This window comes from Peromyscus eremicus, chromosome 11, assembly GCF_949786415.1.
Source record: "Peromyscus eremicus chromosome 11, PerEre_H2_v1, whole genome shotgun sequence".
Taxonomy (NCBI): domain Eukaryota; kingdom Metazoa; phylum Chordata; class Mammalia; order Rodentia; family Cricetidae; genus Peromyscus; species Peromyscus eremicus.
The window spans coordinates 14,415,103-14,559,281 of NC_081427.1; the positions used below are offsets into that span (position 1 = coordinate 14,415,103).

Below are 144,179 nucleotides of genomic sequence, written 5' to 3' on the forward strand. Positions count from 1 at the left end.
AATATAAGGTATTAGATAGAAGAAATGGATAGCTCAGCCAAAGAAAATGTTAAATCTAAAAAACAAAGCAAAACAAACAAACAAACAAAAACAACAACCAGGTACAAAACATTCAAGAAATCTGGGACGCTGTGAAAAGATCAAACCTATTAATAATAGTAATAGAGGAAGAAGAATAAACCCAGGTTAAAGGTACAGAAAATATTTCAACAAAAGTCATAGAAGAAAATTTCCCTAGACTACGAAAGAAGCTATCACAGCACAAGAAGCATACAGAACATTAGACTATCAGAAAAGGAATCCCTATGTCATATAATAATCATGACATTAAAAGTGCAAAACAAAGAGTACTAAAAGTTGCAAGGGAAAAAGATTAATATATAGGCATATCTGTTAAAATAACATATGTACATGTATATAATTCTCAAGGAATAAATAAGAATTATTAACAGAAAAAAATAATAAAAACTAATGATATAAATATAACCCAATTTTGTGAGATCAGTTTTGCTGTTTCAACCATAGCTGCCTGGGAACACAAGAGTTCTTCAGAATTGAGATGAGTATTCTGTGAAAATAAACTGAATGTTGTATGTTTCATTGTTTTTGTACTTGTATTATACATATCTCATATACTTAAGTAAAATCTATAAAAGTTTATTTATAAGCTAAATTTCAACTATTTATCTCATCAGTCTATCACTGTCACCTACCATTTGCCTATTCTGTCTGTCATCTGTCATCTGTCTATCTATGTATCATCTATCATCTATTTATCTGTCTACCTGTCTTTATCAATCTATAATTATCTATCATTTATCCATGTATCTATATATTATCTATCTATCTATCTATCTATCTATCTATCTATCTATCTATCTATCTCTATCATCTATCTGTCAATTATCTATTTATCTGCCTATCTCTATCAATCTATCTACATTTCTTATCTAAGTATCTATTATCTATCATCTATCTATATGTATGTATGTATGTATGTATCTATCCATCTATCTATTTTCTATCTATATCTATCAATCATCTGTCTATCTATATGTCTGTCTATCTATTGTATTTATTTCTTATCTATACTTTCTCTCTATCTGTCATCTATCTATCTATCTATCTATCTATCTATCTATCTATCTATCATCTATCTATCTATCTATCAATCTATCTATCTTCATGATCATGATTATTATCTGTTGTCAATTATTCTTCTAATGTATCCATACATCATATTCTTGATGCAGTTCTGTTCCTACAAAGTGGGTTGTTATATATTTCCTAGCACTTTACTGGGCCAAGATGAGCTAGTCCACAAGTTTGTATTGTTTGCTACAAAATCACATTGGGAAAGTGAGTAATTCAGTCTAAAAGGATGGAGTGAGGGATAGAAAGAGGAGAGAAATGAAGACTAAGTTGAAGTCACCGTAGAATTCTGGTTTCTCCTTTTTTCCAACACAAAGAGCTACTTCGTTGTAGAAAATGGGATGATGAAATGTAGTCTTTCAATCTCACATCAGAATTTTTTTGTGTGTGTTACTTTGAAGTAAAAATCTTAAGTTAGAATGCAAAGTAGTAGATTCCATTGTGATATTTTCACAGATATATGTCAGACTTCATCTTTATTCATCCCCCACTGTTTGTGCCTTCTCTCATCCCCTCTTCCCACCTCTGTTGGTCATTTTCCTCTGTCTCAGTCCTACGCTCTGCTTTCATGTTAAATGTATTCCACTAGCTTCTTTTATTTCACTGCCTTCCTTAGTTCTCCTCCTCAGAGTTCCTTTGTTATTTTAATGCCCTGCAAATGCACATCCATGCAAATAAACACAGTCACAAATTTACATCTAAGTCCACAATGGAATTTTGTTCATTCACACAGAAGAAAGAAATCATGACATATTCAGGAAAATGGATGGGGCTGTAGATGATTACAGTAAGTGGAACAAACCAGATTTAGCAGCTATTATCATTCTAATCTAATCACACATTGGGACAAGATGAAGGGACTTAAAAGAAACTCCTCTTCCAGTTCTTCCCATCTCTGCTGCAGCCACATTGCTTGATAACTCCCTGCAGCACCTTTGAGCATGCCCTGCTTTCCTTCATGAGACCGATGCCTTTGTACAGTCAGGCTGACCCGCATTCTTTCTTTAGTGGTTAGTATGGCAGGACCATTTCTCTAAGTTTTCTGGTGACTCTCAGACTTTGTCCTGACCACTGGAGAGCACCATCCCTCTGCGCTTCCTAAATCGCAAGGCTGACTCTTAGGCTTCCCTGTGTCTATGCTGCTGCTGCAGTGTGGCTCTCCACCGTCCAGTGGTGTGGTGGGGTGCAGCACTTGGCACGCCACTGGTAGGCTCTGCCCTCTGCCTTGCTCAGTCCATTTTGAGTTCACAGATCTCACATGTACTCTCCTTACATTGGCTGCTTTTCTCAGGTGGAAATGCATTGTTTAATCATTGCAGAATTGGTAAGACTGAACATATTATGTGTCTAAGGTATTTTTAAATTTAGACTTTAAAAAATTCATGTTTTCTCTAGCCCAAACTGTTTTTGAAATACCTTAAAATGTTTATATGTATATATATATATGTTTGTGAACCATGGGCATGCCTGGTGCCTGTAAAGGATGGAAAATGACATTTGATCTTGTAGAACTGGAATTACAAACAGTTGTGTGCCTCTATGTAGGTGATGGGAATCAAACCCAGGTCATCTGGAATCCAGTGCTCTGGACTGTCAAACCATCTTTTCAGCCCCAATTTTTCCTTTTCTTCCCCTTTTATTCATCTATTTATTCTACATCTGGACCACAGCCCTTCCTCCCATCTTCAATTCCCAGTTCCTCTACCCTATCCCCCCCCCCCCCCCCACCTACCCACCAATTCCCTCCTTTTCTGTCTCCATCCAGCAAAAGGCAGGTCTCTTGTGAGTACCAGTTATCATGGCATATCAAGTTGCAGTAAGACTAAGTACCTCCTCATGCATTAAATTCAGTCCCCATTTTTAAGGCTGATTATAAAAATGGTTTTTAAAAGACAACACAGACACAGAGTCAAGTCAGACAGGTATGAAAATACTGCAACTAAATCCACTATTTTGCTGTAGATTCTTTCCCCCTATTAAAATGTTTCATTATATAGTAACCCCCAGCCAATACCAAAGCTCTTTAAGGGAGAAAACAATGAGTTTTTGCTTCTGTGAGAGTTGAGTCTCATGTTTGTTACAACTAAATAAATGCAAAAATGGATGCTTTCAACTTTCTTCTCTAAACCATAGCTAGATAATTTCAGTTGCAAACAAACTTTTATGATGACTTTGTCCCATATCAAATTAAGCTGAGCAGAATTTAGTAATATGAGGTATTGCTGCCATAGAACAGTCCTTACATGCCCAGGCTTTATTTTTTTTCCCAAATAACCATCTTAATTTTACACAGATTTAAGGACAACTGTTCATTCCCTTACACACCAATATATCTTTGCACCAACAGTCACTGATTCTGCAAATCTAAAGCTAGGCATTGTTTATGTAATGGTGATCAAAGTTGAGATGGCTCTGTCCTAGAATGGAAATGAAAATGTTAAGCTTTATGATATAAAAAAATACATTTCTCATCTGTTGTTGAGTACAAGTTCTTAGGTATGTGATAGGATATAGAAAAGCATGAAGACAGAATAAAAAATATGCTGAGACTCACAGGTATGTAAGAGACGGCCAGGACGTGAGGGAGAAAGGCTGGGGGTGTGGTTCAGTTGATATCATCTTACTTAGCATGCACAAAGCCCTGGATTCAATCCTCCAGATCACATAAATGTGTGCAAATCTATAATCCCAGTATTCAAGGGTGTAGGCAGGAAGATGGTAAGTTCAAGGTCATTCTTGGAAATAGTGAATTTGAGGTTAGACTGGGATTCATAAGACCCTGTCTTGGAGAGAGGGGGGAAGGAAAGAGGGAGAGAAAGAGGAAGGGGTAAGAAGGAGGAGTAAGAAGGGAGGAGAGAAATTGAGAAGAGAGAAAGAAAAATGTGTTTGAGCAGGGACACATGTTGCTAACGTGTCTTCAAGCCTACAGGGGTGTGGAATGGAACACAATTATTGCAGTTTTCCTGGGGTTAGGATTACAAAACAGTGAGTGCAGAGGCTGTCTCTTGTAGGTAGCAGATAAGTCTTGATGTGCTCCATAGCATGGTTAGAGAGTCTGAAGCTCTCACCTTGATAGAAGTGTTAAGATGGGTTCCCAGGGAAATCAGTTATCAAGACCATGGATGTATAGAATCAAAGAAGCTGGTCACCTGACCTCAGCCAGGGTCCATGAATTAGAAAAATGCTGGCTTTATGAGCATATGCCCTCTTGATTCCATGGTGCTAGGAGAAGACATAAGTGTCCAGATGAGCTGTCTGCAAAACATGAGGATGTGGGAGAACATCTGCCTGTGCGTCTGTCAATGGGGTCACCTTTGTAAAGACGATAACTTGTAGTCATCTAATTCTGAGAGCCATTTCGTTATCCATTTCAATAAAAATGGCTTTACCTTTGGTACAGGAGGTGAAATAGACAAAACAAAAAAATTAAAGATTTATTTTTAACTATGTGTATGTGTACCCGTCTGTATGACTACACACCACCTGAGTGCCTGTCTTTGTAGGTTAAAAGAAGGTGTCGAGGCCCCCAGAGCTAGAGTTACAGATAGTTGGAAGCCCCCTGACATGAATGACAGAAAACAAACTCAGGTGGTATATTGTACAGCAAGCGCTCTTTACTGCTGAGACACTTTTCCAGCCCCAGAAGAGCATTGAAAAAGGAAGTTAGTATCTGATATTATGCTTGTTATTTAGTGTAGATTTATATTCATAGAAAGATGTCAAAGACTGTGCTTGATACACATGCTCATATCATGTCCGAGGACACGGATACAATGTGGTTGGGTACACATCATAAGTAATGCAGGTTTCTTGTGTGTTATTTTGCTCTTTCTCTCCTTTTTATTTTTCATATCTCTCTCTTGTCAAAGACTTCAATTTATTCTAACACCATCTACACATATTTTAAAAATTCTCATGCTTGTGCATAAGAGACAACATTTATCCACTCTAGGGCTGGTTGTGGGTTCTGTGAATTTCAGAGAACTATGCTGATTCTATGGGACACAGACCTGGATTTTGTAGGGCAAAATCCCTGTCCTCATGTTGCTTTTAGTTTAGTGTGAGTAACAATTTCCCTCCTCATACTCTGCCTTATCACATCAGGGTAACTGTGTGTGTGTGTGTGTGTGTGTGTGTGTGTGTGTGTGTGTGTGTGTGTTTAAATTTTTTAAAAATTTATTTTACGTATCAATCACATTTTCCCCTCCCTCTTCTCTTAATGAGAAAATTGTTTTTGTCATCTTTTTTTTGAAGCAGATGAAGACCACAGGTAAAGATAGAAAATCTGGGAGCACAAATTCATCCCCTCAATTGCAAAAGGCATTAAGGCCTTGGGAACATTCATTTCAGGAGACAAATATAGTAACTAATAGTTGCTACATAAAGACTGGCATTATTGGTTCATAAACCTTCAAGTTTGAAAAGCTACAGGCATACTCTTTCCACATCTCTTTCAGTGCCACACAGAAGGGATGCTTTGAATATCCTGTGTGTAAATACAATCTTTCTTTACTATGTGGCCATAATTAGTGATTTTTTTGTGATTGTCCTGCTGGGAGAGCCCTGTAGGTTGTTGTTTTAGTGAGTTTCAAACCGCCTGCTTTTAAAGGTAATTTTATTTACTCAGAAAAGGAGAGGAACTTTGATGGTCTGAGATTGCCCGCAGCAGCCTTAATAGTCAGAGTGAGGGTTTAGGTCCCCTGGAAGAGAAATGTGATCATAGGATTGCACCCCTGAGAGGTGATACATCAGTCAAACTGGGATTCATGGGGTAATTGCAGCCTGCGGTAATGTATCTTCAGCCTGTAATGGCTGTTCGATGGGTAAAGATTTCCCCTTGAGGAATGGCAGTGTTTCCTGGACGTCTTTGTCTCTTTCCAGCCTCTAGAGCTGCCTTCCAACAACACACAAAGAAACACGATGTATGACGGTTTTCTGAAGTGATTTGAAAACCGACAAAGAACAAACATACCCTCATGTGTCTTTGGGTGGTTACACAAAGAAAAAAATGAATAAACTAAATAAGCAGATTTAGAGAGAGGGGATTCGGGCACTTTATTCTCCTATAGCAAATAAAAATGAACTTCCTGAAGAGTTTCCTTAGTATAAAAAAAAGGATTTAACATGCTATCTATTGCATAGGTCATTATACTTATTATATTAGTATTCTTTTTGGAGAAAACATGCAAAGATAAGAAATATGTCACAAGAGGAACTGTGGCTTGACCTCATCAGCTTGGGAACTAAACCAAAGATGCTGATAGGCAGGAAGTTCGTTTTTATACGCAAACTGAATTTCTTCCAAGTAGGATCATACCTTTCTTACACATTAAACCCTTTCTTCCAGAAGTTTGCAAATAAGGATGTTTGCCATGGGAGGAGCATTGAGGTGGCTGGCATTGATGCAACCTGCTGTCTTTAAACTGGCCCCTGTATGGTAGCTCTGCCTCTCAACAGGTAACCTGTAAACACAGCCTGGCTGGCAGGAGGCCTCTGTTATTCAGAATATTCCTGTCAGTTTAGGAATTTCACTTGCTCTGTCTGTGTTTAAAATCTTTGCCTATAGCAGCATTCTGAGACTAAATATGTGTGTGTGTGTGTGTGTGTGTGTGTTTCCAATGTTTGTGTGCTTCTAATTATTTGTGCCTCATTAATTCTTTAAGGCTGAAGCTGAGATGACTGTTCTTGCTGCATCCCCTCTGCCATTTCCATGTCTATCCATTATTCTCTTGGGATGTGTGTGAGATTTCATGTTACTGGGATTCATTGACTGTTGATAGACTAGATTCAGGAACTGGCTCAGGCATGGACAGGCATACGAAATTCCTATAACATGGAGATGCTATGCCTTCACTACCTGCAGGGTTACCCGTCTGGTGATAGCATTGAGAATGAATACTGAATAAAGTCTGCCGCTAGGTAAGCCTATGTGTTTGTGTGTGTGTGTGGTTCTTGACTATTTGAACTCCTAGTCCCAACAAGAAATACTCATGCAAAAAGAACCTTGTGTCCAGGGAGTGGGTGGGGAGATCAAAGAACTGAAGGGAAGGTAAGCCACTTGTAAAGTGAAATTGCATTATTTTGCTCAGGGCAAAGATGGCATCAGTTGCTTTAGTTACTAAAGCATTTGGGTTAATTATTAAAACCCAAGAAGGAAGACTCTATTGCTCATTATCTACCATGACCTATCTAGGTTTTGTTCATCTCTTTCTTGGCTGCACATAAATTTAGCTTTTGATGATGAATGCCTTTGAATGGGCCAAGGTGGTCATAGATATGCAAACTGCCTGGTTCTGTTTGTCTGTTGGGATCTTGGTTTCATAAGAGACAGGACTTGTAAGTCAAACACACCCTGGGAGGTCACGTACTATGACTTTGGAAAGACTGTGATTTGTCAGTGAAAGCTCAAATGTAAGCACACACAGTCATTCTTCCTATAGTCTTCAAATCAATTTATCTTCTTTCTTTATTGGCATGTTTAAATTAAGACATTATTATAAATAGCTTGTAAATAAAAAAGATCCTTCATGGAAATTACTTCTAAACAGCAATTTTTAAATTTAAAAATTTGAAAAATTTACATCTTTGTACAAAAACAAGAATGGTGAAAGCTGCTATACCAACTGGTGAAGATGACAGACTTACATTTAAGATGATATTATTACATAGCTGGTAATAAATTAGACAATTACTTTTTATGTTGCAGTTTTCCCACACAATTTACTGCTGAGACTTCATATTGCAATTTGAGAAAAGTGTAGAAATTCTGGATTTTTCTGACATCAATCTAGGAATTTACTTGTGAAGACCAGAGCAGAATCAGAATGTTAGAAGACAGAGGCAGGGCAAGAAAACAGAATGTCTTCCTTTTAGAAGCTTAAAAACATCTTTCCTGTGCTGTGAATGTAAGGTTTTCTTGTTGATATCCCTTGCCCCCAGTAGCTAACTTTAGTAGCAAATACTGTAGGTTCTATCATTAAACCAGCATAATACAGTTTCTATAGCTCCATCAGTGGTACTGAAGTTATAGGAAAAAAGGCTCAGCTCTCTCAGTATCAACTCACTAGGCTCAGCTACTTGTCCCAATTTGCCAACTACAGAGATGAGTAACATCAAAAGTACAGAGAAAGGAGATTTTAATTAATGTGACCACACTGGAAAATACAGATACAGTGACCCACTGATGTGAAATTTGTCATCTAGACACTAACATGAACTTTTGGTTTAAACAAAGGAAGGACTGGAGCCAGGACAAGAGAGATGTGGATTCAGCAGTCTTGATCAAACTGCAGTCTGGCTGATCATTGTCTTAGTTCTGATTATACATATTGTTTGGAAAGTCCTTATTGCTGGAGGGGACAAGACTGGTCTGATGAGATGACTACTCCTGCTGGGGAAGAGTGTCTGCCAAACTCTGCTGTTCCTGGGATTCCAGGTGACTGCAGATTTAGGATAATGTCTGGAAATGTCCAGGTGCCTCTTGGAGATCCCAAACAAAACACTGTAAAAGCTGATAGTAAGATACCTCAGTTGTTCTTATCTTTGTGCCTTTAGATTTGAAGAGTGATAAGACAGCAGCATCACCAGTGTGTAGACAGACATTCTTTGAATAGTTAAAATGCCTACATGTAGAGAGAAGTAAGAGTCTAATCCAGAGTGCCAGAGATAGAGAGAAATAGAGGCAGATATGTCAGGCCTTGGCCTGCTTCCAGTCACCTTATAATGAAAAGCTGGTGCTCTTTAGCAAAAGCACTTTCTAAGTGCCTGACATGGATGAACAAGTGAACTAGGTTCTTGTAGTAGTCTATCTACTTTCACACTGGCTTTGGACATCGCTTCTTGTACCAAAGATGGTGTTATAACTGTTTCCCAACCAATGGAAGCCTCCCAAGGCCCGGCTGATCACCCAGAAGATAAAATGCCAATTCCTTCTCTAGCTCCTGTGCCGGCACCTAGATTTCTCTAATGCCCACAGTGAGTGGTCCGTCCCTTTTACTCACGTTGCTGTGCAATACTCTTTTCTGATGTAGGTCTTGAGCTGTTATTTGCTCTACCAAGGAGAATAACACAGAACTGGTGGGGCATTATTCCATGTCCAGGTTATAAATGACTACCACTTCCATTTTGTTAGAAGATACATGGCTTGATTTCATGAAGCAAATTTCCATGTTGAAGACAAGGAGTTGAAGGCAGCCCTTGGCCCTCCACACTAAGAACTCAGAAACAGAATTGGAATCTTAACAACCACTAGGTGAAAGTGCCTGGAGGTGAGTTCTCAGAAAATGTGCTTTTGGATGATGGCAGCTTTGATCTTACCTTGGCTGTAGAATGAAGGAGAGCATGGGAGTGAAAAATTATGAGTCAAGACAGACCAGATGGAGAGCCTCTGAACTAAGTAACCCAGTCCATCTGCACCAGGACCTACACCACTGTGACATAATGTTTCAAAGCCTCTGAATTTTGGAGCCTTTTGTTACACAACAGTAGGTAACTAATTCGTGGGCCTACTGGTCCTGGCGATTTCTTAGACTTCGCCTTCTGTCATTTGAGTAGTTTTCTCCAGCAACTCTTCTTTCTTTCTCCAATCTGGGAAGCTTCATACAGCCCTATGGCCATTGTTCTTGCTGTTTGCAGTGTTTTTTAGAATGCTCTAGCTCCAGCCTTGGTTCCCTCACCTTCCTAGGTCTGCTTTGGTTCTTACATTTGTAGAGAAGATTGGCTGGTCTCCCTCCCTATGGGAGCGACAGCCACTGGCTCCTCCCACCTTTGTTTTGTGTCCTTTTGTCCTGAATGATTTAACTCCCAAAGTTTATGCATTTCTTGTCAGCTTTCCAGTTGTCTGCCCCTGTAAGCTCTGGAGTTTGATATGGACAGACAGGCACTAATGAAAATTTTGTTGAATGGTTGGTGTCTCCTCATCTGTATATGATGATATTGGAGTAATGTAGTTAAATCACATATATAACTGTAGCTAGAGTTTTCCTGCCTGGCCCACAGTCAGGACAAATCTCTCTCACCCGCCAGTCCCACAGCCACTCAGACCCAACCAAATAAACACAGAGACTTATATTGCTTACAAACTGTATGGCCGTGGCAGGCTTCTTGCTAACTGTTCTTTTTTTTTTTTTTTTTTTTTTAAGCCTACAGCACCCGGTATTCCCAGGCGGTCTCCCATCCAAGTACTAACCAGGCCTGACCCTGCTTAGCTTCCGAGATCAGACGAGATCGGGCGCGTTCAGGGTGGTATGGCCGTAGACGCTAACTGTTCTTATATCTTAAATTAATCCATTTCTATAAATCTATACCTTGCCACATGGCTCATGGCTTACCGGCATCTTCACATGCTGTTTGTCATGGCGGTGGCTGGCAGTGTCTCTCTGACTCAGCCTTCCACTTCCCAGCTTTATTCTCCTCCTTGTCCCGCCTATACTTCCTGCCTAGCCAATGGCCAATCAGTGTTTTATTTATTGACAAATCAGCAACACATTTGCCATACAGAACATCCCACAGCATATAACCAAACTTCTTATTCTATAACAGATAGTGACTGATATTAAAGCTAAGAAATGAAAATGAGATTTGGACAAATGAGATGTTTAGAAGATTTTGAAAGAATGTGTGTGGTAAGGTCATGGTAGGATTGTCATGAAACAGGCAAGCACTGTTTGGGCCAATGATACCTTGCAAATTAGGATGACTGATAGAAATGCTGTACTCTGTGCATCCCAGTGAAGATGCTACAACCCACCTGTGGCTACAGACTCCTTGAAATATATCTACTGGAGAAACAAACTTAAATTGCATTTCATTATGTTAAATTTAATAATAATGATTTTAAAGCATGCTTTTAGAGATTGACGAAATTTTGTCTTTAGTACTATGGTTCCAGAGTTTGAGGTTTGATCTTTACAACCTACTTCCACATTAAAGGTAAACACAATGTACAATGGGATAGCCAGGTCTGCTGATGTCAGAGATGTTAATTGACAGGAGAAGATACATCCTTCCAGGACCTGCTTTGGATTTATATACAAAATAAAAAGTAGAATTTTATTCTTTAAATTGAACAATATAATACCGTAGAATTCTTCTCTTTGGAACTAATTAAGTGCCCTGATATATTTATGGCAATTTTTAATGCATTGCAAATTTTGTTATCTCCTCCCTTAGCTTATTTTTTCCCTGTATTTCACATTCTCAGAGTGGTGACTTGGAGCTCAAGCAAAAAGTCAGGCTCAGTCCTCTGCTGTGCCCAGTCCATGTGGGTCACCATCTGAGAGTATCACTGCAGAAGACCTGAACCTCACAGCATCCAGCTCCTTGGTATTTTCTTTGACTCTGATGTTTCAGTTACATGAAATGTGAGCAGTCAAGGCTCTGGATTTCCTTCTTCTCCTTCCGCTTTGCTTTACAGAAAATCTGGACTACCTTTGGCAAGTCAGAAATGCAATCTATCTGCTCTTTGTAACAAAGGAAATTCCCCACAGCCTGGATCCTTGTTTATCTCACCAGTTTCTTAAAGAAACCAAGTGCCTAGATTTGCTGTCTTTGCTGGGATTATTGAAGGTTATATTCATTCCTGGGATTGACAGCAATGACCCTAGAAATCTTGCATCTACTTTAGTTTTTCTTTGACACAGCAAAGGCTGCAAGGCAATGTTTTCTCTACGTTTTGAAATGGGAAACGTGGTTTAAACTTAGGCTCTGCTAGACATTTATCTTCCACCCTAACAGCTCCTGCTGCCTTAATGAATGGTCTTGCCTTAGATGTCAACCCACTGAGAGGGTTTCATCGACCACTCTGCAGTACCACATTTTCATATGTGAAGCATAACTCTTGCTAATATCTGAAGTGATGAACTTTATTATTTTCTGGGTGCATTAGCTGCCCTATCCACACATTTATAAGGATATAAACTTCTTAAGGATAGATATATTCCCTATTTTGTTTATTTTTTATCTGCAGTGACAGGAATCTTGTCAGCACACGGTAAGAGTGTTCTATAAATAACTGTTGTCTAACTCCCTGGAACACTCTTAAGTTAATCAGAGGCCACGGGCTTTTCCCATAACATATAACTATTTGCTGAAGTTATGAACTTTTCCACCTATCAAGTGTAGCACCTTGGCTATTATAGAGGCTGTATTTTCTCCTAGACACATTGTGAGTGGTTAAGGGAAATGTAGATAGACCATTTGTCACTCTGAATCTAGATTAAACATTCCGGCAAAGATTTCCACAGCTTGCCACAAATCTCCCTTAAATATCTCCCTGGGTGTCATTAGAATTGGTTGTTCAAGACAGATCTGAATCCAATTTCAACCTGGGCAGAGAGATTTAGACTTTTTGCTTGGTGTCTGTATGCAATGTTTTTGGAATACAAATCTCCTTTTTGTTTTTCTCTGTACATTATAGAAGACCACAGAGTAGCTTTGGATTGTACTTGGTAATTAAATACTTTTATTATGTAGCCCTTGCTAGCATAAGTAGAGATCTTGTTTAATAAGCAAAACAAAAACAAAATCGAAGACAAATCAGGAATATTTCTCTTGCTTTTTACTAGTGCAGGCAAAGAGACATTTTTGCTGAGGTGGGCACACAGCTCCTCAAGGCTCTGGGGGAATTAGAAGCATTTTTAGCAATACGCTGGATGACTGCCACTCACAGAAAATGTCAAGGATTTGTTGCTGAAAACGTCATGCCTACAAAGAGAAAGTTGCTCCAAGGAACCAAGTGATCCACTAGCAGAATGTCTCAGAACCAGCCTCAGTGGTAACAGACACCTCTTATCCTGGCATTAACTGATGCCCTTCAAAGAGATGCTTATTCTTAGAAGTCCCCAAACTGTACTGATTCCTCCAGGTCATCAGTTCCCCGTCAGTTCTCAGGATAGTTTTCAGTGATCTCAGGCTTCAGGGGTTTGCACAAAGGAGACACAAACCTCTTTTCTCATTAAAAGATTACATAGGTTCAGAAGACCATGTGTGGGGACCATTTGATGGTTAATTTATGAACCACCATCATAAATAAGATCCAGAGGTCTATCTTCTACTCTTTCTACAAGTGATGATGGCATCCTGTGAGCAGCAAATCTGTTTTGTTACTGTGTTTATGAAGAATTAAAAGGAGGTTCTCAATTTGTAAAGGCATTTTTTATGACATATTTACAAATTTGAGCTAAACTTGTTTTGGTAGACAAGAATCTTGGAGGTATAGTGAAGATAGGCATAAATTTAAAGTTAGTCCAATATGGATCTGCATTGTCCCATTTATGTATTGTTAGATAAATTATACTTCTTTGTGGCTGTTTCCTTTTGGAAATAGGGTGTATGGGGAATGATGAATGGCACATTATTTTTTTAAAAAAATGCTTTTTTATCTGTGTGTGAGTGTGCAAGTGTGCATGCATTTGTGTGTGTGTGTGTGTGTGTGTGTGTGTGTGTGTGTGTGTGTGTGTGTATGCTGGGTATTGAATTGAGGTCCCCATGCTGGCTTAGCAAACCCTTTACAAACTAAAATATTTCGTCATCCCCTGGCACATGACTTTTAACTCAAACAATTGTATTTGTTGTATAATGCAAACTGATACCCAGAGAACGGAATACAAGTGTGCCAGACAGAGGTTGGAACCCCATCCACACGGTAGGAAACATGTTGAGTGCTTTATTAGAAAACTTACTTATAGGCAGCCTGTATAGAAAAGTCAGCTTGATAGGAAAAGGCCGTTTAAATACTTGGTCATCAGTTAAGGAGGGGACACTAGCTTTGTTTCCAAGGTGCTCACCCAGATTATCATAGCAGGAGCACTGATATTTGATGGACAGGCTACTTGATTGCTAAAAGAAAAAAAATGAAAGGAATTTATTTTACCAGAGCAGCAGAGTATAATTTAATTTTTTAAATAGCTAATCAAGTTCCCCCCCCCCTTTTTGGCTGTAAAGATTGGTTTAGAAAAATCCCAGCGAAAGATGAGAACTCCAAGGAATGCTCGGCAAAGAACCAAATCTGACCCAGTGAAATAAAAGAGAAAGTTTACTTAGAATTTTGTGGAAAGGCGTAATTTCCATCTTGAAATGAATCCTGCAAGAGAAAAAACACCCTTCATTTCCCCTGAGCCTGATGCAGTTGGATGACCCACAAACGTTGAGTTCCGATCTTTGGGCCCAAGGATAAAAGTGGGAGAGCAGAAGACATTTGGACCACTGCTCTGCCTCGCATTTTTGAAAGTTGCCCACACGAATCTTGATGTGGATTTCTTTGCATTAATTTTGTTTATGGTTCCATTTGTTTCTTGATTGCACAGATATGGTTTTGGTTATTTTGGTACCTTTGAATACTTTTTTCTTCTTCATTGAGAACTTATTTTTGTGATATAAACTTTAGATTATCCTTTATGCAGTCACACAGGTTCCCCCAGATCCATATTTTTCCCAACACGTGTATTTTTTTCTCCTTTCCTGGATCCACTAACTTACATTGCCTTACACACTCTACATGTATCTTTTCTTTCTTCTCTCAGGTCCACCCAACTGAGATGCTTGCTATCATATTCTCACTTTAAAATGGCCGTTTGGCTTTGCTTCTTTCTCATTTTATTTCTTTGCAGGAACTTGTTTTTTATTTATTTATTTATTTTTGAATGTGCTTGTCAATTGCTCTTGAAACCATTTTTTTTTTTGAAGGCTGTGTGGAAATGAGTCTCAAATAATTCTATTATCTCTGTAAAGTAAGTGTTTTTGCGACTTCCAGGTAATGGCTGGTTCTCAGATGTTCCCTTTAGGCTTCCCTCCTTTCAGTCCAGGGAGTGAGGCTTATGCTTAGTGTGGACGGAAGACAGGTCTCCCATCTGCCTGCACTGAACCTGTGGGGTTGCAGTGACTTCCTCAGGCTCTGAGAAGGCAGGAGTCTTCGTCCTCCATCTGCTCTTTACTGACACTGTTGGGAGAGGGGCCACAGGGTTTTCTCTTGAGGTTTTTAACTGGATCAGAATGCTTCCTGTTTAAAGGTTTTTGCCTTGCCAGACTGTAGCTAGAGTTTTCCTGCCTGACCCACAGTCAGGACAAATCTCTATCACCTGCCAGTCCCACAGCCGCTCAGACCAGACCAAGTATACACAGAGACTTATATTGCTTACAAACTGTATGGCCGTGGCAGGCTTCTTGTTAACTGTTCTTACAGCTTAAATTAATCCATTTCTATAAATCTATACCTTGCCCCGTGGCTTGTGGTTTACCGGCATCTTCACATGCTGTTTCTCATCGTGGCGGCTGGCAGTATCTCTGACTCAGCCTTCCACTTCCCAGCTTTATTCTCCTCCTTGTCCCACCTATACTTCCTGCCTGGCCACTGGCCAATCAGTGATTTATTTACCAACCAATCAGAGCAACACATTTGCCGTACAGAACATCCCACAGCACCAAACTGTATCATTCATCTTTAGCAAAGGAAGGCTATCTTTTTTGGAGCTTTAAAAATATCTTCATCAATTGGTCTGTTCATGGTATCAGATGTAGTCTTTGATGTTCGATGTCGGGGCTCTAGAAGGCACCTAAGAGAGAGTGAGTGAACACACGTGTAGGGTGGTACCACCTGTCTCCACTTCCTTGGCTTCCAGGTCTTCAAAATTAAAGTTGGTTTCGTGGATGGTGGTGAAGGCTGTCAGTCTACTCAGTGGAGGAAGAGAGGAAAACACATTTACTACTTTTCTAGGAGTAAATCTTTTCAGATGTCAATTTTACTTTTTCTTTAGAAAACATTTATCATGGCTGTAGAGGCCGCTCAGCAGTCGAGACAGAGCACTGGCTGCTTTTCCAAGGAGCCAGGCTTGGTCCTCAGTACCCACTTGGCAGCTGACCACTACTGAAACTCTAGTCCCAGGGACTCTGATGCCCTCTTTCGGTCTCTGTCTTCATATAACTAGTGCACAGACATACATGAAGACAAATACTCATATACACTAAATAAAATAAAGAACTATTAAACATTTAGAATTAGAATAAACTCTACCAGAAGAGGAATGCCAAATCAGATAGGATCAAACATCACTTTTCTCTCTAAAATTCTGTCACTCTTATATTAACAGCATTTGTTAAATAAGATGTACTATTTAACAAATTTAATAATGAAATGACAAAATTATTTTCATCTGCATTACTCACTCTTGCACTGTCCTTAGTAAATGCCTAACAAAAGCAACTTAAAGGAGAAAAAAAGGTTTGATTTGGCTTACAGTTTGAGATTCTTGTCTGTCTTGGAGAGAAGCATGGTGGCAGGAAGTCAATGAAAAAACTGATTGCGTTGTATCCTTGGTCAGGGAACAGAGATGGGATCAGTGCTTAAGCTCAGCTGACTTTTTCTTTTTTATTCAGTCTGGGATTCTGGTCTAGGGAATGGTACTGGGTCTCTCCACCTCAGCTGACCTAATCTAGGTATTACTTCACAGACATACCATGAGGATCCTGGGTTCTGTCAACTTGCTGGTCAATACAAAGAGTCATATTCTCAGAGGCTGCAGGTGACAATTTACCACAGACTTTGCTATAGTTAGTATTATGCTTAGATATTTCTGAATTGTCTTCTCTGTACCCTGATCTTTTTGTGTGGCTTTTAATGATAAACATGTTTTAACTATGATTTTACTACTTGGAAAGTTTACTTTATCATCATTCTTTTATTTTCAGAAATTTCCTGAATGTTCTTGCATTTTTTTTCATATGAGCTTTAGAATAGTGTTGCATCCCACATCCCCCTGTTCATCTATTTATTTTACACCCTGACCTCAGCCTCCCCCATCCCAGTACTTTTCCTCCATTTCCTCCCTCCCATCCTCCAATCCCCTTCTCTTCGTCTCTGTTCAGAAAAGGGCAGGTCTCTTATGAGTATCAATAAAACATGGCATATCAAGTTGCAAATACTGCATTTTTAAAAGTAAAACTTTGTTGAATAACAAGTAACAAACATTGAATACATTAACACATTATAGGATAAATGATCTAGTTAAAAATAGTCTCCTAATGGGAGAGCATAGTATTAATTTTCATTTATCATGTTTACTTTTAAGTCTTAGGGGAGTGCTAATATCTTATTCTTAGTGCCCTCTCATTGTATAATTAAAATTATTTTAGAAGCTATTTCATTCTTTCTTTTTTTCTTTCTTTCTTTCTTTTTTTTTTTTCAGAGCTGAGGACTGAACCCAGGGCCTTGCGCTTGCTAGGCAAGTGCTCTACCACTGAGCTAAATCCCCAACCCCTATTTCATTCTTTCTTAATGCTGATATACATGAGACATTGTCTACTATTATTTCTATAGATGTTGCTTTGTGAAGGAAATGCATTGATTTCCTTATTAATTTGGTTACAAGTCGAATGAATTCTAACACTTTTTCAGCTATAATAATCAATTACATTATAAGTGAACAATAGATTATTCCTCCTGTTTATTTTTTATAACTCCTATTTTGTAGCTTGCAGTTAACATTTTAAGAATAATCTTAGTTAATAAAGGAAATAATGCTAAGCCTTTGCCTATAATAAAATACTACTAATATTCAATAATTAAGCATGAATTTGGAACATGGCTCAGGATGTAGAAAGTTTAAAAGAAAATCATCTATTTGTAATTTATTAGAAACACAAAAATGTCAAAATATAATCCAATACTTTACTTACTGGAAAATATATTCGAAGAATATTATTGAATGCTCTTTTGGGAACAAGGATGAAATCACATGACCTTTCCTCCTTCTTTAATACATGGGTACCATATTTATTATTATTGTTAAACCATTTTCCATGATTGAAGCAAAATCTCATTTAGTCGTCCAAGAGTTTTTTTTCTGTTATTTTTTAAATGGTGACAAATCAGTTCATTAAAGTTCTAGAATTTTGCATTGATTGTATATGAGGAAACTGGTCCACAGGACAGTCTTGGGTTCTGTGTGCTTTATATTTATTGGTAACAGAATTTTTTGTGTTTTATGGAAAAAAATTGAAGCCTTCTCTTCTTTCCGATTAACATAGGATAATTTAAAAGTGTTTGAAATGACTGTTTGTTAATATATAGTTTTCTGTGAATTCTAATCTGGTATTTTTTGTTTTCACTCATTATTATATTTTATATTATATTTACATACACATTTTATTTTTGTTTTAGAGACAGATTCTCACACTGTAGCCACAGATGGTCCAGAACTCACTTTGTAGACCAGGCTGGTATTGAACTCATGGCTATCCTCCAGCCTTAAATTTTGAATGCAGGGATTACAGGTATGCACCACCAAACTTAGCTGCTAACAGTTTTTTTAAATGTGTTATTTGAGAAATTTGTACATGAATATGCTGTGGGATGTTCTGTATGGCAAATGTGTTGCTAATTAGTCAATAAATAAAACACTGATTGGCCATTGGCTAGGCAGCAAGTGTAGGCGGGACAAGGAGGAGAATAAAGCTGGGAAGTGGAAGGCTGAGTCAGAGAGACACTGCCAGCTGCCACGATGAGAAACAGCATGTGAAGATGCCGGTAAGCCACGAGCCATGTGGCAAGGTATAGATTAATGGAAATGGATTAATTTAAGCTGTAAGAACATTTAGCAAGAAGCTTGCCACGGCCATACAGTTTGTAAGCAATATAAGTCTCTGTGTTTACTTGGTCAGGTTTGAGTGGCTGTGGGACTGTCAGGTGATAGAGATTTGTCCTGACTGTGAGCCAGGCAGGAAAACTCAAGCTACATGAATATAATATGTTTTGATCAAAATCTCTCACTCATTCTTCTCCCAGCTAAATAGCTCAGTTGGAAAAACCATTTTTTTTTTTTTTTAAATTTCAAGACAAGGTTTCTCTGTATAGGCCTAGCTATCCTAGCACTCACTCTGTAGAGCAGACTGGCCTCGAACTCAGAGATCTGCCTGTCTCTGCCTCTCCTGAGTGCTGGGATTAAAAGCATGTGCCACCATCGCCCAGACAACAGTTCTTAAACTGCAACTGGTAACGCTTATATTGAAAGTAATCTGTGTGAGGGTTAGTGTTAGTAGTTTAATTAATATTTAATATGTCCTAAAGACATGTATTCAACTTTCCAAGTCTGTATAATGTTATTTGACTGCTTAAACATGACTTGAACATGGATAACAACAGTAGACACACTAATGTGTACAGGAGAAAGCCCAGGAGGTCTCAACCCTACGCAAAGGCCCACAGGTAACTAATGAATACAGAGAGAGGAAGAAATGACCTTTTTCAGTGTAGAACTCACCAATTGGTTCTCCAATACCAAATAGTCATCCCTAAAAAGTTTGAACTTTTTTTCAATAACTTTCTGTTCTCCTTGTGTTTTAAGATTTATTTGAGTGGGCCTGAGCAACAAACAATATTTAAAAATTTGGTCTGAATCTGTGAGGATTTGAAGATTGTCTTTGTCCTTCTGTCCTTCCTCTTTCTTTTGATTGTTTAGAGTACTGTAGTAGTTTCTGTAATTTATGTTTTACATGAACCTGTGCTTGAATTTATTGACTATTCTTGTCATGTTCATTCATTCATTTATTCATTTCTACTAAAATATAATTTACTTTCTTTTCAACATCTTACTGTAAATTCTTTTATAACTTTTGTAATTCATTTAAATGTTTTATTTTATTTTTGAAGCTAATAAAAGTAACTGAAGCCACATACCTTGTGTGCCTTGAAATTTGCTGTTTTTTTTGTTTGTTTGTAATTCTTTATTCATCTTACATACCAATCACAGATCCTCCTCTCTTCTCTCCTCTTGCTCCTCCAGCCTTCCCTCCCCAAACATATCCCTCATTCCCTCTTCCAACAAGGTAAGGCCTCCCATGGGGAGTCAGCAGAGCCTGGCACATTCAGTAGAGGCAAGTCTAAGCCCCTACCCCCTGTATCAAGGCTGTGTAAGGTGTCACACCATAGGTAGTGGGCTTCAAAAAGCCAGCTCATGTACCAGGGATGGATCTTGATCCTACTGCCAAGGACCCCTTAAACAGATCAAGCTATACAACTGTCTGGCTTATACGGAGGGCCTAGTCCAGTCCGATGGGGGCTCCACAGGTATTGGTCCGCAGTTCCTGAGTTCCCACTAGTTTGTTTGGTTGTCTCTGCATGTTTCCCCATTATGATCTTGATGCCCCTTGCTCATAGAATCCCTCTTCTCTCTCTTCCACTGGCCTCTTGGAGCTCGGCCTGGTGCTTGGCTGTCAGTCTCTCTATTTGCTTCCATCAGTTCCTGGATGAAGGTTCTATGACGACAGGGTATTCACCAATCTGATCACTAGTCTACCAATTAAAACTCTTATCAATTGTGTATAACCATCACTCAGATGAAAGAAGAAATGTAGATCTAAGTGGTGGTTATACTGAATTGATAAGAGTTTTAATTGGTAGACTTTTCTTTTCTTCTAAGCATATCTGATTATGCTGTGTTTTTGATAAGAGAAAGCTTTCTCTTTGATTTATGTATTTTAGAATTAAGACCCAACACACAGAACTTTGGGTTATTGTCTCTAGGAACTAAAGTTTTTGTTTTTTGAGTGGTTTTAGAGATTGAAAACAGGTGCCTGAGAGATGGCTTAATGGTTTAGTCCACTTGCTGCTCTTCCAGAAGACCTGAGTTCTGTTTGAGGCATCCACACCAGAAGTCTCACAATTTCCTGTAACTTTATTTCCAGGGGATCTGATACCCTCTTCTGTCCTTTGCACATATGTGTGCATGCTCTCACACAGTTACACACACACACACACACACACACACACAGAGAGAGAGAGTGAGAGTGAGAGAGAGAGAGAGAGAGAGAGAGAGAGAGAGAGAGAGAGAAAATAGAGGCTGAAAATATATTGACCAAACAAATAAACATGGCAGAAACATGAATTAGTGAATTGCTTACTAAACATTTTACATGTCACTGAATTCTTAGAAAAAACAATGTAACAATCACAGGGACATTGCCTTTTAGTGTGTAATTTTAGTCCTAACACTCAAGAGGTGGAGAAAGCTAGATTTGAGGTTTGAAGAGGCAGTCTTTATTATCCAGTGCTTTTTGCCTCTCTGATTTATCTATCTACTACCTATCCTCTATCTCCCTCTCCCTCCCTCCCTCCCTTCCTCCTTCCCACCCTTCTCTCTCTCTCTCTCTCTCTCTCTCTCTCTCTCTCTCTCTCTCTCTCTCTCTAACCTACACATTTATCAACTATGACTGTCTTAGTTACTGTTCTGTTGTTGTGATGAAAATCCATGACCAAGGCAACTTATAATAGAAAACATTTAGTTGTGGGCTTTCCTATGTTTCTGAGGGTTAATCTATGATCATCAGGGAAGGGAGCATGGCAGCAGGCAGGCAGGCAGACATGGTGCTGGAGCAGAGGCTGAGAGCTTATATCCGGATCTGCAGACAAGAGGCAAAGGGAGCGAGAGACTGGGGCTGGTGTGTGCTTTTGTAACCTCAAAGCCCATGCCCTGTGATACATCTCTTTCAACAAGACCACACTCCCTCATCATTCCTACTAGCCCATTTATTGGGAAGCAAACACTCAAATACATGAGACTATGGGGGCCATTCTCATTCAAACCACCACAATGACCTACATTTATGTTTGTCTATCAATCCATCTATCCATCCATTGATCCATTGATTGATCAATCCATCCATCCATCCTTCCATCCATCCATCCATCCATCCATCCATCCATCCATCCATCCATCCATCTATCTACATATCCATCTACATATCTATCTATCTATCTATCTATCTATCTATCTATCTATCTATCTATCTATCTATCTATCATCTATCTAGATATCATCTTCTGTCTGTCATTCATCTATGTACCAATAAAATCTCTGTATTTCTTTGTTTTCCTTTTTCTAATTTTGGCCTTTCTCTTTTAATTTACTTTCCATCAGTCTTTATCTCCTGGTGCACTTTTGTTCATTTCCCACGATTATTTGGGTGGTGATGGGAACTGTATGAAGCGGGGCTATGTTGGAGGAGATATGTCTTGGAGGGAAATTATAACTTCCCTTCTTCCATAGCTCCCATTGTTCACCATGAGGGGTGAACATCTAACACGCTGGTTGCCATCATATTCTACCTCTGCTCATCCCAAAGCAATTAACCTGATCCTGCACCGAATCATAACCTTGAAAACTGTAAGTCAAGCAAACCTTCCCTTTATAAAGTTGATTTTTCTCAGGTATTTTAGAACAGATCCAGGGAGCTTTCTATCACAGGTTATATCTTGAGAGTTTAAGCAAAGTGTCAGAAATGTTGTATAGGGAAATAGCAAAGAATCAGGAAGGTGGAGGGAACACAGAATTCACAATTTATATTAGAAGGAGCTGAGGTTTCATCATGTCAAGGTACTGAGGTGGAGATTTACTGACAGGTTAATTTTCTTCTAAGTTTAGCTGGTATAGTTCTGCCTGAAGGAGAGAAGTGAATTAGGTTATAAATACCGAGAGGAAAGGGAGTAAGCAACTGGGTAAGGGAAATCATTGAAAATGGAAAGGATGCTGGATAGGTACTCTCAGTGATGGAGAACTGCCCTGTGTATCACCAGAGAGAATGTATCATCTGAGAGGCAGGCTGTGTCTCCCCTTCCCATACTTGTGTCTACTCTGAACAACTCTACCTTCTTTGATGGTTCTACTGTCAGTGTCTTTCTGCTCTTGTTTTGCATTTCAGTTTAAATCACTCCTGGCCAGACGGTCATAATGTATCATCCTTGGGAAAAATAGGCTGAATTATTTACTGATTACTGATTAGCACTATCCCTTACATCAAACATAGTTTCTGGTTCTTTCATTTTCTGTTTATTTATTTTTCAGGGGGAGGGATGCAGGGAGGCTCTGGCAACACAGCTGGGGCTGGCGTGAGTGACAATTCTTCCGGTTCTGCTTCCAGAGTATTGGGATTACCGATATGTACCTTACACTTGACCGAGAAAATATCTGCTAATGAATTTTAGGAATTGTATAATGTGTGGAAAGTGGATCAGAAAAAAAAGGGAGTTTGAATGCTAGAGAAAAGGGGCATTGTGAATTCTTAAAGGGATAGCATTGGCGTTGTTGTTTATAATTGTATAAATCAGGAAACATTCATGTTAATTAAAAACTTGTCATTTCTTTGCAATTAGCACTAATTTTGTGGTCACAGGTGTCATGTTTTGCATTTATGAGCTAGATAATAAACCACTACAATTTGATTGTTGTACTAATTATTGCTTGCCCCAATTCATCAACCTTATGGATCCTTCAAATGCGCCTGTCTGATCATGCCTTGTCACTTTGAGTGAGGGAGGGAAGAGTAATTGCCTTGTTTCAATCTCTTATCACCAATCAGCAGGACCCACTTTGAAGCAAGTTACAAAATTTTGAACAACAAAATGTCATGATTGGAAGTGCAAGATGCCAGTTAAATTCCTCTTCCGGCTGTCCTTAATCGATCTGTCTAGAAATGGCGTGTTCTGTTGCTTAATACACCACTATGACTTTGCTGACAGCTGTTAAATGTGGTGTAATCAATTGTGAGTGTGAAACTTTGAGTCTCCCTCCATCTACCAAAGAGTTCCTTGATTGTGGTGCTATGCTTCATAAATTTATCACACTATATAATTAGCTGTCAAAATGAGTGAACTCTTTTGTTTATTAAAAATAAAGTTTTCCTGTATACTATATTCTGATCATGGTTTACCCTCCCTAATTGCCTCCAAGATTCTATTTTTCCACCTATTCCATCCCATACCTTCTTTCTTCCTCTCTCTTTAGCAAACAAATAGGCAAAAACAAAACAAAGCAAAACAGAGCAACAAATGAAACAAAACGAACAGGGAAAAAAAACCCCACAAAATAAAAGCAGGAAAAACACGTACACATGCAGAGATATACACAGACACTCACACAAAACCCATTAAAAAAACATAACTGTAAACCATGATGTATAAGCAGGAGACCAGAAAGTAAAAAATGCCCAAACAAAGCATTATGAGACAAACATCTCCAAAAGCACCATGGAGTTTGTAGCCATGGGGCCAGTCCTTAATTGTGGTTTGTAAACCCATGGGGGAAAACTGATGTTTCTTTTGTGAATGATTGTCAGTTGGAGATAGCTGGATTACAGATAGGGGTTGGAGGCTGCTTCTCATCTCAGCAGTAGGACCTCGTGTGGCTTAGACTCATGCAGGCTGTGTACACACTGTCACAGTCTCTATGAATTTGTATGTGCATCAGTCCTGTTACATCTGGAAGATCTTACTTCCTTGATGTCTTCCATTCACACTGGCTCTTACAATCATTCAGCATCCTAGTCTTCAGAGTTTCCTTAAATCCTCAGGGGAGGAATTTGATGGAGATATCCCATTTAGGACTGAGTATTACAAGGTCTCTCACTCTCTGCACATTATCCAGTTGTGGGTCTCTGTATTAGTTCCCATGTACTGTAGGTGGAAGCTTCCTTGATGATGATCACGTGAGGCACTAATCCATGAGTATAGCAGAATGTAATCAGGAGTCATTTTGTGGCTACATTCCTTTATAGAACAATAGTATTTTGTTTTCTCCTATGTCTCTGGCTTATCTGGTTTCAGGTTCTTGGTCACCAAACAGTGATAGACATTGATTCCACCTCATGGAGTGGGTGGGCCTTAAATGCAATCGGATAGTGGCTGGTTTCTCCCACAATTTTTATGTCAATATTGCACTAATGTGTAGATGAACAGTCTTATTAAAGAAGAAACACAGAGCCAATTGCAGAGTTAAAAGCCCAAGAGGTCAGAACAATAGCTCAGAGCTAAAAAACCTTTCTTACCCTTTGCTGCTACTGTTGTCCTTCCCCTCAGAAAGAGACCTACTTCCTGTGTGTCTGTCCTTTTATTGACTTTCGGTTCTGCCTTCTCATTGGTTGTAAACCCTACCACATGACCTCCTAGTCACTGCCTGTCTGTACAGACCTCCAGGTCTTCTACGGTTGGTGTTGAGATTAAAGGCGTGTGTCTCCATGCTGGCTGTATCCTTGAACACACAGAGATCTGCCCAGCTCTGCCTCCCAAGTGCTGGGATTAAAGGCACGCGCCACCACTGCCCGGCTTCTGCTATGGCTTGCTATTAGCTCTGACCCCCAGGCAACTTTATTTATTAACATACAAATAAAATCACATTTCAGTACAAATAAAATATCACCATACTAATGTATCAGGCAGCCAGGTAACCATTATAGATTGAAGGGTTTGTAGCTGGTTGGTGTTTACCTTTTCTCCTCTGGAGAATGTAGAGTACCTTCTGGTAGGTACCTAGAATACTACTGAGTAGGGAAAAGGCTTGAGTAAAGCATCAACTCAACTTCTCCATGTTCAATGAGAAATGTAGGTGTTGTTTTCAGTAAATAGGAACTTATCATCAGTTTGTAAACAGCAACTAACAACCTTGAAAATAGCCTGAGTTGTTTAAGGCTTCCATGGGGCACCTTTGGCTAACGACTCAATTAGATGAAGTCCATTCCTGGCACTGGAGTGTTGTCTTTTTTTTAAATTGTTGCTGCCTTTTAAGCCACAGCTGTCTGAATCAGGAACTGCAACTCTGCCACTACCAACAGCGGTTAGGCTGTAAGGGCCTTAGCTGAAAGGAATTCTGTTCCCTCAGGCTCTGACTCTTTCAAAGCTATGAAGGGAACTTAACTAAATCTCTCCCTCTAAAGAACTCAAGATTCAAAGGTTGAGGTGGAATTCTGCTCTTCAGAGAGGCTGAATAGAAAGTAGCTCACCTCCTCTTCTTGCTTGTATCCTCCAAAAAGCCCTTGTGCTTCTCCTCCCCCCTCTTAAAAACCCTTCTCTACCTGGCTCCTTCCTACCAATTCCTGTCAGCTAGTTGCTAACTCAGCCTCCTGACCGCAGGTGAATTTTATTTATTCAAACACATCTTTTCATCATTAAACAAATGTTCCAGAGCATAAACAAAAGTAGCACACCTTAAAATAATATTCTACAACGTTTCCCCTTTTTGTCTAAATAAAAAGAAAGTTTTTTAACTTTAACATAGTATAACTACATACAACAAAAACAGTTATCAGGTAAGAATTCATTTACAATATTCAGTCCATTTACATTTAGTAAATTCAGAAAAAACACTCCATTATCTACCTTATCTTAGTGATTCTAAAGTTTTATACCTTATTTACTTCTTTATACTTATTTACTTATTTGTTAAGGAAAACTGCAACTATAACTATCTAGTTTTCAACTCCATCAAAGACCCCAGAAGGATATAATATTATTTAAGTAAACAAAAAGTGTGTTGGAAATAAATTCCAAAAATTCTAGAAATGATAGAGACATCTGACTGCCTGGACAGTCACCCAAAGTTCCTGGGCAACACTGGGGCATCCATCTTCATCTTCATCCATCTTCAGGCCCGTAGTATCTGGCAGACTTTTCAATGAAGCAGAGAATTTGAAAGACTGTGGTATCTTGTTTTGAAAAAGTTCATCAGTCGCTTTCCTCCATGTCCTGCAGAATATCTGGCAGATTCTTCTGTGAAGCAAGAATTTTGAAAGACTGTTCTGCTTTGTTTTGGAAAAGTTCAACAGTCTTTTTCCTATGTGTCTTGCATGTCCAGTCTACACAGCACATTGTCAGCAGTCAAAGGCAAGAACAGTTTCTTTGCCCAGTGGCTAACCTTGCCACAATGAAGGCAAACTCCATAAGGAGTTTCTTCAGTACCTATCATCTTCTTAGAAGTAAATTAGTGCTGCCAGGAGCAGATGTGTCTCATTGCCATGAAAAACCTTAGGTTAACGAAGCATTTTTAAATGCCATGTTCTTTAGGTCTCTGAAAAGTTTGAAGACCATCTTTCTATCTAAAATACAGTGCTATATGATCTGGAAAGCATACCTAACATATTTACAATTTTGATTGCTATAAATGACTAACCACTAACCTATGTTCCTGGTTATCCTATATAGTTTCTAATAATAGCTTTCAAAAACTAGAATTTCACCTTACATTTTAAAATAAATTGCATAGGTGCAATACCTTAAATAAGAATAGAAACATATATACAACATTTTATAACAAAAATAACCTTAAATTTTTATCAATATACAAAAATCTTTTAAATATGAGTAGAAACATATATATAGTGTAACAAATAATAACTTTAAATTTATATCAATATACTATATTCTTCTAAATGATAATAAGCATCCATAACCCACCAAATAACCAAAAGCCTCCCACACCCCTCTTGGGAATGTGAACATCATGTTCTTCAAACTGATTTCTGCTCTCTGTGGATAAACTATCTTTAGGGTCCCAGAGAGAAAACTTTGAGATAATGACCTAGTACTTAGAAGACCAGCAGCAACCTTTGCTGATAGATATCACCTGTCAAGTCTCAGGAGGTCTCCCTTGATCAAACCTGAAGGAATCCACAGCCTCTCATCTCCTGTGGGAACAAAACTCCAAAGCATTTTTAATTTCTATTTGACAAATATATTCTTTGACTTTTTAAAAGATAAGGCATTCCTAAAGTATATAAGTATATAAACAGTCCCTCTTTCAATTCCAGGTCTCTTTGCAGCTGTCCTTTGCTTTTCAACAATCAAAAAATCAAAATCAACACAATAACATACAGGATCCAGACTTCTTTTGTATTTCCCATCTTATGTGGCTTTTTTCCTTTATATTTCTTTTACTCCCTTTTTAAAGACTATTATTTTTAAACTATTCATTTCTTTCTATGAGTAGACACTTTTTCTTTTCCTAGGCCTACACACGTTAAACACACTGTAACCTGTTTAGAGGTTTTTTGTTTGGATCTCTTTTATTGTGTGTCTTCAGCCTTTTTTGACCCTGTGAGCAAAACTTTAAACTGCTAACCTACACCTGGATCCTCTGAATATGGCTTCAGCTGGCTCTGCTGGCTTCTCTCATTGTGAAAACCAAGTGTGAAACTCGCAGCTGGTTGGAGGTCTTTCTGACTAGGAACAGCATTCAACCTTCCTCGAGCTCTAGAATACCGATGCTTGCACTGTGGCAGGCATTTTTACTTATTTTTTGTTCCTACTCAATGTACTAGCTGCTGAAGGGCTCACTGACTGCCAGAAACTGTCCAGCAGAAACTCTTAAAGGAGCCGTATCATCTTCCCCCTCACCAGCTTTCTTAAGCTCTATGTGGAAATACAGGCCACTTTGGTACACCAAAATGTTTTTGGCCTTTTTTACTCTTTTGTGGGGGGCCTGCCACCCAGCTCCCAAATAAATCATACATGGAGGCTTATTCCTAATTATAATTGCACAGCCTTAACTAGGCTTGTTGCTGGCCAGCTTTCCTGAATTTAAATTATCCCATTCACCTTTTGCCTCTGGGCTTTTCCCATTCTCTTACTCCTTGGCATACTGTGTAGCTGCATAATTGGCCCCAGATGTCATCCTCCTTCTCTGGCTACTTCTCCCCCGCCCCCCCAGATTTCTCCTGCTATTTATCCTCTCTGCCTGTCAGCCCCACCTATTTCTCTCTCCTACCTCACTATTGTCTGTTCAGCTCTTTATTAGACCATCATGTGTTTTAGACAGACACAGTAACACAGCTTCACAGAGTTAAACAAATGCAACATAAACAAAAGTAACATACCTTAAAATAATATTCTACAACACTGGAGGTTTCACTTGGTGGGAGAGATGTCTGGCTGGGGCTTGGTCTCCTCTGTTCTTTGGTGAGTCCATTTAGACTTATTTCATGTATATTCTAAGAAGCTTTTACTGTAGTAGGATTCCACACGACCCCCTCCATGGAGTGTATTCCTCCTCTTGTTCCCCCTTTTACCTTCTTTTTGCTTAGTCCTCCTAGTCCAGCCCTGTACCCATCTCTCTTTGTGGTCTATTTCCCTTTCCTTGTGAGGTCCTTCTCTCCAATCTAAGTCCCTTATTCTGTACCTAACCTCTGGGACTGTAAGGACTGCGGCATGTCCTCTGAAGGCTTAAAAACTAGTATCCATGCATAAGAGGAGACATATTATATTCGTCTTTTGGGTCTGTGTTGCTTCAATTGGGTTTGTTTTATTATAGCTCCATCTATTTATTTGTGAATTTCATGATTTTTTCTTTTTTTTAACAGCTGAGTAATACTTCATTTTGAAAATGTACCACATTTTCATTGTACATTCGTCTGTTGATGGACATGTAGGCTGCTTCCAATTTTGCTATTATGAATAGAGCAGCAGATGAAGTTGCTTTTCATCAAGCTTGATGAACTGAGGTGGAATCCTGGGACCCACAAAGTAGGAGCGAATTGATTTCAAAAGTGGTCCTCTGACCTCCACCCCTGCATGTGACATGAACAGTCCCCCTACTAAATAAATAAACATGGAAAAATAGAAAACCAAACAAATTTGTGTGTGTGTATGCACTTGTGCACATGGAGGTCACTTCAGAGGGCAACTGTAGCGAGCCCATTTACTCCCTTCATTTGGGTTGATGAGGGATTGAATTTAGGTTGTCAGGCATTGTGACAGGTGCCAGCTATCTTACCTGTGTGGGGAACTGTTCAATACACATGAAACAAACAAACAAACAAACAACAAACAAACAATAAAACCCCACCTTAAGTTGGCAAGTAAATTCGATTATACCATCCTCTATTTAAAAAAATCTGTTATTTGAATTTTATTCATTTATTTTTATGTGCATGAGTGCTTTACCTGCATGTATGTCATGTGTGGGTGGCTGGTGTCTGCACAGGCCAGAAGAGAGTGTTGGGAACCCTGGGACTGCAGTTATAGATAGGTGTCATCTGCCACATCAGTGACAGATCTTGTCCTGTGTCCTCTCTTCACCACTGAGTCAGTTTTCCAGTCCCTCACGTCCATCATTTATTCATGAGCCACATCTCTAGCCTCTTCTTATTTTTGAAATGTATTCTAGTTTTTTTTGTTTGATAGAAAGGATCAAAATTTTTATTATTTGAAAATGCATTAGTTACATAACAACCTATTAGAACTAATAAAAGATTTCAGAAAATCTGATAATTATAAAATAAATATTTAAATTAATATGTAGCAGAAATAGTTTTTAAGGATAGATAATGGAAAAGGGGATCCACACCACACCATTTTGCTCCTTTTTTATCATTTGATAATTTCATACATATGTAATGTGTTTTGATCAAATATTCCTCCCACTTTCTCCCTGAAATTTCTTTTCTATCTCCCCCTCACTTTTCTCCCTCACTTTGTGTCCTCTATTTTTAAAATTTCTTGTCTTTTGAGATTATAATATAACCACATCATTTCTTTCTTCCCTTCCCAACCTCCAAATCCTCCCATATGCCCTTCCTGATCGCTTTCAAATTCATATGTTCTTTTTAATTAATTATTGTTACACACACACACACACACACACACACTTATATAAATCCCCAAATATAAATTCAGCCTGCTCAGTCTGTATGTTGTTGCTTGTATGTATATGATCTCTTTGTATAAATCTACTGAGTTAACTTAGTACTGAGATATATATATGGTTTTAGGACCATCTATGGAAGCATGCATAGCCTTTCATGTCCTACATCTCTGAAGAAAACTGACTCTCCATCCCCTAGAAGTCATTAATTTCCAATAGCTCATCAGCTAGGGGACTCCTTGACCACCTTTCTCCTCCATGCTGGAATTTTTCCCTGCTTGAGCTTGTAAAGATCTTGTGACTATTGCTACAAGATCTGGAGGTTTATATGCACACCTGCAATGCTGAGTGCAGAAAACATTGTTTCATTATAGTTGTCCACTGTCCGTCTTCTGGTGTGGTATAAATTCCCTATTTAGAGTTATCCACTGTGAATTCTCTTAATCTCTGTACCTTGATCTGTTGTGGGACTCTGTTAATCATCATCTACTGCAAACAAAACAAAACAAAAATTTCTCTGATGAAAGGATGATACTTGAGAGATGCATTTACTTTGGGGTACAACTGTTAGGTATTGAAACCCATTTTAATACTGTGTCCATTTATCATAATAACAGTAGTAGATGCTCTCCTAAGGCCTAGGACTTGTCTACCCACTTGCTCTTAGCCCTGATAATGGTATCACATACAGATCCCATCTTGTGGCTTTAAATCTACTCATATTTTGGTTGGTTACTCCCGCAACAATGGTGCCACTATTATACCAGTGTTGGTTGTTATACCTCACAGGGTTCACTGCTGGGAAGACTAATGATTATTTTTCTCTTCTGGTAGCAAGCATTTCACCTCCCAGCACTGTGAAAGCTGGTCAGTAGGGATAAGCCTTCCAGGTCAGGACAAGTTTGGTTTCTCAAGGTTCTATGATTCAAGTATGTGGTGTCTTTAGCAATGGGCTCTTAATTTGGAAATTTTGGAAGGTAACTAAAAACAATGGTGATATTATGTAATATTTGTAGGTGTATGGGATGCTAATGACCAACAACTCCAAAAGAAGGGGCATTGCCACTCTGTTAAAGGGCAAAGGGTAGTTCCATTCAAATTCAATATATATATATATGTATATATATACATACATATATATATATATATAATGTGTGTGTGTGTAATAAAGCTTCTACTGAAGTAGTGTTTTTCTTAATTATTTCAAAGATCTTTGATATTAGGTATTCCTCCCTATACTCTCTTCTTTTTCCCTGTTCTTCAAGGGTAGGGGAAAGCTTATCACCATATATTTTCACTTCTGCTCACTTCCATCCTCCTTTTTCCTTCAGCCTACTGAGTACTCCTTCTATCCATAAATTCTGGATTCCCTGTGATGGCCTCCTGATTGTCCTTGCTACTAAGCCAGTGCACATTTTGCAGTCTTCTCTGTTGCATTAGTTTGACTCATAACTTTTGAGCTTCTTTCTTTGTGTGATTCTTTGCTCTCTGCCTCTCCAATGTCCCCTGCTTCTCTGGCTGTTCCTTCTTAATCTTCTGCAGACATTCCTTCCTAAGATTTCTGATGGAAATTTCTCAGGAATGTACTTATGTTCTCACCCAGTGATACTCTGTATGAGATTATATTCTTTCTTATAAGCTTACGTCTTATTTTATGTTGATGACTCTTAAACTGGTATTTCTAGCTATACTCTTCTGCTAGCATAGACCATCTAGGAAGAAGTTCTTACAGGTATTTTATAATAAATCCTAGATAAGCACACTTATTTTGACTTTCTTTTTATTTCTCTTCCTGGAGTCCCCACTCTGAAGATTCAGGTTGATTGAGTCAGAGTTATAAGTATAGAGATCATGTAGACTTTCTCCTCTCCCTCACCTTGAAAATCGGTCTTGTGTCCAGTTTCTCCTATCTAATGTGTTCCTGTCTCTTTATTTCTATTCTCACTATACTTATTCAGATTTCCTCCCAAATTATTGAGAGTTCCAACTCTTTCCTCATTGCTCATGAGAATGATCTTCCTAATATATATTTCTGTCTTGGGCAAACAACAAGATTCAAGGAGGAGGAGGAAGAGGAGAAGGAAGAGGAGGAGGAGGAGAACAACACCATCAAGAATCAATCTCTCTCTCTCTCTCTCTCTCTCTCTCTCTCTCTCTCTCTCTCTCTCTCTTTCTCTCAAGGGTTCTTTGATATATGGCCTTGATCACCTCTTTTTGCCTTCCTTTCCCTGATCTCCCCAGCTATTCAGAACACCTACTGCTGCTCTTCTTTCCCATCCCAGCATTGCTCACTCCTCTCCATTCTCCCTTGTCCTGATGATTCCTATTTAGTATTTGAGACTTAGTCAGGTATCATGACCCCTTCAGAATCTTCCTGTATCTTTGCTTATCTCAGTCCAATCTATTTTAAGAGGTTGCAATATGAGCTCTTCTTAGCTTCCTGGAAATGTCTGCTCCTCTTGTTTTTACCAAACTGCACAGTAACTTCATATTTATTTGACTTTTTAAAATACTGCTTTTCCCCACATACAAAGACTTTCAAGTGCTATGAAAAAAGTCTACACTACTTTTTTCTCAAGCCAAGAAAAAGAAATATTCATTGAATGTATGAAGCTCATTAGAATGGCTTGTGTTAGAAAAAGATTAATGTCTGTACTGTAACCTAATCAAGTTAAAACATCAAATGATGTAGTCTAATTCTAATCTGAATTCTGTCCTAATCCTTATTCATATGCAGGCATTATTTGACATCGTGCATCGATCTCCCACTGTGTGCCACTCATCTTACCATTAGATAGCCATCTTCATGGTTATTTTACATTGGAATTCTACTACATTGCTGTGTTTTCATTTGTTTGGATTTTCTTTATTTCTGTCACTTATTATTTATGGATGAAATGACTTTTCACTTCTTACTTGGGCATTTCCCCCATTTGCTCTCATTAGGAGCTTAGCAGGAAGAAAATCTTGGGTCAAGTATGGTCCTTACTGCCTAAACACCCAGGGGGAGGCTACCCTCAAACACATACTTCTTCTTATCATTTCAATTTTTCTTTAATACTTTCTTGAGAATTATTAAGATTAAAGCCATGCTCCAAACAAAGAACATGGCATATCATCTCAGAACTACTGAAAAGGGAAATAGCTGTAGAGATTGGGCTCAGATATTCTGTTTTTGTTCAAATATAAGTGTTCATCTCAGCAGAAACTGGCACTTGCATTTTAGCTTCAAAACCTTACCAGATACTGTGCTGGATTGCCCTATCTTGGTTCCTCTGGATTTTCTCCCCCTGAAAGAGTTGCTAATGGATGAACACTGGCTGAGGTGAGAGAGCAGTTGCTTTGCCCCAGTGAAGTTGCAAGACTACAGAATCTGGAAGAAGGAGATTCTAGGCTTTTGAGCACAGTTGACTCTTAAAACATAGGAAGCAGAGGGAGATGGTCATGCCCTGTATATTTCTCAGCATGTGGTTCCAGTAGCTCAGCATCTGGCTTTTCACCTTGCATTTTGCTTCAGCAATTTGACAACTTCCTTAAAAACAGTTCCTAAGCACCTCGATGTGACACACATGTCACATAGAAAGCTTGCACTCTGTTTCTTTTAAGGAACCTCATCAGTATTCAAAGGTGTGATCCAGTAATCACTGGATCTGTCATTTTCCAGGCAGTTTCTTTGGAGTTTTAAATGTGAGGAAGAAGCTCCAACAGGCTGATTAGGGTTGGGAGGCTCAAGCTGTGCAGGAAGTGGAGGTGTCATGACAGGACAGTGGGGGAGTTATTCTGAGCTGGGCTAGACATCACCTCCCTTAGCTCTCTCCATATGTTCCGGCTTGCTCAGTCCAGGCATGTGGCCAGCCCTATTAGTGCAACTTGACCTCAGGCTGGCCCTGTTATTCTTCCTCAGGGAGAATCTCATCTCTCTGTAGTGCTTATATGGCCAGTGGACAATGAAATGTGTATAACTTGTTTGTTCAGCAATTAATTATTTCTGATGTTATTGAGTTTCCATGATGTGCCAAGGCTTGAGAATTATAAAGAAGCATTCAATATTGTAAAAATATAGTTGCATATTATAAAATACTAGATTGAGTGGCATCCTGTATAGGAGTCTAGCTTAGTGTGAGTATCATGATAGACATATCTATGAACTGTCAATGTTTCTCATTCCTTTTATCATCTTGAGTACTTAGAGGACTATAGTCATATGCCCCTTAGAGTTAGGTGTGTCATATATACTTGACAACTAAATATGAATAGAGTCTTTATACTACAGAAAATCTTAAGGGCATTATTATTATCATGATTCTACCTATCTGTCAGGAAAATGTGAGTATCATGAAAGCAGTCAGCATCTAAAGATGCTGTGATTCACACTGCCTTAGGTACTTGAATAATTACAATGGACAGAGCCCAATAAGGTCAAGTATGGACAAGTAACATGTGTGAAATTCATAGTAAGCCCTTATGAAATACATCTGGATTAAAACCATGTGTTATAGTCTGAATAAGAAACATTCCCCTTCTTCAGGGTTATGTAGATTACATTTTGGGCACTTGACTCAGATCATGTAACTGTTTTGAAAGGCTGTGGAAACATAGGGTAGTGGGGTTTGCCTGGAATAAAGAGAACACTGAATGCATACCTTTAAAAGCTATACTATGTCCACAGTCCTCTCACTTCCTTCTGCTTCCTGTCCATTATAGAATGAAAAGCTCTCCTCTATCATATGCTCCACTACCGTGATATTCTGTCAAAGTCCATGGGGCCAGTGTGATGGACTGAACTCTCTGAAAACATAATCATAGATAAAAAAATTAATCAATTCTGTTTTAACTATATACCTATTTTATTCCTAATTATCATTCACTTCAATATTAGGAATTGTCAGAAATGCAGATATTAACCAAAATCCTTTTACTTGTTTGATTTTTTGTAAATATTGATTGTCTTATTAAGTTTTGTTTGATGATTGGTGAAAGCATTGGATTGTCTGAACATCTATATCTTAATGCAGTTTGATTCCACAAGAAAATATTTTATGTAAAGACACCATAATTCAGAGAGTGGAGGAGACCCCAGCATCACTACGTTTTGTCTCTTTATACAGGACTAGAAAATTAGGAGACTTAGTCAGGTTTGAACCATGCAGAAATATGCTGTTTTGGAATTTGAAAATATTTAATTGATTAAATTTTCTGTTTATTAAAATATATGATATTTTTAAATGCCAACACTATGCTGCTTTTATTTATTAGATATATAGTATAATTTGGAATAGAATTGAAGACACAGACATAAGTCCACACACATAAAGATACCTGATTTTTGATAAAGAAGCCAAAAATACATACTGGAAAATGGATAGCGTCTTCAATAAATGGTGCTGGTGAAAGTGAATGAATGCATGTAGAATAATATAAATAGATCCATACTTATCAGCCTGCATAAACCTCAATTCCAAATGGATCAAATACCTCAATGCAAGTCCAGATACACTGAACCTGATAAAAGAGAAAGTGGGCAATAGTCCTGAACTCAGTGGCACAGGAAAATACTTTCTGAATAGAACACCATTAGAACAGGCACTGAGATCAACAATTAATAAATGGGAACACAAGAAATTGAAAAGCTTCAGTATGACAAAGGACACCATAATTTAGACAGAATGGGAAAAGATTTTCACCAACTACACATCTGTTAGAGGGCTAATGTCTAAAATACTTAAAAAACTGACAAAACTGGACAGCTAGAAGTTGGATGAGGAAGGTAAAATGTGGGGTATAGACCTGAATAGAGTTCTCAAAAGATGAAACACAAGTGACAGAGAAATATTTAAAGAAATGCTCAACATCTTTCGTCATCAGGGAAATGTAAATCAAAATGACTTTGAAATTCCATCTTACACCTATCCGAATGGTTAAGATCAATAAAACAAGTGACATCTTATGCTAGTGATGATGTGGAATAAGGAGAACACTCATCCATTGCTGGTCAGAGTGCAAATTTGTACAGCCACTGTGGAAATCTGTATGACGGTTCCTCAGAAAGCTGGGAACAGATCTACTCCAAATCTAGCTACACCACTCTCGGGCATGTACCCAAAGGATGCTCCATCCTACCACAAGGACACTTGCTCAGTTATTTTCATAGGGGCTTTCTTCATACTAGCTGGAATTTGGGAATAGACTAGATGTCTGTGAATGGATACATGGGTAAAGACTATGTGGTACATTTACACAATAAAATACATCCAACTGTTAAATTGTTAAAAATGCAATCAATAAATTTGCACATAAGTAGATGGAGCTAGAGAAAAATCATTCTGAGTGAAATAACTCAGACCCATGAACATAAGTGTGATATGTATTTTTTCATAGGTGGATATTAGCTCTTAAGTCTTTGATAAACTTCAATCAGTGTGACCACAGAGGTTAGGTATACAGTAAAGGACAGGAGTGGGGTGGATCACTGTAGGAAAAAAAAATAAAGGTGATAATTGTGGATGGAGGAGCGGGGACTGTAATGGGAGAAACAGAAGATGGAGGGAAAGGAAAGAGGGTAGTGGGAGGTGAGGGAAGAAGTACCAGAGGGATGGACAGCAAAAACTAAGGGACATTTGAGAGGTGAAGTTTCCTAAAATATATATGTATCTGAAGGTGATCTGAATGGAATCCTCAAACAACAGAGGTGCAGAGCACCAACTGGACATCTCTCAGCACCAACTGAAGCTTCCTACTCTGGGGATGAGTTGCATCTAATTGAGTTGTCAGCCAAACGGGCCCATGGAAACCCCTAAACAACCAGGGCTCTTGCTAAGGCTATTGGTTTTTCTCCACAAACTGATGGCAAAGCTTTATTGCTGAAAATAGCACAGAACATATTGAACTTGGAGAAGTTAAGCAGGGCCTACATAGAGCCTTCACCCCTACTGACTGTTGTTCATTTTACTGGAAGTTACTCAGCAGCTGCCAGAAGAGAAAAGTAGACACAAACGCAGCCATGACCCCTTCAATTCATGATGGTGACCTGCCTGAAAGATGCACTAATGCAATAGTGACACAAAGCTTGTGGGTGCAATCAAGCAATATCTGATTGGATTTAAGGTCCAGTCCATGAAATGGAACCCATCTGGACACTGCTCAGGTGGCCAAGAATCTGAGACTAGACAGGCCAGGGACCGAGGAGAAAACAAAAATACTACTTTTCTGGTAAAGGAACATAGTCATAAAATGACTCCTAATGACATGCTGTTGTACACATCACACATCAATGAGTATCTTGCTCAGTCATTATCCAAGAAGCTTTCTCCTGCAGCAGATGGGAACAATACAGAGACTCACAGCTGGACAGTATGAACACTAATAAACTTATCTGGGGTCAGAGAACAGAACAGCCACTAGATACAGAGGCTAGAAAATGGTGGCACGCACACCTTTAATCCTAGCATTCTGAAGGCAGAGATCGTCTGGATCTCTGTGAGTTCAAGGACACACTGGAAACAGCTAGATATGGTGACATAAACCTTTAATCCCAGGAAGTGAAGGCAGGAAGTAGAAAGGTATATAAGGCATGAGGAGCAGGAAGCTTTTTAGGCTTTTGAGCAGCAGTTCAGCTGAGATCCATTCGGATGAGGACACAGAGGCTTCCAGTTTGAGGAAATGAGATTGGCTGAAGAATTGGTGTGGTGAGGTTAGCTGTGGCTGGTTCTGTTTCTCTGATCTTTCAGCGTTCACCCCAATACCTGGCTCTGGTTTGTTTTTTATTAATAAGACCCTTCAAGATTCGTGTTACAGGATAGTGTGCAGAGAATGAAAGATCTTAGAACACTTGGTCCTAAATAGGATATCTCCATCAATTCTCTCCCTTCAGGGCTCAGAGGACCCTGCAGACTAGGATGCAGAAAGGATGGAAGTGTCAGAGGGGATGGAGCACACCAAGGAAACAAGGCAAAACATAGCAAGATCAATAAATATATGAATTCACACAGACTGTGGTAACACACACAGGGCCTGCACTGGTCTGGATCAGATGGAATCTAGGTGCTGAGAAGTGTAGTAGACACAAACCCCCACTCCTAATCCAGAACCTATCTCCAGTTGATAACTGCACACACACACACACACACACACACACACACACACACACGCACACGCACACATACACACACACACACATGCACACATACACACACACACATACACACACACACACATAGTGTTCTCTAACACACACAGTCTCAGTGGGTATACAGACCACTTTTTTTCCAATTAAAAATAGATTATTTTTTTCATCTCAACCCCAGTTTACCCTCCTTCTATTATCCTACCCCCCCCACCTCCCTTCGTTCCCAGATTCACATCCCCGATGTTTCCTCTTTAGAAAAGAGCAGGTTCCAAGAGACAACAATCAAACATGACCAAAAAAGATAAAATAAGGAGGAAGCCCTCATATTGATGCTGGACAAAGCAACCCAATAGGAGGAAAAGGATCTCAAGAGCAGGCAAAAGAGTCAGAAATACACCTGCTCCCACTGTTAGGAGTATCACAAAAACATCAAGTCATAACATATGTGCAGAGGACTATGGTGATATTTTATTTGTATTAAAATGTTATTTGTATGTTAATAAATTAAGTTGCCTGGGGGTCAGAGCTATTAGCAAGCCATAGGAAAGCAGGGCAGTGGTGGTGTATGCTTGTAATCCCAGCACTTGGCAGGCAGAGCTAGGTAAGTCTGTGTGTTCAGGGATACAACCAGTATTGGATACACATGCCTTTAATCTCAATACCAATCATGGAAAACCTGGAGGTCTATACAGACAGGCCATGATGAGGCAGTCATGTGGTTGGGTTTACAACCAATGAGAAGGCAGAACAGAAATTCTATATAAGGACTTTAACACAGAAAGTAGCTCTGGTTCGGAGAGGTATGACCACTGCAGGAGGAAGGGTAAGGTTTTAGCTCTTAGCTCTGACCTTTTTTGCATTGGTTCTGTGTTTCTTATTTAATAAGAAGGTTGGTTACATCTACAGAGGACCTGATGCAGAGCATGTAGACCCTGTGCTTGATATTTCAGTCTTTGCAAGCCCATGTGAGCCATGCTTAGTTGATTTGGTGGGCCATATTCTCCTGGTGTCCTTCATCCCCTTACACTCCCAGTTTTCCTTCTCCTCTTCCTCATGTTTTCTGATCTCTAAAGGGAGGGACTGGATGGAAACCTTCAATTCAGACTCTCTCTGTGTAGTGTCTGGCTATGGGTCTCTGTACCGGCTCCCATCTGCTGCCAGAGGAAGCCTCTCTGGTGATGACTGGACAAGGCACAGATCTACAAGTATAGCAGAATATCATTTATTTATTTATTTATTTATTTATTTGTTTGTTTGTTTGCCAGCCATGTTTGGTTCTACCCTAGATCTCTGGGCTATCCAGTTTTCAATCCCTGGCCACACAGGCAGTGTAGAGCCTGGACCTTTCCTTCTTGAGCCTCAAGTTAAACCAAACATTAGTTGGTCACTCGCACACACTCTGTGCCACCATAGCCCTACCATATCTTGCAGGCATACAGAATGTAGATGGAGGATTTTGTGGCTGGGTTGGTGTCCAGGTTTCTCTTTCCAGAGTCTGCAGAGCACCCTCTTGTGCCAAAGAGACTAGAGTGTAGGGGTGAAGGCTCCAACCCTGTAGCAGCTCAACCTCTCTACTTCAAAGATCTGTGTTGAAGTTTTCTTCGGCAATGTTATCCCCGCTGTCAGTGTTCAGAGAGCTAGCTTCTGTCCTAGCATCAGCCTGGGATGTTTAAGAACCTCCACATGACTTCCTTTGTCAACAACTCAAACAAATGTAACCCAGTCCTACCACTGGAAACCTTGCCTGGCTACAAATGGCCTGTTCAGACTCCATATCATTACTCCCTTACTAAGAGTCTTCACTAGAATCACCCTCATAGATTCCAGAAAGTTTCCACTGTACTGGGTTTCCACACTGCCCCTCAAATGCCTCCCAATTCAAGCTGTATTTCTCCATAGTCTATCTCTGCATCCCTCCCCACACCTGATCCCTCCCGCTCCAGCCCCCTTCTACCCCAGAATCCATTCTATTTCTCCTTCTCAGGGAGATCCATGTTCCACTCCCATAGCCCTCTGTTTTATGTAACCTCTCTGAGTCTGTGCATTGATTGTAACTTGATTATCATTTACTTAATAGATAATACCCACATATTAGTGAATACATACCAAATTTGTCCTTCTGGGTCTCCATTACCTCACTCAGAATGATTTTTTTCCTAGTTGTGTCCATTTAACTGCAAATTGCATGATGTCATCTTTTTTTCTTCTTCTAATTTGATGTTGGCTATAGGCTTGCTATAAATTGCCTTTATTATGTTTAAGTATATTCCTTGGATCCAAAATATCTCCAGTACTTTTATCATGAAGGGGTGCTGGATTATTGTCAAAAGTTTTTTTGAAATCGAATGAGATGATCATTTTTGTTTGTATTTCTTTTTCTTTCATCTTGTTTATATTGTGGATTACATTTATTTTGTATTATGATTTTGTATTATGAACTATCCCTTCATCTCTGGGATGAAGTCTACTTGATCGTGGTGGGTGATCTTTTTAGTGTGTTCTTGGATTCAGTTTGTGAGTACTTTATTGACTATCTTTTTTATCTGTGTTCAGTCTTTATGTGGTTTGGCTATCTGGATGACTGTGATCTCATACAATGAATTGGGAAATGTTCCTTCAATTTCTATTTTGTGTAATAAGGTGGGGAGTATTGGCTTTAGCTCTTCTTTGAAAGTTTGGCAAAATTCTGCACGAAAACCATCTAGACCTGGGTTTGTTTGGTTGGTAGACTGTTAATGACTGCTTCTATTTTACTAGGGATTATAGATCTATTTAAATTGTTTATCTGGTATTGATTTAACTTTAGTAAGAGGTATCTATCAAGAAAATTATCCATTTCTTCTAGGTTTTCCAATTTGCTGTAATAGAATTTTTTTTCTCAAAACAGGTTTTTTTTTTTTTTTTCTATATAGCTTTGAGCCTGTCCTGGAACTCACTCTGTAGATCAGGCTGGCCTTGAACTCACAGAGATCCACTTGCCTCTGCCTCACAAGTGCTGAGATTAAAGGTGTATGCCACCATTGCTCAGTGGAATACAGGATTTTAAAGTATGGATTTCCTCAGTTTCTGTTGTCATGTACCACTTTTCTATTTTTTATTTTTATTAATTTGTATATCTCATTCTTATGAGAGAAAACAAGAAAGAATATAGATTTGTGTAGGTGAGGAGGTGGGGATAATCTGTGAGGAGTTGCGGGGCGGGGGAACCACAATCAGAATACATTGTATGAAAAAAAGTTTATTTTCAAGTAAAAAAAAAAGAAACATTCAGAATAAAAACAATATAGGACCATAACAACTGTGTTAAGAGAAATCTTTTACCTTGTTAAAGTGATAGTAGATACTTCAAAATTTAAATAGTAGTAAGAGCACTGCAATTGGCGTTTATAAATGAACGCACTACACTCAGTAACACAGAGAAGGCAAGCTGAGCTTCCATGGCTTGTTTGTGACTTCTTGATCAAGGGACACCTCCTGTCAGTTAGATACTTGGGTTTTGAATGACTAGCATGAGTTGTGTAGCGAGCAGTGAAAAGTAGAGCCATCATTGTGTTCTCTTTGGATTGTCTTCCATGTTAGCAGATGGAGTGATTATGATGTCTATGTTCCCTTTTTATTAACGTTAGCTAATTCTCACCACATCAGTAATTTCAGATGTGGCTCTGCCTGGGCTTCCTGGGACAGTCTCAGGCAGAGATGTGGTTCAAAGAAAAGCTCCTGGCTATAAGTACCAGAAACTGTGTCACAAGCAATGCTGTTCACACTGGGGGTCCCTAGTAATTGTTTGTTCAAATGCTATTATAGCTCGTCTTCAGAACTTGTCTCTTGAGAAGGTGATGGTCTTCTGAGTATAAATTTATTTTCAAAGCTGCAGACTATGGAAGGGAAAAAGGTAAACTCCAAGAGCATGCAGAATGTAAATGGAAGCTTTTTTTTTTTATGCTCCAAAAGAAGGTGCAGTGAAACAGAAGAGTGGCAGCTGAAGACATTTATTGTTATAGTGTCTAAATGAGCTTAATTCTGCAATTAGCTGTTGAGTGGGTGATCTTTTCTTTTTCCTTTAATTTGACAGACAGGTTTGTTCTAGAGCGTAGCTGAGTAAGCACTATTTCCAAATGTGTATTAAAAGAAAGTAAAACTTTTCTTTCTCTGTTCATGGGCTTCAGGAAAATTTATTTTAACATTCCTGAGAACTGGATTGTTTGTGCAGAAGGAAGATTGCATAGAAAGCTAATTGATAAACCTATCAATTATTATTCAAATTCCATATTTGCCTAAAATATAAGCATCTTCATCTACTGATCACATGAACTGACATGAGATATGAATGGTAAGGGATAGTTTGTTGTTTCCCAGTCTTCCAGGACAGTGGGCAGTGTTCTACATCTTCTACTCATTGTGAGGAATATTCATTTTGAATATCTGTATCATCTTTGACAATGCATGCACAGAATAACCTGCTATTGGATAATTTGATAACTAAGCATTTATGTACCCAACTTGCATTTATGGAGAGGAGGGAAAAAAAGCATAAAGTTTTCTAAGAGTGTGTGTTTGAAAAGGCTTTCAAAAGAAAAAATTCTGTTTTAGTTTTCAATCAAAATGTCAGAACTTCAAAGGTAGAAAAGCTCCACTGTAGGAGACACTCCATGTCAGTGTTCTCACACATCAGGCCATGGAGGTGACATCGAATAGTTGCTGGTGTCCTAGGCAAAGAGGCAGGTTCAGAAAGAAGCAGCCTGGACTCTGACTTGTGTTTTGGGGTCCAATGTTGTTTGAGAGATTGTGGATACCCTGTGGAACTCTTTTCCATGTTGAAAAACAACAAATACTGTTGTATATATATTCTTAATTTGATTTATATAAAAGTGTTGTGCAATTTACATCTATACTCACTTTCTCATACATTATATGTATATATTAGTTATATACATATAACTAATTTTACTATTAGTATACATGTAAATTATTAGTTAATCACAAATGTGATTATGAGTTGGATTTTTGTCTCATTCCTACACATGTGCACATATTTGTACATACATGCACATCTCTATTTGTATATAATTTTCTGTATGAGCACATTTGTATAAACTTATACAACAATAAGCCATGTAAAATCATCTAAACCTTAAGAATTAGCATACAAAGACAAACATTTATTGTTTAAAATGTTTTCTAAACTTATATAAAGAGCTGTTACCATAATACCTTTCACCATCTGATTATTTTAAAAGTTAGAAAAACTATAATTTAGTAGCTCAGAAGTCCAGAAGAGGCCATGCTCTCTTTGAGCTGCAGTTATAGGCTGTTGTGAACCAACAATGTGGGTGCTGGGAATCGAACTCTAGTCCTCTGCAAAAGCAGTGATGCATTTATCCACTGAGTTGTCTCTCAGCATGCCGCATCCCTCAGCATCTTTCCTCTTTGCCACGGAAGCTTTGTGTATATCACATCTTCCATATCCAATTTACTAGCAGCCCCAATGGCCACGAAAACGATTTGGCGAAGCACAGCATATGCAATGATATTTTGCTCACAAAGCTTTCTTTGCTATGACCTCCCCAGCTCCAAAACCCAACACCATCCTTTCCATCTTTCGCAGCTTCCTAAGGTTTTCTATTTCTAAAATACCTGTTATAGAAAACGAGGTGGGAGGTATGTCGTTATTCTAATGTCTGCCTAAAGCCACCTGCTTACTCCTATAATTCACAACTGTCTGCTTGGGAAACATGATCACATCCAGGGACAGAGGATCCTCCTTCATGAGATAAAGTTGTCCCCTTCATGTACTCTTCAGGAAACCCATTATGCTTTTCTGTGCAATTCTAGTCCTTTGGTGGTACTATGCTCAATTAGCAAGTTCACATAACCTGTGGATACTGAGATTGTTTCTGATACAGTAAAGTATACTTCTGGTTTAGTTATTTAAATACATTTGAACAGGGAACAGCTCAGACATCACATCCTATGCATGAACTCAGTGTATTAATTTTTACTGTACTTTGTCTTTTATTTTGGCAAGGCATTAGGAAAATACAGTAAAGGACAACATCACATCCTATGCATGAACTCAGTGTATTAATTTTTACTATACTTTGTCTTTTATTTTGGCAAGGCATTAGGAAAATACAGTAAAGGACATTTTTATCTGTATAGTATTAACAAAGTTCTACTGAGATGAGGAGATGAGCCAATGGTCATGAACACAGGGTTGAAGGCTCAGTATTTCTTTCTTTCTTTCTTTTTTTTTTTTTTTTTTTTTTTTTTTTGGTTTTTCGAGACAGGGTTTCTCTGTGTAGCTTTGCGCCTCTCCTGGAACTCACTTGGTAGCCCAGGCTGGCCTCGAACTCACAGAGATTCGCCTGGCTCTGCCTCCCGAGTGCTGGGATTAAAGGCGTGCGCCACCACCGCCCGGCTTAGGCTCAGTATTTCATCTGGAGCCAGGATGCTTGGATTCCAATAGTATATCCTGTCCCGGTGTCACCTGGAGGTGGTGGCTTATGGTTAAGAGTGCTCACTGCCCTGGCAGAGGTTCCAAGTTTGATCCCAGAACCCACATTGGGCAGCTCACAATCACTACCTACAACTCTAGCTACAGGGAGATCTGATGCATCCGGCCTCTGAAGCACTTGCATGCTCACGTACGTGTACTTCCATGGGAGTATGTGCTTGTACACACATGTGCAAACACACATACACACACACAATAAATAGATAAACAAACAAACAAATCTTTTAAGGAATGACTGGAAAACAAGCTATAGTATTCAGGTTTATATACTTGGTAGATTTTTTTTTTCCAAAAAATAGTTATGTAAGTCTGTCACTTTTAAGAAAACAAACCACAGAATTTTCAGCCAATTATAAATCATAGATTTCAATTGAAAATGATAATCACTATTACTGAGTCTTTCAGCTTCACAAAATAGAAAGAATCTACTAATAAGAGGGTACCATCACTTATTAAATTTTCTTTTTTTTTGAATTCTAATGAAATTTTTAAAAAGAGTGATTTTTGAAAATTTATAATAAGATAATTAATGCTTGAGAGATTTTTAGAATGTTTAGACAATACTATTCATTGAATTTTATTACACAGCCAAAGAAATGGCAATTGTCTGAAAGCATTTTTCTGTTTTTGTATTTGTGTGAGGTTATATTTTCTTTATCTGTACTCAATGTTCCTTTTGCATTTAACCAAACTCATGGATCACATCAGATTGAAAGCATAATCATGAGTAAGGATGACACTGTCTTCTAGATAAAGAAGAGATTTTAAAAATGAAAACCATGGACTTTTCAAAATTGTATTATTTTTGAAACGTAATTTTTGTAGTAACTTCTTTTTTGTTGTTTTGTTTTATTCTTCTCTCATGTACTATATCCTGATCTCAGTTTCCCTTCCCTCCCCTCTCTCTAGATCATCTCCTCACCTCCTCTCTCTCCTCAGAAAAGAGCATGCCTCCCAGGGACGTCATCCAAACACAGCATAATATGCTATAATAATATGAGGCACATACCATCATATCAAAGTTGGGTGAGAAGACTCAGGAGGAAAAGGGTCCCACAAGCAGACAAAAGAGTCAAAGACAGATTCCAGTCCTACTCTTCAGAGTCCCAAAAGAACACCAAACTACTCAGCCATAATATATATGCAGAGGATCTAGTTCAGACCCCTGCTGATCTCTATGAACTCCCATGAATCCCGGTGAGTTGATTCTGTGGGCCATTGTGGTGTACCTGTCCCCTCTGGTTCTTCTGATCCTTCCTTCTTCTCTTCTCCAGAACTCCCCAAGCTCTGCCTAATGTTTGGCTGTGGGACCCCACATCTGCTCCCACCAGTGCTGGATGAAGTCTCTCTGGTCTCTTTGATGATAGTTCTGCTGGGCTCTGGTCCCAGAACACTCTGCAGGCAGGACAAACTAGGTCGAAGGTTTTGTGATTGGGTTGGTGTATCAGTCCTTCCATGTGAGGCCTTGCCTGGTTACAGAAGATGATCGGTTCAGGCACCTTATCCCTCATTACTAAGAATCTTTGCTAGGGTTACTCTCTCTCCTAGATGCTATGTAGTTTCCATTCACTAGGTTTCTACATTGCCCCTGGAAATGCCCCTCAATTCCAGTCTTTTCTCCCAGTATTTACTCCTTCTCTCCCCCTTGACCCCCCCTGTTCCCAACCTCACTTGCTCCAAGTCCACCTGCAAAATCTATTCTATTACCCCTTCCCAGGGAAATCTTGAGTCCCTCCTTCGTCTTTCCTTGCTACTTAGCCTCTATGGGACTGTAGTATGATTACCTTTTACTTTACAGCTAATATTCACTTATAAGTGAATATATGCTATGTTTGTCTTTCTAGGTCTGGGTTACCTCACTCAGAATATTTTTTTTCGAATTCCATCCATTTGACTGCAAATTTCATGATGTCATTGTTTTTAACATCCAAATAATACTCCATTGTGTAAATGTATCATATTTTCTTTATCCATTCTCCAGTTGAAGGACACCTAGGTTGTTTCTTGTCTCTGGTTATTATGAGTAAAGCTGCTATGAACATAGTTGAGCACATGTCCGTGTGATAAGATGGGGCATCCTTTGGGTATATGCCTAGGAGTGGTATAGCTGGGTCTTGGTGTATATCAATTCTAAGTTTTCTGAGAAATTACCACATTGACTTCCAAAGAGGCTGAACAAGCTTGCACTCACACTAGAAGAGGAGGAGTGTTCCTCTTGCTCCACATTCTCTCCAGCATGAACTGTTGCTTGTGTTTTTAATCTTAACCATTCTGACAGGTGTAAGATGGAATCACAGAGTTGTTTTGATTTTCATTTCTCTGATGGCTAAGGATGTTGAACATTTCTTAATGTGTTTCTCCGTCAGTTTGGTGTCTTTCTTTTTAAAATTTTTTTTTTATTATTAAGAAATTTGGTTTGGTTTCTTTTGTTGAGAATTCTTTGTTTATGTCTGTATCCCATTTTAAGATTGGATTATTTAGTTTGTTGGTACCTAGTTTCTTGAGTTATTTATATACTTTGGATACTAGCCCTCTTTTAGATACATAGTTGGTGAAAATATTTTCCCACTCTGTGGGCTGCCATTTTGTCCTATTGTTGGTATCCTTTGCTTTACAGAAGCTTTTCAGTTTCATGAGGTCTCATTTATTAATTATTATCTTAGCGCCAGTGCTGTTGGTGTTCTGTTCTAACCAAGCAAGTGAAAGACCTAAAGTCTTTGAAGAGGAAATTGAAAAAGATATCAGAAGATAGGAAGACCTCCTATGCTCATGGATAGGTAGAATTAACATGGTAAAAATGATCATCCTACTGCTGGGGGATGTCTTTCTGTATGCTGTGAGCATATGTTGTTCCCATTGGTTAATAAATAAGCTGCTTTGGTCTGCAGCAAGGCAGCTTAGAGGCAGGTGGGAAATCCAAGGACAGAGACAGGAAAGAGAAAGGCAAAGTCTGGGGAAAGATGCCAGTCTGCCGCCCAAGGAAAAATATGCCAGCAGACAGGTAGGCCACAGAACATGTGGCAAAACATAGATTAATAGAAATGGGTTAGTTTAAGATATAAGAGCTAGCTAGCAAGAGGCCTGCCATAGACCATACAGTTTGTAAATAATATTAAGCCTCTGAGTGATTACTTTATAAGCTGCTGCAGGACCATGGCAGGGCCAGGCAGGACCACAGAGCCCAAGTGGGACTGTAGAAAATTTACAGCTACATTCTACCAAAAGCAATCTACAGAGTCAATGCTATCCCCATCAAAATTCAAACATAATTCTTTACAGACCTCGAAATAACAATACTCAACTTCTTATGGAAAAACAAAAAACCCCCAAGATAGCTAAAATAATCTTATACAATAATAGAACTTCCAGAGGTATCACCATCCCTGATTCCAAGCTGTATTAGAAAGCTATAGTAATAAAAATAACATAGAAATAGACAGGTTGATCAATAGAATTGAATCAAAGACACAGAAGTAAATCTACACAAATATGGACACCTGGTTTTTGATAATGAAGCTAGAAATATACAATGGAAAAAAAGAAAGCATCTTCAACAAATGACGCTGGTCCAATTGGATGTCAATATGTAGAAGAACACAAATAGACCCATATCTATCACCCTGCACAAAACTCAAGTACGAGTGGATCAAAGCCCTCAACATGAGACCAGGTGCAATGAATCTGATAAGAGAGAAAGTGGGGAGTAGCTTTGAGTGCATTGGCACAAGAGACAATTTCCTGAACCAAACACCACTAATAAGCTATTTTTATGTTAATAAATGATACCATTATTGTTGCTTTTGAAAGATTCTAGAATTATCTTGAATATTTTCTAATTTCAATTTATGTGGTAAATATAACTCATAAAATGGTTCTTTGATGTCTTCTTAATTTTAGTGTGATTAGGTTCCAGGGCCTATAGGTTTGGGAAATGCTTGTCCAGTGTTACCATGGTAGGCTCATCTCTTCTCTGATCTTCTACCCTAGCCCCTTAGAGTCACTTGAACAGAATAGATGATGGCCAGGATAAGGAAGTGTCTGGCCTACTGACTCAGCTCTTCATACTGCCAAAGGGCAAGGTCTGGCTCCTTGTAGTGGTCCTGGTATGTCTGCTAACAGAAGCCCCACCTCTTAGCTAGCCCTCTGTAAAGCCATCCAGGTTTCTATGCAGAATGTGCTTTTCAGACTGAGTGCATCAACTGGTCTGGAATTAGTCTTGATTTGATTCCCTTTTCTTCTGTGGAGCAGGAATGCAAACAAAACCCACCCCAGCTGACTGTAATACAGCCATCACGCTGAGCCAGTGATGCTGTCTCCTCCCCTGTGGCCTGTCTGACAAGCCGCCTCGCAGGTTGAACTGTTGAGTTTCAAACTGGATGGCTTGCTATTATAACCAGTTTATTGATTGGTGTTAACGCACTGAGGGAAAATAAATTTTACTTTTTTCGACCACTAACCTTGAAAACGCCTGGAATCTGGTTGGATCAGCTTTTCCTTGCCCTTGGGTGAATTCTTAGGTTTGATTCAGGGTTTTGTTCAATTATACTTAGATAAAAAAGAGTTCAAATAAAACTCCAGAGAACACTCTTATCCCATTTATTGAAATTCCCAGAGTAGGGCACAATGCCAATCAAAATGGAAAATTAATGCATCTCTTGCTTGGGTCCAGCTTGAAGGGTATCAAGCTCAAATCCTTTCTTCCTTCCCTTTTCCCCTCCCTCTCCCCCTATTATCTCTCCCACTCTCTCTGTCACAAGCTGAAGCCAACAACAGGATGTTTTCTTTGGGTCTTCTATTTTGCTGGTCTGAACCAGGTGTTAATCATGACTATCTTCTGTCAGTAGTGATACCATACGGGGATGTTGATAGCTAAGGCATCTGATCAAACAGGCAGACATTGCCCTTCCTCTTCCTCCATGATTCTCCCATTGGTGCCATTTAATAAGTAAAACGTAATTTAGCACCATGAGGCTCCAAGATCTGGTTGCAGCATTCATATCAATAGAGCAACAGCTTCCAGATATGTTTATTATCACCCCAGACCAAACCATACCCCAATATCTGTGGACATCGGCTGAACTCCCTTGCAGAACTTCTTGGCTGACTGTATCTACTCTATGCTTTATTGGCAACTTTATCACACTGATACTTTCCTTTTCCACCATGATGGGGGTCCCAGTGCTATGATAGGTCTATGGTGGTCTACCGTTTGTCAAGTAATTAATGGGTTATTCTTGTTTCTAAATGGGGAATATACTTGACAATTTATCTCTTGTTTGATGCTTTGGGAGTGTTTAGTAGAATCATTGACAAAAACCCATATATTTAGTAAGGGAAAATCTATCATTCTTATTATTAGTAGCTATATTTTGGTTGGAAGATAATTTAGCATTTGCTATATAGGAATAAATACAAGATACAGAAGGGGACTTTTGGGGATCTAGGGATTAGTACATGACTCAGGAACAACTTGAAGAATTTTAAAACTGATCTTGAAGTCGGTATGTGTTTCCATGAATAATTCCATACATATACAAGAAGATATGCATATGTACAGCTGTATGAATGTGTATATATGTGAGTCACTGGGCACAGAATATTTTACACTCAAATAAGTACCACAATATATTCACATAGATAAATCGTGGTTATATCCCCAGTGACATCAGGACAAATCTATGAGTGGCAGCAGGAAATGAATTTCCTGAAATATATTAGAAATAAATAATTATGTAGACTTAAGTTTCTCCAACACAAAAAATGAAAAAAATTCTAATTTATTAGGTTTAAAATGAATAATGCAAAAGCATTGAATTTTTCACAATTCATGCTTTTACCCCACTTCTTTCTCTACCTCTATTTCATCATCTTTTCACTGAAGTCAGGTATCTTCATACAGTGTTATATTCAATGATTTTAAGCAAATGCCTTACTACACCAAGCAAGGGGGTGGGGGATGAGTCTTATTAAGCTTCCAAGAGAGAGCCAAATGCCTGATCAGCATAAAGTCCTGAAGAAGAGAGGATCTAATTGCTCCCTTAATGTAATTTGAAATATTAGTAGGTCAAAGATTAAGACAAGGACATAATTCAGAACAGAGAGCCTAATAAGCTTGCTAATGTGCCTCAAATGAGCACAAGAGAAATGTGATGTGTTTTGAAAATATTGATGAGCTTCTGCAGAGGGTCCTTGCACGCTTGTGGTGCAGGCCTCACGATGCAGAGCCTCTGCTTGATGGGAGAAGAATCCCACATTGCTCATACCATGAACACTGTACGCATGCCTGTCTTACAGATTTTCACTGTCTGGTGAGATAAAGAACTACCTTGGACCCCGTTAACTCAATTATTCATACATTCAGGTTATTTTAGACATAATCATCTTAGTGACTCAAACAACGTAGGTAACTGGACACAACTGGACACCTTGTGAATAGGAAACTAATAAATTAAAAATGAAGAATTGGTAGTAGACTTGTTTAAACATATCAATCCTATGTCATATAGAAGCATTACATAAGGGCAGTAATTCAACCTTTTCTTCTATCTGTATACATCAACCAATTTTCAAATAGGAATGATGAAAGGGGATCAAAGTTTAAAAAGAGCTCAATAGTTTATCCTTAAAAGTAGCTGTTTTTGTTTAACTGGAAGTGATAGATTAACTAATAATGCTCATAATACATTTAAATTCACAATTACAAATAATCTCAAGCATACCCCTACTTTACAGCTGATAATTTTAGTTTTAATTGCCAACCTCTCAATATCTATAATCACCTGAGAAAAAGGGTATTATTTGGATTAGTTTAAGCAAAGTGGAAAGAAGTTGAAAGACCTGCCCACTGTGGGTAGCACCATTCTCAAGATTGGATCCTGGACGCTATAAAAAAGAGAGAGAGAGAGAATCAGCGGAGCACTAATATTCATTGCTTCTTGTTGCCTAACTGTGAATACAATGGAACCTGCCTCAAGTTCCTTCTTTCATGTATTATGTGGATTGTGTACTTGAAGTGTAAGCCAAAGTAAACCTTGTCTTAAGTTGCTTTTGTCTGTGTATTTCATCTTAACAACAAGCAAAGTAATTGAGAAAAATTCTTCAGTGATCTGAGCAAACATCAGTGAAAATTCAGGATTATACTGTGTTGAAGATATGGTAACTCAAAATAGAAACAAAGTAAGTTTCATGAAAATATAATGTATTTATAACGGAAGTAGGTTGGATTTTAGAAGCGAGGATATACTTAACCATTCTTTTGTTTTCAACCTTTTAGTTTATTTTTACGACTGTCAACACCTTTATAGGTAAATAGTTTCTCAGATATTTGTGAAGTTAGGAGGTAACAGTCCAGAGATTTCCTAAGGGATGAGACCCAGAAAGCTAGGCAAACATGCTTTCCCTGCATGTGCTAGTTCTAGTTAGGGCAGATTTGCTGCTGAAGCACTCACTCCCTTACCCTTTCTGTGGATTGTTATTCATTATGTTGGTAACCACACACAGAATTACCATTCTTCAACATGTTTCTAGGAAGAACATCTCAGGAGTCACACCAAGCTACATTTTAAACATCTCACTTCTGCATTAAGGATGAAGTTAAGAGGCCACGCTTTGGATCCTTTCCATTTTTCACTGCATTGCTAGCTTTGAGAGCATGTTTACATGCAGAAAGAGCCTGGGTGGAGTGAGAGGAGAATGAGAGAGCAGTAGCATCGTTTGGTTCCTGCAATCAAAAATATCAGCATGAAAAGGGGTTAAGGAACAGATCTGAAATATATTCATTGAAGTTTCCTGCCAATCAAAGGAATTAAGATGCTTATAATTTCAGGGATATTGAAATCTGTCTTCATGTAATGATTCCAGAGTTGGCTTTTCAATCTCGATGAGTCTATGCCTCAGACCATTTCATCCTCATTCCTGTGATATGCTTCATCTCCCAAGCTTCACACTTAGGAGGCTGTCTTGTTATACTACTTTCCCCCTTAAGGTTCTGTTTTTCTTTTCTCCTTCCTTTCTCCTATCCTCTCCTCTCCCCTCCACTCCTCCCTCCCTCTCTCCCTTCCTTCCTTCCTCTCTCCCTCCCTCCCTTCTTTCCTTCTTTTCTTTCAGTGATGTCTAGGTGTGTGTGTGTGTGTGTGTGTGTGTGTGTGTGTGTGTGTGTGTGTGTACGTGTGCGTGTGTCTTACAGTTGCTTAAAGAAGACCAACAAAACGTCAACACCACTAACATGCCAGCATGGACAGGCATACTCTAGATGAAGAGCTACAGGGTATTAGTGGCTTCTGAGAGAGGGTCATTCACAACCCCCACAGGCTATTTAGTATGAAGGGGTCAGCCCCAAATGAATATACATATGAGTCACACTAAATGGACTCAGTAGGTTGTATTTATAGATACATGTATATATGTGTAACATGTGTGTGTATGTGTATGTGTAATAATAATTAAAGAAGAAGAGGCTATGAATTTGAGAGGGAGTGTGAAGGGACACAGAAGGAGTTTAAGGGTGAGAGGGAGGGGTTTAAATAATGTAGAAAAAACTAAATAAAAATAAAAAATCATTAATATTTTATTTCAGTTTTTTTTTGCTTGAGAGTTTTATGTATTTTGATTAAATCCATTTTTTACTCTCTCTCTCTTCCAACTCCTCCCATACACCACCATACCACTTTCCCTTTTAACTCCTTGACTTTTTAGAACCTACTGAGTCCACTTAGTGATGCCATTATGTACATGGGTGTAGGACTACGTACATGGGTATCTTCTCAGGGGCTACATTCCTGAAGAAAACTGGTTCTCCCTCTCCCAGCAGACATAAATTGAAAATAGCTTCTTAGCTACAGAGTATTTCTTTGTAGAAAGCATCCTCTTCACACTATTACTTATTTGTACTCTGCATTCAACTACCAAATGTTGTCATTGAGTTCCTTCCTCCCCTTACTTACTTCCACTTCTTCAAACACCCCACTCATGCCCGCAATTTCATTCACAGTTTTTGTCTGTGTTCTCTTTGCTTGCCTTGAAAACCTTTCCCTCCACACTTTTTTCCTTAACAGAATCTAGCCTGTGACATGTCTTCTACAGTAATCTGTCCAAGTTTTCTATGCTTCACCTGAAAACATTTATTTTGAGGTAGTAAGAAAAATATAAAGCAGCTCTTGGTAACAATAATTAAATACTTACTGTCTGTCATTGATTTGAAATTGGTATTGCATTAAATAGGCCAACCAAACACTTGTGTTTTCAGGTGTTTACTCAACTAACCTGGACGTGTATGCCCTCTCAAAAGTCTGCCCATGAATGCTCAGAGTAGTTGTATTCACAGTCACTCTAAACTAGTGAATAATCAAGATTGTCCTCAAAAGGTGAGTGAAAAAGGAAATTATACATCCATAAAAGGGAGTGCCGCACAGCAATGTAAGCCATCCACCATCAAGACACGTGAAGACATTGATAAATTTTAAATTAGTTCCACTAAGTGGAGACATTCTATAAAAAGAAAAAAAAAAAACTATGGAAAGAGAGGGCATACAATAGTTACCAGGCTGGGAGTGGTGGTGAGTTAATTAGGAAAATCGCAGATTATATTTAAAGGCTGTAATACTATTGTGCATGAAATGGTATTGATGAGTTTATGACTTTTCATTGTCAAATCTCACAGAACTTTTGTTAGTTATTTGCAGCGCTGTGCCATTACCCTGCAAGGAAATGTCACGAAACACAACAGAATCTGCTAATAAGAGTTTTATTAAAGATAAAGGGGACAGAGAGTGCTCAGGCCTGTAGGAAACACGTGTGTGGAGAAGAAGAACTGGGAACACGGCTCCGGCTTTTAAAGGCTGGGTGGCGTACATGCGTACACAGGTCGACGTAACCGTTCCACGCCTGTGCAGAACACATGGCTATGCTGCGTGCTCTTACGTAGCTATGCAACGTCACGGATCCTGGTCACGCGAGATGCCTTGACCCGGAAATGGCTATCTTGACCTGGAACTGGCCAGGTGGAAGTGTCTGCCGGGCATATGCAAACACGCCCGACCATGGGGGTGTGTTGTGAACCCTTCATCTTTACAATACAAGGAATGACTATAGGGAAGCATTGTTAAATTAAAAAAATCTATCAGAACTTAATTTCAGGATGGACAGAAGACTGCAGCAGGATGTATCTGTCTTTCATAAGGCTGAAACGACTTCTCTGAATAGACTATTCCAGTGTTCAATGCCACAATTATTCCACTTTCAAGAACTGTACATATTCTCACTCCAATTATCTGTATGCAGCCTAGTCATTAAACTCAGTTTTGAAGTGTCTTCTTCGTACCAAACTGTCTAGTTTAATCATCAGCCATAGAGACTTCAGGCTCTTCCACCACTGCACAGTACAGTTGGTTATATGGAAATCCCTTAATCATTTGCAAATCAAGAGTGTCCGCACTGTGAGTTGGCCTTGCATTCTAGGAGTTGACTCATTCTCAAAATGTCTTTAGAGCTCTTATCTGGAACCATCTAGATGATTTCCATAAACAAACCAAACCAAAAACAAAACCAACCAAACAAAACCCCTCACTCTGGTTCTTACACCCTTTCATGTCTAATCCAGGTGTATGCTAACCCTCCCACCTTTCCATGTGTGCTATACCCTCAAGGCTTTTTTTTTTTAAATTTTATTTATTTTTACTTTATGTGCATTGGTGTTTTGCCATGGGTGTTGAGTCCTCTGGAACTGGAGTTGCAGACAGGTGTGAGCTGCTATGTGGGTGCTGGGAATTGAACCTGGGTCCTCTGGAAGAGCAGTCAGTGTTCTTAACCATTGAGCCATCTCTCCAGCCCCCCCTCAAGGCTTTTTACCCAGTAAGGCCAATTGATGGCTAATCTTTACTGTTAACAGGACAGAATTTAGTATCACCCTGGAAATATACTTCTGACTGTGTTTGTAAAGCTGTTTACAGAAAGGTTAAACTGAGTAGGGAAAACCCACCAAGACTCTGTGGAGCATCGTCCCTACTGAATTAAATGGAGAAATTTAAGTGAGCAAAAGAATCCCTCTATCTCTGAATCCTGAGCTCAGACACCGTGTGCCAGCCTCCTCACACTCCTAACACAGTGTGCTAGTAGTTTATCTGACAAAGCACTGGGTCAGGAACTGAGGCCTACCAACAGCTGTCTGAATGAGCCATCTGAGTGAGCTAGGCTGTGTCCTTCTTCCTAGTCACATGGTGCAATGACTGCAGTCATGTCTGGCATCTTTACGTCAGGCTAGTGGAATTGGCTAAACTGTGCCGAGAGGCCTGCGGCACGTGAGGAAACACATGTTCATTGTTATGAACTGGGAAATTTGTCATTCAACATTTCATAGCTATTACCTACCTTACATGCATTTTATCTTATGTTAAAACATATCACATGCCCTACTGCTTTAAATAGGAGGGTAACATTGCAAGTGTGAAAATGCTTTCTTCTGGGTGAACGCATGTTAGCAGAATGGCTTCTGTAAGTGGGACAGACTTGAATCTAGATTCAAGAACTGCCACCTTTTTATCTCTTAAAAATAACAAACAAAGCATACTATATTTAAAAGAAAATTTCTTAACAGTTCTGTAAACACACATGAGTTATTCTGTTGCAGTTTTTATTTGATTCATCCCGACTCTGAATTAGCACACCTGCCTATCGTTAACAGAAGAAACTAGTGTTACTCTAAACAAGAAACAGGATGAAAATAGCAGTTTGTTCATATCTCCTGATGTCTCCTAGGTGTGTCTACAGTTTACAGGAGAAAGGATTATTGTACACATTTTTGCTAATAGGACAGAAGAGAGGGAAGTGATTGTTCAAAGAAAGAAACACGTGACCATGCTCTCAGAAGGGGAAAAGCAAAAGTCGATAGAGTCTAGGGGTATCCACCTGGAAACCGGCTTCCCTTTCATGCCGTGTTCAAAAGCTCTTCCTTCCACTGAGTCTCCACTATGCAAACATGGCCCATTTGCTGTACAGATATTCTCTTTTTTGTTCTCTGTGCTAATGTTCCCCATATGCACGATCCGACTTCACACATCCTCACACTCGCTTGCCTCTGTTGGCATGGTCTCCATTTGCCTGCCATATGTAACTATGCCTGCATCACTTCCAAGCCCAATTTAAAGTCTGAAATGTATCCTTCCCTGCACTTTGTCTTTTTATACCTTTGGGATTTGACAAAAGTTTTCTCCATCAAAATATGACTGATCTTTAATCTGCAGCTAGCAAAATTCGAAGAATTGTCACCTTCTAGCTTTTGCATAGTTAGCCAAATTCTCCATTCAGACTAGGCAGAAATATAGCAATGTCTCATAAAATTCCTTTTGTTGTCCTATGGGGATATCTTAATAGACAGGTCATGTGTCCTTGGAGAACAGATTGCATCAGGAGATTCTTCTTTGAGCTTTTCAGCTGACTCTTTGTGGGCAGTCTCCACTGACTCAAGAATGGTGCTGTGGCAAGTGACCATTTGTTACCATAGGAATGAAGATTTGTCACAGGGATCCTGACATAATTTGTAAATTATGAAATTATTTGAAGGGATTGCCTCCAAACTAAAATTGCTTTAAAAATTTTACCTGGTGACTATGTATCCATAAATGATTCTATAAAAATATATGTTGTCTATTAGGTCACCAGCTAGAACAAATGCTTATTCCCAGTTGGATCTTCTTGCCTTCCCTGTGCCTTCTCTGATTTCTCAGATCCAGATCAAGTGGATCCAAAGTGTCCTTGCCATGAGTCTTGACATGGGCATAGCAACAAATCATGTGGTTGTGGTAATAATCACAGCTTCCTTCTTTCTGCACACTGCCAGGGCCAAATTTCATTTTAATTTTTGATGATTTATTCTATTGGACATTAAGTTCGTATTTTAACTTTTCTAGTGTTGATATACTATATTAAGCATTATTAAAAATATGACTTTAAAAAAAGTAGGCACCCATAAATGGTTTCAGTATTGAATGAGTAATCACTTTGGGTGTGTGTCTGGTCATCATATTTCCTATCAAGTTTTATATACCAGTTTATCTATGGACACTAATGTGACTGCTGTGTAATAGCGTATTTAAAAACTAATTGATAAATGGAAGTGGGATTTTTAACTGAATTTGAGTTTTGATTCTTATTTAGAAAGTTGATGTTTCTTTTTCCTATGTTTATTTGGTTTATCTTTGCTTTTATTTTCTTGTTTCTGTTCTTTTTCATTGTCAATTACCTAAAAGAAGTCATTTATTTCTCATTAAATGCCTATTAGCTTTTCAAGTACTAAGTGGAAAATGTATAGTTCAGTCTAAGATACTATTAGTTTCTTGCCAAAACTAAAACTAAATATTCATTTTACAAATTGAGAGAGTGGCCAGTGGTGCCTTCGAAGAGGAGAGAAGGTGGGTGGCAACAGAGAGGCTGAGTCATAGAGATCAGAGTACAGTTAGACAGGATGAACTGGTCCTGGTGTCCCCCCAACACACAGAGAAAAGGGTCAATTGTAGCCTACATCAGCGTCTTATAAACTTCAGAATAGCCAGAAGAAATGTGTTCAAGCACTGCCATCATGTAGGTACTGTGTTTGAGGAGATGAATTCGGTCATTAAATTGCACATGTGTATCACATTACCATACTCTGCTAATGATGTGCAAACACGTGTCAATTAAAAATGAAAAATAACCATTAGCACATGAAAATTTTATGTGGTTCATCAGGTCAAGTCTTTCCCTTTGTGTCTGCATTCCCTCGTTTTCATACATCTTTACTATTGTCCAAGTCCAATTCTATCACTGAGCTTAATGGCTTTTGAAATGACTTAAGGACTATTTGAAATTAGTTTGGAGGATGACAAAAAACACAGTTTTAAAATATTGACACAAAATATTTTATTATTCAATTTTTAAGAATTATCTTATTCACCTACTAGATTAAGTAGCATATTTGATTAGACTTCAGTATAGTTGCTATCAAAAGTGTATGCTATTTTAAGAAAGGTTGTTATATTACACAAAACTGACTTTTTCAGGGGAAATTCTTCCTCTGAATGTAGACATCACACAATTGGGTATTGTGAAGAGACAAGTGAAAGAAATTAATACAAGCATCTGGGGAAAAGTGAAGTCAACACTTTTGAGTTGCAAGACTCTATGAAGTTAGCGCATTTAACTTCCAAAATGGGATAATCGTGCTTTGTTTTAGGCAAATTAATTGATAATTTATTGCTCCACAGTAGCCGTATGTCATTCTTCTATTTCCTCCAATATTTTTGGTTGGAACATTTATCTGATGAACAAAGAAGTTTCCTCTTTCTTTCAAGTGTGTGTGTGTGTGTGTGTGTGTGTGTGTGTGAGTGTGTGTGTGTGTGTGTGTGTGTGTGTGTGTGTGTGTGTGTGTTTCTAGAATGTGTTTTTTGAGATGGTGTATGTGCATCTCCAAAATGTGTTTCCTGGGATTGTCCCACTCACCTTGAATCAGATGCTTACAGTACTGGTTCCTCCTGAAGGAGCATCCTTCTGTCAACCCCGCTTTCCTGCCTATGGGCTGAACAGAGGACAGTGGAGCAGCCAACACACAAGACCACCTTCGTGCGTGGCTAAATGTGGTATTGTATTCCCCCAAATATTGTGCATGCTAACAAACTTATCTGGGGTCAGAGACAGAACAGCCACAATATTAAACATAAAGGATAGGCAGTGGTAGCACACTCCTTTAATCCTAGCATTCCAGAGGCAGAAATCCAAGTGTTAAAGGATACAGCCAGGCATGGTGACTCATCACGCCTTTAATCCCAGAAAGCAAGCCTTTAATCCTAGGGAGTGATGGCAGAAAGCAGAAAGGTATATAAGGCGTGAGGACCAGAAACTAGAAGCATTTGGCTGGTTAAGCATTCAGGCTTTTGAGCAGCAATTCAGCTGAGACCCATTCTGGATGAGGACTCAGAGGCCTCCAGTCTGAGGAAACAAGACCAGGTGAGGATCCAGAGAGGTGAGGTAGCTGTGGCTTGTTCTGGTTCTCTGATCTTCCAGTATTCACCCCAATAACTGGCCTCAGGTTTGATCTTATTAATAAGAACTTTTAAGATTCATGCTACAGCTAAAGACCATGGTGATTTTTACAGCATCCCCGGGCATTTCAAATCTGTAAAGCAGGAATTGGGTCTCTGCACCAGGTGCTTTTTCTTGTGTTTCCTCTTTTCCTCTTCTGGAGAGGGATGAAGGAGATCCTTTGAAAGAGGTGTGCTCTCACAGGGAGCAGGAAAATTTCTTGAGTGAAGATGTGCCAATGATATTTACATCTGCTTTTTTTGTTATATGTAATCTTGTTTTGAGTTAGTATGACAAAATTTTCTGGGTACTATGCTTATGCTCATGAATATCTATTAGATGACGTAATCCATAGTTAAATACAAATTTATGAATTTTAACTCCATGTGTTTCTCAAACTTAACTTGTATAATTAAGTGAACATAAAAAAAGCAAGATATTTTCTAAAATGTCTTGGAATTAATCTTGTTTATCAAATGTTTTGACTTTTATGACTGATTGTAGCCTTGTGGTAAAGCACTCAAATACTTAGAAAGAATAAAATAGGTATGTAAAGTTGTGATTTTAAATATTAAAAGCAAATGTCCTTAAAATAGATACCAACATAGACATGTATTTATATATGTACAAATAGAATTTCATATGTTAGGAATGTGTATCATTATTTTATATTTTCAAAAATATAAACAATTGCCTCATCTATGATTCTTAAGTCTCAGCCTCATCAGAGTTCCCACTACTGTGGCATGCTTGATTCTTTTGTGACAGTCCTATAGTATCCATAGGCCATGCAGCTAGCACCTGAAGCCTTTATGTTGCTTAGTATTTCCCTTCAATTATTTTTTATGTCTCTTCCAGAGTAACAGGGTACCAGATAGAAACTCATTCTGTACTCAAGGGCTTTAAAGAAATGCAGCATTACTTTAGGCTCATTTGATTTTTGTCTTGCTACATTCATCATATCTATAAAATACAATTTCTGCTTTTATTAATGAAAAGTGTTTCAATGTTGCAGTGTAGGAAAGATGGAAAACACTGGTGTGCAACCGCGCAGCTCTTTTCTTTGTCTTTATTCTGTTTTTCTATCTGGCACGGGGAGGGGAGGGACGATCAACAGTCCTCCCATACGCTTCAACTTTCACGTCTGTTTTGCCATTATCCATCCTGTTAAGATATAATTAATGAGAGCTTTCCCGAATTGCAAACATCATGAAAAACAGCCAATCCCTTCTCTTCGGAGACTACATTGAAAATAACAATAAAAGTGAGGTGGTGCGGGCTTTTGAAGTCTTTAGAAAACCCATCTCTGTGATCTTTGTTCCGCCGCTGGGGAAAGAGGACATCATTGCACGTGTCTGGCATTGTTCATGACAACAGGGCAACCGAAATAAAGCGAGAGTTTCTGGGAGTAGCATTAGGATGCAGCACTCCTGCTGTGCGCACCAGTTTCCTGCTCGGCACAGCTGCCTTCTCAGCTGGGGGTTTGAAATCAGCACTCTGAGAAAAGACAGAAATGACCGTGATGCATGCCCCTCACTAGGAGGAAAAGGTAATGTTCAATTAACGTGTCAGCCTGCTGCTTCCTAACTGACTTATTTCTGTCTACTTGTTTGTTTGCTGTGGCTTTGGCTTTTTTTTTTTTTTTTTTTGCTTCCTTTTCATTCAATGTAACAAACTGCCTGAACTGCAAGTGTTTGGGCTGCGCTTGTGGGAGAGAAGCCTGCACTACTGCGGCTTTACCAACATCAAGAACAGTGTGTATGTTCAAACCCACAGGGCAGCAGCGTCGCTCATGCTGTCCTGGCTAAGCTAGTGAAAATACAGTTGAATGAGAATAAACCAGCATTAAAGGAGCTTTTATGAATGCAGGGCTGCCTTGCAGGAGATTCTTGTTAGCCTTACCTGAGTCTCTACTGTAAAATGCCTACCACAGTGTTGGCGGTGAGCTGTGTTTTACATGTGACCTGAGTATTAACACCTATTCTTTCTCATAAGTTGGAGTCTTAGCTCTTCAGGCGTGACAATCACATTATCTTTATTTTTAATGCTTAAAAATTGTACTTGGATTGTATAGATAAAAATTTAAAAGAAACATGATTTTATAGAATCCTATTCTTCAAAGGATCATATTATTCTACTTCTTCGGGGCAACAAATCCACAAGGGCCCCGTGGAGAATCCTTTTATCCTCTTTGAGAAGAACTTATTTTACCAGCACAGAAAGACCTGGGAAGAGGCTGTTTCTGTGACATTAGAGTGTGTGGTGAATGTGCAAGTGTGTGCCCAACTTGGCTTTCATTGTGTGAATTTCTTCTAGGATTTTTATTGGTCTTCTGTGTGGAAAACTGAATGGTCTTGAACTTGAGCTTGAATTTTATCCTTAGGATAAAGTCCAGGGATTGACTATCCACAGGAAACAAGCCAATTTTGTTTTATTTTAAGTCTTTGAACCAAAGCATTGATTTTCCTCATTTTGGTAATCACTAAAGGTAAAGTCATTTTACCAGCGTTTATTATATGTCAGGCTCTGGGCTTGTTGACAGACACAGAAGCTAAGCATATAGTCCCACGCTCAAGATTTCTGTAGTCTAATCTCTTCTATTGAAATTATGATATGATCATTATGATATGATATTAAGATATGATACTTAACATATTGCAGAAAAGTTTAACAGATTTCATTGTATTTCACCCCAATGCACACAAAATTGCCTAAATGTTGACTGTTCTACAATGGATTAATTTTTACCTACATAGGCATCTAGTATTTGTTGAATGTATGGTTTATACAAGTCACCATTGTAAACTGAGATAAAGCAAACAAGACATCAGCCTGTCCCTTCATGTAATTTACAAAGTATGGGGAAGCCTGGGAGGGAGAGAGGCAAAGAGGTCATGGAAATTGAAGCTGCTGCCCTGATTGCACGACAATCATACAATCCTCCTTGCTTTCATGCTGTGTACCTGAAGGAAATAAGGAAATGTTAATAATGGTAAGTGATGTCAGAGTGCCTGGAAATGATTTCAAGGTGAACAACACAGACCCCACAACAGCATAATCCTTCAAATTCTGTTTTAAAAAGAGTGTGAAGAAATGTTTACACTGGTCCCGATGTACTGGTACCAATGTGATTAGGGATCTTGGGAGTTCCTTCTTGGTGTTCATCTTAACTTGCTAATAGGAAAAACATACTGGTTTCTAAGGTTTACTGAGATTTCTAAGAACTATGTCTGCTCTGGGCACTAGGGACACTATAAAAGTGAGGATGTGCTTTGTGTCCATCAACTGTCCACCATGGAAGGAACTTGGCAGAATTCATAGGTGGCTTCATGTAATGACTCTCATTTTTGATAATTAATTTTATATTATAATACTATAGCAGAACACTTTTTACCCATTTCATAGCTTCTTTCTTAATTTCTATTTAATCTATTATCTATTTATCATCTACATATCATATCTATCTCCATCATCTATCTATATTCAGTAATTTATTATCTATCATCATCTCTTTATCTATCTGATCTACCATTTATCTAGCCTCTCTATTATCTGCTATCCATCTACCATTTATCAGCTTTCAACCATTCATCCACTGTCTACATATATATCTTTATCTATAATATATATCCATATTTCCATCGACTATATGTCATCAACCATATATAATTTGTCTCTCTCTATATAGCTATAATTTATCTATTATATTTATATATTCATTCATCTATTTTCAAATAAACTTACTATTTTCAGTTTATACTCCAGTGTCTGTAATTCATTTATCAATTATCAGCCTAGGTAAAATAATTGAAAACCTAAGTTCTCATGTTCCCTAGCAAGGGGGATTATCTACATCCTTTAACCACGGATAATAACAAATGAATATAAACTTTTCTATGGGAAATTTTTCATTCTCTGATGTTAGGGTATGGTATAAGGCATTCTTGACATAATATTAGGGGATCCGTCTCTCTTAGTTCTTCAAGGCAGATTGTGATGTTGAAAACAGCTGCATCCATTTTGTGGCCATTAAGGAGGAAATATGAACAATGAGAAGGAGAATTCCAGAAATACCAGTCTCAATTCGATCAAACTGTTACAGCAATGATGCTTGTTGGACATTGTAAGGCAACTTTGAACTTTTTCACATGTATATAATAACTGTACATATTTATGGGATGTGCTATGCTATTTTCATAATTATATGTCCTAAAATTATCCCATGTTCATTAAACCACTCTAAATGACAGTGTGTGATTTTGTTTAGTTGAGAACATTCCTAACTGAAGCTATGTACATACACATAGGAACAATTCATTAGAGACTGTTGAGAGTTGAACATTATGTTATAAAATAAAACAATGAAGTGAAATGCAGTTCTGATACTGAAAAAAATTACGGTAGTCATTTTACTTGGTAATCAAAAAAGAATCAAGAAAATTTCTGGTATCTTTCAAAGATCTGTGACCAAATGACTCATTTGGTGTTTATTTTCTTATATAAAATAAGGAATTACATTATTCCTCTGGTTCAATTTGGATGTAAATTTCCAAGTTAATTATAATAAAATGTATTCAAAATCCTTGAGATTTTAACTACTTTTAAGGTTTATATTCTATACATTTTTGCATGTGAAAGAACTCATTAAACTCTTCCCGTTCATGCTTAGGACTCTATATTGAGAGAGGTTGGTTGTGAATTTTAACCTTGTGATATTTAATTTTAAACATGAAAGTCTATTATATTTAGTTATTTACATAAATTCAACATCTGGAAGCATCTCTCTGGGTGATTTTTTTTCCCAACAAAGCTTTACATAACTTCAATGATTTCTATGAACATAAAACCTAGACAAAATAACCTCATGAATATGAGTATATGTTCAAAGTACCAGGGTTCCCAACTCTTTCATGATGTGAACATTGTCATTGGATCATACGAAATTGCCACAAACAAGTGTTATCAATAGCAAGAACAAAGTTTTAATCTGCTCTTGGGAGGAAAAGAGCAAAGCAAATGAAGTGTTAGTGTACTGTTTGAAAGCCTGGGTATAAATGTGAATGAAAAAAAAAATGGATTGTAACCAACATTGATTTCAAGGTCTGCTACAGTTTCCATGTCATCCTGCAGTAACGCTGGGTTGCCTGTGCTTCCTAGTTTGAGTTGCTCCAACCAAGCTTTGTGACCATGATATTGGATTAATTTCAATTTGTTAATTTGGGTAATGTTAGGAGCTAAGATGGATAAAGAAACAGTTACTGTAAATAAGAGATAAGTCCAACAGGGATCACGCCAGAAGCAGAACTTTGATAAGCACAGATACTCATGACAGAAGATGAAAGGGGTGGTGGGAGAGTGACTCTGTGGTGTGTGTGTGTGTGTGTGTGTGTGTGTGTGTGTGTGTGTGTGTGTGCATATACGTGGGGTAATTAGAGTAAAACATGCACCAATACAGAGGTTGCATCCCATTTCTGCAAAGAGAAAGAATCGCCTCACAATTACCATTATCTCTTGTTTTTCAGCATAACATGCAATGCCACTGAGGAGGTGACTGCTGTTTAGAAAGGAGAGGTTCTTTCTTTCTTTGAATCAACAGAGCATCTCTGCAGCAGTGGAGGAGAAAAGAAGCAGAGAAATATTTCCCTACATGCTGCAGGTGGTTGTCAAGGAAACGTCCACACTCCACAAGGTCACCTTTGGAAACAACTGCAAGATGTCAAGAACAGATCAGTAGACACAAGCCAAGATCTCAGCCCTCTAACACCCTCTCTTGTTTTAAAATATTACTCCTAACAAACACTTGTTTACCTAATTCTATGTGGCTTGGAGTAGTCAAGTGAAGCTAATGATGACCTAAGTCAAGCCCAGAATTTTTCAAGTTCTGTTCTTTGAAGCTTCTGATGTTTAGTGGGGATGCTTGGAGTGTGGGAAAGCGCTGGGTCAGCAGCCTGAAGACAGATCAAAGCCAAGTTACAAAGATAAGCTCCATTTAGGACTGCATTTGTAAGAGCCTCTAGAATGATCATCAAACTTTGTTTAAAATATTAAGATTTTAATTAATATTTTAAATAGTATTTGTTTAAAATATTAATATTTTAATTAATTAAATATTAATTAAAATATTAAATAAGAAAACACTTTATTATATGCTAGAAATGTGCAGAATTTTGGTCAGTCAGTCCATTTCATCCACTCCTCTAGACCCTCATCAGTTAACTTATTCATTCATTCTTTCATCAGATACTTATGATTTCATACTATGCGCCCGGAAAGGCTTTGGGCATGAGAAGTGAATATAATTCAGTCCCCACAACTAAGATCTAAGAGACCCGAGAAACTCAATCTGAAGAAAATGCCAATATGGAAACCAGTAATGGAGTCACTTACAGAGGGGCATGCAGGGAGTTGCTTATCACCTAAGCAACTGCTCCTAATGGGTCAAGGAAGAAAGGGTTTGGGAAGAATGTGTACATATAGTCTTGAGAGTGAATATGCACTGAGCCTGGAATGTAGTGCTGGAAGCTCATCTTATGACAGAGGCAGCAGCAAAGGGCAGAAATGTGAGCGAGATGCACTGGGATCCAGCTGTTGGGAGCTCCAGATAGACTAGGGGGAGTTTAGAAAAGAAAACAGAAGTGCATCCATGAAAGTATGTTTACTGCTGGCTTTTCAGACACATCCTTTATATGACAACTAATGACATTATTTAATTCTATAATAAATAACTTTGGCTTTAAGTGGCCTGATATGGTTCTTTCTATTTCTTATGACAATCCAAAATTGGTTCCACTCATGCGCTTGCAGATGGCTTTACGGAATTGGAATTTCTGAGGCTGCTTGTCATTTAAAGCAAGCATTGTGAGACCCAGCAATAAACTCTGCCTTCCTTTTAAAATTCACAATGATATCTGATTTACTGGAAGACCAGGGCTGCATTTTTATAGATGGGCTTGCAATGATTTTCCCTTTCAAAGTAACTGGTGACACAAAGTTGTTCTATCGTCGTTGTGTGAAATCTCAGACCCTATATTCTGTGGTTAGAAAATGACAAAGGCTGACAGTTTTCCTGTGTACTAAGATATGCGGAGCCACACTGACATGTTAATTCTTCCAGTATGAAGGAAAGGAATGACGGTTTGTGTTCAAGTGAATGTGCAGGATGCCAGCATTACAGAGCTAAAGGTTTTTGGCATCATCTAGGTTAGCCACCTGTTCTAGCCTCCATTTGCTGAATAAATTAGAAGCTCTTGGGAGAGTGTGTGCAACTGACTGGCCTGCCTTGTTACCAAGGCAACCATTTTTCTCTCTGCTCTATGACTCTGAAAGGGTTCATAACCCATTAGTACTCCTCTGGGCAAGGATATGAGAACATTTCTTTTTTTGATTTTCCCTTTCCTTTTTTTTTTTTTTTCCATTTTTCTGGTCAAGATAATATGACCAGTAAATGCTCTTACCATATACGTATATTCAAACACTGCACTTCCCAATTTCCTGGGAGGAACTGGAGTGTGAATCTTAAAGGCACATGGCAGCTGAATGGAGAGATGCATATAATAATGAATAAAAAATGAAAAAGATATTTCAACCTCAAATGCTTTCCAAATGGAAAATATTTGCAAAGCAGAGTTTATTTAAGCCCACATATGTAAAAACACAGACTCCTTGAGTCCAGCTCACGGGGCTCTGAACGAAAGCCACTTTCATAAGGGAGTCTAGATGTACTTATCTCTACCAGGCTTCCCTTACTCTGCAAGGACAACGTAACAAGGAAGGGCAAGCAGACGATCTTATTTAAAAATCAGGTTAATCAAATCACAATCCCACTTTCTGAATGTCACAGGACTAAATACCTAAAGCAAGCAACTTCCCACTGTAGTAGAACCATAGAGCCCATGCAGGATATGACTCACAAGGGGCACTCAGAACCAAGAATTTGAGGTTGTTTTTCCCCTTTTATAATGCATAGTTGTTATTTTTCCATCTGTCTTCTGTATATTCCCTACCTTTACTAAATATTCATGCATTTAAACATCATTAGAAGGACTTTTGAGTAAGTAAATTTTTGTTACCCTATTTCAGTCTTTTTTTTTGAGACAGGGCTTTTCTGTGTAGTCCTGGCTGTCCCGGAACTCTCTTTAGACCAGGCTGACCTCAAACTCAGAGATCCACTTGCCTCTGCCTCCCGAGTACTGGGATTAATGGAGTGCACCACCACAGCCTGGCTCTATTTAGGCATTTTGTATGAACCTTTTCTCATATTAACATGAGACAAATTTCTTTTTCTTGCTTTGTAATTGAGTGACCTGAGGCCAAGGAAAGTACAGTTGGTATTCACATTGTGATCTAGCTTATTCTAAAAGGCAATGTTTCTTCATTATACTACACTGTCTATAAAGTTCTGAAATAAAATGAATTATATATATGTACATACATAATTTCTGAACATTAAAATATTGGGAAGAAAACAATTCTTGATAGAATCCCAGAACAGTGAATGTTAGTGCTCAGGGACTTTCTGATTAGTTAGGAATTTATTAGCAAGAGAATGTAAATCTCAGTTTTTCCAAAGTCAAAATGCAGTGGCAGTTTTGAATTTATTCGTAATGGAGAATAGCTTCACCACACACAGCAATTTTTCTAACACTTATTTTTTTAAATCATCTTCCTAGAGTGAAGGATTAACATTGAACTTCCAACTCCTGCAGCCATATTGTTGTTTGCAACTGTGAAGAACACATGATCTGATGTACTCTATAATGTTTTAGGGTTGCCGTGCCCAGGTGAGATGCCAGACTTGTGATTTAGCTCTTGTCAGATGTTACTACAATTAGATTGACTCTGATTTCTGATTTTCTATTGGTTTCAGTCCTGGATTTTGAATTTTCAAAGATGCAATTTGTATTTTTAAGTAAGTAGTTCTAACTGATCTGATGACATCCTACTTAGACAGTTTTTAAAACACACAGTTCTTTATGTCCAATGAAACAGCACAAGTATTTCTGTATAAAAGCAAAAGGATTCTGGTTCTTTGTAAGTTCATTATGGTTGACTCTGGCTATAACTAAAGATTGACAGGTCCCAAGAGAACAGATACCATGCAAGAGCAACACAGGTTGCTTTCCTAGAACAGAGGGACCTGGTGAAGGAAAAGACATCCTTTATTTGCTACAGGCAAGTCGGATTTTCTTTTTCTTTTCCTGATTTCAGGATCATTTCAACGTTTGAAAGTCATTCAGAAAAATATGACAATTATTTTTAATCTGAAAAAAGTTATACGCAAGCATTCTATTTGTATCTCTAGAAACACTTTTAATGTAGTTTCTTCTATCACTTTCAGTTATCTAAATTAGAATGCCATCTATCTATCTATCTATCTATCTATCTATCTATCTATCTATCTATCTATCTATCTATCTATCTACGTACTTGAGACAGAGTCTCATACAGCCCATTCTGGTCCTCAACTTGTAGTTGAGGGTGAAATCACATCTATGGAATGGTGAGGATTAGACCCAGAGCTTTGTGCAGGGTAGGCAAGCACTCTAGTGACTAAGCTACATCCCCAGCCCACAGATGAGATTTAAATACTATTTTGTACTCCAAAGAATGCTCTATTCCCCTGCTTCATTCAGTGTACTTTCAGTAAGCATCACCGGTTTCCCTTGCTCTGGGTACTCTGTTATGTGCTGAGTCCTCAGAGATGAAGATGCTGTTCCTCTCCTCTGTAATTCCAGGGTAAAAGATGTGCAAGGCAGACTGTCCTTAGAGTTCGATGCTGTCCTTAGAGTTGACGAACTCAGGGAAGAGGAAAAGGTACGTACGCTCCCACAGAAGTTTTGGCAGTGCCAACTCAAGCTGAGCCTTAGTTATCCTGGCCGCCTTGCATTGCTGGCCACTGTCCCTTCTACCACATGACCTCCTGTTTGTCTTCCCTTTGTGTCACCCTGTCTTTGGATGTATGAACAACGCGTCTTCCTAACCACAGTCTTATTTCATCTCACTTCTGCTTTTCCCTTTTGTTCCTGTTACATTGATTGGCTAATTTGAACCTGACCTTTTCCTGGGTGGTTTTAGTTTATTCAAACTCTTTCACTACTCAAGTGCTGGTCTCACTAGGGTCATTCTTCCATCATTTCTTCCTTTTTGTTTTTAAGTTCTAAGGGTCAAACACAAGGCCTCACATGTGCTCTATGGAGTCATACCCTAGTCTTAATACTGCATTTAATTACCTATTGGCAACTAAACTTATGGAGTGTTGACCTATTTAGGAACTCTGTGTGTGGACCTTGTTATACCAGAGAGTTTCTCAGGCAGAGAGTGCTTGTATTACACGTTCTTTGTAAAAATTCCTACTCTAGTCAAATGTCATTGCTCACAGGTGCCAGTTTATCTGAACAACCAAGTAACATGACATCTACCACATGCTACACCACCGAACTGAGACTGGCTAGCTTACCACTGTGGAAGTCAGCCAGCAGCATCTAACAAGAAATCAAGTGATTTCCAAGTACTAGATTTTACTACGGTTTAGTTTTAAGTCAGGCATTTAAGAATCATTCCTCTGCATGAAAGAGATTATCTTGAAGCTATCGATCTCTAATATGTTCTGTTCCAAATAATTTGGAGTAATTTCAGTGTCCTCCCATTGGAGGGAACATTTAGTTATGGATAATGGGAAATTGAAACCAAGACTTCGGAAAGAAAGTAACCAGGGCTGTTCTGTGGAGGTTAGAAGAAGCCAGTCTCATGCCCCATTTCTTTCCCCAAACCCGCCCTTTCAAAGCCTGCCAAACAAGGCTTCTCCCCAGAGATGCTCAAAACCACTCCTACAGGGTTTTTAAGCTGCATCCCAGAAAACAGACACATAGTTTTCTGATTGTCCCTATCTCCTCTCTGGGGGGCTGGAGAATCAACTGGGAATGTTTTACCCATTGAACCCAGGCTTTTCCTAATTCGGTCTGATTTGAATTGCTGGGTCATCAGAGAGGCCTATCCCGGTGAAAAGCTCATGGCCTTTTGCCTCTTTTTGACTTCCCCATGCTTTATAATCATTACGGTACTTGAGCTCAGCTTGCATCCCATGTTTCTCATTTCACCTAATCAAGAATGGCCAATGAACTTGAGGGGGGAAAGCAAGGATCTCCCTGGGAAGGAGAAATAGAATAGATTTAGTGGGTGGACTAGCAGTGGGTGGGATTGGGAACAGGAGGGATCAGGGGGTGGTGGGAGGGAAAACACTAGGAGAGAGGACTGGAATTAGGGGCAGGCACTTCAGGAGTGAAGTGGAAACCTAATGCAATGGAAACGCCATGGAATCTATAAAGAATAACCCTAGCAAAGACTGCTAGGAACCGGAGGGGTGGGGGTGGGGGACGACAACCATGACACATGACATGGGACATGGAGCCTGAACCAGTAGTCTTCTGTAATCAGGCAAGGCCTCAAGTGGAGGGATTGAGACACCAACCCAGCCACAAGCCTACAGCTTGTCTTGCCTGTAGAGTGTCCTGGGACCAGAGTCTAGCAGAATCCTCACCAAAGAGACCAGAGAGACTTGATTCCGCAACTGATGGGAGCAGATGCAGAGTTCCACAACCAAACATAAATGAGAGCTCAGGAGTCCTGCGGAGGAGGGGTGGTCAGGTCAGGGACACCATGAGAACACGCCCACAGAATCAACCCACCCGAATTCATGGGGACTCTCAGAAATCAGGGAGCCTGTAGGGTCCTAACTGGGTCCACTGCATGTATGCTATGACTGAGCTTGGTGTTCTTGTGGAATTCCTATCAGTGGGATGGAGGCTGTCTCTGACTCTTGCCTACTTGTGTGACCCTTCTCTTACTGGGTTGCCTTGCCCAGCCTTGATGTGATGATATGTGCCTGGTCTTATTGTAGCTTGTTATGTTGTTATGCTTGTTTGGTGGATGTCCCTGGGAGGCTGTTCTTGTTGAGGGGAAGCAGGGGAAGGGGGTGGTGATGGTGGAGGAGGAGGAGGATCTGGTGGAGAGGGGAGGTGGGGGAAAGTGCTGTCTGGATGTAATATATGAGAGAGAGAGAAAAAAAATAGCCAGAGATAGGCTTACTTGACCACTGAGAAAATTGTGAGTGTGCCAGCTCCTACTTGCGTTCTGCACTCACACTGGTCTGTTTCTCATTGCCCTGAAAGGAGTTGGTTTTCATATTGAAGTGGCTTGCTGGCACTATGTCCCAATATATAGCAGTACATTTTTTTCTTCATGAATGTGTGTTGTCTTCCTTTGAGAATGGTCGTTAGAATTTCGACTGTCTCTCATGCAGGCTGCTATCACAGTTGTAGTTTCATTATGGTTTGTAAATATTCTCCATCCACATGCTCTCTCTTCGTCCTGTTCATTGCTGTTTTTCCAGTAGAGAAGCTCTTGAGTTGATGCGGTCCTATTTTGCTTATTTTAGTTTTGGTTCCTGTGTTTTGGGGTCCTGTGAATTCCTGAACCCTGAGGTATGCCTGTTAATGGATATGGCATCAAGATCATTAACTTCTCCTTTCTGACTCTGATAACCATGACCTCTAAAGTTCTATCCTATTAACAATTAAGAAAACAGTAAGCAAATCATAAGCTTATTTTTAGTGGTTGTATACCATATTTCATTTTAAAATCTCAGGAAATACAAAAATATGAAAAGAAAAAGTGAATATAAAATTAAATAGTGAAAGCAGTGAGTTATCTTGAAATGAAATTCTCTTTTCAATTGATAATTACTGACAGCCCTTTGCTAGACATGTTTTAGCATTTATATTTGTACTCTCTGGAAAATTTTCCAGTTTTTATTTAAAAAAATTCATCCGTTTTGGTCATATTCTTTCATCTGTCCCAATACATCCCAGATCCTTTCTACCTCTTTACCTACACAACTTCATGACCCCCTCACTGTCTCTCCTCTTTCAAAGAAACAAACAAACAAAAAATCAAAATCAGAACAAAACAAACAAATAAACCCAATTAGACAAAAACAAAACTAAACAAAACAAAAAAGTATACAAAATACATGGAGTCCATTTTGTGTTGGGCAGCTACTGGGCATGGGGCCTGCCCTGGAGTGTGGTCGATATACCTCGAGTCATTTCATTGGAGAAAACTAATAGTCCCTTTCCCAGAAACTATGAGTTGTAAATAGCTTCGGTTAGGGGTAAGACTTTCTATCCACTTCTCCTTCTCAGTGCTGGGATTTTTGTCTGATTTGAACCTGTGCAGGTGTTGTGTATACTGTGAATTCACAGGTGGATCAGCCCTGTTGTGTCTGTAAGACACTGTTTCGCTGGAGTCATGCTCTACAGCTGACTCTTAATAATGTTATGGGAGTGACCAACTGATTTTTTTTTCCATTGAATTTAAGGCCCATTCAGTGAGATACCTGGTAGACCGGACACTACTAAAGTGGCCAAGAACCTGAGACTAAATAGGTCTGGGGCCTAGGGGGAAACCTATTACCATTATTCTGCTAAAGGAACATAGCAATAAAATGACCCTAATGACATATTGCTGTATTCAAAGATGAGTGCCCCACTCAATCCTCAAAAGAAACGCTTCTTCTTGAGTAGATGGAAATTAGCTCAGAGACCCACAACTGGACAGTGTGCAGAGGAGAGTGAGGAGGGATGGAGCACTCAGCCCTAAATGGAATGTCATTACCAAGTTTTCCCCTCAAGGCTCAGAGGTCTATGTGGAAAAGAAAGCAGAAAAATTCTAATTTTCTACCACTTATTAACATAATTTTATGACAATACTTTAACTTAAAAGTAAAACTTCAATCTACATTTCTTTATATACACAGTAGCTTGTGATTTCCAGCATGAGCTGTCATGGTCACTTTATTTATTTTATTTTATTGAAAAATTTTTTATTTTACATACAATCTTCAGTCCCCCCTCCGTCCCCTTCTCCTACCTCCTCTGCTCCCTCCCATTCCACCCCCATCCACTCCTCAGAGAGGGTAAGGCCTCCTCTGGTAGTCAACAAAGTCTGGCATTCCAAGTTGAGGCAGGGTCTAGCCCCTCCCCCCTTCATCAAGGCTGAGCAAGGTGTCCCACCGTAGGGGATGGGCTCCAAAAGCCAGTTCATGCACCTGGTGTAAGTCCTGGTCTCATTGCCAGGGGCTCCACAAACAATTCAAGCTTGAATGGTCCCTTCAGAATCTGTTGGCTCTTCTATGAGTTACATAGCACGTCATTTCTTCTAAAAATGTATTTTATTATTTTTAATCACGGGTATGCATGCATTTGTGTGAGAGTATGTGCATGTGAATGCAGAGGCCAGAGGCGTCAAATGTGGGTTCTAAGAACTGAACTACAACCCTTTGAAGAGCAGCATACAAGCTTTACTACTGAGATGTCTCTCCAGCTCTGGATTTTTATAGTGTTTAAAGAAGGTTTGCTGATTGGATAAACTATCAAGTTCACTGCTGTCTGAGTCCTCAGATCATGTCTGTGTGTTGTGCATTTGTGCTGCAGTTGCTAATGGAATTGAGATTTCACAGGTAATGACGTTCCCAACCTATCGTCTCTCCAAATGAAGCTTTCTTATAATTGACAAAAATAGGTGTTTTTCTGCAGAGGATGGATCCTAGTCTCCACCTACCGCTGAGGGGTGGAGTTCTTTGGGTTACATTGACACTATTAGGATGCTTGGCTGCTAACTCTTAGCAAGTAAGAAGTTTCCTCCTAAAACTGACTTCTTCTTCTACCCTTGCCTGGGACTGTTTCTTTGAATTCTAGTTCTTTTTCAAATATAAAACATCAATTGTCTTACCTTCAATAGTCAATTATTCATATTCTAGAACTGAATGGAAAACAACATGTTTTATAAGCCAGAAAAGCAGCAGAGAAGACCCTAAGTGATTCTCAACATTCCTGAAGCGGTGACCCTTTAATACAGTTCCTCATGGTGTGGTGATCCCCCCATCATAAAAATACTTTCTACTTCATAACTGTAATTTGCTACTATTACAAATCATATGTGAACTCCAAAGGGGTCACAACACACAGGTTGAGAACTTCAGTCCTAAGTGGTGGTGATAGTAATTCAAACCAGCTCAAGGGAAAACTTCCTGAATATGTGTGTGACAGATTCAGTGGTTAGCTTCTAGTCTCCAAAGACTATATCACATGTAAAGGTTTAATCCTGTGGGAGTCCATTTGACCCGCTGTCACGCTTCCCATACGGCACAGAAAATATCTCTGCCTCATCTTCTGTTGTGTTAGAAAGACTTACCTGCTCTTACACCAAACTGTGTTCCATGGAATTGGATGGATCAGTGGCATGTCCTATCTTGGCGGGTGATTGAGGATATTCTAAGAGTGTTGATTTCACAGTTCCACCTCTTGGTTCCATGGCTGCAGACACCTGGAATTCTCTCGTTCTACTCCTGTATAAGAGGTTTAATCATGCAGTGATTTCAAAACGAGTTCTTTCTCATTTTCTCACTAATGTGAGTTATTGCAGGTCACAGAGTCTTTGTAAATGATCTCAGTATTCCCCACACTCTCATTTTGTTGGAAGATTTATTTTGGATTCAAAGCTACTGAATGAATTAACTTCTAAGTATGACTCGTGCTTCGAAAAAGGAAAGCAGATATATCAAAGGTATAATAAAACCCTAAGCTTTCGCTTATTTTATTGCTACCACATTAATTCAGGCCACTTTTATTCTTAAACACCTTGAAGCTTTCCCAAGCAACATGGGAGACCTCAGTGGCCAACCTGGCCTGAGATTTGTCATTGCATAAGGCTATTTCATCTCTTCATATGTATATATGAATTTAGCGCTCTTCAGGATGCTTCTGTCCCTAATGTGCTGTGGATATCGCTATATGTAAATAAACTCTGATTGGCCAATAGCCAGACAGGAAGTATAGGCGGGACTAACAGAGAAGAGAATTGAGGGAACAGGAAGAGAAGAGAGAGACTGCCTGGAGCTGCCGCCAGGACAAGAAAGATGTAAGGTACCAGTAAGCCATGAGCCATGTGGCAAAGTAAAGATTAATAGAAATGGGCTAAATATAAGAGTAAGAGCTAGACAATAACAGGCCTGAGCTAATGGCCAAGCAGTTTAAATAATGTAAGAGTCTGTGTGTTTATTTTATAAGTGGGCTCTGGGACTGGCGGGACTTGGTGGCGGGAGCTGGAGAGAAATTCTCCAGCTACAAATGGCGTCCAACGTGGTGGCAAGAGTTTCCACCTAAAAACTTAGAAAAAAGATTCTAAACGGAACTAAAAACAGCTTCCTAATTGTCTCTCTCAAATGAGCGGCAGCTGCCGGTTTGAGCTACTGGCGGGTTCCTAGTGTGCACTCTCGACCTGCAGTATGGTGGGAATGAGGCCTCTGCAAGTAACACATTAAGCTATGTGGTGGATTTAGCCTTTGCTAGTACAAAACAAAAAAAAGAAGTTTCTGGGCTACACGCTACTTTGGTAAAAGTGTAGACCCACTATTTCTGAGAGTTACGGCTCCCAGAGCTGGCAGAAAGCGGACCACCGCCATGTTGGGAAGCTGAAGTGGGTGGAGCCAGCAGCCACTGCTCCATTTCAGGCTTAGAAGGCTGCAGTTTAAAAGGAATAGGCTCAAGCTAATATAAAAAAATAAGCCACGTAAAGATGGCTACCACACAAAGAATCTGGATTATGTTCTCTTTGATATTCGTAACTGCAGAAAAACATTTGATTGTAAAAGCTGTTGAGTTATGCCAAAATGTATATTTTAAAGGTACCTTGACTTCAAAATTTGGATATAAGGATATGTTGCTTTGGAAAAGAGTCTCTGCTTTTGTTTCCACAGAAAGCCAGAGACTATGGATTTGTTCCAGATTAAGATACATCAGGTTTGACCAGCCAAGACCCCCTGAAAGGTCTCCAATGACACCATGGCCCAGATGACTCAACATCCAGAATGGTTTCAAGGCAACTGGCTCAGACGATACAGCCTCATGGACTACTCCATGATCCTAAAATTTTCTTTGTGTCCCCATAAGATACAGCGCCCCCCTCCAGCAGGAAGTAGTAAGAGAAGCTACGCCCAAATTCCCAAATATACCAAGCTGGCTTTAGAGATGGAATTGGCTCACTCCCCCTCTAAACCCAGACATATTGCTCAAAAAAAAAAAAATGGTTAAGAGATTCTTATGTCCCAAATCAGAAGAGCCCTCTGGTGTGGGACAGACAAAAACCAATATTTTTATTTAAAGCAGGTTGATTATAAATACAATCTCTTTCTAAAGAAAAAAAGGGGATAGTTTAGATATGATAGGATGAAAGGGTAGATTAATGAACCTACTTTTAAAGAGTAACAACTTGTTTAAAATGTTTTACATCGCTATAGATTTTAGTTTATTGATACAAGTTTAAACTTAATTTTGTTATACTGTATATATATTTCTATTCTTGTTTGAGGTATTATAGTTATGTAACTCATTTAAAATTATAATAGATAATTAAAAAATAGATTAATAATTAGTCATCTATGATAATCATATTTATAGCCATGTTAGTTAAGTCTTCTAGGTATACATAGTTATATTTCAGATAGATAGGTAGTCTTCAAACACTTCAAAGACCTACAGAATATGGCATTTAAAATGTTTTAAAAATTTAGACTTTCTGGACAGTGAGACATGTCTGCTCCTGACAGCACCGATTTACTTCAGAGAGGAGGATGGGCATCGAAGACACTCCATACGGAGTTTATCTTCACCTTGACAAAAATAGCCATTTGGGCAAGAAACTGTTCTTGCCTGGACTGCCTGATCAACTGGACATGCAGGAAGGACCCATACAAAGGTGACCACTGAACTTTGCTTGACAAAATGGTCCTTCAGGTTCCTGCTTTGCAGAGAAAACTGCCAGACATTCTACAGGACACAGAGAAAAGTGAATAAGAGACTCTAGGCCTGTGGGCTGAAGACAGATGCCCCAACTTTACAAGAGAACTTTGAATGACTGTTCAGGCTGCCAGCTGTCTCTGTCTACCCTACAAGATTCCTAAAAGTTGCTTAAATCCTTCTCCATTTCTCAGGTAGTGTTATATCCTTCTGAGGTCTTTGATGTGGTTAAAGACTAGATACTTATAATTTTCCTTAGTTATAATAAAATATAAGTTAGATATAAAACCTTAAACTCACAAATATAAGATAGATAGGATCTCTTCTTTAATATTGTAACTGTAATTCTTGCTTGATAATTGTTTTGTTATATGTAATTTTACTATGTTAAAGTTAAAACCTTCCTTTTTAAAAAAAAAAGAAGAAAAGGGGAAGTGCTGTGGATATCGCTATATGTAAATAAACTCTGATTGGCCAATAGCCAGACAGGAAGTATAGGCGGGACTAACAGAGAAGAGAATTGAGGGAACAGGAAGAGAAGAGAGAGACTGCCTGGAGCCGCCGCCAGGACAAGAAAGATGTAAGGTACCAGTAAGCCATGAGCCATGTGGCAAAGTAAAGATTAATAGAAATGGGCTAAATATAAGAGTAAGAGCTAGACAATAACAGGCCTGAGCTAATGGCCAAGCAGTTTAAATAATGTAAGAGTCTGTGTGTTTATTTTGTAAGTGGGCTCTGGGACTGGCGGGACTTGGTGGCAGGAGCTGGAGAGAAATTCTCCAGCTACACTTCTAATTACTAAATCAGATTATATTTTCCTCTTAAATGAAGCTTGAATTCATCCATTTGCTTCCGTGTCTTAAGGTCTGAGATATAATTTTCCTCTGAACAACTGAGAATCCCTCCACTCTTCTGGTATCCATTTCAAAAGAAGGGCAGGGGAAGAGACTTATGAAGAGGGGAGGAGAGGGAGACAAATTGTTTTCATATTGTTCACTTTCTGAAATAAACAGTCACATTGCAAACGTTCCCTTGGCGAGGTATAGCAGGAAGTCTCTAAGAAGAGGAGGTAGTGTCAAGATCCTGGGAGCTGACTCCAGATGACATCCAGGAAAAAGTCAGGATCCTTACCAACACAGCTGTAGGAAATGACTTTTGGCATACCTGAGTAAACTTCTAAATAGACTCTTTAATTGCAGAATTTCCTTCTAAAAATGAAGTCAAAATGGAACATCTTGATTTCAGCTCTGAGGTACCCTGAGCAGAGAACCCAATTTAGCCCTGTGTGTATTCAAACTGTCTTTGGATCACCAGTTTCCAGATAACAACACAGAGACTTATTATTAATTAGCTTAAGTTTGTTCCCAACTAGATCTTATAAATTAAATTAGCCCGTTTCTATCAATCTATCATTCTGCCACATGGTTCTTTACTTCTCCTCCAACATGTATGTCTAGCTAGTAAAATCTTGCATGCCTCCTCTTTCTTCCTGGAAGTCCTACCTATTTGCTTCTGCCTTACTATTGACCATTCAGCTCTTTACTAAATCAATTAGAAGATGCCTTAGGCAGAGACACATCTTCATAGTATACAAAAAGATTATACCACAGCACCTGTGTAGACTTCCAATCTGAGGAAATTGTGAGACAATAAACATGTGTAAGGACACTTAATTTATTTTTGTTATTTGTGAGGAAGTACTGGCTTCCTTGACATCTGTTTTATTCTGCATTCTGTCAATGGGGTGAATGCAGAAGTGATGTATAACATCTTCAGGCCTTGCTCATTATACTATTGCAAGATCCTTCCAAGCATTTCCCCTAGTGGCTCAGCTAGATTTCATACAGAGATTTCAGGCACTCTACAGATGGTGGAATTAGAAGATGGAAGCAATCATGGCTAGTACTCATCGTGTAGGAGGCTAACCACTAAAGAACCACCAGTTCACTTGGTTGTTGAATTATATTGCTTACAAATTTGGTGATTTCTTCATTAGTTGTCTGATGAGGTCTAATATTAACTTAGTCAAAGAGCAATGCTGTGGAGGTGTGTAATTAGCATCTGATGGTGGGACTAGAGCTCAAGCTGGAAAGAGACCAGATGGCAGAAGGGCAAGACAATCACACTGCTTTTGTGATGTCCCTGATTCCCAAGGGGATGGGACTTAGGCAACTCTTATTCTGATAATGAGCCATTTATGCACAAAGCATGCAAAAAGGTCTTTTTCTGATTGCTTTGAAACACAATTCTTTAGAAAGCATTTTTTGTTGTTGTTGTTTTGTTTTGTTTTTCAAGACAGGGTTTCTCTGTGTAGCTTTGCGCCTTTCCTGGAACTCACTTGGTAGCCCAGTCTGGCCTCGAACTCACAGAGATCCGCTTGGCTCTGCCTCCCGAGTGATTCGATTAAAGCATTTATGAATACTTGAACAGGGTTATACTTGTGTCCTTTTGGAAATGCACCTGCTATTCCTGCTGCAAGTTTTGAAACAGCTTGAAGCTCACCTGAGCTATCTGCTAGGCTAATTGGTTTATATCATCTCTCTAATCTTTAAATAGGACAAGAGTTGATTTTTGCAGCCCCACCAATACTTAATGTAATAAAACCTTCTATTCATATGCATGGAAGGGCTATCATCTCTTTTTTAGCCATTTGTTTCCCTTACGCATACAATAAAATATATCTATTCAATATAAAACCACTATATACACACTAAAAGAGACCAAGTAAATGAAGCTAGGTTGCATTATTTCCCATTTTGGAGGATATGGATTTTAATATCTGTCTATGTATCAGGCAAAGACCAGTGGGATGGTTCCTTGAACACTGAATTGAAATAATTGGATTCCCCCACTCATGCCATAATCTCCATGTCATTTGTGTTCAAACAAGTCCTGGTAAAAATCTATTCATCTTTTCTGTAATGGAGACAGTAATTTGCATGGGAGCTCAGACTCCCAACACCATCACCACTCTAGGATCTCATGGCAGCACTTAGTTTGAATTAATAGTCATACATTTTGATGAATCTTTGCTATTTCCCTGATGACAAAATTGTTTTACATAATTTGGTAATTCATGACCATTATGATATTAAAAATGAGGGTATTTGTTCTAAATTGAATTGATGGATTGTTTTTTAAAACAGAAATACATGGCCAATTTAGAACCAGAAGAAGCAGAATAAAGTCTAAAGTTATGAAATTAAGAGAAGATTTATTAACTTTAGTAAGCTCCATAAATTTTATTTCATGAACACCAGTAAGTTCAGTCAATTGCAAAAATCGTATAAACCAAAGGGGTGAATGGATACCTGAATATGTAAGAGAATATGTTCTTGTATCAATTCTCTGTATGCCTAACATTTTCTTCACCTCTCCGAATGCCTAGTGTTTTACTCATTCTGATGACCTTAAAAAATATAGAGATTTGTGTTGGATATGATACAAATTTATCATTCAGAAATAACTAATTTGAAAGCTTTTTTCTTCCAGTGTATACCTCAGCTCTTTTGATCTTCACATTTCATAGTCTACCTCCTATTCACCTAATATTTTTTGCATTAAGAAATTGATAGAACGAGTCATTGCAAGATTCTTTTCATTGAAAGAATAAGAAATAATTAGGGCCTTAGAGTCATTGATAAATCCAAATTACGAGATGACAGTTGTGGTGGTGGTTTCAATGAGAAATTTCTCCTAATAGGCTCGTGTATTTTAACAATTGGCTTAAAGCTGGTGGTGCTGTTTGTGGAGTTTTATGGAGTCTAGGGAAGGTACAGCCTTGATGGAAGAAGTAGTCACCAGGAAGTGGGCTTCAGATGTGTATACCCCCATCCCACTTTCAGATCTCTGTTTTCTGGGGTGCTGAAGAAATGTGATCTGTTAACTTCCTAGTTTACCCACCTGATGCCGTGCCTCCCTCTCTATTTTTGGACTCTGTCTCTAGAACCATGGAGGCAAAATAATTTTTCCTTTCGGTCAGTGCTTTGGTCTTGGTATTTTAGCACAGTAACAGGAAAGTAACCAAGATAGAAGTGTATTTGGCTTTCACTAAAAATCTACACGTAGGTAAATGACTGAGAGATTAGGCCTATGGGCTGAAGATGGATGCCCCAATGTTACAGGGGAACTTGGATGACTGTCCAGGTAGCCAGCTGTCTCTGCCATTCTAGATTTTTGGAAGTTGCTTACAATGTTCTTCCTGTTTACTTAGGTAATATTGTATATTTCTGGGGGTCTTTGACGTAGTTGAAGACTAGACAGCTGTAACTGTAATTTTCCTTAGTTATGATAAAAGATAAATTAGATATGAAACTTTAGACTCACAAATATAGGATAGATGATAGAATATTTTCTTTAATTTTGCCAAATAAAAATAGACTAGCTTTTGTAACCATAACTCTTGCTTGATAACTGTTCTACTCTATGTAATTTTACTATGTTAAAATTAAAACTTTCCTTTTTGATTAGACAGAAAAGGGGAATGCTTTTGTACACTGGTTTAATAAAATGCTGATTGGCCTGTAGCCAGGCAGGAAATATAGGTGGGATAAGCAGACAAGGAGAATTCTGGGAAGAGGAAGGCTAAGTCAGGAGTCGCCAGCCAGATACAGCGGAAGCAAGATGACATGGCAGAACTAAGAAAAGGTACCAAGCCCTGTGGCTAAACAAAAATAAGAATTATGGGTTAATTTAAATGTAAGAGCTAGTCAGTAATAAGCCTGAGCTAATGGCCATACAGTTTGTAATTAATGTAAGCCTCTATGTGTTTATTAGGGTCTGAGCAGCTGTGGACCAGGTGAGACACAGGAAAAACTTCCAACTACAATCTATTAAGTTTATACAATTACTTTGAGAAGTGTTCTCACTTATAACTAAAATTTAAAAATTACATTCTTTTCAGAATTCAGAGTTTTAATGACAATAAACTTCCTGTGGCATTTAAATTACCTCAGGTAGAATATTCAAATATTATTTTGTGATGCACAAGACTTTTACAGAAGTAGACATGACTAAGCCTACCAAAGCATAGCAAAAATGGGAGAAAATCATTCTATAGGTAACTGACAATGTATACTTCACAGAGAACTGAATATTATATATGTTTACACATAAAAACATAAATTCAGGGGCTAGAGAATTGGCTCAGCTGTTATGAACACTTGTTCTTACAGAGAACCTGGGTTTGATTCCCATCACCTACATGGTGGGTCCCAACTGTCTGTAACTCCAGCTTCAGGGAATCTGACCCACTCTTCTGACTTTTATGGGTACAAGACATGCTTATGGTATACAGGCATAAATGTAGGCAAACACTCATACACATTAAATGATAAATTTAAATTTAAAATGAAAAAAGAATAATTTTATTTTTATGCTTTGCTGAATTTCAAAGCTCCAACACTAGACTATTCCATAACCAAGGAGTGATATGATATATAAATGCTGTGAAAGTGAATCTTACTATAAAGAAAGAAATAAAAGTATTTTGTGACTATGAGAGGTTTCCTGTTGTGGATATTATTTCATTTGAAATAACACTAAATGCTTCCCATTTTCATAAGTCCCTCCCTTCCTCAATTTGATCAGTATTTATTATGTACTCACTGTGCTAGGTACATAAATAAATGCACTAATGAGCAAAGCACAGGTGTTTCGAGCACATCTGGTTGGAGAGCCTGAGCACCCAGAAAGAACAATAAATTAAGCATGTTCTTGGCCCTTTGTGAATAAAACAAGGGGGCTTGTTAAAGATGAGGGTCCTGAGAGAGCTCTTTAAGTTCAATCTGAATGGCAAATTGTTACTAAGAAGAGCATGTGACTGACGGTGGAGTGGAATTTAGGAAATTAAAGTACAAGTGAAACATAAACCATTTTGAACTTAAGACACAAAAGTTGAAAATTAGATGGTAGTAAGTCCTATGGAATGTAGAAGGAAATATACCAGAAATAGAACCAAGAATTCCAAACCCTGTCAATGCATAGAAAAGTCACCCGCCTTCCTGCCAGGCATGTGGCACGCTCCTTTAATCCCAGCACTCAGGTAGCAGAAATAAACAGATCTTCAGTTTTTCAGGCAAGCCTGGCAACACAGTGAGTTCCAGGCCAGTGAGGGATACAAAGAATAGATATTATACACTGATAGTTTGAATATGTGTTTATGTTTATGATTACTGAGGGAAAAAATGATGTTGGCTTATACAACCGTAAGTCAGGCCACCTGGACGACTCAACTGCAGGTTATCTTCATATGTATTTATTTACACAGCTCTGACACCAACAGCATGCTTGACGGTCACCAGCTAATGAGATGAGAAAGGACAGTGAGGAAGTGCAGGACTCTTTTCCGGAAGTGAAGGTGAGAGGATGCCATGCATCATTGTGTAAGCGAAGGTTCCTTGTGGCCTGTAGTAGACAAAAGCCATCGGTGGCTTGAGCCAGCAGTGCACAGAACCTCACAGGCATGCCAGATGCTGTCGACACCACACCGTGGCACCATGATGTTCAAATCTGAAGCAAGTTAACTCTCTGCATGCCAAGATGGTGTACTACATTAAATTAAGGCCGTCATTTTGTTACTGGCTTTACACTTCAGGTTCATATTTGTTATACTATTTTTACAACTTCTCAAGTCCTTTGAGATACCTAGTTTCTTTTTAAATGATTTAAAATTTTTTAAATAAACTTAATGGTGTTCATTATGGTATTTTCACACAAATGTCATATTGAGCTTACTAAATTTCCTATTTCCCCTCTCTTGCTAGTACTACTTCTATCCCTCCTCAAGCAGGCTTTCATTCTTCTCCAATGTCACTTTTATTAACATTATTTTTTCTGCCTTTCTCTCCCTTAAGATCTCCTGCTTCTTTTTCATGGTTCCCTTTCTGCTTTTGTGATACACACACAGACACAAATATTTTATATATATATATAATATTTCTGAATATAATGTGTATAAATTAATATGTAGAATATATAAAGAGTTGTAAAAATTAAAGAACAAAAAATCACCTAAATAAAGATGGAATAACTAATTCAATAGAAGGTTTTCAAAAGAAGAAATAAAAAGGCAAATAAATGTGTGTAAAAATGTTTTATTTTCTAGTCATTAGTGAACTTCTAACTGTATTAGGTTTTTCTTTTTTTCATTGCTGTGATAAAATACAAAAAAATAATTTAAGGAAACAGAAAAGGATTTCTTTTAGATCAGACTTTGGCAGGGCACACTGTGGGCAGCAGTGTGAGGCAGCTGAACACCTTACATATGCAGTCAGGAAGCAGGGATGTATGCTTTTGTTCTGACCACACTGTAACTTCCATTCTTCCCAAGACTTTAGCCCATGAGAAGTGGGTACAGCCATTCAGGGTGGATCTTCTCTAATTGACATACTATGTATTTCTGTGGTGATTTTAAATTCAGTCATGTTGACAATAAAGATTTACCGTCACAAGTTCACCCCTTTGCCAACCCCAAACTGATCACTTTAAAACTAACTACACATTCTACCCATGGTCCATGAAGCCATGTTCTCATTTCTCAGTGCAAAATGTGTATACTTTCTCTAAAAGTTCTCAGACTTGTAACAATTCCAACACTGTTCAAAAGTTTAAGTGAGGAGTCTCTACTGAGATTCAGCCAATCTCTTAACTAAGTCCTTGTTAAAAAACAAAAAAGAAGTGTGTATGTGTGTGTGTGTGTGTGTGTGTGTGTAAAACGAGCATACTTACAATAGATAATGACAGAGAATAAGCATTCTGATTACAAAATGATTGAATGGAAACCAGGAATAATTGGACCAGAGAAAGACTAATACCCAACAGAGCAAACCCCAAGTCCTATAGCTCCACTTCTGGCTTATCTAAAGATGTCTGAAGTCCATCATGAAATCATCTGGGTCTCAATGACCCTAGGTAGCCCCAGTCCTTCATCTCTGCAGTTTGAACACTCTATGTTGGGCTAGATACACCCCATTACTGCAGATTTCCCCACTAGACATCTCACAATCCTGGCATCTCCAGCACCCTTGGAGAATTATCTTTGTCTTAGGTTCCTAACTCAGTGCAGTAGTTTATCAGGGCAGCATATCGAAGACTTTGACTCCACTGCCATTCGCAGCCTCTGGCTTTTTAGAAGTGTTATGCAAGCCCCAATGAACTCTCACTTTCACATCCTTCATGCTTACACAGCCTGTACTTACTGGACAATACACTGGCTGCTGGCTCAGTGTAACCTAGGCCCCATAGGTTAGAGCTGCAGTGCTCTCTGTGAACCTCAGTTGCTGGCTGCTGGCTCAGTGTAACCTAGGCCCCATAGGTTAGAGCTGCAGTGCTCACTGTGAACCTCAGTTGCTGGCTGCTGGCTCAGTGTAACCTAGGCCCCATAGGTTAGAGCTGCAGTGCTCTCTGTGAACCTCAGTTGCTGAATTCGAAGAACACCACTTTCCTAATTGTTTTCAAGCAATGAACCTCTTGAGAGACCTTTTCAAGGCAGAGCCTCTCCTTTCAAGTAGATTTAGTTGGAACCCTTTGTAGGTAGAGTCTTCCTCAGGCCATCTTTCCTACCATTCCTGCACTGAACGGTTTTCTCTTCAGTGACTTAATCTCTTTATCAGTTACACACTCTGTTCTTCCCATAAACTTTTCTTTAATTTTAAATTTTTCACACTCCTTTATTTACTAAAGTGCTCAGTTTTTATTGTTGTGTTCACCTGATGGTCTTTCTCATTGTAGATCTGACTATGAACAGTGAGTAGTAAGCGTTCTATAGCCTGAATGCTATCCTTTCTTGAAGTTTCCTCCACCTAACAAATCAGCCCACAGTTTTTAAATTCAGGACAAGAAAGGATGGAATCAGACACAATCCCAGAACATGACAAGACTGACATTTTGCCCACGGCCCTATGGTTCTTCTCTCTCTGAAACCCCATGAGCCAGATCTCTGCCCACATCTGTTTTGGCACTTGGTTCTCCCAACCTCTCCCCAGAACGGCCCATTACACTCTGCTTACAGCATTTTAGGTCCCCTTTGGCCTTCAATATCTTCCCTGCAACCATTTCCAAAGGCCTAAGAACTATAAGGTCAGGGTTATCCCAAGTGTTCCGGTTACAATGTTGTCTTGCTTGAAGGAAGACTTTATTTTGGCTGATGTTTGAGTGTGTAGGAACATGAGGCAGCTGGTCACAGTGTGCCTCCCGTCAGGAAGCAGGGAGAGGAACACTTGTGTGTTTGTATTTTTCTTCAGTTCAGTACCTCAGTTTCATAAGATGTTGACACCTACATTTAGGGTATGTCTTTCCTCTTCAGTTGAAAATTTGTGGAACAACCCTCATTCATACATCCAGAGGCATGTTTCCATAATAATTCTAAAGTAGTCCATTAGACAATGAAAAACAACCATTACAATAATCATATCTAGTTTTGTATTTATGGATAAATGAGAGTATAGTAAAAGAATTGAAAACCGATGTTGGGTGCATGCATTCCATATTTCTCATTTAAAAGATAGCTGACAGAGTATATTTTTACTAAATTGAATGACATTATTCTTGAAATTATTTGTAGTTTGTCATATTAAAATTTTTTTAAATATTCTGAACATTTTAAATTTTAAATTCCATGTAAGAATTTTGAATCTTTTTCAAATACTTTTCTACTTCAGTTGTTACAATTAATATTTCATTTTCGTTCAAATGGCTGAACTTTGAATTATATTTAAACCTTGTTAGATATGTTGCTTATATAATAATGAGATATATGTAGAAATCCCTTATTATGTTGATCAGAATTGTAAATCTTTCCCTCTCTACAAGTATTTGCTCTAAATATGGCCTTTTTTGTTTCTGCTGAGATCCTGAAATAAAAAGTCTTATTTAATCTGGAAGAAATAGATGCTCTCATATTTTAGTAATGTTATATCATTTAATCGTGTAAAACCTTGAGATTTCTTTCATTTTCCCTCAACAGTAGATAATGTTTATTTCTGTAACACTTTAATTTTTGCTTGTCCCAACTTTAAAGAAGCAATCCATATAGTCTTTCTGTGGGCTTTAAAATCTGATGTGGAATTTTTATACACTTATTCAAAGATTATATCAAAACTCATTGAAAAGTCTCAGGGTAGGATTCTCAGGAGTCCTTAATGCACTGCACAGGAGGGACTGCTCACCTTCAGTTATGAGGTTGGTGACATTTAATATACAGAGGAACATCAAGAGTGGCTTATGGGATGGGTACGCAGTGGTCCATTTTGATAAAACAGCACAGTCATGAGGAGTTGGAGAGGATGCTTGTATCGTATCACATTATTTCTCAGAAAGAGGCTTTAGGATACTAAGTGCTCTGTGAAAGCTATCTCAACTAAAGGAAACCTTAAGACAGGGGTCTGAACATCTGTAAAGAGTGTGGTGTCCTTTCCTTTGAATCATGTATTTATTTGCCTTTTAGATGGAGTTGATCATTTAGAAGGAAGTGAAGTGTGAAAGCATGTGCACTAAAAACCAGTTCAGCAGAGTCCTATATCTCTTGTTGTTCATGTCTTTCACGTTGTGTAGTTGTACAACTCAACACTAGTCTATAAACTATGAAAAAAACTATATAGGTAAACTGACTCTCTGGTGTACACCTATTCTTTTTAATCAAGGAAACATTATTAACACAAACTATTTTTTGTTATCTTTTCCAGGGAGTGTTCAGTTTTAGAAGAAGTCTCTAAGTACACACAGGGGGCTGAGCAACACTTATTCTTGAAGAAATGGATGGTAACATAAATGACAAATCATTTTATAAAAATAAAGTCATGAAGCCTCTGAGCAGCTTGATCATTTGCTATAAAAATTGCAGCCCTGTACAAGAACAGAGAATAGAATATGATTAAGGAATCTGAGTAAACATTCTGATGGGTGGGAATCAATGAACATTTTAATCAATCTTGCCTCATAGCTACCTTTCCATTCATCTGGTGTACTTTGACAGTCATTAGTGATGGTTGCTTGTTTATACTGGAAGTCAGATTTCATGCTCAACAATTGCTACACAGTACCAAATTATAAACTGCATCGATTATAACCAGATAAATGCTGCTCAGAAAATTTCCAGTCGTAAATTAGGCGAGGGTCCAAAACGCAGCATTTGTTAAAAGGGGTTCTGAATGTGTAACACTGACAGTAGCAGCAGCCTAGAGGCTTTGCTTTCGGGATCACTCTGTGTGTGTACCTGTCGGCCATATTTTCTGCTATCAGATACTGTTGCCAGGGCAACCGCCTCCTTTGTACAAGCTTAGGGTAGCTGCTTCTTTTTGGAAATGGACTCTGGGATGGTTGCCAGAATTTTGGTTCTTAAATTCAGGACTCTGGTGTAGCATAATTAACCATTTCACTGGCCTGAGAAAAATACAAAGTGCAAAGGCTTCGTGATTTTTTTCATTCTCAAAGGGAAGCAGGGGTGATTATGTTAAAAAAAGTACATAGTCTTTCTGTGACATATACTGTGTGGATAAGGAAAGGAAAGAAGACTGTTAATTTTCTTCAGTATTTAAAGGGGGAGGAAAGCTTTATTGATCTTTCCAAAAGCAATTCAGAATGGTTATAGTTTAGCTCTAAATCCCTTGTTCTAACTCACCACATAGGGAAAAATCAATTCCCACTAATGAAAGACAAGGAAATTGTAATATATTCTATAGTTCTCTTGAAAAACAGAATTTACCATTATAAAAGGAAACAAGTATCCTAGCTCAGTCTCACTAAAAACATCCTCAGAACCCACATTTTTTGTTTGTTTTTTTCTGTCTTTATTTCATTTACTTCTGCTCATATTAGACTTTCAAACTGAGAAGAAACTGTGCAGTCTTCATTCTGGTATTTGCTGCACATTCATTTATGAACCCATTCATTCCATGTTTGAGTTTTAATGATTATTTTAATGATGAGCTAATTCGTCATGTTTTCATGAGGTCAGGATGTGAAATCAGCTTCTTGTCTCTGCTTCTGTCCTTTCAGCCACGTAGAAGAGATATGTATCTTTGACTATGTTAGAATTCTTTAATAAAATTAAGGACAGAAGTCTTACTTCCCAGGGATACTGCCTGTAGACTTGTGCCTTCAAGAGACTTACTGGGAGGGCCATTCTGAGAGCTCCTACGATTTGGTCCTTAGGTCCACAGGGATGCAGATGTGAGAACATTCTTTTTTTTTATGGCTTTATATGCGATGAGTAAACATAGGTGTAATCATGGAAGCTATCCCTTCTTATACACATTTACAAAACCCCAACATTGGTTGGAGAACTTTCTATATGTGTATTGGTTACCTTTCCTGTTACTAGGATAGCGTATTGACAGCAGATTAAGTGAGGAAGGATTTATTTAGATCACTGTTTAAGGGGGATATATTCCTTATTACAGGAAATGCATGGTGGCCAGGACTAAACTCAGGGTAGCTCGAGTTTGTAGCAAGGAATGTTCCATGTTGGTCTGTCATGAAGCAGAGAGCTTGTGGCTATGACCCCTAGCCCATGCCTCTTTGGGCCTCTGTCTCTTGCTAGACTGTCCACAATGCTCCCAACTTCCCCAAACACTGTCATAGGGTGGGGACAAAGTGTTCATACACTCACACACTCCAGAGCTGGCAGTGGTACATTTCTCATTTAAATCACAACAACAAGTCTGTCCAAGATGCTTTAAAGATGGTTTTGTGGTCAGGATCTGTACATTTACAATCTCTTCTTTTTCTTTCCACAGGTGTCAGAGTCGCAGTACAGTTTTCCTACCTTCTCCTCTCCCCGATCACTCTTCTAACTGTCACATGTCCCCCTCTTCCTGCCCCTAGGAACTCTCTGGTAAAGCCTATTCTGTTTTAGCCTCTGTTTCTTAGGTGCTTAAACTGACACATCAAATGTAACCATTTTTTCAGGTTGACTGTTCTCAGCACAGCAGTCCCTCTAATATATATGTGGTGCTTTGCAGACATTTCTCTGCCGGGTTCGGGCCTCTCAGTGTACCTCTTTAGCAAGGTAGCCGTAGAGAACAAACATTTTTCACGCGTGTCTGGATGCTACACAGCTGGAGTTACTCTCAACTCCTGTATTTGGAGCACTCCACTTCCTTCGTGTATTTCAGGATGACAGTAACATTTGGGGAAGCCTTATCTCTCTACCGATTCACACTGAGTGTGTAGGAAGCCAAACAAAGAATGTGAATTCAAACACAATTCAAGGACACTTTAGCATTCTTTCTCAAGACCTTTCTAATTGGAAACCATTGAGACTTCCCCCATGGACCATTTGTACTATAATTCCACCTTTTTTGTTCTATGTAAACAATGAACAATATAGGCATAACTATTCACGTCTGTCTCAGGTTTATTTTCCCTGAGCAATTCAGGCCGCTTATATAACCACTCATTATAGCAGCCATTCCTTGTACTTATTGCCACTTTGGAGTTTCATAAGAATGATGCAATATTTGTATCAGCTCTATTGATAAAAGTGAATAGTCACAGCTGAGGAAAATTCACAAGCAGTCGGTGTTTAGATTAATCAATCACTACTTTTGAAAAGGTCATTAATTCAATTGTAAATCCATGAAATTATATTGCCATTCATAGAATGTTTCTCCATCTTCTGTATGACCCATTTTCAAATGTACTGTAAAACAGAGAATGCACCTGAAACATTTCCTTCTTCTACAGCGTGACAGTAACAAAATACAAAATGCCTTTTCCTTATGTGGATGTTTAATATTTATTAACTTCTCTTAGAGCATAAAACTGAAACTTATCAACAAACCAGATTTGGTGCTACTGTGTAGAAGTAATAAGAAGAAAGTACTTTATGAATAAGTCAAACTAACACATTTTACCTTGATGTTACTGGGCATTTATAATATGTCAGTCCATTGTTCATAAGACATTGAATTATGTGCTTTTCTTGTGTTACAATTTTCTTTGCTACATTGTCTCCCATAGGTCTTTGAGTTATTGTAAGATCTGTTATTCACGAAAAATTTCAGAATATAATAGTTGGCCACTTGGAAAATACTGGTTTAGTGAGTGGTGGAGGTCTTCCCACATTGTCCATTTTCACAGGGTATGGGAACCCATTCAGGGACCCATCACCAGTCTAATTAGAAAAAAGTACCAGGAAATGTCAAACTTAGAGGATTGAACACAACATTTTCAAGAAAAAATTTGCTTAACAAGTTTTATCATGGACAACAAACCCTGTCAATAGATTTCTTTGATGTGATAAGTGCATGCTTTATCTCTCTTCTGTTAAGTATACAGTAGTAGAAGCACTATGGTTAGCATGTGTTCGTGTAAAATATGGAAATTGCTTCCCAGAGTGTCGGATCCTTTTCATTCCTTGTGATTTTGTATGACTGGTTGAGTAACTGTATTCTCCTCACTCCTTAGCATTGGCCACTCTTACTCAGCCATTTTATTATATGTGTAGGAGAATTTTCTTAAAGTTTTGATTATCCTTTACATATCACTGAAAAAATCCTTCTATGTGAATATTTTTGAAGTGCCTATTCAAATAACTTATTTAAATATACTTTTTAAATATTAAATATACTCTATTAAATTTGGGGTATTTTTTTTAATATTCTGGATACATTTTCAAATACAGAATAAGTCTTCCATTCTGTGCACTGTCTCTTATATTATTTTTTGGGTGTGCCAGGTAATTAAGTTTTCTGAGTTTGTGGAGAGTAGTAGGGTAGAGCAACATTACCTATACTGGTCTTAAAGTTAGTCCTCTGCTTCAGTTTCCTGAGCACTGAGGTGGAAAAAAGCATGCGCCACTTTGTCCAACTTCTTTCTTAAAGGAGTTTTTAAAATACACATAGTTTTAAAAATTGACACTAGTTTGCCAATTGATACAGTCATACATTTGTGTTAAATGCTTTGCTCCATATTGAAAAAAAATTGTCTTATGATTTTCAGTGTGTGTGCATGTATGTGTGGGGAATGCATCTGAACGTTTGTGTTGTATGTGCCCAAACATCAGTGTGCATGGGAAGGACCAAGGTAGCTCTGTTCGGTGTTTACTGCCGTCGTTTTCCATGTTATAATTTTTGCAAAGGGTCTTTCACTGGACCTGGCAGTCAGTGATTAGCTAGACTTGCTGGACAATGAGTTCTAGTGATCCACTTGTCTCTAGTTCCCAGCACTAGGGCTAGAGTGGCAGACAACCATTTCTTATTATTCTATACTCAGATCTTCATTTCTACATGGTAGGGACTTGACAACTGGACCACTGTCTCAGACCTTTGCCTGTGTTTTATTCTAGAAAATTGGAAGTTTTAACTTTTGTACTTAAGCCTATGATATACTTTTAGTTGGGTTTTATCTATGCTGCATGAAATAAAGGTTGAAGTTGTCCTTTCTCTACGTTAATCTATCTTTTTCTGGTGACAGAAACCAGGAAGTAAAGAGGCCATGGGGAGGGGGTAGAGAAAGAGCTCTCTAGAGGAAGATAGAGGACGCAGGTGCTCTGGAGAAGGAACTGGGAAACATGGAGCAGGAACTTTATCTGTGGAGGTGGAAGTGAGAGCAATACTGAGGGGGCTAGTGGGAGGAGAGGTTGAAAAGCTATAAAGAAACATACTTTATGTTTACACAAAAATTGCATATAATATATGTAAATGTATATTTGTATATAACTATAAGAATAACTAAAGGAAGATATGCCACTTGAGGCAGTAGTCATAGACTATGTGACAAAATCTCTCCAGCTTCAAGTATGGGGAAACTTCCTTCAAATTGTTTGTCAAGGGCATCCAAGAGAATCTGCAAACTATACAGGCGATTGCTGATGCCCTTGGTTGAACTCCAGAACTCAAGGGTGAAACCCTGTTGCTGAAGATCTATGCATCAGATACAGGATTTGGGGGAATCAAGCTGAGCTCAAACAGACCTGGGAGCCTCTTCCCAGAGGACTGAGGCCGTGAAAGCTGTCAAGGGAGATGGACGAGTTCAAGTCCTACCCAGCTGTGACATCTAAGAACCACAGCCATGGCCAGCACCACAGATATCCTCAAAGCAAGCTCACAATCACCTGTTACTTCAGTTACAGGGGATCTGATCCACTCCTCTGGCCTTCATAGACCTTACACTCACATGCACGTCTTCTTACAGTGACGCATGTGTGTCTACAACACAATAAACTTGAAAAAGAATTTATCTCACCTGTGTCCTATACATTCTAATTATATTTTTGTTTGGGTTGAAAGATCATAAATTTCCATGTAAGTAATTCATAACTCTTTGATTAAGCTTTCTTCCAGTCCCTCATTACCCCATACACCATTGGCCCCCTCCATGTTTTAATCTTAGCTCCTCTAATATTCCCCCTCTCTACTTTTATTTTACCTGCATTTTGCTATTTTCCCTTCCATAATGAGTCTGTCCCCAATTACCTGGATTTCACATCTATACCAAGTTAAACATCTACAACAAAGCACTCAAACTAGGATCCACCTATGAGAGAGAACAAGCAGCGTTTCTTTCTCTGAGCCAGGGTAACCTCACTCAGTATAATCTTTCTAGGTCATCTATTTATCTACAAATTTCATGATATCATTTTTACTTATAGCCAAGTAACATTCCACTTTGTATATGTAATAAACTTTCATTATCCTTATGTCTGTTGATGGACATCTGGGTTGGTTCCATTTCATAGCTATTGTGGATATAGAACCAATGCTCAGCCATAGATAAGTCAGCTACAATAACTTCTCCCAATCCAAAGCTCAGGGAATATCACAGAAGACTGGGTGGAAAGAATGTAAGAGCTGGGGAATGGAGAGGAGAGTTGTGAAGTCCTGTCTTCTGCACATGTCATGGAGGATACACAAATCATCCCACCATAGATACAGTTGCCTGCACAAGACATGGACAAGATAAAGCCAGTTAAAATTCTAACATGAATGGGAAAGGCCCCATCCATAGCTAAGGAACTATTGGCTGTGGAGGGAGAGTCGTTTTCTTTGAGATGCGGCAGGTAGTTGGCTGCCCATACTGAAGTGCTTGGGCCACATCCATTTGCACATGGTCAGCACTAATTAGAATTAATGAACTATTAATAACAATAAAAATGATAGAAAATCAGAGGGGTTGGAGGAAGTTAGTAAGAGGTGATAGAATCAAATACATTGTAGACATGCATGGAAATTTCATGGAATAAATAATTCATTATTATTTAAAAGAAAAAATATTATTTAAAATATTATTTAAAAAATAAAATTGGAGGTATTAGTCCCAGATACTTAAGGATGGATTAGCACATACACAGTGTCATTATTATACAAGATTCATCTCTGAAATACTTGACTTATTACAAATTTAAAAGTTACATTTATATTTCTGCTCTGTATATGAATAGATTGGTTTCAAACATTAAAATCAAGAGATTTATTACCACATGTGTGATGAGAAGAATATTAGCTTGGCTCACATGATGCACAATGTAATCTAGACTTCTCTATGTTATATCATGTGGCAAAAGGAACTTGCAAATATGATGCAGGTTAAGAACTATGAGAAGGGAGATTATGCTGTAAGATCAGGTTGGGCTCAAATTTAATCCCATGAATTCTTTAGAACAGAGAAACATTCTTGGCTGAGCTCAGAGAAGTGTGATAGGCCAGAGAGCTGTGACCTTTCTGAGAAAAGGTGGCTGGCTGTGAGTCGCCTCCGAAGCAGAGATCATCAAGGACCAAACACTGTTATTAGTGCCCTGAGGATGTTGGTTTCAGCTCTGCATGTCAGAGCTCAGGCCTGCAGAAATGTAAGGGGATCCATCTACACTCTCCAGCCCAATGAACTTGTGGAAATTTTTTTCCTGCAATAATACCAGAAATGAATAAAATCCTCCCTGAAGGGAGTATGTCTGCAGGTTTTTACTTTTTGCCCTTTCTAACAAAGAAAGGACAAATAACGACTTGAGGCAAAATGTTGATCTCATAAAATCCAATAAAGCATGAAAGTTCTTGCTGAATTTTATGAAAGAATTTGTGTACTTTTTTTCATTATTTCTTTCAAATATGGCTGACATTTCAAACTATCTTAATTTGTGTTTCCTTACTGGGCATGTTATGTACTTAAATTGAATTTTCTTCGTGATTACAGGGCTTTTCAAAATTTCAGATTTCTCTTTTGTGATTTTAATAAGCTCAATAAATGTTTATCTTATTTAAACCTTTTAATTAATTGTTGATTCTAGTACATGTTTTATGATTTTTAATGTCTGTAGGATTTAGCACAAAACGCCCTCTTTTGGTCTTAAAATGCTTTAATTGTAGTTTCTCACTTCTTTCGTGTTGTTGTGGATTGGTATGTGTCAAGTTAACACACATGCAATCGAAGTACCATCATTCAGATGTTTTAAAATTATTTCTTCAGTTTTTCAGGTACCTACGCTCCCAATTTTCTAGGTGTTTACTTTGCTCTTCTTAGTAGACATTGCAGAATTAATTTGTTTGCTTTTTTCTTAGAATGGAACCTCAGACCACTCACTTTAGAACCTTTTAAGACTAAAATGAATAAGTTAACACAGTGCGTTTAGCAGTATGAGCACTGGTAGTTTTGGATTGCTCTTTATTCAATGTTCTGTCTCCATCTCCAACAATTGAGCTATATTGTGATTAGCATTCGAGTTAAGATCATTTGTGTTTCTTTTTCTTTCCCCCACAGGTTGAGTATTTAGAAAGATGACTAACTCGAATATTGGCCACAACTTTAAGGAATTGCCTAAATCTCCACATTGTTTTATTTCAAATATGTCTTTCTGTAGTCAAAAAACATATTTTGTATAATTTCTATCCTTCTTGAAGGCTGCTGCATGATCCCAAAGGTTCCATTTTGTGATATTTTTCTGCACATTTGTGCAGACCACAGATCACTCGTACCGTAGGATGTAGGTTTTTGGTAGTGTGAGTTTTATCACAAAACAGATTTGAATATTCTGATTTGGTACGTGCCAGTAGTTATTGGGAGGTAAATAAAAGAATATGCACTGTCCATTTCTCAGTTGTTTCCTACTTTAGTGGTATTTCTTCTCTGTTAATGAAGCAGGAAGTTTTAGAACTCTTGTCTTCTGGTTGGATTGTTTTTCATTGTCTGTGTTCTTTATGTCCTCTGGTATCATTTCTTCATTTCTTCTCATGACACCTCCTTCCTTGGATTTACAGTCAATACCCTAGGTTTCCTTTTCCTGATAACTGAGTGGTCTAATATTTCTCATCTGTTGCCACATTGCTTGTTTATTTTTGATGCAGAGTTTTACTATGTAGCCTAAACTGACCGCAAACTCACTATGCCCCTGCCTCAGACCACAGGTGTCCACCACCTTGCCTGGCTCCCATCATTTTGCTTTACAACCAATTGGCTGCTTTATATTAAAGTGATACACAGGAAGCACTTATTAATTGATGTTTCCAGATAGCTTATAGCTAATCATTATGTGTAATTTACTGTTTAAAAAAAAATCTGTAATTTAATTTGAAGCTCCAAGTCTTTTAATATCTTTGTCATTATTGGTACAGCTGAGTATTTCTCACCTGACCTGTTTGTTATCAGATTATACATTTCACACAAATAAGTTACCAAGTTCTTTGTTTACTATTCTTTATTTTAAAAAGTATCCTGCAAAAACTTTCTCACATTGTACACATTGTAGTTTCCATTTATTTAACATTTCCTGTAACGCTCTCAAGTGCTAACAAATATCCTTAACTCTATATCTGAGAATATACTTATTCTGTTATTCTGTCCTTATCTTCAAAGGATGCTTTTTCAGGCGAGAACTTTACATCAATGGGCTTTTTCTCCCCTGAGTGTTTTACAGCTGACTTGCATTTCTAGAAATTCTTTAACTTCATGTCTGCCTGAAAATATTAACTTGCCATTTCAGAAGGATGATTTCTTCAGTAAAGAACTGAGTTAATGAACATTTTCTCCCCCGCCACTGCTTGAAAACTGACTTGCGTTGTTTCAAACTCTTTTTTTGTCCATGTGATTTGCAACCTTTCTTAACTGCTGACTGAACCATTTTTCTCTTTATTAGTTGCATTCAGCTATTTGATATGTAGTGTTCATCATATCTGGGGCTAACCACTTAATCCCTCCATCATTTGAGGAAATGTGTTAGACACCACTTTTCAAGGTATTAAAAATGTTCTCCTCTCTGTTTTCCTTCTCAGATCTCAGTTTCAATGTTGTTCATCAAGTCACCAGGGACGTGCTAAGTTTTCTTCTTTCCACTTCCTTAGGTTTGTAGGTTTGATCACTGTGCTTTCAGTACATAAATCATTTCCTCGGCCCCATTGACCCCAATTCCACGGTAAAGCATAGCTTTACATTTCTCATTTTAGAGAGCAAGGTTTTCATCTCTCAAAGTTGGATTTTCTCTATTTTGTGTTTTGCATTTTTTTTTTTGGTTTTTCGAGACAGGGTTTTGCATTCTTCTTAATTTCATTTCTTCTTTAATCCTTCAGGAAATCACAAAGTCCTTAAATTCTTTCCCCACAACACTAAGTTCAGTATTACTTCTAGCTCAGTTTCTGTTTACTAAATTCTCTTCTTTCTGGGGCACATTTCTCTCCCTCTTGTCAGACATAGTCATTTTTATTGGGAGCTGAATAATGTAAACATTCTGCTGATAGATCCAGTTTGTACTTGTATTTTGAGGAGGGTTGGATTTTTGTCTTGGCAGAGAATTAAGTCACAGCGAGTAAGGATTATCCTTTTGAATTGTGTTTATAAATTTTATTAATGTGGATCTGAATTAGCTTTTTGCCTTAAACAAGCTTTAACACAGGGCTTGTATAACATCTATGCTAAATGCCTCTCTCTATTCTCAGCACAGCCCTCAGGGTGTTCAGCAAAACTATCTCTGACTGGCCTATCGAGCCTCAAGCATACCTCAGCCTAATGTGAGTTTTTGCAATTATCAGGCATTCCTTTGCTCCTGTGTTTCATCCTATGCATGCATATCTTAGTAGTCAGCAATGTATTTTTCAGGAATCTGATGTATATCCTTGGCGGTCTTTCCCTGCATGGAACTATTCCACTAATTTATTTTTTCTATGTCCTCCCTGTATTCTCAAGCTGTGGAGATTCTTGTGTTTTGATTTCTTCTGTCTTCCCTGCTTTCTGGAGATGTGCCAGGCAGGGGTCTGAGAAGAATCACATTTCCCTCTCCTCTATTACAAGCCACTGACTGGGACTATCTGTTATTCAACATCTATACTCTTTTTTTTTTTTTTCAAATGTGTCTGTCTAATTTTTTTCAATAGTCAGAGGGAAAGTTGCTCTTCAATGTCCCCAGTCCAGAACTAGTTTTCAGAGAAGGGACTTCTTCTTGAATTTCTGTGGCCAAAGGCAGTTTTTCCCTTCTTGAGAAGTTGAATTTCATCAAGTACTGTTTCTATATATTAAGCTAGAATTTTTCTTCCCATAATACTCTCAGGGATTATCGATATATCTTAAACCTGTGGGCTTTAGCTGCACTGCTTTGGGGATGCTTTCTTTCTTTTAATTTTTTTTTTTCACATGACAGCTGTTTAAAATTTGAAGAAAGTATATTTTCTTCCCCAGAAAAAATATTTTTTAAATCTTTCATAGTCTTGAGCACTTTGAGATATTATTAGATTAGCAATGTTTTTACTACAGTATGTAGTTCAAGGGGAAAAGCAGTATTCTGGCAAAATCGTGCACATACAGCTTGCTCTGTAGTATCAGACTATTGTCATTCCCTACTTATTGTACTGTCAGTGATAAGCAACCATAGAGTTACCATGGAGCTTAAACCAACACAACATCACTTTTAACCTGAACCTTTCCAAGAAATGCTGGGATATAGGATCACAGGGTTTTAGATGAAAGAGTCATGCAAAGGACACCTGAGGTAGTCATGTCATTTTTTGCTCTCTTATAAATTTCTCATTACACTTATTTAGTTGTGTGTGTGTGTGTGTGTGTGTGTGTGTGTGTGTGTGTGTACCACAACACTTTCGTGGAGGTCAGAATACAACCGCAGGAGTTGGTTCTGTATTTGTATCATATGGGTCACAGGGATTGACCTCAAGTCATCAGACGTGGTGGCAAACATCTTTACCACTGAGCTACACTGCTGGCTCCTGTAGGCATGCCATTCTTTACTTAGAATTCGTTGCCTCCTTATTTTAGCAGAGAACAAGTTCTCAGCGGAGCAAATTCACTTGTCTCCTTTTCTCTCATTGTGCCTCTCCACTTCTCCTCTTTTTGCTCTAGTCCCTTGTTAAACTTTCACACACTGGCTTGGTTTCACTTCCTCTTTTCTTTTATTCTCCTCTCATATATTTCATCCTGACCAGAGTTCCCCACTCTCCTCCATCTCCCCTCTCTCCTAGATCCACTCCTTCTCTTTTTCACTTCAAAAAAATAGCAGGCCTCACAGGGATATCACCTGAACACAACATAATGAGTTGCAGTAAGACTAGGCACGAACACTCACATCCAGGCGGGGATGAGGCAACCGAGTAGGAGGAAAGGTGGCCCAAGAGCAGGCAAAACTTCTATGATGTTCTTCTGGTTTCTGTTTTCAACATGGTCTTAGATAGATAGCATATATCATTTAAAAATCATTGCAAATACCAATTCATCAAGGAAGAACTAAACCTTCTGAAAGCACTAAGGGTCGATCTGATGTTCTTCTCTTGCTGCCATAATCATTTGCGTAATTTCTGTCTCACTGAGCACAATTTATCATAATTTCCAATGTACTTGTTCATCTAGAATATTGACTCATATAATTTATCTTTTTAATTCTGAAGCATTTAGTAAAATATTTTACAAATAACATAGGTGAAATAAATGCTTTTTAAAGAGGAAAGGAGTTTTACAAATTAGGAAATTAAACTTTGGAAGTTACTTGTTTTTGTTTCATGAATTTTATTTTTAATTATTCCTTTTGGAGATTGCAATATAATTACATCACCTCCCCCTTCCATTTCCTCCCTCTGAATCCTCCTGTATATCCCGCCTTGGACCTTTCAAATTCATGGCCTCTGTTTGCATTAGTTGTGTGTGTGTGTGTGTGTGTGTGTGTGTGTGTGTGTGTGTGTGTGTATGTATGTTGTGTTTTTGAAAACTTGGTTTTAGATTTTGTATGTTAGATGAAGAAAGTGAGCAGGTAAATATTCTTTGCATGCAAAGACCACATGCTTCCTTAGAAATTAGTATTAGGCAAAAGTTAATCAATTGAGAATTTCTTGGGATATGCAGTCTCTGGGGACAGGAGAAAGGAAATTGGGAAGTGAGGTAGGAATCAAAACATGACACGTCCTGAGCTGGCTGATGTTTGCAATCAATAACAATGATGGTTTAGCTTGGCAGCACTGTTTCTGGAGAGACTGGACTTAGACTGATTTATTCTCCAGTGAGGAGTGAAGAAAATTCAGCTGGGATCTATGTATCCTACCAGCCTGAATCACTTGAGAAGGATTACTTCCCTGCTTCTAGATGAAGTGAAATTGCTGTCAGTAGGGTTATAGGATATCCTAGATATCAGAGTGGATGCATGTCTGTCTGTCCTTTGTAAGATTTTTGAGATAAGATAGTTGAGTCCTTGCCCAAGGTAAGATACCAATTTGATTTTTCTCTTCTTAAAGTATTTTGAGGACTAACATGAAGAAACGAAGTACTACAACCCTGCAAAATGCCATAAAATAACAAATTAATATATTGCTCAATATCTTGAATAATAAATCATGGAAAAACATTTTGTAGAAGTATTTCTTACTCTAGAACTGTAGTGGTTTGAATGAAAATGACCCTCATCTATCTACATACTTAATCTCCAGTTGATGAACTTGTTTGGAGGAATTAGGAGATGTGTTCTTCTTGGAGGTGTGTCACTGGATGTGAGCTTTGAGGTTTCAAAAGCCCATGCTAAGATCCAGTCTCCCTCCCTCCCTCCCTCCCTCCCTCCCCCCTTCTGTATGTGTGTGTGTGTGTGTGGGGGGGTGTGTGGGTGTGTCTGCTGCTTGTAGCTTAGGATATAAAACTCTCAGCTTCTGTTCCTGTGTGTCGCTACACTCCCCACCGTGATGAATCATAGACTAACTCACAGAATATGTAGGGAAGCCCCCACTTAAGTGCTTTTATAAGAGCTGCCTTGGTCATGGTTTCTCTTCACAGGAATAGAACAGTAACGAAGACGAGAACAATCTGTGCCATTGTCAGAAATTCTCCTCTGTCCAGGTGTGGCTGAATCCCATGACATTCATCCACCGACTTCTGCTGCCCAGAAATACTATAGATTATTTCATGGTCACAAAACAAAGCCACATGTAAAGTAGTGTTTAATTGGGTCTTTTTGATTTCTTTGCAAGTGTTCCATGTTTAGAAGTTCCATACACATTTCCAGGCTTTTCTATAGCATACGTGCTATAACTGTTCTGTTTTTCCTGCTTTGTGAATAGTTTCCTTGATGTATTTATTCTTTTCAACCCTTTTTCTTGTTTCTTCCTTCCTCTGTTTTTTTAGTTTTTGAAATATCCTTTTCTTGTTGTGATTACATACACTATCATAATGGCTAGTCCATAATTTAACACAGCAAATTTGCACATTATTGCTGCAAAGGTAGTTTAGGTATTACAAATACATATAGCCAATTGTCATTCTTTAAATGTTCAGGAACGTTGTATCTCCCATTCAGCTGTGTATTAAGTACTTTGAACTTTGCTGGTTAGTGGATAAAGTATTTCACTGTATTTCTATTATAATTACAGGGTATTCTATACCAGATATGATTGTTAACCTTCACTGTCAGCTTGACTAGATTTAGAATCACCATGGACATACAACTCTGGATGTGTCTCTGAAGGCATTTCCGGTGATGTTTAACTGAACAGGGAAGAGCGAACTTGGGCTAGGGAGGGAACATTCAATGGTCTTGGTTCCCAGACTGAATAGAAAGGAGTTGAGCTGAATACCAGCATTCATGTCCTTCTGCTTCCTGACTGTGAAATCATTGTGATCGGCTACTTTACACTGTTGCTGATAGGCCTTTCCCACCAGGGCGGGTCACACCCTAAACCATGAACCCAAATAAACACCCCCTTCCCTTCAGAAGTTACTTCTCAGATTTTGTCACAGCAATTAGAAAGGTAATTATAATACTCGTCAATTCTATAAATTGCCATTTTGATCTATTTTCTCATATTTAATGAGACGTTTGTGAAATATCTACTCCTGTTGGTTTCCATATTTAAAGACAGAGCTTTAATATGTGTTTGTTTTAATTGGCGGCTACTTGAATATTGAGCAAATAATAGCCTAAAAAAGAAATTATAGAAATTTCTTCTACTTTAAAAATGAATAATTTGGATCATTTCTACAATAATTTGAATGGTTTGTTATAAAATACTTATTAGATGTTCAAGAACAAAAACATTTTTTTCTTGTTTCCGGTTATCATGTCATAATTACAAAGATCTTTGAAAATGCTAATGTTAAAATGACATTTTATTTCACCCCTGTCTTCACTCTGTCTCAATTTTATTTTATGAGAGTGTCTAAAGGCTAGATTTTAAGTTAAGTGCTTATTTTTTGCAAGTTAGACAGCTCCTACTCAGACATGTAAGATAAAATACTTGTTCTGTGCAGAAATATCTAAAGCCTTTGCTCTTGTTTTCCCTCCCCTCCCCTCTCCTTCCTTCCCTTCCCTTCCCCTCCTTTCCCCTCTCCTTTCTTCCCTCCCCTCTCCTCTTCTCTTCCACTTCTACTGATCTATACTCATTTATATGTTTATTACGGTGGTGACTTCATAAGATGCTTATATTTTCCCACAGTTCTTTCTGTATCTCAGGCTTGTCTGAGAACCTGCATATACAACATGGAACATGCTAATCATTTAGAAACACAGGCTATAGTGAGGAGAGAGAGAGAGAGAGAGAGAGAGAGAGAGAGAGAGAGAGAGAGAGAGAGAGAGAGAGAGAGAGAGATTTCTACAAATTGTGGAAAACCTATGAGAAACTGTATGAAATGTTACAAGACACATCCAGACTTGGCTTTCTTGAAGAGATCCGCTGATGGCAGCCTTTGGCTTGCGGATTTGATTCCCCATTGTTACACTGTGAAGATTCCCACAGATTCCAGGGCTGAGCACGTGGGTGTTTCTGGACACCCATTTTTCTGAAACTGTAGAAGTGGAGGGGATTGTATCACTTTAGGGGGAACCTAAGATTGGCTGGAGAATTATATCAAATAAGAACATGTAGGTATTGATTGGTAATGAATGCTTGAATTTTGTTAAATGTCGTATTGTAGCATTATATTTTCTCCGCTAGTGAGTGAGGAATTGAATTACATCATTATTTTTCCTTAATATTAAACCATGACTACATTTTGAAACAAATAAATACTAGTTTTTGATACAATATTCTTTTATATCTGTTTTAGTATCTGAATTACCACTTATCCTTTAATATAATTAAATAAGTCATATGCACAGGCAGTGTTGATCTCTCACAGTTTTATCCCATCTTTGTTTGTTGGGTCCTGGAATAACTTATAAACATCATTTAAGTAATCACATGCCTTTCTATACTTTGGAGCAGTCTATAACTTTGAGTACTTAGCTGTAACTTCATAGCAACTACAATTTCATATTGATCTAGTGGTTGTTTATTGACCTGTTCAATCTTTCTGAATCTTTTATGTGGTTTGTCATTTCTATATTCCAATATAATAAATGTATTTAAAAGTTTATTTGTATATGTTATACTTTATTCATATACATTTGATTTAAAATTGTAATCTTTAATATGTGCCTATGTATACATTTTAAAAATAAACTTTATTATTAAAACTTGCAAACAAAAATATTACACATTCAAATTAACCAAACCCCCAATCTCTTCAATGCAATGAACCTCTATATGGATAGATTGGTCATTCAAAGTGGACTCTGTGGCTTCATGTTGGATTTTATACTTTTTCTATATTCTATGTTTAAAATTCTAATTTCTTTATTCTTGAAAGTGTTTGGAAGAAGGCTTTTCTCTTATTGATATTTAGTAAGCTTGCTGCTCCCATTCTATTCATTTAGTATTGATATCCATTTCATTTTCATTACTGTCCCGATATAATTTCCTTTGGGAGGAGATAGAAGAAAGAGCACATGTGATGTCTAGCTGTTGGATGGAATGAGGAACACATATTCTTTTGAGGGAGAAAGAAAAAAAAATACTTTGTGAGCTCGCGCTGTATTTCACCTCTTAGGACGCTTTAAAATTTTAGCATTGATATTTTTAAATTCCTTTAATTCCACCATGATCCACTTGTCATGGTATCCTGGCCTTGATGTATGGATGCCAGATGTTTCCATTCTAGTGAGGACACTTACATCCTTCATATTTTGTTGCATGAACCCTGTGACATTAGAGAGTCATCACTCTTTGCCTTTGCTTCAACTTCCTGTCAAGATATTGAGTGTTGTTCCCCCCCCCCCATGTCACATCACTTGACAACAGTGCCAGTTTTTAGAATGGATGGCACAGGTTTGTATATCGTGACTGCTGGAGATTTCCTGAATAAAGCTCGGCAATGAACATTTATATTAAGGGCTGTGTCTACACGTGAATGTGTTTGGCTTCTTTTATGCACTATAAAATACATTTGACATGCTCTGGGAACACATGCAGGGGTACACTAAGGTTTTGTGTGTTTGTTGCTGTTCTAGTTGTTTTTCTTTTGCCCAGGGTGAGTGTGGTTGCTGATGCTTTCAGAATCTTTCTTTTCTTGGCTGCGGTAGAATTATTAAAAGTTCTTCGACTTGTTCCTGCCTGTCCCTTGTGGCCCATCAATCCTGGATGGGGGACATTAGGAATGTCTGTTTCTGGGCTGAGTTTCTGCAGGGAAAGCTGCACTGTAGAAATTAAAGTTTTGGAGATTTTTATTCCTGTGCTGAGTCACTTTATACTTAGGTGTCTTGAGGCTGATTGTTAGCTGGGAAATTATTCATGTCTTTTCTCAGTTCTAAGACCAATAGTCAAAGTCTGCTCTGGAAAATTCTCACTGTTCTTAGATCAAACTGAATTTAATCATAGAGTGAGTACCACCATCAGCTGCCTTCTGGGTCATGTGTTTAGGAATGTGACAGTTCTTGAGGTATGCTGCAATATCCAATCAGAACTGTTGCTTTCTCTTCCAATTTAGGGACGGACACACACACACACACACACACACACACACACACACACACACATATATAATTTCTTCCTTAGGTTCTGAAAGGAGTGATGTCTACTGATAAGTACTATGAGGATATTCTTTAGTCTCCATTGATTTCATGCTATATATAATTTTATAGTATCTTTTCTATCATTTTTTTAATTACAAAGTGTTTTTACTGATTACAGCAATATTTTAGAAAGAAGAGTGTATTTAGATCAATGTTATATCGTCAAAAATTGGAACTTGGAATTAAGTTCATTTGGCAATTACTTTATATTTTTTGTTTTTTGTCCTTCAATAATTTCTTTATAGGGAATTATAAACTCTGGTATGGCACTACTGCATTCCCCTTTTTTAATATAGATTCTAAAGTTAAGGCCTGTGATGAACAGTGATTTATTAAGTGTCTTGTTGATGTCGGTGGGGCACAATTTCCAGAAATTTAGTCATCTAAATATATGTAAATGAATTCTATATCTACCCTTTGCATTGAATGTTTCTCAATTGTAGGATTCTGAACCTAGAATCTAATTGCTCTGAAAATGAATGCAGATGTATTTTGTTATTCTGAAAAGTCTGTTTCACGTTTGTGTCTATCAGATAAAAATTTGTTCTAATCTTTACATTCAGGCATTACTATTATTTAACTATGTCTTACAAATGTGGCCACATGAAGTTAAAAAATGTAAGTAATTTGCCAGATACACAGTGAGACTATAGCAGAACCTAGATGGTCTCTTTTTAATGCTGTTAACCCAGAATTACCTCTCTAAATTTAGGAGAGAAGGAAAATGTAGTCAACAAATAATTTATCAACCTGTGCTACATACTCAACAAATAATTTATCTAATCCATGCTACATACTCATGTAGCCAGGAGAGAGGTGCAGGAGTAAATAAGGAGCAGTTCTAAAAGGTTTGCAATTATCTGGTTGAAGTAAGAGGCAATGAGGCTTTGCAATTACCTACATCACTGAGCTCAGTGACAGACAATAATCCCTATAAACAAGGAAAACAAGACTAGAAAGACACACAGGAAGACCAGGCATATGTTGTCGGGCTAGCATCTTTACGATGTTGTAGAACAGGACTTGGCTCAGGGTGGGAACTAATAAAAGGTTCCTGGAACAACCCGGAGGATTTGATCTCCCTAGAAAGCACTGCCTTGTGTCACTGTGGACGCTGTGGAGACCTGATGGCTGCTTGGCTCCAGTTTTTGACTGAGGCGTTTGGCATGGATCCTGCTTGTTTCTGTATTTCTTTGACCTCTGGATGCCCTGCCTACCCCTGTGACCTAGGTCGTTACCAGGAACTGAACCTGCTGCTCTCTTGCTGCTTTCCAGGACTGACTGACTGTGCAAATTCCTCATCTAAATTCTGCAGAGCCGGCAGTAAGTAAGCTCCAGCAGGGACATATGTAGGCAGAGCAAATGGAGGGTTATGTAACTGCCCAAACAACTCATGCCAGATTCAGCTCAGGCAGAAGCATTCAGTTTGATATAAACCAGGTACATGAGTCTTTTGACTTGAGTTCATACATTTTGACTCAATAGGCAATATAATAAAGATTTCTAGTTTGTGTTTTTTTAAGCATGTGGCTTAATAATTGTACATTCTTTGTATAATATAAATTATATAACATATAATCCATAACTCAGAGATCGGTTGTATGAAAGCTAAATGAAAATATAGGGAATCTGATGTGGGGTATTTCTGGATAGAACACCACTGTCAGAAGTCAGGTAGGCTTAAAAGTATAAATCTGCCTGTTGTGTTTGGATCCTTCAGGATCACAGTTTTGAGACCCCAGTGGACCCAATTAACTCTTTTTTCCAGGCCCCTGGGTTAAAATTAGGTCTCTGCTTTTTCCTCTTTCCTCACTCTTCTTTTTCCCCATCTCTCTGTCCTTCCCTATTTCAAGTTGAATATATCCACTGTGGACAGCAGTTGAAAAGGACCTCTGTTTCCCAATCAAATGAATTGCAATTAAAGTTTTCAAGTAGGGTTGGTTTGTGATTGGAATAAAAAATTCCTCCATAAACTTGGTCTTTTTTTTTTTTTTTTTTTTAAAACCAATATTGGTTCCCAGTGGGAGGCGCTGCGTGGAGAGGTTGGTGTTTTTCAGCCTTGGTGAAAGAAGTGCATCACTCATGGCACTCTTTGGGATGCTGTATAGCCTGTCCTTACTTCAAGTTTGCTTTGTGATTACATTAGAATTGTGAGCTCCAGCTTCCTGGTCCTGCTGCCATGCCTGCCGATAACCGCTACCACTATGCTTCCTCAACCGTGATGAATTCATCCCTCTGGAACCATAAGCCAAAATAAACTCCTTCTGTAAGTTGCTTTTGGTTATGGAGTTTTATCATAATAACCGAAAAGTAACTAATACAGCTTAGAACTCATTATGTGGCTCAGACTGGCCTTGAACTTATCATCCTGGTGCCTCAGCTCCCTAACACAGGGATTACAGGCAGTACCACACCACCAGTCTTTGCTGCTTTGTTCTTAAAGATCATTAGAGATGCTTTATAGAGAACCTTCTGCTCTTTAAATGAAGACTGAAGACTATTATCTAATTACAAAGAACTGACCAGCTGTTGGAAACAAAGCACAAAGACCGTGAAGTTCCTTAAACTTTATGGAATTTTGTTTGTTTGTTTGTTTGTTTGTTTGTTTTCTTGAGACAGGGTTTCTCTGTTAACCTGGCTGTCCTGGAATCCACTTTGGAGACCAGGCTGGCCTTGAACTCACAGAGCTAGGCTTGCCTTTGCCTCCTGAGTGCTGGGATTAAAGACGTGTGCCACCACATCCACCCAGCTGCTTTATGGAAGTTTAGTCTTTCTTTCTATGTGTCCCTTTCTAAGCACGTGTTCCTAAGTTGTGGAGTGAGATCTTGCTATATTTTTAAGCATTAGCCTAAGAATTGATGGAGTTGGCTAACTTCTAATGTTTTTACTTACCATCTTTTCTGTAGTCAGGATTTGTAAAATACTTTGCCCAACTCTCATCTGGCTGCCTTACTATGATTAGTTTCTAAGAGTTCTTTACATCATTTGGGGACACAATCAAATGCATGGTCTGAAAACATTAACTTTTAGTTATATTTTACCTCATCTTATTTAACGTGTATTTCAAAAGCCATAGCTTTCAATTCTGATGCATCCTAATTACAGTGTATATAAATTGGTCCCCCTCCTGTCTACAAAATATTTTCTCCTTATAAAGTACAACATTTCACTTCTTTTCTAGGCAATTGTGTAGTCTGAAATGTTAGAATTGGGCTTGTAACCCATTTCAATCACCACATAAAAAAGTTTTTCTGATAATTCAATAATATATCATAGGGTGGAACAATATCACCTGTAGCTGTATTTACTGCTCAAAACTTCTAGAGGAGCCTACAGAAAAACACTTTAGGATATCAGGATAGGCAAGAATTTTCTGTTTAGAACTTCAGTAGCATAATAAATTGCTCCAAAAATTGACAAATGAGATTATACAAAATTAAATCTTTTGTACATCCAAAAAAAATCTATGAGCCAAATGAACAGATGGTCCATAGGATGGGAGAAAAATTGGTGCAGCCATTATGGAAATCAGCTTCTCAGAAACTTAAAGTAAAACCACTCTCTGTCCCAACTATATCCCTCCTTACTCTAGGACAAAAAAAATCAAAAAACTACAACCACAGAGATACTTGTAATTCCATGTTTACTGTTGCTTTTTTTTTTTATAATAGAAGAGGATAATGTAGCCTAAATGTCTACCAAGATTTAAACAACAGAGTCTTATTCAAGCCTCAAAGAAAAATAAAATTTATAAGAAAATTGATGGAAGTGGAAAATACTATATTTAGTGAGATATATACAGTTACATATGAATGTGAATCCTAGCTTATTACTTTTATACATGTTTATTTATATTGAATAATATGTAGAAGGATGCCAGGATACAGGAAAAGACTTGTAAAATCCATGTGGGAAAAGAAGCTTTAATGGAGAGGATAGAGAGGCTAACGATCACATGTGATATGGATGTGGGATAGAAGGGTACAAGCAGACAGGAGGTAGGAAGAGGAAAGAGGAGCAGATAGAGAAAAGAGACTCAACCAAAACCAAGTATGTATGGAAATCCCAAAAGAAAACTCATTTTTTACACAATACTTAATAAAAATATGCAAATAAAATACCTGACCTAGGGCACTGTTAAAAGCAATAAACTTTTATTGAAGATGAAATAATTGTATTTTCAACAAGTAAAAATATATTTGATCTTTTCATCTTGTATTTTAAGTTTACATGGGCCAATGTAATACACTTTTGCTCCTTATTTTCTCATTGAGATTCATCCATTGTCTATTAGTCTATCTCTATAATCAACCAAATTTAGCATATGGTGTGTGAGTATGTGAGTGTGTGTTTGTGTGTGTGTGTGTGTGTGTGTGTGTGTGTGTGTGTGTGTGTGTGTGTGTTCACATGTTCCTGCAGACCCCGGAAGAGGATATCAAATCCCATGGAGCAAGAGTTACAGGCAATTGTGAGTCTTCCAGCCTAGGTGCTGGGAACTGAAATCTGGAAGAATAGCGAACAGTTTCTACTGCTGAGCCATGTCTTTAGCTCCTGTAGATGCACTTTCCATCCATATTGTCTTCACTACTAAAAAAAACTTAACCAATCCACTTCATTCATTCATATTTAATTTCTTTAACTTCCAAACCTAATCAGTTATCACTCTCTTATAGGATTCAGCTGCAATTAGAGAGACATTTTGAGTCTAAATCCAGGCTATTAGAATAAAGTCTCCAAGCTTAGATGCTTTGTAAACAATGGAATATTTCTCATAGTTGTGAAGGCTGTAATTTTGAAAGAAGGTGCCCACAGTATCAAAATTTTATCAGGAATTGTTTGCTGTATTCTTGTGTATTCATTTGATAGAAGATGAAAGATGTCTGTAGTCTGTGTTATGTGGGCCCTGATTTCGTGACCTAATTACCCCTCAAAGACCCCAACTCTCAGCATCATCTTCAGGGATTAGGGTTCAAATCTGCATTTCAGGAGGGATAAATAATACACAGTAGTTGAGTTAATAGGACCCTCAACCTCAGAAGTATTTGCCAAGTCCCCATACTTAGGTCAACTCCACTCTTGTTGCTGTAGGAAAACCCATTCATAGAGCAACAGACTGCGTGAAAATTAGAGGAATCCTCCAGTAGTGTGCAATTTTCCCAATCGTATTTGAATTTCACCTATTATAATGTTCCCTTTGTCTTCACCATTTTGCATGTTGCTCCCTAGGTAGAGCAATCATCTGCAACTTAGGAATCTGTGGCTCTTTCTCTGTGCCCATCACTTTTCTTGGGCTTTTCCTGGTTTTCTATCCCGTAGAGAAGGCAGGCCCTTAAGCTGTGCATTCCTGCCAGACTTTAGTACTGTTTGGCCACATTTAGTTTATTATCACAAGATATAATTGTGACATCCTCATCATGTGTCACATCCTTCTTTGTTCTAGCTAAGAAATAGATATTCTATTATATAGCTTTAGCTTAAAAGATAGGGGTCATATTAGATGGTGTTTGGTGCTTTGAGTTACAAAATGTAACAGGAAAGTTTTGATTATTTTTCTTCTGTTTTACAAGATGTTGCAAACAGATGGACTCTATCCAGGCTGTTAGTAAATGTTAGTGTAAATATTAAAGAGTCTACAAATTAGTTGATTTTAATAATAATAATACCTATACATTTCTCTTATGACGGTAGAAACAAGGAGGACTTGGCATGATTTAATGATTCTGTGATGATAATCACACCAGTAAGTAGCCTAGCAATCAAGAGTAGATGTTAGCAATTAACTCAGTGACCAGAAGGATCCCTGTGGGCATGAGGATCCTGTATTTACAGTAACAGTTGTAGCTTCCAAGCTCCACTGAGGATTTGAATTTCTGAGTGCTAGAATATCTAGCTATGTGGCCCATTTCCACCACCACCCCCATACTTTTGTCTGTCCTATTCCTCTTCCATGCTTAAATACACCACATTCTTTACCTTCTAAGACTAAATATCCCTTATTTAATCTTGGATTTGGGATCATAAAATTCTTCATGAAAATATGATGTTTCCTCTTGCAACAACTGAATTTATTTTGATCTGTAAATCCAAACTTTTCAGGCTTTAAAGGATAACTGAATTACCTTATCAGATAAAAATCATAGTTCCCATAAATAAAATCACTATTCTCAGATGGAACCTGTAAATATAACACAGAAGTGGGACTCAGAACAATCAAATTGTGTCTGTTTCAGAACCACCCAAGATTTGGTGAGGATGAAAAGACTTTTGAAGACCTAAACATACAGACCACCTAAGAAACATCGAGGTTTAGAGAAACAGCAACTTCTGGAGTGTCCTCATTGTGTACTGAGAGCTATTATTTGTGCAAGATTTTCTTTATCACCAACATGTTTGATACCCATCACTTTGACATATTCAAGGTTGGAGATTGCCTCTTGGGTGAAGACACAGTGTAGATTGAAGCACTTACCTGGACAAAGGATCCTCTTCTAAATCCTGCCTTTTATCAAAACTGGTAGAGAATCACCATTGTTATCTGTAATGAAAATATCTCTGGTTATGTGCATATATGTTGCTCTTTTTGACCAGCTAAGATGAAATTCTCACTGATAGCCGTTAGGAAAGGGGAGCAAGGAAGGTCATAAGTTTATAAGAGGGAGATCAGGTATAGGTCTCTAAATGAGAGATTATTTTCAGTGTGAATAGATTTTGAGCAAAAGGATACATAATTGAGTATTGTATTTTAAGTTTTCCTAGTCTTGTCTGTAACATCCTGCTGTGACATATTGACTATTCAATAAAAGTCCATTATTAAAAAATGCTTGCTGAGAACGGTGTTTGCTCAAAGCTAAGATTAAAAATGATGTGTATCACTTGGGTCAACATAGGTTATGAAGCAAGGTACAATTGCTAGAGGAGAAACAATGGGCTGGAAAAATCAGGAAACACACAGATCTCTGCTAGTAGCTGTAGATAATTAGGAGAAACTTAATTCTTAACTAACTCTTGTTCTTGGCCCTGAGTCATTCACTTTTACATTTAAATTCAGATGGCTTTGAGACATGAAAACAATCATCCAGCCTGAGACAGCAAAAACAAGTCTAAGAGAAATTATGATGGTGAGCCTCTTTCCTAAATTACTACAGAAACATTGTTTATTACCATTAGCCGGACAACAGAGTAGGAGACCCCAGGCTCCATCACCCTCTATGAAAACAATAGCTATGAATGAACTCAGGATCCAATTAATAATCTCCATCAACAACAAAATGAAAAAGAGAAAAACTGAAGAATGACATGTGTGTTTTGTCCTGGCTCTATCATCCCACCAGCGGTGGGTAATATCCAGAGAGACATCTTACCTTACAGTTATCCTTTCACTGGAGAAGGAGCTGGTAACCCAGCAGTGTGTACAGCCTTTCAGAGCATGAGTGCAATAACATCTTTACTTTTATCATGATAATACTTAAGGCGATGTCAGAATAATTGAAAAGTATGGAGTTGGAGAGATAGCAGTAGAAGAGGTATGGGGACCATCAGCATCTGTCATGTATGGTTATCACCATGATCTTCAGTGAATGAATTTTCAGGGGGCCCCAGATACTTCCACTGTTGAGGATCACAACAGCTATGTAACATCCCTCATAGCATTTGCCTCCATTGAGGCTCTAATATCAATATTATGGTTTGGGTCACGGACTTTCCCTAAGGACCACTTGGTAAGGGCTGTTTTGCCAACCTGTTATGCAGTGGTGTGGCCTTTAGGATGTGTCCACACACTACATACCAGACACCATTACCAGATCTAGTACTACCCTAAAGGTGTCTGTGAACCAGGCCTGGCACCAAGCGTGAACTCATTGGCCACAGTTTCCCACCATGGGGAAATAGAAAGAAAGAGGAAAAAGCTTTGTCCACTTTGGTCCTGAGGAATTTCAGAAGTATCACAGACACGCCTACATCTTTTGTTTTGTGAAGTCTCCCACAGTCTGTGCTGATTCTAACCGTAGCTTATAATGCTATATGTGTGTGTGTGTGTGTGTGTGTGTGTGTGTGTGTGTGTGTGTGTGTGTGTGCGCTGTTGTATCCTTTCAGGAGTCAGGTTGAACATAGACCACCTAGATGATAACTGTTATCTCCCCATTGAAACAAGTCCATAAGGCCTTGAAGAAGTGAGTTCAGGCCTAGTATGCAAACATTAATATAAGGCTATAAGGAACATGAAGAATTGAGGAAATTTGGTACTACCCAATAGAAACAATAATTTTACAGAATTTTATCCCTCTATCCTCATCACAACTTCATATTCCCTTCTTGTGGTGGTATTTTATTTGTGCGGAAATGTGGTGATATTTTATTTGTGCTTTAATAAATAAAGCTTGCCTGGAGATTAGAGGAAAAGGCCAGCCATTATAAGTAAACAAAGAAGTCAGGCAAGGTAGCACACGCCTTTAATCCTATCACTTGGCAGGTAGGGATCTGTTTGGATCTCTGTGAGTTCAAGGCCACACTGGAAACAGAGCCAGGTGTGGTGGAATACGTCTTAAATTACAACACTAGCTAATTCTGGAGGTCTGGAGGTCTGTTCAGACAGACAGGAAGTGACAGAGCTGGGCAGGAAGAGGAAGTGATGTAGCTGGACAGAGAGAGCAGATCGGATGGCAGAACAGCAAGGCATATAGGTGTGGCTAGACAGGAATTCGCCCACATTTGGAAGCTACAGTGTTGGTGAGGTAAGGTTAGCTGTGGCTTTCACTATTTCCCTGATCTCTCACGTTTTCAGCCCTATATCTGGCTCTGTGGTGTTTTTTTTTTTTTTATAAGCCCATTCAGAAATTCATCTATACCCTCTTTTTTCTGTATAACCCAATGAGTGGAGTTAGTGTTGCCCATATGTGTGTGTGTCAGGGCCATTCCCTGGAGCATGGGCAACCTGGGAAAGGCCACTACCTATTTTCATTCTTAGCTTGACACTTTGCTATTTATCATTTGCCAAAATAAAGGGGCTTTAGAAAGAGTTCTGTTCCTCAAATAACTGTTGAAAGAAAAAAAATTCCCTAGTTTAGGACTAGTTTTTCCCCTCTCCACATCTATAAAATCTTGATGTTTCAAATTTCATAGCCAGTTTCAAATTTGGCTGGGCAAATTAAGATTATTTTATTGATATTTATATGCTGTCAGCTTTGATTTAATTTCTCGTAGACTTGCTAAATCATGTACCACTAATCCTTGTTGTACCTTTTAATTTTTTCCTTTGTTTACATTTTTGAGATAACATAATTATGACATTTCTCTCCTCTCTTTCTTCTTTCCAAACCCTCCTATGTAACTCTCCATGTTCTCTTTGAAATTCATAGCCCTTTTTCATAATTGTAACTACATGCATATATATAATATGTGTATTTAATTGCATACATATATATTCTTAAGGATAACTTGCTCAGTCTGTATATGGTACTCATATGTATGTTCTCAGGGCTAACCATTTGCTATTAGATAACCAGCTTTCACATATTCTTCCCTGGGGAAGATGATTTCTTCTACTCTCAGTGTTCCTTAGTCCCCTGTAGTTCTTTGTGTAGTGTTGAGGCTTCATGGTCCACTTTGCCATGTTTATTGGTGTCAGACTCATGGACTTCTCGTTAGTTATCTTTGTAGTTTTAGGGTTTTCAAATGATATTTTCAGTGTTACTCAAAATAAATATGTATACTGTTTATGAAATCTTTACCTGGACATGATTAGGGACATAAAAATGTTTTTAATATTTGTGAAACACAATGACATACTTTCTATTTAAAAAGCATATATTTTGTCAATAGGATGTATGGGACAAGTTTTGGATATCAATATTCATAATAGCTAGAAAGTTTGTTTTACCTTAATAAATTCCATTGATTTAGAATAGTCTCAGAGATTTATTAGAGCTCCAGCCTTCCTGGATGGAGTGTATTCATGGGAGGCATTAACTTCTATACTTGGGAGCAAGCATAAATCTTTTCATAAAGAGGTGATTAAAATTCAGTACATGAACTGCAAATATTGTGGGACATTTGTACGCTTCCATTATTGGGGATTTGAGCAATTAAAAATGTCAAACATGTAAGTGCTTCTATGCAGCTAAAGCATATAGTCTAATGCTAAAGCTTTAGGCATGAGAAAAGACCAGGCAAATATGATTTTGCCCATGCCCAGATGCAGAATCTTAGGGTGCAATAATGATCTCACGGATTTGCAATTAACTTTTTCTTTACAAGTCGTCTTGTGAAACACACCTCTTAAAGCGAGGTCTCATGGTGCAGCCATGTTAGTCCAGATTCTTGGGAGGATGAGCAGGATGGCCCTGAGTTCAAGTCTTGTCTGAGTTTAGAGTGGGTTAAAGGCCAACCAGGTTAACTTACTGAGAAGATGTCTCTGAAAAAAAAAGAAAAGAAAGTGGGAGTGGGCTGGGGGAAGGGGAGGGCGATGTTTGTGGTTGTACTTCAGTAGAAAAACACTTGCTAGTGCACATGAAGTCCTTGGGTTTGATTTCCAGTGTTGCTGACAACAAATAACAAATAGCAAAACCCAAATCTGTAATCCCTTAAAAAATAAATAAAACCACACATAAATATTTAGGCCTATATATGAGATTTAGATCAAGTTTTTGGAGAACTCTTTCGCTGAACATAAATTGTAGTCCCACGGACAAATATTAGGTGGAGCTTGGGGAGCCCTATGGAGGAGAGGAAGGAAGGAAGGACCAGAGGACACAGAGACACCATTAGAACAGGGCCCACAGAATCAGTTGACCAGGACTCATGGGAGCTCGCAGACATCAAGGATTCTGTAAGGGGCTGACCTAGGTCCTCTGCACATATGTTATGGCTGAGTAGCTTAGTGTTCTCAGAGAATTCCTAACAGTGGGAACAGGGGCTGTCTCTGACTCTTTTGCCAGCTTGAGGCACCCTTTTCCTCTTACTGGATTGCCTCATTCAGCCTTGATGTGATGGCATATGCCTAGTCTTATTTTAGGATGTTATACCATGTATGGTGGATATCCTTGGAAGGCCTACTCTTTTCTGAAGGAGATGGAAGGTGGATCTGGCAGGGGGGGAAGGGACCTGGGGAGGGGAGACTGGGGGAGAGGAGGGAGGAGAAATTATGGTCAGGATGGAATATATCAGAGAATAAAAATAAATAAATAAATAACCCATAAATTGTACAGTTGAAACCTATTTGCTTCAACCTTACATACAGCTTTAAAGTTTAATTTCTCATATATTATTGATAACAGATTTTAGTTCTTAGTACAGAAGAAAGATTATTTTTCTTCTCTTAGTAAAGAAGTAAGGTGTTTGACTTGGGACCAAACCTTTATGTTAAGGTAAAATGAGGACTTTTCCTCACTTAAAATATTCCTTTGAATCTGGTAATAAAGAGAAGCATGATTAAATGAGTCTTGATCTCTACCATTTCCCATGCTTCTTCACTCAGCATTCCATTAAGATGTAATGACATCTGAAACAGCCTTTTTAAAAACCACCCATCATTATTTAATTACATATCAACTGCAAGCAAGCCTTATGCTGGCAAAGGCATAAAATGAATGAGCTAGTCCACCAGAGACATTTTACAGCTTTCCTTACGAAGGGCATTGGCAGTGTGTTAAAATGCAAAACATCTCTTCCAACTGCAATTTAATTAAGACTGCTGCTGCCTTTGCTGTTCCTTCTCCTCTGTCGCACTTACCACAGACAGGACAGTTTTGCAGTTTTGGTGCATCTTTAAAAGAAAATGAGACAGAAAGTCCACTGCTTTGTGCTCAGAAGGACAGATCAGTTCTCTGTAATGGTTATGTATTATATATTATTATAATATATTATATATTATATATATATATAAATTAAAGTTGTCCTCTATTTCAGAAAGCCATTTCTTTCAGCACACGATACTTGATATTTGTGGGATGCAAAGAAAAAATATTTTTAACTATACAGAGCAAAAAATTGAGTCCTTTGGAAATGTGTCCAATCATTGGGTGAGTACAATTTGAAGAGCAAAATTTAGCGTTCACTGAACTAATTGAAACAGAGAAGCTTCCTTCGAAACTAGACAGAACAGCTTCAACAAGTACAACCTAGACATGCTAAATTTTCTTTTGGGTGGAAATCACAGGAACCCCATCTAATGGGAACTAAGATTTTGGGGCACCAATGTGAGGCAGCATCACAGTCAGCGATACTGTTCATGTGGGAAGGAATAACGCTTCTTGTGTCTCGAACGGTTACATTCTGTAGATCTGCTGTTGCAGGTTGTCCTGCTAAGATCTGATCATTCAATGTGGAACTGTGGGGTAAATGGCAAACAGCACAGCTAAATGGCCTAAAGGAGTCCAGCAGAGTTTGCTTTTCCGTCAGCATGTAAGAACGACACTGCTGTAGCCCGTGACCTTAAACAGTGGCTGCTTGATCTGAGAATGCTATTTCAAGATCTTTCCCAAAGAAATTTAATGTCATGGTCTTTACACAAATATAAGATTGATCCGTGATAATTCTATTATTTAACTATTAAGAACAAAACTGAGAAGATACTAAATTAGCTCAACAGGAAATTTAAAAAAGCCTGTTTGTAGGCTAGCTGTCTAATCACTGAAAGAGTGCAAATTGACATAACTCTGCTAGCCACCTCCATTTACGGTGTGTGGCATAAAACTGATTGACATTCGTGTTCCTATTTCAATGGAAAGGAGTTACTGCCTATTGCTTCCAGTTCTGCATAATGTATAGAGTTATAAAATAGTTCCCAAAGAGTCAAAGTAAGATAATCCAGAAGTGTGATTCAGGTCATGGTTAGCAAACATCTCATGTATAGAGCACAGCTAGATAGTGCATATTTTAAGGGTTTTTTTTTTCTAATACTTTTGGTTTCATAAATTGCTATTGTAGAGCTAAATAATCAGAAATAGCAAAATTAGAGACTGAGGCTGTATTTGGATAGAATTATTCACAGAATTCAGGGTGAGTTAGACTTGGATAGAGGCCATGGTTTGCTATACCCTTCACTGGACTGTGTGTTCACTGAAGCACAGTATTTCCCCTCCTGCTTCAAAGGATTTAGAGTTCCTGATCATCCATATTATTCAAAGCTGAAGCCCAGTTTGGAGGGAGAACTGCTTTAATTGCTACTAATATTTGCCCTTAATTTGTTCTGACTTTGTCAGTTTAGGAAAGGGAATTAATTACCACCCCAGCTAAGCACTTCAAATTCCAGGTGAATACTGGCTTATATTTTTTCCCTGATCCTGTATCATCACCAAAGTTCCGCTGTATCAAAACTAAGAGCAAAGATGGACAAACGAAGCACAGAGTTGGCTGCCAGCCTTATCTGTCTTTATTCTTTAAGACCTGCAAGACAAATTTAGTATCTCTTGGTTCCCATGAATTGGGACTGGGTGTAGGTTTGCTGTCTCTTAGCCATGGTCTCACAAAGCCGAGACTGAGGAACTGACTAAGATGAATCCTTCTCTGGAACATGGAGTAGTCATCTAAGCTCAGCTATTTCTTGGCAGAGTTCGGTCTTTGTGCACTTATGGCTGAGGCGCCATACCTTTCTTTCTCTCTTAGCGATGGCTTACTATCAGACAGAGATCACGGCAGGTCCTATGACTGGGGTCTCCTTCATATATCCTTCCCACATGTCTACATATAAACAGGATTCAGTCACTTTCAGCAGTTTATCTCAGTGGTTGGATGAGGCTCCTTCCACCCAGATAATATCTTTTGGGTTGCTTTCTTCTGCCAGGTTTTATACTAGTGAATGTCTACTTAATAATTATTACTCTTAGGAATATTTTAAAATTAATTATTGTTCCTTTAGTATTTTGAAGTATTGGTCTGAATCACTCAATCAGCATTAATGTTCATATAAGGCATCTTCTGCAATTAAGGATAATATTTGGTATACCAAATTATGCTTTGTTGCCTTTAATGAAATACTGTAATAATGAAAGCAAAGTCATAAGATGGTATTTATAGGAAAGGGAAAAACCCTAAATTAATTGAACAAAAGTCATTTCCTGTGACATGCTGTCTTCTTGATATGACACAGGTCTTGCACTCATGAATTCACAGCAGCTGTGGTTACCTGCCAGGGAGGAAGAGTCATTCTTCCTTGATGGTGTGCCTACTGGGTGGCCCTATCCCCACGCACACACATGAGCAGCATCATAATTAGACTTAGTGGAATATCCCCCCTCCCAAAGACATGAACTCAGGAGGAGGGATGTGTTAGAAGAAATACAAGAGAAGTTGGAGGATGAGTAGTGGATATAATCATATTTCATTCTACATGTGTCTTAGGGTTTTATTGCTGTAAAGAGATACCTTGACCAAGGCAATTCTTATCAAGGAAAACATTTAATTAGGGCTGGCTTATAATTCAGAGCTTTTGTCCATTGTCATCATGGTAGGAGGCATGGTGGTGTGCAGGCAGACATGGTGCTAGAGACAAAGCTGAGAGTCCTACATCTGGATCCACAGGCAGCAGGAAAAGGCAGTGAGCTCAAGTCAGTTAGCCAGTATCACTTAAAATGAAGCGAGGAAAAAAAATACTTGTGGAAGTACCTAGATAGATACCTTTCCTACAATTCACATATCCATGCAATAAGATATCTTGTGCCTTGCTGGAGGAGGATATACATCACCGGGGGTTGGTGTTGTTTTAAGAACCTCCCAGCATTCCCAGTGGGAACTCTGCTTCCTGTGTGTGGTTTAGGATGTGAGCGCTCAGCTTGCTGCTTCAGCCACTGTGCCCTTCCGCTGCTATGCTTCCGGGCTGTGATGGAGAAGGACTCCTCTCATCCCTCGGGAGTTACAAACCCAAACAAACCACTTCTTCTCTAAGTTGTTTTGGTCATTATGTTTCATCAGTGCAGTAAAAAGGGAAACCAGTACAGAGGACTTGGGGTACAGCTCAATAGTGGCGTACTCGCTTATCATGTGCAATGCCTTATGTTCAGTCCAGAAAAGCAAAGAGAACTCAAAGCTGATGATAAGCCATGCATTAGAGGAAGGGCATGGAAAGAACGTTCAGGTGGAGACTAAAGTGTCTTACTCAGAATTCTCATCTCAGTTATGTACAGACACATCTGAAACCCAATTTCAGCACACAGCTATCTTTCACAAAACTAAGTATAAAGCTATTAAAACCTTTAAGATAAACTGGTACTCATGAAGGTGGGATATGTTCCATTTTCTTTCAGATTCTTAGGTCAATTCAGATTGCATTCATTCCTCAATTCCCATTGTTCTGTCATTGAAATTTAAAGAGACTTATGCTAAAACATTGCCAAACAATGGTGACTAAGCCCACGTGAAACTTGTAGCTGTTTTCCGGAACTATATCCATCTATTAAGTCTACTGGTATACCACTACTCCTGATAAGACACTAGTACAGTTAGTGTGAAATTAGCCTCCCAATTAATAAGCAAATGATTCAGGGTATTGTGATTTTACCTTAAAGAATACAAACAATTACAACAATAGCTTAATGGGAAAACTGAGGTCACAGAATTGTGGCATAAGGTGTGCTGTGTACAGAAATGAAGGAAAGCTGTGCTACAGTCCTTTCCAGTCAGGGCATGTGTTTCAGCTAAGCTCAGATTATGGATGGAGAATGAGTGATAATCACACAGAATACTATGTTTCCCCATAACGGGCTGAATTCAACAGCTATAGCATAGTCTCAGTTTAGTTGCCATTTTATTGGATGTACCCATGGACATTGCCTAATTAATTATATGTCTTTTAGGTTATCAAAATAGTTTAACACCATCATAAGAATTTCCATTTTTATTTTTCTCAAGCTTGAGTGGAGTTGTAGTTTCTTACTGGATCTGGCCTTTGTGGAGTTGAGATAATGTGGAATTCCTTATGTGTGGCTATCCACAAATTACTTCATTGACACTTTCATGTCAATCAAATTAAAATAGCAATTATTTTGCATATACTTATATTTACATATATTTGTATTTGTTCCAGTAAGGGCCTTGTAAAATAATACCAATTTTAAATGATAAGACCAAGTAAATGTTTTATTAGTCATTTAAATGTAAATTTATAAGACAAAGACATTGGAAAGTAGATTTAATGAGTAAATGTTAACTTTATCTTCTATTTGCCATAAAATTGTGTTTCTAATTGCTTTCTTAGCACAGAGGTTATGATTCATTAACATTCATCAAAGGCATTTTATCTGAGGCTCCTAGACTGACAAGATAATGAATTTCAGCTAATAAGGTGATTGATGGTTGATGGTGGGCTTTGAATATCTTTCCCCAAAGTTATACTATGGAGACTCAACTACAGATAATAATCAGCCACAGCTGTAATACTGAATAATTTGGTTTGCTCTATTGAACACACTAAGGCATTGAACTGATTACAGGTAAATCACCTTTGTGTCTTTGCTTCCTTGGCTACCATGATGGTTAGTACAAATACTGAATTCTACCCTGAATTCAGATAATTCCCTTTTAGTCTACCACAGCATGGAAGCTTTTATTTTCATACTCTTTACTAAGCATGTTCCCTAAAGCGACATCAGATATTAAAAATAAAAATGAGAGACTGCTAAGGTTGTAACTAAACAACCTTTTCCTTTTATAACTTATTTTAAATAGGATTTTGATGATCGTCTGTGATCTCATTGCTATTTATCAAAATTAACATTGTGTGTCTTTGACTTAGAATTTTTATTATGTAGTTTTCCTTAATAAGTGTTATGAAATATGCTACTTAAAATAGAGCTCACTGAACTAAAGCACCTAGTAGCAAAATACTTAGAGTCTTAGGATCATGAATTAGATTTTTTTAAACTTTACTTTTAAATTTTGCCTTACATATATTCCAACTTGTCCATTAAAGGAATTCTAAAGTCTCTCTTTAAATGATTGTGAACTAGTAAGGGTTAGAAATTGCAATGATTTGTAAAATCACACAAGGCGTTTCCTGACATAAAGGAAATGAGTATATGTGTGTTTTGCTAAGTCATCCTTTTATTCTTCAGATATTCATATATATTGTAACAAAATGTATTCTAAAGTATTAAAAGAAATTATAAAACTTAAACCAAAGTGTGGCATTGTCACTTGGGTTAATCAAACTGTCTTAATACATATAATAGATTATATTTTTAGAAAATACTTTTAGTTGTGACAGATATTCAAAAGATCATTGTCTCTCTTGCCATCTGCTGTGGAAGGTCTAAAATTAAAAGACTGTAAGGCCCAACTACTAGTTAGAATGTAGAAAAGTGGAGTTTACAGTTCAAACTCTCCATAAGATGATAGATGTACAGATGAGCTGAGCAGTGTTTTTTAACAAGTTTATTTAAATGTTGATATTATGATACAGCAACCTAATTCATTAGGCAACAAAAATACCTGTATTAAAATACTCATATCATCTTTATTCTACTATAGCCCAAACTGATGCATCTCATACAAGTATCCTCAGGGAAATGGATTCATGAATTACCCTCTGAGCATAAATGATACACTCAGCAATGAAAAGCCATGAGCTACTTATGCACATGGCAACATGTGTGAATATAAAAACATTACTTTGAGAAAAAGACACTCCCTAGAATTTACCGTACATTTCAATTTCTATGAAACCATACCCCGCCCCCCCCACACACTTAAAAGATATCAGAACCATTCCTGCCTTTGAGGAAGTAGGGAATAGACTGGGAAACCATTTGAAAAACTTGAGAGGGCAATGAGATTCTTCTCTTTATAACTAGAGAAATATATGTACATGTTAATGTCATTCATCAAAATTCAATTCACTTGATTCTTCAAATCTGTATGTATGGTTGTATTTAAATTGAGTTCTATAAAAATAAAGAAAAGGTGGTAATAAAAAAGATATTTTTGTCTATTATTACTTGAAGGTCTGGCTGCTACTAAATTTAAAACTACAGCCAGCGTTATGAAGAAATCCACTTCCATCAAAGTATAACCAAACTGACAGTACAGTTTCATGTCTAAACTGGGGCACTTTGGAGAGAGAAAGGGGATTCTATTAATAGGTTTTCTGGGTCAGAATGGCTAAATCAGGGCTTTCTAGAAAAATCAAAAGGAGTTTTTCCCCAACTGTTATGACTGTTTTCAAGACTTCTGACTTAAAGGGCTATAGAGCAGCTGTGAGTCCCTTGTAGGCGTTGACATCTACTCATGGATGCCTGCTTATTTCTTGGAGTTATTTCCTCAATCATTTGTTCACTAGCTTAGTGATGCTGTCAACTATTTGTTTGTGCAGAAAGAATCAGTTTGTATCTGGGGGAATTGCAAAATCAGCTGGCAATTGCAAGAACTATCTTCTCCCAGGGTGACTGGTAGGACCTTAGTGTCCACAAATGGTAAGGTAGGTAAGTCGGACGCTGATGAGCACAGTTCCACCACACCTTTGCATCCAATCTTGCAGGTTTATACTGCTATGTTCGTGTAAGACTTTTCTAAACAACATACAGGATTACTCCACAAATTCAAGGACTTACCCATAGGATGTATTTTACCTTAATTAATGACTGATAAATGCTACTTCCTCATAAACTTGGAATACTATACAATTGGTGACAGGGTGAAGGGTATATCTGAAAAAAAATTAAGATATGTATTCACGTTTGTGTCAGAAGAGGGCTTTCTGGAAAAGGTAATCCTTGACCTACTTATTTAAGGTAGGCAGGCATTAGATAGGGGAATAAAAACAGATGTTAGTTTAAACAAACCACATGACATGTGCTGAGGCTTCAAAGGCTACAAGCACTGAACAATCCATAATTAGAATAAGGAATGAATGAAAAGACACAGAACCATGAAAGCCTGACTGAAGATGTTTTCTGCACCCCAGATTCCTCTTGTATATGTCATAAATTCATGGTAGGTTCTGAAATGACTCACTATGTAAACAATGAAATCAATATTCAAAGAAACAACATTACTCAGTGCTGTACAGAGGGTGTTCCTTGTTATACAGTTATATTGCAATGTATGTAAATACTATACACTTAAATATTTTGTCATTATTGATAAATTCAAACATACTGCATAGCAATGAATAGGCATGAGTGTTTCCATATATTTGAATAGATTATATTAGCACTCATGTATCCATTAGTTATTACCGAGGAGAAAGTTTTATAACACACAGCAATTGCTCGTTATTGCTTGGAGACCTGTAGTGGACTGAGTTCACACGGTGCATCTGTGGTGAGGGGGTCAATGTCACTACTTATTTCACTTGTGCTCTTTTGAGTATTTGAAATCATCAAGCTGTTAGTTGGTCTAGAAAGTTCTTTTCGGGGTTTCCCCCTGTTTGGACTTCCATCACTTAATAATTTATCCTGAGTTACTAGGAAAAAAATATGTGTCCCTTCAAGATGAAAAGCAGACTAGTGTGGGAAACAGCTCTCTAAGGTTCAGCAGCACTGTGTGCAATGGTGTGATTGTAGATGGGAAACCAGAAGACTTAATGAAGAGGATAGCCTAACCAAAGCAGCTTGTTAGCTACTACTAAAATAATGTCACACAGCGTGTTTCCCCAAACTCAGCTCTTTCCAAGAGCAAGCACTGACACACTGTGGTTTGATTGATTGATCCTGGCTTGGCTTGATTGGGCAAATGTGGTTCATATGTTATCCCTTGAAACTGACTTCAATTCAGTGATAAGTATAGGTTAGTCGTATGTTTTGTTCTTAGGTTAAGGTTGAAGTACCTTGAATTGCTGGGACAAACTAAAAGCAAAGAAGGTTAAGATTCTGGGAGGCCATACAATCATAAGTAGTCTATTCTTCCTCATTTCTTGGTGTGAGAGGAAATTTGTGCATACATAGGTGTGTGCTGATGCTCCTGCATCTGAAGGTCAGAGGTCAACATTGAGTTGCTCTCCATCTTATCTCTTGAGACAGTTCTTTCAAGAAAGTTTTGTGGCCAAATAACAATATCAGTGGACAGGGAAATATATACTCTCTGTGGCATAGTTATTTTATGAATAATAATCTAAAATATCAAAGGGTATATTTGGAAAGTCAAAGAGAAATAAAGAGAGACATATGCTAGGAAGGGAAGGAAGCTATTCTTCAAGCTGAGAAATTAAGGCAGAATCAGAGTTTACAGTTTATTGCATTTTTTTAAAAGCTGGTGCCATCAGTGACTCCCAGATGTAGTATAGCATTGACATTCTCCTGCCAAAAGGTGAGTTCTAAAGCCTTTCCCTTTATTTTGGGTCAGTGGTGTAGACTGATTGACTGAACACAATGTTTCATTTCAGGATATGCTCTAAAGGCCATGCAGATTCTACTTGGTTCTCTGGGCAAATCACACAGGAATCCATAACAGTCATGGCGGAAACTATTTGAGGTTCCCATTGCTATGCAGAACACATGCATTACTAGCACATACAGAAGGGCAGCCTGTGGTGATATTTTGTGTACCCTAATAAAATTTGCCTGAAGATCAAAGAACAGAACAAGCTACTAGATTAAACATAGAGGCCAGGCAGTGGTGACACACACCTTTAATCTTAGCACTATGGAGGCAGAGATGTGTGTGGATCTCTATGAGTTCAAAGCCTCCCTGGACTACGTGAGATTGACTTAGTCTAGGAGAGAAACACAGCCAGGCAGTGGTGGCACACACCTTTAATCTCAGCATTTGAGACCTCATGCCTTTGCTTGGGAAGCACACATGCCTTTAATCCCAGGAAGTGATGGCTGGGCAGAGAAAGGTATATAAAATGTGAGGAGACAGGAACTAGAGGCTTTTTGGGCTGGAGCCTTTTGGGTGAGGAATCAGAGGATTTCAGTCAGAGGATTCATGGAGTTGGTAAAGTGAGATGTGGCAGTGGCTTGTTCCTTTGTCTCTCTGATCTTTCAGCACTTACCACAATATCTGGCTCTGGGTATTTTATTATAAGACTGATTTAAGATTCAAGCAACAGCAGCCTGTAGAAGCTCTGATCCCACTTCATTCCCACCGCTTCAACTTCTTTTTCCTTATGACTGCAATACCATAAAGACTCCAATCCAAGACTGCCCAGGTAAGCAGCTTCTTTAGAAACTGCAGAGAATTGTTTGAAATCACATGAGTGTGGGAACATTGACATGGTAGCCACAGATCACCAGAAACAAGGTGTAAGGGATGGATACCAAGGAGAGGAATTGGGGTCAAGTTTAAAAGTGGTTATTTTATTGAGGAAGAGCCAGTGAGATCTTCTGAGAAGTCAGTCAAATAGTAGCATGTAAGATCACACGCAGGGCAGGAACACATGAGGGTGTTGTTGTATTCTGGGCAACTTCCAGCACATACCGTTATTGTGCTATAACAAAGGAATCTTGCTATTTACAGTAACATTTCTCTTTCAAAATATTAATGCTTTAGAAAATCTGATATGAAAATTCTGGGAAGTTTATTAATATTTCCCAGATCTTGGAGTCTTAATAAACACCCCCCCCCCCACTGAGTCATTTGTGGGAAATATATTAAATTTTTTCTAGGTAAATCTATTTTGTAAATGTGGGCTTGTGTAAATTGGTTCAGTAACCTTATCTATTAGTCACTTTGTTTATATTTTTAAATTTCCATTTGCAAGATGCAGAAACATTAGAATTACATTAAATAAATTTAGGAGCAGGCAATAGCATCTTTTCTAAAAAATGATTTCAAAGCAGCGAAGTTCAGTAATTAGAATATTTCATTACATAATTTCCTTAAGTCCAACACTATTAGCATATTTACTGTGCAAAATGGAGGAACTTATACATATTTAAATTATTCTCATGCTGAGCAGAAATATCAGACTGTCATGTGTTTAGGAGCATGTGCATTTACGCTTCATTTCTTCCATTAAGTGTAACTTACCTCCAGTTCACTGGAAAAAGGAGATTTGGTTCTAGTTGTATTTGCTCTTGTAATTTCTGGCAGTGGCTCTTTCCTTACGTCCCTCTTCCCTTTTCCCTTCTTCACGGTAAACTATCACTTCTAGGCTTTGGCACAAATGAAGCTGCATGAGAAAAACCTTCAATTGCTACTTCCTGCATTCATGGTCAGGCCAGGGGTTTATATGGACTGCATCATGCATTTGGTCGCTGACCAGGTCTTTCATTCTCTATAGTTCTATTGCATAATGCTCTAGGAAGTATCAGACTTAATCAAACAGGCTTAAAGAAAATTGTAAACTAGGATGGAAAAATGTAAACTGTATATTTTTAATTTTGTGTGTCTCCAAAGCACTCTAAACTTAAATAGTTGCATTTTAAACGTGTTCTGGAATGTCCATCCTGGTCCTCTCAAGGTGCCTGTGCTTGAGAAAGGCTTCATTGTATCATGTCTTTCACTGAATATCTACTGTTATCTGGGGAAATCTCATCACTACTGATGAAGCATTGATCCTACCTCAGGATCCAGCCCATTGCTTATGTTTTCAGAGTCAAGAACATTTATTTGTACAAGAGTGAACATGGACTCTAGGAAGAAGGTCGCTTACAGAATTCAGCATGTCAAACACATGTAGCTGGTTCACAGAAAGAACTCTCTTAGTCTTATTCCTTCCTTTATCCAATAGTATGCATTTAATGCTATTCATTCTTCAGATTTAAAAATATCTTCCTGTCTGACAAGTATTTCTCAAGGTCAAATGTTAATTGTTAGCAATTATATGTAAAAGAAAGAAGAATTTTAAACAATATTTAAATAGGATATGACACAACACACTTTTGCAATTTCTGTTAGTACACTATCTTAACTTTCCATATCTGGTAAGGCTACAATACAATTAGAAATAGATATACACGATGACCCATTTAACTTAATACATAGCCTCTAGAATGAATTAAATATCTAAGAAATACAACTCTTCTTTGTTTGAGCAAAAGGAGAATGGAAGGTCATGATTAATTCCTAAAACTTCTGTTCAGTACAAACACAGAAATTATTTTGTGATTATTCATCCTCTTAGAATATTTTAGATGATGGATTTTGCCATGTGTAGATTTGGATTTGAACAGTCTTCACTATAAGGGGTTGATTGCAGAAAGAAAAAAGAAAAGCAGGAGGCTGTGGTTAGCTGAGCTCTTCAGTCTTTCCAAATGGCATTGGAAAGCCGAGCATGGATCAAGTATACAATTTTGGAAGAATTGTAAGTAAAAGATGACTTTCTGCTGGATGGTGGTGGCGCACGCCTTTAATCCCAGCACTCGGGAGGCAGAGCCAGGCGGATCTCTGTGAGTTTGAGGCCAGCCTGGTCTACAGAGTGAGATCCAGGAGAGGTGCAAAGCTACACAGAGAAACCCTGTCTCGAAAAACCAAAAAAAAAAAAAAAAAAATGACTTTCCCTTTTTTTTGACCAACAATCATGTTCCAGAGGCATCTAGTATCAAGAGGAATTGGAACAAAGGGGAAGTAACTATGTGCCAGATAGATTTAGAATGTTTTGCACCTCTTCAGAAGAAAAGGTTTCACATTTTTCCACCTGGAAAATTTGGCCTGGCTTTTTAACCAATTTATGTATGGTTCAGTTTTGGAGGTGCTGCTGTTATGGTCTACATTGAGTGAATACATCATTTTCTGTTTTCTGGGAAAGCAAATCTGTCATGTGTTAATGGCTCAGGAAAGACTTTGGAAAAAGAAGTAGGAGAGAGATAGATACTGGCATGACTTTTAGAGTCAGCACATGAACAGTTCTCCTGGAGGGCACCACTGTCTCCTGCCAATCACTGTGATTCTCCCAGCTGTCCATCCTGGGAGAGCAACATATAGGTAAATTGTTGAGGAAAATTTTGAATATTCAGTGCTGGAGGCATTTTTTCTTAGCATCGTAAAACCCCACAGAAGTGTTTTTGAAGTGATTGAGATGTAAGAACATGTTTGCATGACGGCGAAAGCCAAATCAAGCATTTCCTATCACGCTTCAAGTAAATTTGATGTATTAAATGGCTTTATATATTCAAGTATATTCATTGGTTTTCATCTTGTTTTACTTCAGAATACTTGATATATGTGTCTGTATATGTATTCTGAAATAAGAGGATCCTTTCTTTTGAACAATTACCATGGAAAATAAACCAATTGTTAGCTTTTACTTTAGAATTTTACTATTGATGATTAGATCATTACCCTCACTCACAAATACACACAGGTTTTGGTCACTAGTAAATTTTATTTTTAGTGTATTTTTGAAATATAAGCTTTAATAATTATAAGATATACTGAATTTTATTTTTATTAACTATTAAAGAGATATAAAATTGAAAGGTCTTTGTTTCTTTTCAGATTAGTAGAGATACTAGGCTTCTCAGTTCTCCTAAAGATTTTGATTAATTTGTAGAATGAACAAGTACAGACAACTGCATGTAATGGATGAACTTGGAGTAACTGTTCAGAGACAGAATTTAGATGAGAACTGGAGAAAATAAAAACCTAGTAGAGCTGTCATCTAAGAATACTTTTAAGAACAGTGTTAAAATATAAAAAAAGATGCTCAATGGGGGATTTATTAAGGCAACTCCATGTATTTAAAAGGTAGGTTTATTTTGGGGTAACTTACAACAAGTAAAGGGATAGATTACAGGATCCGGGAGAGGTGAAGTACAGTCCAGCGATGTTCTCTAAAGAACTCTGCTCGGTCTACTATCCAGCATCCAGGATCACCAGGAACCAAGAGAGCTGGCACATTCGGATCTCGGGTCTTGAGGACTCCCATCTCAGCCCCACCTCAGGCAGCTCATAGGTAGGCATGACAGTTACCAGAAGCCTCACTGGGGTAGTACTTCGTGGTCAAAGCTGGAACAGCTACCCACTACAGATGCTGATCATTTGTAAGTGGAATGTTTACTAGGATTACAGATGACGGCCCTTGAGTAGAGAAAAAGATCACACTTTGTCTTATTCAGCCATTGATACATAGTAAAGTTTGATTTTTGTTCTTGATTTTTTCATTATTAAGTTATAAGCCAATGTGCCACTAGAGGGCTGCCCAGATGCTCACTGTAAGGGGACTGGCTGCCAAGTGTGACTGCCTGATTCTCATGGTAGATACATAGTATTGACTCCCCAAAAGTGTCTTCTGAACTCCACACATGCTCCATGACATGTGTGCACTCCTTCCTACTGCTCCCTATACACATACAATAAATCAGTAAATAAATGCAAAAAGAAATTCAAAAGTGAGAGATTAAGCACCACAGTTTTTGATTTGGACTGCCTCAGAGATCTTGACAGTTAACCTTGACTCTCTACTAATAATGTCTTCACATTTTGATCATGTTTGAAATTTCAGATGCTTCATATTGTAATTACTAAACTATTGGCCACATTACACATAGAGATGCTAGATAATGTATCTCTTCAAAAACCCACAAATCTATTTGTAATATCACAAATAGGAAAATGATCAGCAAGATGGAACTATGCTGCTCAAATATTTTAATTGCAAGAACATTTATTTATACATAAAAGCAATACTTCCCAATCTTTTATTTCATTTCATTTTGTCCTTGTCTTAAGATGAGTTTCGTCACTCTCAGTTTGTATGTGAATGTGACCCAAGGAATAAAGAAGCATAACTTTGGCTGGTGACATAGAGGAATGGAGCCTGTGCTAACAACGGTGTTACTTCCTCATTCAGTATCACAGCTTCTCACCCACAGAAACACAGTGTAATGCTGGGTATAAGTCCATCCCTAGTGATGCCCTGTCTTGTGTTCAGGTTGAAAAACCTAGTCTAGCTGTTCATTTCACATCTTTCCCTCCCCTTGCAACCCTCCACCTTTTTCCTTCTCCCCTCCCCCCCCCACCCCTTCTCTTCTTTCCTCTGTCCTCACTTTAAATTTAATGTAGTAGGTTTTGAGGTGGGTTCATATTCTCATAGTGCATTATGTTGAACACATTCTGCTATGGTCTGAATATTGAAATTCTAAAATTCATGGTGTTGATATTAGGAGGTGACAAGATGGAATATTCAAAAATGGGATAAAATTTCTTATAATTAAAGGAAACGCATTCTTCCTTGTACCACATAACAACACAGGACAGACATGTTAGGCTCTTACTGCACTCTAGTCACTGGAAACAATAGTCTTTCCCTATGTTTTATTTTTGAAGTTAGCTTGCTTTTTTTGAGGCACTGCAATATTATGGAGCCCAGACTAGCACTGAACTTACAGTCCTACCTCAATATCCCTGAGTACTGAAGTTAAAGGTAAGCATGATGACGGTTGGCTGCCTGTCTTCCTTTCAAATGTGTTTAGATTTGTCCTAATCCATGGTGGGTGGGTTAGACTTTTAATTCTTTTAGATTCTTTGAAACTAATATTGCATCAATGGCTCACCCACCGTGACTAAGGTTTGTCTCCAGATAGGATTATCCAGTGTGTGTGTGTGTGTGTGTGTGTGTGTGTGTGTGTGTGTGTGTGTAGTACTAGAAACACTAGGTAATCTTTGTCCCCATTAGTCAATGTTCTACCTATTTCTCCAAAAGACAAACACCAGAACACTCTTCAGAATTGTTAATCAATTCATGGATTTTTTCTTTAAGGTTTGGTGTATCTTGTGAATCAACATAAAATTGAACAAAATGATTAACTATTTCTGGGACTCAAGGCCTCAGAGTAAGTAAGTATAATGTCATGAGGTCACAAGGAATGGATACGGATTTCCTCAGCTGTTTGTTGCTGAACTGTGTGCTCCAAGTTCGCTGTCCCCGGAGCTCCTGAGGATTCTCCTCTTTCTACCTCTCATCATGCCATCAGAATTCTGGATTGCAGAAGTTTACCAGCATGTTTGGATTTTGCTTCAGTTTCAGGGATCCGAACTTGGTTGGCAGCCTTACACGGCAAGCAGTTTTATCTACTTAGCCATCTCTCAGTCTGGCTATTACTTGCTTTATGCCATTATTTCTCCTTAAATTATTATTTAGTAGTTACAATGGTAGCAGAAAAAAATCCCCGTCTGCCATATAATTCTTCCTCAAATCATCTGTACAAATTGAGTAACTGACTTACTTGGAGGTCTGTACATACTGTGAAGAAATTCTAGTCTTTGTGTGATGAGGGAACTGTCTTAGACAAGTGAGAGACACTAAGTGATTTACTGATAAGGGGAGGAAACCACACTGAGGAAATCCGTATTCATTCCTTGTGACCTCATGCCATCATACTTATTTACTTACTGTGAGGTCTTGTGTAGCTGGAGTTTTCCTGCCTGGCCCACAGTCAGGACAAATCTCTCTCACCTGCCAGTCCCACAGCCTCAGACCCAACCAAGTAAACACAGATACTTATGTTGCTTTCAAACTGTATGGCGTGGCAGGCTTCTTGCTAACTGTTCTTATAGCTTAAATTAATCCATTTCCATTAATCTATACCTTGCCACATGGCTCGTGGCTTACCGGCATCTTCATATGCTGTTTGTCATGGTGGCAGCTGGCAGTGTCTCTCTGACTCAGCCTTCCACTTCCCAGCTTTATTCTCCTCCTTGTCCCGCCTACACTTCCTGCCTAGCCAATGGCCAATCAGTGTTTTATTTATCAACTAATTAGCAACACATTTGCCATATAGAACATCCCACAGCACTTCCCCCCCCCCCTTTTTTTTTTTTCAAAAAGGAAGGTTTTAACCTTAACAAAGTAAAATTACATATAATTTGGGAATTTGGGCGTAGCTTCTCTTACTACTTCCTGCTGGAGGGGGACGCTGTATCTTATGGGGAAACAAAGAAAATTTTAGAATTATGGAATAGTCCATGAGGCTGTACCGTCTGAGCCAGATGCCTTAAAACCATTCTGGATGTTGGATCATCTGGGCCATGATGTCATCGGAGACCTTTCAGGGGGTCTTGGCTGGTCAAACCTGATGTATCTTAATCTTGAACAAATCCATAGCCTCTGGCTTTCTGTGGGAACAAAAGAGACTCTTTTCCAAAGCAACATATCCTTATATCCAAATTTTGAAGTCAAGGTACTTTTAAAATATACATTTTGGCATAACTCAACATCTTTTACAATCAAATGTTTTTCTGCAGTTAAACGTCCCAAAGACAACACAATCCAGATTCTCTGTGTAATATCCATTTTTACGTGGCTTATTTTTTATACTACCTTTACTGTCTCTTTAAAGACTTTATTTTTTAAAACTATGTATTTGTTTCTATAATTGTATATATCACCTTTTTTGTCTCTTTCAATCCTACGTATATTTTACACACATTGTAAACTATTACATCTGAATCTGTCTTATTGTGAATCTATTGCTTTAACCTGCAGCAGCTGTGGTTGCTGGCTCCACCCACCTCAGCTTCCCAACATGGCTACGTTTACCCAGCTCTGGGAGCTATCGTGGGTCTATGCTTTTTTCCAAGCAGCGTGTAGCCCAAAAACCTCTTTTTTTGTTTTGTACTAATAAAGGCTAAATCCACCATGCAGCTTAATGTGCCACTTGCAGAGAGGCCTCATTCCCGCCACAGGGCGTATGCTAGGAACCCACAAGTAGCTCAAACTGGCAGCTGCCACTCATTTGAGAGAGACAATTCGGAAGCTGTTTTTAGCTCCGTTTTAGAATCTTTTTTCTCAGTTTTTAGGTAGAAACTCTTGCCCCACGTTGGGCGCCATTTGTAGCTGGAGTTTTCCTGCCTGGCCCACAGTCAGGATAAATCTCTCTCACCTGCCAGTCCCACAGCCTCAGACCCAACCAAGTAAACACAGAGACTTATGTTGCTTTCAAACTGTATGGCGTGGCAGGCTTCTTGCTAACTGTTCTTATAGCTTAAATTAATCCATTTCCATTAATCTATACCTTGCCACATGGCTCGTGGCTTACCGGCATCTTCACATGCTGTTTGTCATGGTGGCAGCTGGCAGTGTCTCTCTGACTCAGCCTTCCACTTCCCAGCTTTATTCTCCTCCTTGTCCCGCCTACACTTCCTGCCTAGCCAATGGCCAATCAGTGTTTTATTTATCGACTAATTAGCAACACATTTGCCATATAGAACATCCCACAGCAGTCTTGAGTCCCAGAAACATTTAATCATTTTATTCAATTTTATGTTGATTCACAAGACACACCAAACCTTAAAGAAAAATCCATGAATTGATTAACAATTGCCTGCCTCTCATTGTTGGGGAAAATATGGCTGTTTCTAAAATTTTGCCCAATAAATAAATAAATAAACAGATAGATAGATATCCACTTATCTCTAAATGCAAGGAAGGATCAGCCTTTCTTAAATTTTAAATTTTTTAAATATTTTGTTGTTATTTATAATGTTTGCTTTCATCACGGTCTCTGGACTTTTATCTCTTATTTTCTTTGCAACACTAATCTGATTATTCCAAGCAATATTTCTAATAGATGAGGGACATTTTCTGATAAAACAAAAATGGTTGAAATGAACATTGCAAAACTTTTTAAAGTTGAAAAATAACAGGTTTGAAGATGTGAGATTCCCTCCTTCATGTTGGTAGATCAAGAGTTTCTCTTGCTCAGGTTGTATCTAGGAAGCCATGTTGTTGAAAATTCAGGGATGCAACCATCCTGACATTTCTTGGAGACACAGTCTCACAGCAGACCTCCTGCTCCTCTGGCTCTTGCAATGTTCCAGTCTCCTCTTGCACAGTGTTCCCTGAGCCTTAGGTACAGTGGTTGTGTTGCCTTGTCTTAGGACTGAGCACCACGTGGTCACTTGTTCTCTGGGTTTCGATTGGTTGTGGTTTTCTGTAATGGTCTCTGTGGCAAAACTCTAGACAGAGGACTATAGGCAACTAAAGAATTCTGAGAGTGGAAGAAATAGTGTTCCCCGGGAAAGAGCCCCTCGACTGGTTATCCAATACCAAATGATGAGGCCTGATAGCATACACATATATGTAACATTATGCAGAGTAAGTAGTTTATGGTTTTGTATTTAGGGCAGAGAGAAAGTGTATAATAATTAAAGAAAAAGAGACCATGAATAAGAGAAAGAGCAAGGAGGGCTTTATATGGGAAGTGTTGGTGGGAGGGAAAAGGAAGGGGGGAAATGATGTAATTATATTTTAATTTAAAAATATTATTTAAAATAGTCATATATCTTTCAGGATTTGAAATTCCTCTGATGGCCAGATGTACAATATTTTGGGTGATTTTTAAAAAATCTTTAGTCACTAAAATGGCTCCTCAGGAGTTCTTTTTAAAAGAACACTCAGAGCTCTTTGAGAAGATCTTGCAATGGTTAGCATCAATGTTCCTCACTCGCTGAGCAGTGAGGCATCATTCGCTGTACTGTCCGTAAGTTACATCTCTAGCCATCTGGACTTAGATCTTGTTGATGCCATAATCAGCAGCATGCTGTAGTAGTTAGGAGAGCCAGGCACAGTGTGTCACCATTGTTGTTAGTACTCGAGAAGCAGAGGCAGAAGAGCCATTACCTCAAGGCTCTACCTGGGCTATGTAGCAAGTTCCAGACCAACCTAGAGTATGTAATGAGAGTCCCTCTCCAACCACCATTTCCAGAATGAGAGAGTTATGAAACATGTAATGACCCAATTAATTTTGAATGGAAAATTTCCTAGCTCATTCTGTGCTTCTGTTGGTAAGACTTGTAGCTTTCTTGTCAACAGCCACTGGTTTCACTGCCAAGTATAAAGATAGAGATATAAATATTTTATATATTTTTATCCCTTGGCTCTGTTGTGACGTTTAATATTTATTATTTAGTTTACTGTGGTTTTTATTAATATACTTGGATATTGGCTCCAGGGGTATCATGAGATGAGGAAATGAAATAAGCTAATAATTTTTTGAGAACTCTCTTACTTCTGCATGGCCTAATTAAAAAACAGTTTTGGAGACAGATAAGAAAATTAATGAGTGTAACAGGATGTAATATGTGTGATTTTGGAGCAGTGCTCAGGACACCCTGGGAACTCATGAGGGCTGTTTAACTCCAGACAGGAAGAGTTCCAGGAAATAACACAAGCTTCTGATTAATGCTGCTAAGGTGGGATATGCTTGTGAAGAAGAAGCCTGGAAAGCTGTGCGCGAGGTCAGGAGTGAGGCTCATGTGTGCGGCCGGACACCCGGTGCAGACCTTAGAGCCACTGAGGGTTTCAACAGAGAAACACGTGACCCAATAACCTATAGGACAGATTCTGCAACTACAGAATTAGAATGGGCCAAACTGAGTGAAGAACATGCATAAAGTCTCTATTCTTTCAGTAATTTTAAACAAATCTAAAGTTATCTAAAGATAAAGATAATCATTTTTAAAAAGTGAAAGACGTTTTTTATGATTTTTTTTCCCCTAAGTTCAGCCACTTCAAAGAGAAATTCAGTGTTATCAACCATACCTGTGGAACCAATTTTTCTCAGAGCTTTGATAATGAGTTGCTGTGGGATGTTCTGTATGGCAAATGTGTTGCTCTGATTGGTTAATAAATAAAACACTGATTGGCCAGTAGCCAGGCAGAAAGTATAGGCGGGACTAACGGAGAGGAGAATTCTGGGAAGTGGAAGGCTGAGTCAGAGAGACACTGCCAGCCGCTGCCATGACAAGCAAGATGTAAGGTACCAGTAAGCCATGGGCCATGTGGCAACTTATAGACTAATAGATACGAGTTAATTTAAGATATAAGAACTAGATAGCAAGAAGCCTGAGCCATTAGGCCAAACAGTTTAAATAATATAAGCCTCTGTGTGTTTATTTTATAAATGGGCTGTCAGACTGCCAGGCTTGGTGGGACCTGGAGAAAAATCTCTAGCTACAATGAGTAAATAATGAAAATGGATTTTATTCATTTTAATTTCAAAATTATTCCGTGGAAGAAAGCCTCAGAAGAAAAATAACTATACATTTCAAGATAAAATTTTAAACTCTTTTGCCATAAGCCTAACTCAGTAGAACCAACTGGCCATGGCTAAAAAATTTCAAAAGCTAGTAAAGAAAATACACCTTTTTACGTTTAAACATGAGTCTCTATGATGTTTTTGTGACAGAAAGATGAGTAACATTGTAAGGCTCCACTAAGGTATCCACGGTAAAGTAGAGAGGGCACAGTCTCCTTTGTAAAACTGGCCGCATTATCACACAAGTCCTTATAATTATCTTCTACTCTGCATTCTGTATTTCTTCTGCCCTGGGCTCTTTTCTGAATCAAAATGGAGGGGGAGTGGATCTGAGGAAGAAGGGAGGCAGAGGAGAGCTGGGAGGAGCAGAAGGAGGGGCAACACTGGTAGGGATGTATTGTATGAGAGAAGAATCTATTTTCAATTAAAAAAATTTCCATTGGCTGTGGCTTTCTTTTAGAAAAACATTTTAAGTTTATTTTATTAATTAAAAACTTCATACAGCATATTTTGACCATGTTCCTTCTGCTCCAGCAATGCCTTCTAGATCCCTAGTCACTCAACTTTATGTTCTTTTTTTCTGCCTTTCTCTTAAAAATAACAAAAAACAATTAAAATCATAAATAACAAAAATGAGTATTTAAAAAAAATAAGCAAAAGGTAAAAAATTAAAAAAGGCAAAAGGAAACAGAATGAAACAAAGCATCCACAAAAACATTTTAAAATGCATCAGTGAAGGGATGTGGAGGAACACCAGGGAGGTAGCAATGGCAGGTGAAGGGAAAAACTGGAAAGCAGAGCAGGGACAGCACCAAATGTGGATGAAACTTTACGCCAGTGAATGGCTAAAATTGTCCAGTGTACTTGCCAGTTTCAAGGTCATTGCGAACATTAATCAGAGCAGGATTTTTTTGGATGTCAGCTTCAGGTTTCACCTGGAATCAGTTGTTTCAAAAATCCAATAACCTATTAGTTTTTGAGTGATGGCTGTGTGGCTGATTGCTTAGTAAAGCCGAACGACAGTTCACGAATTGATTTCATCCTTACTCAGTAGGACTTTCCTTAGAGAAATGTTGAAATCTTACTGCAATTTTCACCCCTATTTTTATTTTTGGATTTCACCTTTAATAATCCAATACTTTTCTCATTTTAAAGTGACAGTTCTTCTGCTTTCCTGTCTTCCATTGTCCCTTATTTTTGAATTGCTCAGCGGTACCCCATGTTTCTAACAGCAGCAGCAGATGCTGCTTTTTGTCCTCTCTTCTCTCTTCTTCTAAGAATGAAATTAAATGACTAAGGACTGCTATCAGAGTGAGCTCTGTTCACTGTTGTGCTGGCTTTAACTCTCACAGTCTCAGTAGCTGCTGGTTAAGTTTTGAAGCAATTGTTAAACATGTTCATTATTAAAAATTAACTCACCGGTACATAGCAATGCTTGGTTTCTTGCTTTCCAATTTGTACCCCCTTGATCTCCTTTATTGCTCTAGCTAAAACTTCAAGTACTATATTGCATAGATACAGAGAGAGTGGATGACCTTGAGGGGGAGGAAGGATTATGGGAGCCAGAGGCGCCAAGGATACTGCAAGAAAACTCACAGAATCAACTAACCTGGGCTCATAGGGGCTCGCAGAAACTGAACTGCCAACCAGAAAATTTGCATGGGACTCACCTAGGCCATCTGCACATATGTTATGATTGTATAGCTTGGTCTTCTTGTAGGATTCCTAACAGAGGGAACAGGGGCTGTCTCTGACTCTGCTAACTGTTTTGGGGACGCTTTCTTTCTGCTGAGTTGCCTCATCCAACCTTAATAGGAAAGGAGGTGCCTAGTCTTACTGCAACTTGATATGGCATGGCTGGCTGATATACATGGGAGGCCTGTCCTTTTCTGAATAGAAAGGAGGAGGAGGAGTAGATAGGGTGGGGAAAGGGGAGGTTGTGGGGAGTGAGGGGAAACTGTTATGAGGCTGGAAACAATTAATTAATTAGTTAATTAATTAATAAAAATATTCACAACTCCATACACTTACATCACTTATAAAATAAGACGCCCAATATGGAGTACTTACGGGATGGAAGTGTTGCCTACTGTTGAAAAAGAGGCACTCAGTGCTTACAGTTGATCTTTCTGGTATTATTTATGTTCTTACATCCATTATATTCAGATAGTGGGATAGTGACAGGACCACATAATCCGACTCTTCTGTAGATCATTTTTTGTCTTTTCATTCAGTGATGTCGGCACGTAATCTTGAAATCAGTGGTGACAGAGGCTTTGCATTCACATAATAAATATTGTCAAGTACTGCAACTCAGAGGTAATGTTTTTGATTGCATTGTAAAAAGTGATGGAGAACATGAAAGAATTGTGTGTCTGTAGCTGCTGCTTGTAGAGGGCATGGTGTGGAGAAAGTATTCTGGTGACCAAAGACTATTACCCAGTTAACAGAGAAACTGTTCAAGTTCTTGAGGAGTGAGTGGAATCATAGCTATCCACACCATTGCAATGCCAGATTACTATGAGGAAGCTAACTTTCACATCAACCAACATTCATTTTGGTATTACAAAACACTTGCTTATTGCAAAGCCAGGCATATTCATAACTATTTCCCAAAATGAATTTTCGATGAAAATAATAGTAATGTATATCTTAGTTAAGAGTTAAATGCTGCATTTTTTATACCAGCCAAGTTTATAATACTTTTAAGTTTGTATAGCGATACATACGTGTGTGTGTGTGTGTGTGTGTGTGTGTGTGTGTGTGTGTGTGTATGTTGTTTTTAAAAATCTGGTTATGAAAGATATCCCAATATTTCGTTCATATAATAGCTTTCTAATTAAATTCCATGGAAATTCTCTTCCTAAATTGTAGATTCTATTAGAAATTGCTACTATAACACACACACACACACACACACACACACACACACACACACAAACACACACAGAGTCTCATCTTATGTATGCCAACTAGCTATGCAGCAGACAATGACTTTGAAATCCTAATTCTCATACCTCCACTTTCCTGGTGTGGGATTGCAGGCACATATTCTTTCATCTGGCTGTTATGTTGACCTTTCTAAAAACCTGCTGGTGGCCAAGTCAGAGGAGCAGCAGGTGGCAGTTGACTTCAGGGTGTCAGCTGTTTTTTTTTTTTTACTTGCATTCATTATAATCATTCACTTGACAAACAGAATGTAACCACATTGTAATTTTTATACTGCCTAAAAGATTTTGCTCGGATATATAAGCTGTAAGGGAAAGAATAAAATGAGTTAGAAGGAAAACATCAAGATTGAAAGAGTTAGAAAGAAAACATCAAGAATGCGAGAGTTAGAAAGAAAACATCAAGCATGAAAGAAGGAAATTACCAGGAAAATAAAGAATAGAGAATGCAAAAGAAGAAAAAAGAAACAGTCTGAAGGAAACCATCAAGAGAGTGTGTGAGTGTCTTTTTCTGTTACCCCCTCAGACAGAAAAGTCTTAGTATGCTCTGATTCCCTGGATTCTCTTTGAGCCCTGTGCTGGTGGAGGCTGGTACCTCAGGCAGCGATGAAAGCCAATGTTTGTTTTGTTTCTACTCTGTTTCATTGTTGAGACTTCCATTTTATTGTAATTTATGATATAATAGTTTCTCTTTCTGTACATACTGTAAGCAGAAGTTTCTGTCCTATCAACAACTCCCAAATACCCAGCAGCTGCTTCCCAAATATTTCACTTGGAGGCTTAATATTACTTATAAATGCTCAGCCACTAGCTTAGGCTGATTAACTAGCTCTTACACTTAAATTAACCCATAATTCTTATCGATGTTTAGCCACGTGGCTTGATATCTTTTCTCAGTGCGACATTCTAATCTTGCTTTCTCTGCATCTGGCTGGTGACTCCTGACTCCGCCCTTCCTCTTCCCAGAATTCTCCTAGTCTGGTTACTCTGCCTATACTTCCTGCCTGACAATTGACCAATCAGCATTTTATTAAACCAATTAGAGTGACAAATCTTTACAGTGTACCAGAGCATTACCCCACAGCAATATACTTTTTAAGGTATTCAATTCACAGTGATTTAGCTGAATTTATCTATTAAATTTACCTTGTTCTTGGTGTTTTCCTAGACATCTTCTGTAATTGTCGACCAATGTGTACACATTCAGTATGCCATTTGTAGCACTGTACATTATGCCTCATATTTGAATTTCTTCTTATGTGCTTCTCTTACGTCTTCTAGAGACCCTGGTCTCCCCAGTCCCTGAAAAACATTCAACATAAGCAGTTCCCTCCTTGTAGTTATAACCTACAGTATTACTGGTAGATATTTATCCCACCTGAGGAGAAGAGCCATCACTGAGCTTTTGTTGCTGAATAGGACAGGTCTATTTAGCGTTCTAATAGTTGGAATACAGTCACCAATGGACGGGTGTCTACAGTGATCTTGTCAGCCTTTCCTGCATCCATCCCTCTTTGATTTGTTTTTGTTTCTTTCATGGAGTCATTTTTTTTTAGAGCTTTGACTAAGATGTCTAGCTTACAAAACAATGAGACAGCAACTTTCTGTAGTTTGGTGCTAGCCAACTTGACTATTTTAAATCAGCTATCAAACAAAGCATCACATATAAAATTGTCATTATGATTATCTAGTTGATGTTTCTATTTTAAGAATGATTTATTTTCTCACTTTGTCTGTGTGTCTATGCTTGTGTGGAGCTATGTGTACATGAGAAAAGGCACCGACAGGAACAAACAGAACTCCTAGAGATGTGACAGGAGGGTGTTATTGGTTAAAATATTAAGGCCACTCCATGTAGTTAAAAGGGAGGTTTATTTAAGTGAAGGGATAGGTTACAGGTCTGGGAAAGGTGTAGCGCAGTATGACGGTGTACTCTGGAGAACTCTGCTCGGTCTACCTCCAGCGTCCAGGAACCAAGAGAGCCAGCCCATCCAGATCTCGGGTCTTCAGGGGTCCTCTCTCGGCTCCGCCTTGTAGGTGTGAATGTTACCAAAGCCTCAGTGGGAGTGGTACTTCCAGATCAAAGCTGGAATGGCTACCCACTGCAGGGTGCAAGCCACTGACTGTGGGTGTTAGTACTGGAACTTAGGTCCTCTTCATAAGCAATCAGCAGTCTGAAGAGCTGTCTCTCCAGCCCCTATGTAACTTTTTAAAAATTTACATGACATACAATAGTTTTTCTGACAGCAAAGGGTATGTTTATTTTGTTCATAATTTTACTTCTTGTGCCAGCTATAAAGTAGGACATTTAATGGATACTCAGTAAAAATACTTAATTGAACAGTAATCTTATTCTTCAAGAGAGAGTTGCCACTAAAATGGTCAGGATGATTTTTCATAGAATTTTCCACTTGAGAATTCCAGGAAATTCAGGATTTCTGCCAATCTGTCCTTGACATGATGAAAAAGGGAATCCCCTTGCTTCGGTGGGATACACGTTTGATGAGAAGGGTCCCTCATTCTCACATAGGCTAAATTTACTGATTTGGGGTTAAACAGCATAATATGTGCAGAAGCTTGAGAGCGGTGTGGAGAAGATGATGACAGCACCATATGGAAATTGTGTGGTGTCTGGATAGCATGCTGCATTTTAATGTTTAATTTAAGAGTATCTGATTTTGACAGCAAGAATTGAGGATTAAAAAATAGATCTCAAGGATAAATATGGAATAGAAGACTGTGATATTAAAAAAGTCTGTGGCACAAGAACCCATTATAGATGATAGATGTGTGGGTTGTTTTGGGGTGTGTGTGTGTGTGTGTGTGTGTGTGTGCATATAGATATAATGGTTCTTTGAAAAAAATAATATTTCACTCCTCTTATTCACTTGGTCTCCATTCTAAATGCAAATTGTTATTTTACATGTGAGAACTCATTTTTCTGTATTGTATAATGTTTATTTTGAGTTTTCTTTTATTATTGTATTTCTTATAGACATTCTTGTTAACTGC

General features: G+C 38.4%; 1 non-coding gene across 1 annotated transcript; it reads right to left on the reverse strand.

The window, feature by feature from the left end:
• Positions 1 to 10,290: 10,290 nt before the first annotated feature.
• On the reverse strand, positions 10,291 to 10,409 carry LOC131922056 (5S ribosomal RNA). The gene has a single exon (XR_009382175.1). It is a non-coding gene; the product is annotated as a 5S ribosomal RNA (ribosomal RNA).
• Between the last annotated feature and the right edge of the window lie 133,770 nt (positions 10,410 to 144,179).